Source organism: Phalangium opilio, unplaced genomic scaffold (assembly GCF_054372755.1).
Source record: "Phalangium opilio isolate 3A_F unplaced genomic scaffold, DU_Popi_V2 ptg000063l_1, whole genome shotgun sequence".
NCBI classification, from domain to species: domain Eukaryota; kingdom Metazoa; phylum Arthropoda; class Arachnida; order Opiliones; family Phalangiidae; genus Phalangium; species Phalangium opilio.
The window spans coordinates 8,846,043-8,990,221 of NW_028324180.1; positions in this window are offsets into that span (position 1 = coordinate 8,846,043).

Here is a 144,179-nt window from a genome sequence, read left to right on the forward strand (position 1 = left end):
GAACTTCCATATAAACTAGTCATAAATGAAAGGAAATCTGAGGAGAATCTCGAAAATGATTTAAAATATTACATTGTTCAACTTAGCTTTGAAAGTTGAATATCTTAAATCTGCCACATACGATCTTCATTTAGTTTAAATATGTTAATAGCCCTATAAAACACTATCAGAAACCATCTAGCGTATACTGGGAACGGCCTTTTAAACTAGTCATAAATGAAACGAAACCTGGGAAACATCTCGAAAATGATTTAAATCATTACATTGTTCAACTTAGCTTTGAAAGTTGGATATCTTAAATATGGCACATACGATCTTCATTTAGTTTAAATATGTAATTAGCCTTATAGAACACTATCAGAAACCGTCTAGCGTATACTGGGAACGGCCTTTTAAACTAGCCATAAATGAAACGAAACCTGGGAAACATCTCAAAAATGATTTAAATCATTACATTGTTCAACTTAGCTTTGAAAGTTGGATATCTTAAATATGGCACATACGATCTTCATTTAGTTTAAATATGTAATTAGCCTTATAAAACACTATCAGAAACCGTCTAGCGTATACCGTGAACTTCCATATAAACTAGTCATAAATGAAAGGAAATCTGAGGAGAATCTCGAAAATGATTTAAAATATTACATTGTTCAACTTAGCTTTGAAAGTTGAATATCTTAAATCTGCCACATACGATCTTCATTTAGTTTAAATATGTTAATAGCCCTATAAAACACTATCAGAAACCATCTAGCGTATACTGGGAACGGCCTTTTAAACTAGTCATAAATGAAACGAAACCTGGGAAACATCTCGAAAATGATTTAAATCATTACATTGTTCAACTTAGCTTTGAAAGTTGGATATCTTAAATATGGCACATACGATCTTCATTTAGTTTAAATATGTAATTAGCCTTATAGAACACTATCAGAAACCGTCTAGCGTATACTGGGAACGGCCTTTTAAACTAGTCATAAATGAAACGAAACCTGGGAAACATCTCAAAAATGATTTAAATCATTACATTGTTCAACTTAGCTTTGAAAGTTGGATATCTTAAATATGGCACATACGATCTTCATTTAGTTTAAATATGTAATTAGCCTTATAAAACACTATCAGAAACCGTCTAGCGTATACCGTGAACTTCCATATAAACTAGTCATAAATGAAAGGAAATCTGAGGAGAATCTCGAAAATGATTTAAAATATTACATTGTTCAACTTAGCTTTGAAAGTTGAATATCTTAAATCTGCCACATACGATCTTCATTTAGTTTAAATATGTTAATAGCCCTATAAAACACTATCAGAAACCATCTAGCGTATACTGGGAACGGCCTTTTAAACTAGTCATAAATGAAACGAAACCTGGGAAACATCTCGAAAATGATTTAAATCATTACATTGTTCAACTTAGCTTTGAAAGTTGGATATCTTAAATATGGCACATACGATCTTCATTTAGTTTAAATATGTAATTAGCCTTATAGAACACTATCAGAAACCGTCTAGCGTATACTGGGAACGGCCTTTTAAACTAGCCATAAATGAAACGAAACCTGGGAAACATCTCAAAAATGATTTAAATCATTACATTGTTCAACTTAGCTTTGAAAGTTGGATATCTTAAATATGGCACATACGATCTTCATTTAGTTTAAATATGTAATTAGCCTTATAAAACACTATCAGAAACCGTCTAGCGTATACCGTGAACTTCCATATAAACTAGTCATAAATGAAAGGAAATCTGAGGAGAATCTCGAAAATGATTTAAAATATTACATTGTTCAACTTAGCTTTGAAAGTTGAATATCTTAAATCTGCCACATACGATCTTCATTTAGTTTAAATATGTTAATAGCCCTATAAAACACTATCAGAAACCATCTAGCGTATACTGGGAACGGCCTTTTAAACTAGTCATAAATGAAACGAAACCTGGGAAACATCTCGAAAATGATTTAAATCATTACATTGTTCAACTTAGCTTTGAAAGTTGAATATCTTACATCTGGCACATACGATCTTCATTTAGTTTAAATATGTAATTAGCCTTATAAAACACTATCAGAAACCGTCTAGCGTATACCGTGAACTTCCATATAAACTAGTCATAAATGAAAGGAAATCTGAGGAGAATCTCGAAAATGATTTAAAATATTACATTGTTCAACTTAGCTTTGAAAGTTGAATATCTTAAATCTGCCACATACGATCTTCATTTAGTTTAAATATGTTTATAGCCCTATAAAACACTATCAGAAACCGTCTAGCGTATACTGGGAACGGCCTTTTAAACTAGTCATAAATGAAACGAAACCTGGGAAACATCTCGAAAATGATTTAAATCATTACATTGTTCAACTTAGCTTTGAAAGTTGGATATCTTAAATATGGCAAATACGATCTTCATTTAGTTTAAATATGTAATTAGCCTTATAAAACACTATCAGAAACCGTCTAGCGTATACCGTGAACTTCCATATAAACTAGTCATAAATGAAAGGAATCCTGAGGAGAATCTCGAAAATGATTTAAAATATTACATTGTTCAACTTAGCTTTGAAAGTTGAATATCTTAAATCTGCCACATACGATCTTCATTTAGTTTAAATATGTTAATAGCCCTATAAAACACTATCAGAAACCATCTAGCGTATACTGGGAACGGCCTTTTAAACTAGTCATAAATGAAACGAAACCTGGGAAACATCTCGAAAATGATTTAAATCATTACATTGTTCAACTTAGCTTTGAAAGTTGGATATCTTAAATATGGCACATACGATCTTCATTTAGTTTAAATATGTAATTAGCCTTATAGAACACTATCAGAAACCGTCTAGCGTATACTGGGAACGGCCTTTTAAACTAGTCATAAATGAAACGAAACCTGGGAAACATCTCAAAAATGATTTAAATCATTACATTGTTCAACTTAGCTTTGAAAGTTGGATATCTTAAATATGGCACATACGATCTTCATTTAGTTTAAATATGTAATTAGCCTTATAAAACACTATCAGAAACCGTCTAGCGTATACCGTGAACTTCCATATAAACTAGTCATAAATGAAAGGAAATCTGAGGAGAATCTCGAAAATGATTTAAAATATTACATTGTTCAACTTAGCTTTGAAAGTTGAATATCTTAAATCTGCCACATACGATCTTCATTTAGTTTAAATATGTTAATAGCCCTATAAAACACTATCAGAAACCATCTAGCGTATACTGGGAACGGCCTTTTAAACTAGTCATAAATGAAACGAAACCTGGGAAACATCTCGAAAATGATTTAAATCATTACATTGTTCAACTTAGCTTTGAAAGTTGGATATCTTAAATATGGCACATACGATCTTCATTTAGTTTAAATATGTAATTAGCCTTATAGAACACTATCAGAAACCGTCTAGCGTATACTGGGAACGGCCTTTTAAACTAGTCATAAATGAAACGAAACCTGGGAAACATCTCAAAAATGATTTAAATCATTACATTGTTCAACTTAGCTTTGAAAGTTGGATATCTTAAATATGGCACATACGATCTTCATTTAGTTTAAATATGTAATTAGCCTTATAAAACACTATCAGAAACCGTCTAGCGTATACCGTGAACTTCCATATAAACTAGTCATAAATGAAAGGAAATCTGAGGAGAATCTCGAAAATGATTTAAAATATTACATTGTTCAACTTAGCTTTGAAAGTTGAATATCTTAAATCTGCCACATACGATCTTCATTTAGTTTAAATATGTTAATAGCCCTATAAAACACTATCAGAAACCATCTAGCGTATACTGGGAACGGCCTTTTAAACTAGTCATAAATGAAACGAAACCTGGGAAACATCTCGAAAATGATTTAAATCATTACATTGTTCAACTTAGCTTTGAAAGTTGGATATCTTAAATATGGCACATACGATCTTCATTTAGTTTAAATATGTAATTAGCCTTATAGAACACTATCAGAAACCGTCTAGCGTATACTGGGAACGGCCTTTTAAACTAGTCATAAATGAAACGAAACCTGGGAAACATCTCAAAAATGATTTAAATCATTACATTGTTCAACTTAGCTTTGAAAGTTGGATATCTTAAATATGGCACATACGATCTTCATTTAGTTTAAATATGTAATTAGCCTTATAAAACACTATCAGAAACCGTCTAGCGTATACCATGAACTTCCATATAAACTAGTCATAAATGAAAGGAATCCTGAGGAGAATCTCGAAAATGATTTAAAATATTACATTGTTCAACTTAGCTTTGAAAGTTGAATATCTTAAATCTGCCACATACGATCTTCATTTATTTTAAATATGTTAATAGCCCTATAAAACACTATCAGAAACCATCTAGCGTATACTGGGAACGGCCTTTTAAACTAGTCATAAATGAAACGAAACCTGGGAAACATCTCGAAAATGATTTAAATCATTACATTGTTCAACTTAGCTTTGAAAGTTGGATATCTTAAATATGGCACATACGATCTTCATTTAGTTTAAATATGTAATTAGCCTTATAAAACACTATCAGAAACCGTCTAGCGTATACCGTGAACTTCCATATAAACTAGTCATAAATGAAAGGAAATCTGAGGAGAATCTCGAAAATGATTTAAAATATTACATTGTTCAACTTAGCTTTGAAAGTTGAATATCTTAAATCTGCCACATACGATCTTCATTTAGTTTAAATATGTTAATAGCCCTATAAAACACTATCAGAAACCGTCTAGCGTATACCGTGAACTTCCATATAAACTAGTCATAAATGAAAGGAAATCTGAGGAGAATCTCGAAAATGATTTAAAATATTACATTGTTCAACTTAGCTTTGCAATTTGAATATCTTAAATCTGCCACATACGATCTTCATTTTGTTTAAATATGTTAATAGCCCTATAAAACACTATCAGAAACCGTCTAGCGTATACTGGGAACGGCCTTTTAAACTAGTCATAAATGAAACGAAACCTGGGAAACATCTCGAAAATGATTTAAATCATTACATTGTTCAACTTAGCTTTGAAAGTTGAATATCTTACATCTGGCACATACGATCTTCATTTAGTTTAAATATGTAATTAGCCTTATAAAACACTATCAGAAACCGTCTAGCGTATACCGTGAACTTCCATATAAACTAGTCATAAATGAAAGGAAATCTGAGGAGAATCTCGAAAATGATTTAAAATATTACATTGTTCAACTTAGCTTTGAAAGTTGAATATCTTAAATCTGCCACATACGATCTTCATTTAGTTTAAATATGTTAATAGCCCTATAAAACACTATCAGAAACCGTCTAGCGTATACTGGGAACGGCCTTTTAAACTAGTCATAAATGAAACGAAACCTGGGAAACATCTCGAAAATGATTTAAATCATTACATTGTTCAACTTAGCTTTGAAAGTTGGATATCTTAAATATGGCACATACGATCTTCATTTAGTTTAAATATGTAATTAGCCTTATAAAACACTATCAGAAACCGTCTAGCGTATACCGTGAACTTCCATATAAACTAGTCATAAATGAAAGGAATCCTGAGGAGAATCTCGAAAATGATTTAAAATATTACATTGTTCAACTTAGCTTTGAAAGTTGAATATCTTAAATCTGCCACATACGATCTTCATTTAGTTTAAATATGTTAATAGCCCTTTAAAACACTATCAGAAACCGTCTAGCGTATACCGTGAACTTCCATATAAACTAGTCATAAATGAAAGGAAATCTGAGGAGAATCTCGAAAATGATTTAAAATATTACATTGTTCAACTTAGCTTTGAAATTTGAATATCTTAAATCTGCCACATACGATCTTCATTTTGTTTAAATATGTTAATAGCCCTATAAAACACTATCAGAAACCGTCTAGCGTATACTGGGAACGGCCTTTTAAACTAGTCATAAATGAAACGAAACCTGGGAAACATCTCGAAAATGATTTAAATCATTACATTGTTCAACTTAGCTTTGAAAGTTGGATATCTTAAATATGGCACATACGATCTTCATTTAGTTTAAATATGTAATTAGCCTTATAAAACACTATCAGAAACCGTCTAGCGTATACCGTGAACTTCCATATAAACTAGTCATAAATGAAAGGAATCCTGAGGAGAATCTCGAAAATGATTTAAAATATTACATTGTTCAACTTAGCTTTGAAAGTTGAATATCTTAAATCTGCCACATACGATCTTCATTTAGTTTAAATATGTTAATAGCCCTATAAAACACTATCAGAAACCATCTAGCGTATACTGGGAACGGCCTTTTAAACTAGTCATAAATGAAACGAAACCTGGGAAACATCTCGAAAATGATTTAAATCATTACATTGTTCAACTTAGCTTTGAAAGTTGGATATCTTAAATATGGCACATACGATCTTCATTTAGTTTAAATATGTAATTAGCCTTATAGAACACTATCAGAAACCGTCTAGCGTATACTGGGAACGGCCTTTTAAACTAGTCATAAATGAAACGAAACCTGGGAAACATCTCAAAAATGATTTAAATCATTACATTGTTCAACTTAGCTTTGAAAGTTGGATATCTTAAATATGGCACATACGATCTTCATTTAGTTTAAATATGTAATTAGCCTTATAAAACACTATCAGAAACCGTCTAGCGTATACCATGAACTTCCATATAAACTAGTCATAAATGAAAGGAATCCTGAGGAGAATCTCGAAAATGATTTAAAATATTACATTGTTCAACTTAGCTTTGAAAGTTGAATATCTTAAATCTGCCACATACGATCTTCATTTAGTTTAAATATGTTAATAGCCCTATAAAACACTATCAGAAACCATCTAGCGTATACTGGGAACGGCCTTTTAAACTAGTCATAAATGAAACGAAACCTGGGAAACATCTCGAAAATGATTTAAATCATTACATTGTTCAACTTAGCTTTGAAAGTTGGATATCTTAAATATGGCACATACGATCTTCATTTAGTTTAAATATGTAATTAGCCTTATAAAACACTATCAGAAACCGTCTAGCGTATACCGTGAACTTCCATATAAACTAGTCATAAATGAAAGGAAATCTGAGGAGAATCTCGAAAATGATTTAAAATATTACATTGTTCAACTTAGCTTTGAAAGTTGAATATCTTAAATCTGCCACATACGATCTTCATTTAGTTTAAATATGTTAATAGCCCTATAAAACACTATCAGAAACCGTCTAGCGTATACCGTGAACTTCCATATAAACTAGTCATAAATGAAAGGAAATCTGAGGAGAATCTCGAAAATGATTTAAAATATTACATTGTTCAACTTAGCTTTGAAATTTGAATATCTTAACTCTGCCACATACGATCTTCATTTTGTTTAAATATGTTAATAGCCCTATAAAACACTATCAGAAACCGTCTAGCGTATACTGGGAACGGCCTTTTAAACTAGTCATAAATGAAACGAAACCTGGGAAACATCTCGAAAATGATTTAAATCATTACATTGTTCAACTTAGCTTTGAAAGTTGAATATCTTACATCTGGCACATACGATCTTCATTTAGTTTAAATATGTAATTAGCCTTATAAAACACTATCAGAAACCGTCTAGCGTATACCGTGAACTTCCATATAAACTAGTCATAAATGAAAGGAATCCTGAGGAGAATCTCGAAAATGATTTAAAATATTACATTGTTCAACTTAGCTTTGAAAGTTGAATATCTTAAATCTGCCACATACGATCTTCATTTAGTTTAAATATGTTAATAGCCCTATAAAACACTATCAGAAACCATCTAGCGTATACTGGGAACGGCCTTTTAAACTAGTCATAAATGAAACGAAACCTGGGAAACATCTCGAAAATGATTTAAATCATTACATTGTTCAACTTAGCTTTGAAAGTTGGATATCTTAAATATGGCACATACGATCTTCATTTAGTTTAAATATGTAATTAGCCTTATAGAACACTATCAGAAACCGTCTAGCGTATACTGGGAACGGCCTTTTAAACTAGTCATAAATGAAACGAAACCTGGGAAACATCTCAAAAATGATTTAAATCATTACATTGTTCAACTTAGCTTTGAAAGTTGGATATCTTAAATATGGCACATACGATCTTCATTTAGTTTAAATATGTAATTAGCCTTATAAAACACTATCAGAAACCGTCTAGCGTATACCATGAACTTCCATATAAACTAGTCATAAATGAAAGGAATCCTGAGGAGAATCTCGAAAATGATTTAAAATATTACATTGTTCAACTTAGCTTTGAAAGTTGAATATCTTAAATCTGCCACATACGATCTTCATTTAGTTTAAATATGTTAATAGCCCTATAAAACACTATCAGAAACCATCTAGCGTATACTGGGAACGGCCTTTTAAACTAGTCATAAATGAAACGAAACCTGGGAAACATCTCGAAAATGATTTAAATCATTACATTGTTCAACTTAGCTTTGAAAGTTGGATATCTTAAATATGGCACATACGATCTTCATTTAGTTTAAATATGTAATTAGCCTTATAAAACACTATCAGAAACCGTCTAGCGTATACCGTGAACTTCCATATAAACTAGTCATAAATGAAAGGAAATCTGAGGAGAATCTCGAAAATGATTTAAAATATTACATTGTTCAACTTAGCTTTGAAAGTTGAATATCTTAAATCTGCCACATACGATCTTCATTTAGTTTAAATATGTTAATAGCCCTATAAAACACTATCAGAAACCGTCTAGCGTATACCGTGAACTTCCATATAAACTAGTCATAAATGAAAGGAAATCTGAGGAGAATCTCGAAAATGATTTAAAATATTACATTGTTCAACTTAGCTTTGAAATTTGAATATCTTAACTCTGCCACATACGATCTTCATTTTGTTTAAATATGTTAATAGCCCTATAAAACACTATCAGAAACCGTCTAGCGTATACTGGGAACGGCCTTTTAAACTAGTCATAAATGAAACGAAACCTGGGAAACATCTCGAAAATGATTTAAATCATTACATTGTTCAACTTAGCTTTGAAAGTTGAATATCTTACATCTGGCACATACGATCTTCATTTAGTTTAAATATGTAATTAGCCTTATAAAACACTATCAGAAACCGTCTAGCGTATACCGTGAACTTCCATATAAACTAGTCATAAATGAAAGGAAATCTGAGGAGAATCTCGAAAATGATTTAAAATATTACATTGTTCAACTTAGCTTTGAAAGTTGAATATCTTAAATCTGCCACATACGATCTTCATTTAGTTTAAATATGTTAATAGCCCTATAAAACACTATCAGAAACCATCTAGCGTATACTGGGAACGGCCTTTTAAACTAGTCATAAATGAAACGAAACCTGGGAAACATCTCGAAAATGATTTAAATCATTACATTGTTCAACTTAGCTTTGAAAGTTGGATATCTTAAATATGGCACATACGATCTTCATTTAGTTTAAATATGTAATTAGCCTTATAGAACACTATCAGAAACCGTCTAGCGTATACTGGGAACGGCCTTTTAAACTAGTCATAAATGAAACGAAACCTGGGAAACATCTCAAAAATGATTTAAATCATTACATTGTTCAACTTAGCTTTGAAAGTTGGATATCTTAAATATGGCACATACGATCTTCATTTAGTTTAAATATGTAATTAGCCTTATAAAACACTATCAGAAACCGTCTAGCGTATACCATGAACTTCCATATAAACTAGTCATAAATGAAAGGAATCCTGAGGAGAATCTCGAAAATGATTTAAATCATTACATTGTTCAACTTAGCTTTGAAAGTTGAATATCTTAAATCTGCCACATACGATCTTCATTTAGTTTAAATATGTTAATAGCCCTATAAAACACTATCAGAAACCATCTAGCGTATACTGGGAACGGCCTTTTAAACTAGTCATAAATGAAACGAAACCTGGGAAACATCTCGAAAATGATTTAAATCATTACATTGTTCAACTTAGCTTTGAAAGTTGGATATCTTAAATATGGCACATACGATCTTCATTTAGTTTAAATATGTAATTAGCCTTATAAAACACTATCAGAAACCGTCTAGCGTATACCGTGAACTTCCATATAAACTAGTCATAAATGAAAGGAAATCTGAGGAGAATCTCGAAAATGATTTAAAATATTACATTGTTCAACTTAGCTTTGAAAGTTGAATATCTTAAATCTGCCACATACGATCTTCATTTAGTTTAAATATGTTAATAGCCCTATAAAACACTATCAGAAACCGTCTAGCGTATACCGTGAACTTCCATATAAACTAGTCATAAATGAAAGGAAATCTGAGGAGAATCTCGAAAATGATTTAAAATATTACATTGTTCAACTTAGCTTTGAAATTTGAATATCTTAACTCTGCCACATACGATCTTCATTTTGTTTAAATATGTTAATAGCCCTATAAAACACTATCAGAAACCGTCTAGCGTATACTGGGAACGGCCTTTTAAACTAGTCATAAATGAAACGAAACCTGGGAAACATCTCGAAAATGATTTAAATCATTACATTGTTCAACTTAGCTTTGAAAGTTGAATATCTTACATCTGGCACATACGATCTTCATTTAGTTTAAATATGTAATTAGCCTTATAAAACACTATCAGAAACCGTCTAGCGTATACCGTGAACTTCCATATAAACTTGTCATAAATGAAAGGAAATCTGAGGAGAATCTCGAAAATGATTTAAAATATTACATTGTTCAACTTAGCTTTGAAAGTTGAATATCTTAAATCTGCCACATACGATCTTCATTTAGTTTAAATATGTTAATAGCCCTATAAAACACTATCAGAAACCATCTAGCGTATACTGGGAACGGCCTTTTAAACTAGTCATAAATGAAACGAAACCTGGGAAACATCTCGAAAATGATTTAAATCATTACATTGTTCAACTTAGCTTTGAAAGTTGGATATCTTAAATATGGCACATACGATCTTCATTTAGTTTAAATATGTAATTAGCCTTATAGAACACTATCAGAAACCGTCTAGCGTATACTGGGAACGGCCTTTTAAACTAGTCATAAATGAAACGAAACCTGGGAAACATCTCAAAAATGATTTAAATCATTACATTGTTCAACTTAGCTTTGAAAGTTGGATATCTTAAATATGGCACATACGATCTTCATTTAGTTTAAATATGTAATTAGCCTTATAAAACACTATCAGAAACCGTCTAGCGTATACCATGAACTTCCATATAAACTAGTCATAAATGAAAGGAATCCTGAGGAGAATCTCGAAAATGATTTAAATCATTACATTGTTCAACTTAGCTTTGAAAGTTGAATATCTTAAATCTGCCACATACGATCTTCATTTAGTTTAAATATGTTAATAGCCCTATAAAACACTATCAGAAACCATCTAGCGTATACTGGGAACGGCCTTTTAAACTAGTCATAAATGAAACGAAACCTGGGAAACATCTCGAAAATGATTTAAATCATTACATTGTTCAACTTAGCTTTGAAAGTTGGATATCTTAAATATGGCACATACGATCTTCATTTAGTTTAAATATGTAATTAGCCTTATAAAACACTATCAGAAACCGTCTAGCGTATACCATGAACTTCCATATAAACTAGTCATAAATGAAAGGAATCCTGAGGAGAATCTCGAAAATGATTTAAAATATTACATTGTTCAACTTAGCTTTGAAAGTTGAATATCTTAAATCTGCCACATACGATCTTCATTTAGTTTAAATATGTTAATAGCCCTATAAAACACTATCAGAAACCATCTAGCGTATACTGGGAACGGCCTTTTAAACTAGTCATAAATGAAACGAAACCTGGGAAACATCTCGAAAATGATTTAAATCATTACATTGTTCAACTTAGCTTTGAAAGTTGGATATCTTAAATATGGCACATACGATCTTCATTTAGTTTAAATATGTAATTAGCCTTATAAAACACTATCAGAAACCGTCTAGCGTATACCGTGAACTTCCATATAAACTAGTCATAAATGAAAGGAAATCTGAGGAGAATCTCGAAAATGATTTAAAATATTACATTGTTCAACTTAGCTTTGAAAGTTGAATATCTTAAATCTGCCACATACGATCTTCATTTAGTTTAAATATGTTAATAGCCCTATAAAACACTATCAGAAACCGTCTAGCGTATACCGTGAACTTCCATATAAACTAGTCATAAATGAAAGGAAATCTGAGGAGAATCTCGAAAATGATTTAAAATATTACATTGTTCAACTTAGCTTTGAAATTTGAATATCTTAACTCTGCCACATACGATCTTCATTTTGTTTAAATATGTTAATAGCCCTATAAAACACTATCAGAAACCGTCTAGCGTATACTGGGAACGGCCTTTTAAACTAGTCATAAATGAAACGAAACCTGGGAAACATCTCGAAAATGATTTAAATCATTACATTGTTCAACTTAGCTTTGAAAGTTGAATATCTTACATCTGGCACATACGATCTTCATTTAGTTTAAATATGTAATTAGCCTTATAAAACACTATCAGAAACCGTCTAGCGTATACCGTGAACTTCCATATAAACTAGTCATAAATGAAAGGAAATCTGAGGAGAATCTCGAAAATGATTTAAAATATTACATTGTTCAACTTAGCTTTGAAAGTTGAATATCTTAAATCTGCCACATACGATCTTCATTTAGTTTAAATATGTTAATAGCCCTATAAAACACTATCAGAAACCATCTAGCGTATACTGGGAACGGCCTTTTAAACTAGTCATAAATGAAACGAAACCTGGGAAACATCTCGAAAATGATTTAAATCATTACATTGTTCAACTTAGCTTTGAAAGTTGGATATCTTAAATATGGCACATACGATCTTCATTTAGTTTAAATATGTAATTAGCCTTATAGAACACTATCAGAAACCGTCTAGCGTATACTGGGAACGGCCTTTTAAACTAGTCATAAATGAAACGAAACCTGGGAAACATCTCAAAAATGATTTAAATCATTACATTGTTCAACTTAGCTTTGAAAGTTGGATATCTTAAATATGGCACATACGATCTTCATTTAGTTTAAATATGTAATTAGCCTTATAAAACACTATCAGAAACCGTCTAGCGTATACCATGAACTTCCATATAAACTAGTCATAAATGAAAGGAATCCTGAGGAGAATCTCGAAAATGATTTAAATCATTACATTGTTCAACTTAGCTTTGAAAGTTGAATATCTTAAATCTGCCACATACGATCTTCATTTAGTTTAAATATGTTAATAGCCCTATAAAACACTATCAGAAACCATCTAGCGTATACTGGGAACGGCCTTTTAAACTAGTCATAAATGAAACGAAACCTGGGAAACATCTCGAAAATGATTTAAATCATTACATTGTTCAACTTAGCTTTGAAAGTTGGATATCTTAAATATGGCACATACGATCTTCATTTAGTTTAAATATGTAATTAGCCTTATAAAACACTATCAGAAACCGTCTAGCGTATACCGTGAACTTCCATATAAACTAGTCATAAATGAAAGGAAATCTGAGGAGAATCTCGAAAATGATTTAAAATATTACATTGTTCAACTTAGCTTTGAAAGTTGAATATCTTAAATCTGCCACATACGATCTTCATTTAGTTTAAATATGTTAATAGCCCTATAAAACACTATCAGAAACCGTCTAGCGTATACTGGGAACGGCCTTTTAAACTAGTCATAAATGAAACGAAACCTGGGAAACATCTCGAAAATGATTTAAATCATTACATTGTTCAACTTAGCTTTGAAAGTTGAATATCTTACATCTGGCACATACGATCTTCATTTAGTTTAAATATGTAATTAGCCTTATAGAACACTATCAGAAACCGTCTAGCGTATACTGGGAACGGCCTTTTAAACTAGTCATAAATGAAACGAAACCTGGGAAACATCTCAAAAATGATTTAAATCATTACATTGTTCAACTTAGCTTTGAAAGTTGGATATCTTAAATATGGCACATACGATCTTCATTTAGTTTAAATATGTAATTAGCCTTATAAAACACTATCAGAAACCGTCTAGCGTATACCGTGAACTTCCATATAAACTAGTCATAAATGAAAGGAATCCTGAGGAGAATCTCGAAAATGATTTAAAATATTACATTGTTCAACTTAGCTTTGAAAGTTGAATATCTTAAATCTGCCACATACGATCTTCATTTAGTTTAAATATGTTAATAGCCCTATAAAACACTATCAGAAACCATCTAGCGTATACTGGGAACGGCCTTTTAAACTAGTCATAAATGAAACGAAACCTGGGAAACATCTCGAAAATGATTTAAATCATTACATTGTTCAACTTAGCTTTGAAAGTTGGATATCTTAAATATGGCACATACGATCTTCATTTAGTTTAAATATGTAATTAGCCTTATAAAACACTATCTGAAACCGTCTAGCGTATACCGTGAACTTCCATATAAACTAGTCATAAATGAAAGGAAATCTGAGGAGAATCTCGAAAATGATTTAAAATATTACATTGTTCAACTTAGCTTTGAAATTTGAATATCTTAAATCTGCCACATACGATCTTCATTTAGTTTAAATATGTTAATAGCCCTATAAAACACTATCAGAAACCGTCTAGCGTATACTGGGAACGGCCTTTTAAACTAGTCATAAATGAAACGAAACCTGGGAAACATCTCGAAAATGATTTAAATCATTACATTGTTCAACTTAGCTTTGAAAGTTGAATATCTTACATCTGGCACATACGATCTTCATTTAGTTTAAATATGTAATTAGCCTTATAGAACACTATCAGAAACCGTCTAGCGTATACTGGGAACGGCCTTTTAAACTAGTCATAAATGAAACGAAACCTGGGAAACATCTCAAAAATGATTTAAATCATTACATTGTTCAACTTAGCTTTGAAAGTTGGATATCTTAAATATGGCACATACGATCTTCATTTAGTTTAAATATGTAATTAGCCTTATAAAACACTATCAGAAACCGTCTAGCGTATACCGTGAACTTCCATATAAACTAGTCATAAATGAAAGGAAATCTGAGGAGAATCTCGAAAATGATTTAAAATATTACATTGTTCAACTTAGCTTTGAAATTTGAATATCTTAAATCTGCCACATACGATCTTCATTTAGTTTAAATATGTTAATAGCCCTATAAAACACTATCAGAAACCGTCTAGCGTATACTGGGAACGGCTTTTTAAACTAGTCATAAATGAAACGAAACCTGGGAAACATCTCGAAAATGATTTAAATCATTACATTGTTCAACTTAGCTTTGAAAGTTGAATATCTTACATCTGGCACATACGATCTTCATTTAGTTTAAATATGTAATTAGCCTTATAAAACACTATCAGAAACCGTCTAGCGTATACCGTGAACTTCCATATAAACTAGTCATAAATGAAAGGAAATCTGAGGAGAATCTCGAAAATGATTTAAAATATTACATTGTTCAACTTAGCTTTGAAAGTTGAATATCTTAAATCTGCCACATACGATCTTCATTTAGTTTAAATATGTTAATAGCCCTATAAAACACTATCAGAAACCATCTAGCGTATACTGGGAACGGCCTTTTAAACTAGTCATAAATGAAACGAAACCTGGGAAACATCTCGAAAATGATTTAAATCATTACATTGTTCAACTTAGCTTTGAAAGTTGGATATCTTAAATATGGCACATACGATCTTCATTTAGTTTAAATATGTAATTAGCCTTATAGAACACTATCAGAAACCGTCTAGCGTATACTGGGAACGGCCTTTTAAACTAGTCATAAATGAAACGAAACCTGGGAAACATCTCAAAAATGATTTAAATCATTACATTGTTCAACTTAGCTTTGAAAGTTGGATATCTTAAATATGGCACATACGATCTTCATTTAGTTTAAATATGTAATTAGCCTTATAAAACACTATCAGAAACCGTCTAGCGTATACCATGAACTTCCATATAAACTAGTCATAAATGAAAGGAATCCTGAGGAGAATCTCGAAAATGATTTAAATCATTACATTGTTCAACTTAGCTTTGAAAGTTGAATATCTTAAATCTGCCACATACGATCTTCATTTAGTTTAAATATGTTAATAGCCCTATAAAACACTATCAGAAACCATCTAGCGTATACTGGGAACGGCCTTTTAAACTAGTCATAAATGAAACGAAACCTGGGAAACATCTCGAAAATGATTTAAATCATTACATTGTTCAACTTAGCTTTGAAAGTTGGATATCTTAAATATGGCACATACGATCTTCATTTAGTTTAAATATGTAATTAGCCTTATAAAACACTATCAGAAACCGTCTAGCGTATACCGTGAACTTCCATATAAACTAGTCATAAATGAAAGGAAATCTGAGGAGAATCTCGAAAATGATTTAAAATATTACATTGTTCAACTTAGCTTTGAAAGTTGAATATCTTAAATCTGCCACATACGATCTTCATTTAGTTTAAATATGTTAATAGCCCTATAAAACACTATCAGAAACCGTCTAGCGTATACTGGGAACGGCCTTTTAAACTAGTCATAAATGAAACGAAACCTGGGAAACATCTCGAAAATGATTTAAATCATTACATTGTTCAACTTAGCTTTGAAAGTTGAATATCTTACATCTGGCACATACGATCTTCATTTAGTTTAAATATGTAATTAGCCTTATAGAACACTATCAGAAACCGTCTAGCGTATACTGGGAACGGCCTTTTAAACTAGTCATAAATGAAACGAAACCTGGGAAACATCTCAAAAATGATTTAAATCATTACATTGTTCAACTTAGCTTTGAAAGTTGGATATCTTAAATATGGCACATACGATCTTCATTTAGTTTAAATATGTAATTAGCCTTATAAAACACTATCAGAAACCGTCTAGCGTATACCGTGAACTTCCATATAAACTAGTCATAAATGAAAGGAATCCTGAGGAGAATCTCGAAAATGATTTAAAATATTACATTGTTCAACTTAGCTTTGAAAGTTGAATATCTTAAATCTGCCACATACGATCTTCATTTAGTTTAAATATGTTAATAGCCCTATAAAACACTATCAGAAACCATCTAGCGTATACTGGGAACGGCCTTTTAAACTAGTCATAAATGAAACGAAACCTGGGAAACATCTCGAAAATGATTTAAATCATTACATTGTTCAACTTAGCTTTGAAAGTTGGATATCTTAAATATGGCACATACGATCTTCATTTAGTTTAAATATGTAATTAGCCTTATAAAACACTATCTGAAACCGTCTAGCGTATACCGTGAACTTCCATATAAACTAGTCATAAATGAAAGGAAATCTGAGGAGAATCTCGAAAATGATTTAAAATATTACATTGTTCAACTTAGCTTTGAAATTTGAATATCTTAAATCTGCCACATACGATCTTCATTTAGTTTAAATATGTTAATAGCCCTATAAAACACTATCAGAAACCGTCTAGCGTATACTGGGAACGGCCTTTTAAACTAGTCATAAATGAAACGAAACCTGGGAAACATCTCGAAAATGATTTAAATCATTACATTGTTCAACTTAGCTTTGAAAGTTGAATATCTTACATCTGGCACATACGATCTTCATTTAGTTTAAATATGTAATTAGCCTTATAGAACACTATCAGAAACCGTCTAGCGTATACTGGGAACGGCCTTTTAAACTAGTCATAAATGAAACGAAACCTGGGAAACATCTCAAAAATGATTTAAATCATTACATTGTTCAACTTAGCTTTGAAAGTTGGATATCTTAAATATGGCACATACGATCTTCATTTAGTTTAAATATGTAATTAGCCTTATAAAACACTATCAGAAACCGTCTAGCGTATACCGTGAACTTCCATATAAACTAGTCATAAATGAAAGGAAATCTGAGGAGAATCTCGAAAATGATTTAAAATATTACATTGTTCAACTTAGCTTTGAAATTTGAATATCTTAAATCTGCCACATACGATCTTCATTTAGTTTAAATATGTTAATAGCCCTATAAAACACTATCAGAAACCGTCTAGCGTATACTGGGAACGGCTTTTTAAACTAGTCATAAATGAAACGAAACCTGGGAAACATCTCGAAAATGATTTAAATCATTACATTGTTCAACTTAGCTTTGAAAGTTGGATATCTTAAATATGGCACATACGATCTTCATTTAGTTTAAATATGTAATTAGCCTTATAAAACACTATCAGAAACCGTCTAGCGTATACCGTGAACTTCCATATAAACTAGTCATAAATGAAAGGAAACCTGAGGAGAATCTCGAAAATTATTTAAAATATTACATTGTTCAACTTAGCTTTGAAAGTTGAATATCTTAAATGTGCCACATACGATCTTCATTTAGTTTAAATATGTTAATAGCCCAATAAAACACTATCAGAAACCATCTAGCGTATACTGGGAACGGCCTTTTAAACTAGTCATAAATGAAACGAAACCTGGGAAACATCTCGAAAATGATTTAAATCATTACATTGTTCAACTTAGCTTTGAAAGTTGAATATCTTAAATCTGCCACATACGATCTTCATTTAGTTTAAATATGTTAATAGCCCTATAAAACACTATCAGAAACCATCTAGCGTATACTGGGAACGGCCTTTTAAACTAGTCATAAATGAAACGAAACCTGGGAAACATCTCGAAAATGATTTAAATCATTACATTGTTCAACTTAGCTTTGAAAGTTGGATATCTTAAATATGGCACATACGATCTTCATTTAGTTTAAATATGTAATTAGCCTTATAGAACACTATCAGAAACCGTCTAGCGTATACTGGGAACGGCCTTTTAAACTAGTCATAAATGAAACGAAACCTGGGAAACATCTCAAAAATGATTTAAATCATTACATTGTTCAACTTAGCTTTGAAAGTTGGATATCTTAAATATGGCACATACGATCTTCATTTAGTTTAAATATGTAATTAGCCTTATAAAACACTATCAGAAACCGTCTAGCGTATACCGTGAACTTCCATATAAATTAGTCATATGTGAAAGGAAACCTGAGGAGAATCTCGAAAATGATTTAAATTATTACATTGTCCAACTTAGCATTGAAAGTTGAATATCTTAAATCTGGCACATACGATCTTCATTTAGTTTAAATATGTAATTAGCCTTATAGAACACTATCAGAAACCGTCTAGCGTATACTGGGAACGGCCTTTTAAACTAGTCATAAATGAAACGAAACCTGGGAAACATCTCGAAAATGATTTAAATCATTACATTGTTCAACTTAGCTTTGAAAGTTGAATATCTTAAATCTGCCACATACGATCTTCATTTAGTTTAAATATGTTAATAGCCCTATAAAACACTATCAGAAACCATCTAGCGTATACTGGGAACGGCCTTTTAAACTAGTCATAAATGAAACGAAACCTGGGAAACATCTCGAAAATGATTTAAATCATTACATTGTTCAACTTAGCTTTGAAAGTTGGATATCTTAAATATGGCACATACGATCTTCATTTAGTTTAAATATGTAATTAGCCTTATAGAACACTATCAGAAACCGTCTAGCGTATACTGGGAACGGCCTTTTAAACTAGTCATAAATGAAATGAAACCTGGGAAACATCTCAAAAATGATTTAAATCATTACATTGTTCAACTTAGCTTTGAAAGTTGGATATCTTAAATATGGCACATACGATCTTCATTTAGTTTAAATATGTAATTAGCCTTATAAAACACTATCAGAAACCGTCTAGCGTATACCGTGAACTTCCATATAAACTAGTCATAAATGAAAGGAATCCTGAGGAGAATCTCGAAAATGATTTAAAATATTACATTGTTCAACTTAGCTTTGAAAGTTGAATATCTTAAATCTGCCACATACGATCTTCATTTAGTTTAAATATGTTAATAGCCCTATAAAACACTATCAGAAACCATCTAGCGTATACTGGGAACGGCCTTTTAAACTAGTCATAAATGAAACGAAACCTGGGAAACATCTCGAAAATGATTTAAATCATTACATTGTTCAACTTAGCTTTGAAAGTTGGATATCTTAAATATGGTACATACGATCTTCATTTAGTTTAAATATGTAATTAGCCTTATAAAACACTATCTGAAACCGTCTAGCGTATACCGTGAACTTCCATATAAACTAGTCATAAATGAAAGGAAATCTGAGGAGAATCTCGAAAATGATTTAAAATATTACATTGTTCAACTTAGCTTTGAAATTTGAATATCTTAAATCTGCCACATACGATCTTCATTTAGTTTAAATATGTTAATAGCCCTATAAAACACTATCAGAAACCGTCTAGCGTATACTGGGAACGGCTTTTTAAACTAGTCATAAATGAAACGAAACCTGGGAAACATCTCGAAAATGATTTAAATCATTACATTGTTCAACTTAGCTTTGAAAGTTGAATATCTTACATCTGGCACATACGATCTTCATTTAGTTTAAATATGTAATTAGCCTTATAGAACACTATCAGAAACCGTCTAGCGTATACTGGGAACGGCCTTTTAAACTAGTCATAAATGAAACGAAACCTGGGAAACATCTCAAAAATGATTTAAATCATTACATTGTTCAACTTAGCTTTGAAAGTTGGATATCTTAAATATGGCACATACGATCTTCATTTAGTTTAAATATGTAATTAGCCTTATAAAACACTATCAGAAACCGTCTAGCGTATACCGTGAACTTCCATATAAACTAGTCATAAATGAAAGGAATCCTGAGGAGAATCTCGAAAATGATTTAAAATATTACATTGTTCAACTTAGCTTTGAAAGTTGAATATCTTAAATCTGCCACATACGATCTTCATTTAGTTTAAATATGTTAATAGCCCTATAAAACACTATCAGAAACCATCTAGCGTATACTAAGAACGGCCTTTTAAACTAGTCATAAATGAAACGAAACCTGGGAAACATCTCGAAAATGATTTAAATCATTACATTGTTCAACTTAGCTTTGAAAGTTGGATATCTTAAATATGGCACATACGATCTTCATTTAGTTTAAATATGTAATTAGCCTTATAAAACACTATCAGAAACCGTCTAGCGTATACCGTGAACTTCCATATAAACTAGTCATAAATGAAAGGAAACCTGAGGAGAATCTCGAAAATTATTTAAAATATTACATTGTTCAACTTAGCTTTGAAAGTTGAATATCTTAAATGTGCCACATACGATCTTCATTTAGTTTAAATATGTTAATAGCCCAATAAAACACTATCAGAAACCATCTAGCGTATACTGGGAACGGCCTTTTAAACTAGTCATAAATGAAACGAAACCTGGGAAACATCTCGAAAATGATTTAAATCATTACATTGTTCAACTTAGCTTTGAAAGTTGAATATCTTAAATCTGCCACATACGATCTTCATTTAGTTTAAATATGTTAATAGCCCTATAAAACACTATCAGAAACCATCTAGCGTATACTGGGAACGGCCTTTTAAACTAGTCATAAATGAAACGAAACCTGGGAAACATCTCGAAAATGATTTAAATCATTACATTGTTCAACTTAGCTTTGAAAGTTGGATATCTTAAATATGGCACATACGATCTTCATTTAGTTTAAATATGTAATTAGCCTTATAGAACACTATCAGAAACCGTCTAGCGTATACTGGGAACGGCCTTTTAAACTAGTCATAAATGAAACGAAACCTGGGAAACATCTCAAAAATGATTTAAATCATTACATTGTTCAACTTAGCTTTGAAAGTTGGATATCTTAAATATGGCACATACGATCTTCATTTAGTTTAAATATGTAATTAGCCTTATAAAACACTATCAGAAACCGTCTAGCGTATACCGTGAACTTCCATATAAATTAGTCATATGTGAAAGGAAACCTGAGGAGAATCTCGAAAATGATTTAAATTATTACATTGTCCAACTTAGCATTGAAAGTTGAATATCTTAAATCTGGCACATACGATCTTCATTTAGTTTAAATATGTAATTAGCCTTATAGAACACTATCAGAAACCGTCTAGCGTATACTGGGAACGGCCTTTTAAACTAGTCATAAATGAAACGAAACCTGGGAAACATCTCGAAAATGATTTAAATCATTACATTGTTCAACTTAGCTTTGAAAGTTGAATATCTTAAATCTGCCACATACGATCTTCATTTAGTTTAAATATGTTAATAGCCCTATAAAACACTATCAGAAACCATCTAGCGTATACTGGGAACGGCCTTTTAAACTAGTCATAAATGAAACGAAACCTGGGAAACATCTCGAAAATGATTTAAATCATTACATTGTTCAACTTAGCTTTGAAAGTTGGATATCTTAAATATGGCACATACGATCTTCATTTAGTTTAAATATGTAATTAGCCTTATAGAACACTATCAGAAACCGTCTAGCGTATACTGGGAACGGCCTTTTAAACTAGTCATAAATGAAATGAAACCTGGGAAACATCTCAAAAATGATTTAAATCATTACATTGTTCAACTTAGCTTTGAAAGTTGGATATCTTAAATATGGCACATACGATCTTCATTTAGTTTAAATATGTAATTAGCCTTATAAAACACTATCAGAAACCGTCTAGCGTATACCGTGAACTTCCATATAAACTAGTCATAAATGAAAGGAATCCTGAGGAGAATCTCGAAAATGATTTAAAATATTACATTGTTCAACTTAGCTTTGAAAGTTGAATATCTTAAATCTGCCACATACGATCTTCATTTAGTTTAAATATGTTAATAGCCCTATAAAACACTATCAGAAACCATCTAGCGTATACTGGGAACGGCCTTTTAAACTAGTCATAAATGAAACGAAACCTGGGAAACATCTCGAAAATGATTTAAATCATTACATTGTTCAACTTAGCTTTGAAAGTTGGATATCTTAAATATGGTACATACGATCTTCATTTAGTTTAAATATGTAATTAGCCTTATAAAACACTATCTGAAACCGTCTAGCGTATACCGTGAACTTCCATATAAACTAGTCATAAATGAAAGGAAATCTGAGGAGAATCTCGAAAATGATTTAAAATATTACATTGTTCAACTTAGCTTTGAAATTTGAATATCTTAAATCTGCCACATACGATCTTCATTTAGTTTAAATATGTTAATAGCCCTATAAAACACTATCAGAAACCGTCTAGCGTATACTGGGAACGGCTTTTTAAACTAGTCATAAATGAAACGAAACCTGGGAAACATCTCGAAAATGATTTAAATCATTACATTGTTCAACTTAGCTTTGAAAGTTGAATATCTTACATCTGGCACATACGATCTTCATTTAGTTTAAATATGTAATTAGCCTTATAGAACACTATCAGAAACCGTCTAGCGTATACTGGGAACGGCCTTTTAAACTAGTCATAAATGAAACGAAACCTGGGAAACATCTCAAAAATGATTTAAATCATTACATTGTTCAACTTAGCTTTGAAAGTTGGATATCTTAAATATGGCACATACGATCTTCATTTAGTTTAAATATGTAATTAGCCTTATAAAACACTATCAGAAACCGTCTAGCGTATACCGTGAACTTCCATATAAACTAGTCATAAATGAAAGGAATCCTGAGGAGAATCTCGAAAATGATTTAAAATATTACATTGTTCAACTTAGCTTTGAAAGTTGAATATCTTAAATCTGCCACATACGATCTTCATTTAGTTTAAATATGTTAATAGCCCTATAAAACACTATCAGAAACCATCTAGCGTATACTGGGAACGGCCTTTTAAACTAGTCATAAATGAAACGAAACCTGGGAAACATCTCGAAAATGATTTAAATCATTACATTGTTCAACTTAGCTTTGAAAGTTGGATATCTTAAATATGGCACATACGATCTTCATTTAGTTTAAATATGTAATTAGCCTTATAAAACACTATCAGAAACCGTCTAGCGTATACCGTGAACTTCCATATAAACTAGTCATAAATGAAAGGAAACCTGAGGAGAATCTCGAAAATTATTTAAAATATTACATTGTTCAACTTAGCTTTGAAAGTTGAATATCTTAAATGTGCCACATACGATCTTCATTTAGTTTAAATATGTTAATAGCCCAATAAAACACTATCAGAAACCATCTAGCGTATACTGGGAACGGCCTTTTAAACTAGTCATAAATGAAACGAAACCTGGGAAACATCTCGAAAATGATTTAAATCATTACATTGTTCAACTTAGCTTTGAAAGTTGAATATCTTAAATCTGCCACATACGATCTTCATTTAGTTTAAATATGTTAATAGCCCTATAAAACACTATCAGAAACCATCTAGCGTATACTGGGAACGGCCTTTTAAACTAGTCATAAATGAAACGAAACCTGGGAAACATCTCGAAAATGATTTAAATCATTACATTGTTCAACTTAGCTTTGAAAGTTGGATATCTTAAATATGGCACATACGATCTTCATTTAGTTTAAATATGTAATTAGCCTTATAGAACACTATCAGAAACCGTCTAGCGTATACTGGGAACGGCCTTTTAAACTAGTCATAAATGAAACGAAACCTGGGAAACATCTCAAAAATGATTTAAATCATTACATTGTTCAACTTAGCTTTGAAAGTTGGATATCTTAAATATGGCACATACGATCTTCATTTAGTTTAAATATGTAATTAGCCTTATAAAACACTATCAGAAACCGTCTAGCGTATACCGTGAACTTCCATATAAATTAGTCATATGTGAAAGGAAACCTGAGGAGAATCTCGAAAATGATTTAAATTATTACATTGTCCAACTTAGCATTGAAAGTTGAATATCTTAAATCTGGCACATACGATCTTCATTTAGTTTAAATATGTAATTAGCCTTATAGAACACTATCAGAAACCGTCTAGCGTATACTGGGAACGGCCTTTTAAACTAGTCATAAATGAAACGAAACCTGGGAAACATCTCGAAAATGATTTAAATCATTACATTGTTCAACTTAGCTTTGAAAGTTGAATATCTTAAATCTGCCACATACGATCTTCATTTAGTTTAAATATGTTAATAGCCCTATAAAACACTATCAGAAACCATCTAGCGTATACTGGGAACGGCCTTTTAAACTAGTCATAAATGAAACGAAACCTGGGAAACATCTCGAAAATGATTTAAATCATTACATTGTTCAACTTAGCTTTGAAAGTTGGATATCTTAAATATGGCACATACGATCTTCATTTAGTTTAAATATGTAATTAGCCTTATAAAACACTATCAGAAACCGTCTAGCGTATACTGGGAACGGCCTTTTAAACTAGTCATAAATGAAACGAAACCTGGGAAACATCTCGAAAATGATTTAAATCATTACATTGTTCAACTTAGCTTTGAAAGTTGAATATCTTACATCTGGCACATACGATCTTCATTTAGTTTAAATATGTAATTAGCCTTATAGAACACTATCAGAAACCGTCTAGCGTATACTGGGAACGGCCTTTTAAACTAGTCATAAATGAAACGAAACCTGGGAAACATCTCGAAAATGATTTAAATCATTACATTGTTCAACTTAGCTTTGAAAGTTGAATATCTTAAATCTGCCACATACGATCTTCATTTAGTTTAAATATGTTAATAGCCCTATAAAACACTATCAGAAACCATCTAGCGTATACTGGGAACGGCCTTTTAAACTAGTCATAAATGAAACGAAACCTGGGAAACATCTCGAAAATGATTTAAATCATTACATTGTTCAACTTAGCTTTGAAAGTTGGATATCTTAAATATGGCACATACGATCTTCATTTAGTTTAAATATGTAATTAGCCTTATAGAACACTATCAGAAACCGTCTAGCGTATACTGGGAACGGCCTTTTAAACTAGTCATAAATGAAACGAAACCTGGGAAACATCTCAAAAATGATTTAAATCATTACATTGTTCAACTTAGCTTTGAAAGTTGGATATCTTAAATATGGCACATACGATCTTCATTTAGTTTAAATATGTAATTAGCCTTATAAAACACTATCAGAAACCGTCTAGCGTATACCGTGAACTTCCATATAAATTAGTCATATGTGAAAGGAAACCTGAGGAGAATCTCGAAAATGATTTAAATTATTACATTGTCCAACTTAGCATTGAAAGTTGAATATCTTAAATCTGGCACATACGATCTTCATTTAGTTTAAATATGTAATTAGCCTTATAGAACACTATCAGAAACCGTCTAGCGTATACTGGGAACGGCCTTTTAAACTAGTCATAAATGAAACGAAACCTGGGAAACATCTCGAAAATGATTTAAATCATTACATTGTTCAACTTAGCTTTGAAAGTTGGATATCTTAAATATGGCACATACGATCTTCATTTAGTTTAAATATGTAATTAGCCTTATAAAACACTATCAGAAACCGTGTAGCGTATACTGGGAATGGCCTTTTAAACTAGTCATAAATGAAACGAAACCTGGGAAACATCTCGAAAATGATTTAAGTCATTACATTGTTCAACTTAGCTTTGAAAGTTGAATATCTTACATCTGGCACATACGATCTTCATTTAGTTTAAATATGTAATTAGCCTTATAGAACACTATCAGAAACCGTCTAGCGTTTACTGGGAACGGCCTTTTAAACTAGTCATAAATGAAACGAAACCTGGGAAACATCTCAAAAATGATTTAAATCATTACATTGTTCAACTTAGCTTTGAAAGTTGGATATCTTAAATATGGCACATACGATCTTCATTTAGTTTAAATATGTAATTAGCCTTATAAAGCACTATCAGAAACCGTCTAGCGTATACCGTGAACTTCCATATAAACTAGTCATAAATGAAAGGAATCCTGAGGAGAATCTCGAAAATGATTTAAAATATTACATTGTTCAACTTAGCTTTGAAAGTTGAATATCTTAAATCTGCCACATACGATCTTCATTTAGTTTAAATATGTTAATAGCCCTATAAAACACTATCAGAAACCATCTAGCGTATACTGGGAACGGCCTTTTAAACTAGTCATAAATGAAACGAAACCTGGGAAACATCTCGAAAATGATTTAAATCATTACATTGTTCAACTTAGCTTTGAAAGTTGGATATCTTAAATATGGCACATACGATCTTCATTTAGTTTAAATATGTAATTAGCCTTATAAAACACTATCTGAAACCGTCTAGCGTATACCGTGAACTTCCATATAAACTAGTCATAAATGAAAGGAAATCTGAGGAGAATCTCGAAAATGATTTAAAATATTACATTGTTCAACTTAGCTTTGAAATTTGAATATCTTAAATCTGCCACATACGATCTTCATTTAGTTTAAATATGTTAATAGCCCTATAAAACACTATCAGAAACCGTCTAGCGTATACTGGGAACGGCCTTTTAAACTAGTCATAAATGAAACGAAACCTGGGAAACATCTCGAAAATGATTTAAATCATTACATTGTTCAACTTAGCTTTGAAAGTTGAATATCTTACATCTGGCACATACGATCTTCATTTAGTTTAAATATGTAATTAGCCTTATAGAACACTATCAGAAACCGTCTAGCGTATACTGGGAACGGCCTTTTAAACTAGTCATAAATGAAACGAAACCTGGGAAACATCTCAAAAATGATTTAAATCATTACATTGTTCAACTTAGCTTTGAAAGTTGGATATCTTAAATATGGCACATACGATCTTCATTTAGTTTAAATATGTAATTAGCCTTATAAAACACTATCAGAAACCGTCTAGCGTATACCGTGAACTTCCATATAAATTAGTCATATGTGAAAGGAAACCTGAGGAGAATCTCGAAAATGATTTAAATTATTACATTGTCCAACTTAGCATTGAAAGTTGAATATCTTAAATCTGGCACATACGATCTTCATTTAGTTTAAATATGTAATTAGCCTTATAGAACACTATCAGAAACCGTCTAGCGTATACTGGGAACGGCCTTTTAAACTAGTCATAAATGAAACGAAACCTGGGAAACATCTCGAAAATGATTTAAATCATTACATTGTTCAACTTAGCTTTGAAAGTTGGATATCTTAAATATGGCACATACGATCTTCATTTAGTTTAAATATGTAATTAGCCTTATAAAACACTATCAGAAACCGTGTAGCGTATACTGGGAATGGCCTTTTAAACTAGTCATAAATGAAACGAAACCTGGGAAACATCTCGAAAATGATTTAAATCATTACATTGTTCAACTTAGCTTTGAAAGTTGAATATCTTACATCTGGCACATACGATCTTCATTTAGTTTAAATATGTAATTAGCCTTATAGAACACTATCAGAAACCGTCTAGCGTTTACTGGGAACGGCCTTTTAAACTAGTCATAAATGAAACGAAACCTGGGAAACATCTCAAAAATGATTTAAATCATTACATTGTTCAACTTAGCTTTGAAAGTTGGATATCTTAAATATGGCACATACGATCTTCATTTAGTTTAAATATGTAATTAGCCTTATAAAGCACTATCAGAAACCGTCTAGCGTATACCGTGAACTTCCATATAAACTAGTCATAAATGAAAGGAATCCTGAGGAGAATCTCGAAAATGATTTAAAATATTACATTGTTCAACTTAGCTTTGAAAGTTGAATATCTTAAATCTGCCACATACGATCTTCATTTAGTTTAAATATGTTAATAGCCCTATAAAACACTATCAGAAACCATCTAGCGTATACTGGGAACGGCCTTTTAAACTAGTCATAAATGAAACGAAACCTGGGAAACATCTCGAAAATGATTTAAATCATTACATTGTTCAACTTAGCTTTGAAAGTTGGATATCTTAAATATGGCACATACGATCTTCATTTAGTTTAAATATGTAATTAGCCTTATAAAACACTATCTGAAACCGTCTAGCGTATACCGTGAACTTCCATATAAACTAGTCATAAATGAAAGGAAATCTGAGGAGAATCTCGAAAATGATTTAAAATATTACATTGTTCAACTTAGCTTTGAAATTTGAATATCTTAAATCTGCCACATACGATCTTCATTTAGTTTAAATATGTTAATAGCCCTATAAAACACTATCAGAAACCGTCTAGCGTATACTGGGTACGGCCTTTTAAACTAGTCATAAATGAAACGAAACCTGGGAAACATCTCGAAAATGATTTAAATCATTACATTGTTCAACTTAGCTTTGAAAGTTGAATATCTTACATCTGGCACATACGATCTTCATTTAGTTTAAATATGTAATTAGCCTTATAGAACACTATCAGAAACCGTCTAGCGTATACTGGGAACGGCCTTTTAAACTAGTCATAAATGAAACGAAACCTGGGAAACATCTCAAAAATGATTTAAATCATTACATTGTTCAACTTAGCTTTGAAAGTTGGATATCTTAAATATGGCACATACGATCTTCATTTAGTTTAAATATGTAATTAGCCTTATAAAACACTATCAGAAACCGTCTAGCGTATACCGTGAACTTCCATATAAACTAGTCATAAATGAAAGGAATCCTGAGGAGAATCTCGAAAATGATTTAAAATATTACATTGTTCAACTTAGCTTTGAAAGTTGAATATCTTAAATCTGCCACATACGATCTTCATTTAGTTTAAATATGTTAATAGCCCTATAAAACACTATCAGAAACCATCTAGCGTATACTGGGAACGGCCTTTTAAACTAGTCATAAATGAAACGAAACCTGGGAAACATCTCGAAAATGATTTAAATCATTACATTGTTCAACTTAGCTTTGAAAGTTGGATATCTTAAATATGGCACATACGATCTTCATTTAGTTTAAATATGTAATTAGCCTTATAAAACACTATCTGAAACCGTCTAGCGTATACCGTGAACTTCCATATAAACTAGTCATAAATGAAAGGAAATCTGAGGAGAATCTCGAAAATGATTTAAAATATTACATTGTTCAACTTAGCTTTGAAATTTGAATATCTTAAATCTGCCACATACGATCTTCATTTAGTTTAAATATGTTAATAGCCCTATAAAACACTATCAGAAACCGTCTAGCGTATACTGGGAACGGCCTTTTAAACTAGTCATAAATGAAACGAAACCTGGGAAACATCTCGAAAATGATTTAAATCATTACATTGTTCAACTTAGCTTTGAAAGTTGAATATCTTACATCTGGCACATACGATCTTCATTTAGTTTAAATATGTAATTAGCCTTATAGAACACTATCAGAAACCGTCTAGCGTATACTGATAACGGCCTTTTAAACTAGTCATAAATGAAACGAAACCTGGGAAACATCCCAAAAATGATTTAAATCATTACATTGTTCAACTTAGCTTTGAAAGTTGGATATCTTAAATATGGCACATACGATCTTCATTTAGTTTAAATATGTAATTAGCCTTATAAAACACTATCAGAAACCGTCTAGCGTATACCGTGAACTTCCATATAAACTAGTCATAAATGAAAGGATTCCTGAGGAGAATCTCGAAAATGATTTAAAATATTACATTGTTCAACTTAGCTTTGAAAGTTGAATATCTTAAATCTGCCACATACGATCTTCATTTAGTTTAAATATGTTAATAGCCCTATAAAACACTATCAGAAACCATCTAGCGTATACTGGGAACGGCCTTTTAAACTAGTCATAAATGAAACGAAACCTGGGAAACATCTCGAAAATGATTTAAATCATTACATTGTTCAACTTAGCTTTGAAAGTTGGATATCTTAAATATGGCACATACGATCTTCATTTAGTTTAAATATGTAATTAGCCTTATAAAACACTATCTGAAACCGTCTAGCGTATACCGTGAACTTCCATATAAACTAGTCATAAATGAAAGGAAATCTGAGGAGAATCTCGAAAATGATTTAAAATATTACATTGTTCAACTTAGCTTTGAAATTTGAATATCTTAAATCTGCCACATACGATCTTCATTTAGTTTAAATATGTTAATAGCCCTATAAAACACTATCAGAAACCGTCTAGCGTATACTGGGAACGGCCTTTTAAACTAGTCATAAATGAAACGAAACCTGGGAAACATCTCGAAAATGATTTAAATCATTACATTGTTCAACTTAGCTTTGAAAGTTGAATATCTTACATCTGGCACATACGATCTTCATTTAGTTTAAATATGTAATTAGCCTTATAGAACACTATCAGAAACCGTCTAGCGTATACTGGGAACGGCCTTTTAAACTAGTCATAAATGAAACGAAACCTGGGAAACATCTCAAAAATGATTTAAATCATTACATTGTTCAACTTAGCTTTGAAAGTTGGATATCTTAAATATGGCACATACGATCTTCATTTAGTTTAAATATGTAATTAGCCTTATAAAACACTATCAGAAACCGTCTAGCGTATACCGTGAACTTCCATATAAACTAGTCATAAATGAAAGGAATCCTGAGGAGAATCTCGAAAATGATTTAAAATATTACATTGTTCAACTTAGCTTTGAAAGTTGAATATCTTAAATCTGCCACATACGATCTTCATTTAGTTTAAATATGTTAATAGCCCTATAAAACACTATCAGAAACCATCTAGCGTATACTGGGAACGGCCTTTTAAACTAGTCATAAATGAAACGAAACCTGGGAAACATCTCGAAAATGATTTAAATCATTACATTGTTCAACTTAGCTTTGAAAGTTGGATATCTTAAATATGGCACATACGATCTTCATTTAGTTTAAATATGTAATTAGCCTTATAAAACACTATCTGAAACCGTCTAGCGTATACCGTGAACTTCCATATAAACTAGTCATAAATGAAAGGAAATCTGAGGAGAATCTCGAAAATGATTTAAAATATTACATTGTTCAACTTAGCTTTGAAATTTGAATACCTTAAATCTGCCACATACGATCTTCATTTAGTTTAAATATGTTAATAGCCCTATAAAACACTATCAGAAACCGTCTAGCGTATACTGGGAACGGCTTTTTAAACTAGTCATAAATGAAACGAAACCTGGGAAACATCTCGAAAATGATTTAAATCATTACATTGTTCAACTTAGCTTTGAAAGTTGAATATCTTACATCTGGCACATACGATCTTCATTTAGTTTAAATATGTAATTAGCCTTATAGAACACTATCAGAAACCGTCTAGCGTATACTGGGAACGGCCTTTTAAACTAGTCATAAATGAAACGAAACCTGGGAAACATCTCGAAAATGATTTAAATCATTACATTGTTCAACTTAGCTTTGAAAGTTGGATATCTTAAATATGGCACATACGATCTTCATTTAGTTTAAATATGTAATTAGCCTTATAAAACACTATCAGAAACCGTCTAGCGTATACCGTGAACTTCCATATAAACTAGGCATAAATGAAAGGAATCCTGAGGAGAATCTCGAAAATGATTTAAAATATTACATTGTTCAACTTAGCTTTGAAAGTTGAATATCTTAAATCTGCCACATACGATCTTCATTTAGTTTAAATATGTTAATAGCCCTATAAAACACTATCAGAAACCATCTAGCGTATACTGGGAACGGCCTTTTAAACTAGTCATAAATGAAACGAAACCTGGGAAACATCTCGAAAATGATTTAAATCATTACATTGTTCAACTTAGCTTTGAAAGTTGGATATCTTAAATATGGCACATACGATCTTCATTTAGTTTAAATATGTAATTAGCCTTATAAAACACTATCTGAAACCGTCTAGCGTATACCGTGAACTTCCATATAAACTAGTCATAAATGAAAGGAAATCTGAGGAGAATCTCGAAAATGATTTAAAATATTACATTGTTCAACTTAGCTTTGAAATTTGAATATCTTAAATCTGCCACATACGATCTTCATTTAGTTTAAATATGTAATTAGCCTTATAAAACACTATCAGAAACCGTCTAGCGTATACCGTGAACTTCCATATAAACTAGTCATAAATGAAAGGAATCCTGAGGAGAATCTCGAAAATGATTTAAAATATTACATTGTTCAACTTAGCTTTGAAAGTTGAATATCTTAAATCTGCCACATACGATCTTCATTTAGTTTAAATATGTTAATAGCCCTATAAAACACTATCAGAAACCATCTAGCGTATACTGGGAACGGCCTTTTAAACTAGTCATAAATGAAACGAAACCTGGGAAACATCTCGAAAATGATTTAAATCATTACATTGTTCAACTTAGCTTTGAAAGTTGGATATCTTAAATATGGCACATACGATCTTCATTTAGTTTAAATATGTAATTAGCCTTATAAAACACTATCAGAAACCGTCTAGCGTATACCGTGAACTTCCATATAAACTAGTCATAAATGAAAGGAATCCTGAGGAGAATCTCGAAAATGATTTAAAATATTACATTGTTCAACTTAGCTTTGAAAGTTGAATATCTTAAATCTGCCACATACGATCTTCATTTAGTTTAAATATGTTAATAGCCCTATAAAACACTATCAGAAACCATCTAGCGTATACTGGGAACGGCCTTTTAAACTAGTCATAAATGAAACGAAACCTGGGAAACATCTCGAAAATGATTTAAATCATTACATTGTTCAACTTAGCTTTGAAAGTTGGATATCTTAAATATGGCACATACGATCTTCATTTAGTTTAAATATGTAATTAGCCTTATAAAACACTATCTGAAACCGTCTAGCGTATACCGTGAACTTCCATATAAACTAGTCATAAATGAAAGGAAATCTGAGGAGAATCTCGAAAATGATTTAAAATATTACATTGTTCAACTTAGCTTTGAAATTTGAATATCTTAAATCTGCCACATACGATCTTCATTTAGTTTAAATATGTTAATAGCCCTATAAAACACTATCAGAAACCGTCTAGCGTATACTGGGAACGGCTTTTTAAACTAGTCATAAATGAAACGAAACCTGGGAAACATCTCGAAAATGATTTAAATCATTACATTGTTCAACTTAGCTTTGAAAGTTGAATATCTTACATCTGGCACATACGATCTTCATTTAGTTTAAATATGTAATTAGCCTTATAGAACACTATCAGAAACCGTCTAGCGTATACTGGGAACGGCCTTTTAAACTAGTCATAAATGAAACGAAACCTGGGAAACATCTCAAAAATGATTTAAATCATTACATTGTTCAACTTAGCTTTGAAAGTTGGATATCTTAAATATGGCACATACGATCTTCATTTAGTTTAAATATGTAATTAGCCTTATAAAACACTATCAGAAACCGTCTAGCGTATACCGTGAACTTCCATATAAATTAGTCATATGTGAAAGGAAACCTGAGGAGAATCTCGAAAATGATTTAAATTATTACATTGTCCAACTTAGCATTGAAAGTTGAATATCTTAAATCTGGCACATACGATCTTCATTTAGTTTAAATATGTAATTAGCCTTATAGAACACAATCAGAAACCGTCTAGCGTATACTGGGAACGGCCTTTTAAACTAGTCATAAATGAAACGAAACCTGGGAAACATCTCGAAAATGATTTAAATCATTACATTGTTCAACTTAGCTTTGAAAGTTGAATATCTTAAATCTGCCACATACGATCTTCATTTAGTTTAAATATGTAATTAGCCTTATAGAACACTATCAGAAACCGTCTAGCGTATACTGGGAACGGCCTTTTAAACTAGTCATAAATGAAACGAAACCTGGGAAACATCTCAAAAATGATTTAAATCATTACATTGTTCAACTTAGCTTTGAAAGTTGGATATCTTAAATATGGCACATACGATCTTCATTTAGTTTAAATATGTAATTAGCCTTATAAAACACTATCAGAAACCGTCTAGCGTATACCGTGAACTTCCATATAAACTAGTCATAAATGAAAGGAATCCTGAGGAGAATCTCGAAAATGATTTAAAATATTACATTGTTCAACTTAGCTTTGAAAGTTGAATATCTTAAATCTGCCACATACGATCTTCATTTAGTTTAAATATGTTAATAGCCCTATAAAACACTATCAGAAACCATCTAGCGTATACTGGGAACGGCCTTTTAAACTAGTCATAAATGAAACGAAACCTGGGAAACATCTCGAAAATGATTTAAATCATTACATTGTTCAACTTAGCTTTGAAAGTTGGATATCTTAAATATGGCACATACGATCTTCATTTAGTTTAAATATGTAATTAGCCTTATAAAACACTATCAGAAACCGTCTAGCGTATACCGTGAACTTCCATATAAACTAGTCATAAATGAAAGGAATCCTGAGGAGAATCTCGAAAATGATTTAAAATATTACATTGTTCAACTTAGCTTTGAAAGTTGAATATCTTAAATCTGCCACATACGATCTTCATTTAGTTTAAATATGTTAATAGCCCTATAAAACACTATCAGAAACCATCTAGCGTATACTGGGAACGGCCTTTTAAACTAGTCATAAATGAAACGAAACCTGGGAAACATCTCGAAAATGATTTAAATCATTACATTGTTCAACTTAGCTTTGAAAGTTGGATATCTTAAATATGGCACATACGATCTTCATTTAGTTTAAATATGTAATTAGCCTTATAAAACACTATCTGAAACCGTCTAGCGTATACCGTGAACTTCCATATAAACTAGTCATAAATGAAAGGAAATCTGAGGAGAATCTCGAAAATGATTTAAAATATTACATTGTTCAACTTAGCTTTGAAATTTGAATATCTTAAATCTGCCACATACGATCTTCATTTAGTTTAAATATGTTAATAGCCCTATAAAACACTATCAGAAACCATCTAGCGTATACTGGGAACGGCCTTTTAAACTAGTCATAAATGAAACGAAACCTGGGAAACATCTCGAAAATGATTTAAATCATTACATTGTTCAACTTAGCTTTGAAAGTTGGATATCTTAAATATGGCACATACGATCTTCATTTAGTTTAAATATGTAATTAGCCTTATAAAACACTATCAGAAACCGTCTAGCGTATACCGTGAACTTCCATATAAACTAGTCATAAATGAAAGGAATCCTGAGGAGAATCTCGAAAATGATTTAAAATATTACATTGTTCAACTTAGCTTTGAAAGTTGAATATCTTAAATCTGCCACATACGATCTTCATTTAGTTTAAATATGTTAATAGCCCTATAAAACACTATCAGAAACCATCTAGCGTATACTGGGAACGGCCTTTTAAACTAGTCATAAATGAAACGAAACCTGGGAAACATCTCGAAAATGATTTAAATCATTACATTGTTCAACTTAGCTTTGAAAGTTGGATATCTTAAATATGGCACATACGATCTTCATTTAGTTTAAATATGTAATTAGCCTTATAAAACACTATCTGAAACCGTCTAGCGTATACCGTGAACTTCCATATAAACTAGTCATAAATGAAAGGAAATCTGAGGAGAATCTCGAAAATGATTTAAAATATTACATTGTTCAACTTAGCTTTGAAATTTGAATATCTTAAATCTGCCACATACGATCTTCATTTAGTTTAAATATGTTAATAGCCCTATAAAACACTATCAGAAACCGTCTAGCGTATACTGGGAACGGCTTTTTAAACTAGTCATAAATGAAACGAAACCTGGGAAACATCTCGAAAATGATTTAAATCATTACATTGTTCAACTTAGCTTTGAAAGTTGAATATCTTACATCTGGCACATACGATCTTCATTTAGTTTAAATATGTAATTAGCCTTATAGAACACTATCAGAAACCGTCTAGCGTATACTGGGAACGGCCTTTTAAACTAGTCATAAATGAAACGAAACCTGGGAAACATCTCAAAAATGATTTAAATCATTACATTGTTCAACTTAGCTTTGAAAGTTGGATATCTTAAATATGGCACATACGATCTTCATTTAGTTTAAATATGTAATTAGCCTTATAAAACACTATCAGAAACCGTCTAGCGTATACCGTGAACTTCCATATAAATTAGTCATATGTGAAAGGAAACCTGAGGAGAATCTCGAAAATGATTTAAATTATTACATTGTCCAACTTAGCATTGAAAGTTGAATATCTTAAATCTGGCACATACGATCTTCATTTAGTTTAAATATGTAATTAGCCTTATAGAACACAATCAGAAACCGTCTAGCGTATACTGGGAACGGCCTTTTAAACTAGTCATAAATGAAACGAAACCTGGGAAACATCTCGAAAATGATTTAAATCATTACATTGTTCAACTTAGCTTTGAAAGTTGAATATCTTAAATCTGCCACATACGATCTTCATTTAGTTTAAATATGTAATTAGCCTTATAGAACACTATCAGAAACCGTCTAGCGTATACTGGGAACGGCCTTTTAAACTAGTCATAAATGAAACGAAACCTGGGAAACATCTCAAAAATGATTTAAATCATTACATTGTTCAACTTAGCTTTGAAAGTTGGATATCTTAAATATGGCACATACGATCTTCATTTAGTTTAAATATGTAATTAGCCTTATAAAACACTATCAGAAACCGTCTAGCGTATACCGTGAACTTCCATATAAACTAGTCATAAATGAAAGGAATCCTGAGGAGAATCTCGAAAATGATTTAAAATATTACATTGTTCAACTTAGCTTTGAAAGTTGAATATCTTAAATCTGCCACATACGATCTTCATTTAGTTTAAATATGTTAATAGCCCTATAAAACACTATCAGAAACCATCTAGCGTATACTGGGAACGGCCTTTTAAACTAGTCATAAATGAAACGAAACCTGGGAAACATCTCGAAAATGATTTAAATCATTACATTGTTCAACTTAGCTTTGAAAGTTGGATATCTTAAATATGGCACATACGATCTTCATTTAGTTTAAATATGTAATTAGCCTTATAAAACACTATCAGAAACCGTCTAGCGTATACCGTGAACTTCCATATAAACTAGTCATAAATGAAAGGAATCCTGAGGAGAATCTCGAAAATGATTTAAAATATTACATTGTTCAACTTAGCTTTGAAAGTTGAATATCTTAAATCTGCCACATACGATCTTCATTTAGTTTAAATATGTTAATAGCCCTATAAAACACTATCAGAAACCATCTAGCGTATACTGGGAACGGCCTTTTAAACTAGTCATAAATGAAACGAAACCTGGGAAACATCTCGAAAATGATTTAAATCATTACATTGTTCAACTTAGCTTTGAAAGTTGGATATCTTAAATATGGCACATACGATCTTCATTTAGTTTAAATATGTAATTAGCCTTATAAAACACTATCTGAAACCGTCTAGCGTATACCGTGAACTTCCATATAAACTAGTCATAAATGAAAGGAAATCTGAGGAGAATCTCGAAAATGATTTAAAATATTACATTGTTCAACTTAGCTTTGAAATTTGAATATCTTAAATCTGCCACATACGATCTTCATTTAGTTTAAATATGTTAATAGCCCTATAAAACACTATCAGAAACCGTCTAGCGTATACTGGGAACGGCTTTTTAAACTAGTCATAAATGAAACGAAACCTGGGAAACATCTCGAAAATGATTTAAATCATTACATTGTTCAACTTAGCTTTGAAAGTTGAATATCTTACATCTGGCACATACGATCTTCATTTAGTTTAAATATGTAATTAGCCTTATAGAACACTATCAGAAACCGTCTAGCGTATACTGGGAACGGCCTTTTAAACTAGTCATAAATGAAACGAAACCTGGGAAACATCTCAAAAATGATTTAAATCATTACATTGTTCAACTTAGCTTTGAAAGTTGGATATCTTAAATATGGCACATACGATCTTCATTTAGTTTAAATATGTAATTAGCCTTATAAAACACTATCAGAAACCGTCTAGCGTATACCGTGAACTTCCATATAAATTAGTCATATGTGAAAGGAAACCTGAGGAGAATCTCGAAAATGATTTAAATTATTACATTGTCCAACTTAGCATTGAAAGTTGAATATCTTAAATCTGGCACATACGATCTTCATTTAGTTTAAATATGTAATTAGCCTTATAGAACACAATCAGAAACCGTCTAGCGTATACTGGGAACGGCCTTTTAAACTAGTCATAAATGAAACGAAACCTGGGAAACATCTCGAAAATGATTTAAATCATTACATTGTTCAACTTAGCTTTGAAAGTTGAATATCTTAAATCTGCCACATACGATCTTCATTTAGTTTAAATATGTAATTAGCCTTATAGAACACTATCAGAAACCGTCTAGCGTATACTGGGAACGGCCTTTTAAACTAGTCATAAATGAAACGAAACCTGGGAAACATCTCAAAAATGATTTAAATCATTACATTGTTCAACTTAGCTTTGAAAGTTGGATATCTTAAATATGGCACATACGATCTTCATTTAGTTTAAATATGTAATTAGCCTTATAAAACACTATCAGAAACCGTCTAGCGTATACCGTGAACTTCCATATAAACTAGTCATAAATGAAAGGAATCCTGAGGAGAATCTCGAAAATGATTTAAAATATTACATTGTTCAACTTAGCTTTGAAAGTTGAATATCTTAAATCTGCCACATACGATCTTCATTTAGTTTAAATATGTTAATAGCCCTATAAAACACTATCAGAAACCATCTAGCGTATACTGGGAACGGCCTTTTAAACTAGTCATAAATGAAACGAAACCTGGGAAACATCTCGAAAATGATTTAAATCATTACATTGTTCAACTTAGCTTTGAAAGTTGGATATCTTAAATATGGCACATACGATCTTCATTTAGTTTAAATATGTAATTAGCCTTATAAAACACTATCAGAAACCGTCTAGCGTATACCGTGAACTTCCATATAAACTAGTCATAAATGAAAGGAATCCTGAGGAGAATCTCGAAAATGATTTAAAATATTACATTGTTCAACTTAGCTTTGAAAGTTGAATATCTTAAATCTGCCACATACGATCTTCATTTAGTTTAAATATGTTAATAGCCCTATAAAACACTATCAGAAACCATCTAGCGTATACTGGGAACGGCCTTTTAAACTAGTCATAAATGAAACGAAACCTGGGAAACATCTCGAAAATGATTTAAATCATTACATTGTTCAACTTAGCTTTGAAAGTTGGATATCTTAAATATGGCACATACGATCTTCATTTAGTTTAAATATGTAATTAGCCTTATAAAACACTATCTGAAACCGTCTAGCGTATACCGTGAACTTCCATATAAACTAGTCATAAATGAAAGGAAATCTGAGGAGAATCTCGAAAATGATTTAAAATATTACATTGTTCAACTTAGCTTTGAAATTTGAATATCTTAAATCTGCCACATACGATCTTCATTTAGTTTAAATATGTAATTAGCCTTATAAAACACTATCAGAAACCGTCTAGCGTATACCGTGAACTTCCATATAAACTAGTCATAAATGAAAGGAATCCTGAGGAGAATCTCGAAAATGATTTAAAATATTACATTGTTCAACTTAGCTTTGAAAGTTGAATATCTTAAATCTGCCACATACGATCTTCATTTAGTTTAAATATGTTAATAGCCCTATAAAACACTATCAGAAACCATCTAGCGTATACTGGGAACGGCCTTTTAAACTAGTCATAAATGAAACGAAACCTGGGAAACATCTCGAAAATGATTTAAATCATTACATTGTTCAACTTAGCTTTGAAAGTTGGATATCTTAAATATGGCACATACGATCTTCATTTAGTTTAAATATGTAATTAGCCTTATAAAACACTATCAGAAACCGTCTAGCGTATACCGTGAACTTCCATATAAACTAGTCATAAATGAAAGGAATCCTGAGGAGAATCTCGAAAATGATTTAAAATATTACATTGTTCAACTTAGCTTTGAAAGTTGAATATCTTAAATCTGCCACATACGATCTTCATTTAGTTTAAATATGTTAATAGCCCTATAAAACACTATCAGAAACCATCTAGCGTATACTGGGAACGGCCTTTTAAACTAGTCATAAATGAAACGAAACCTGGGAAACATCTCGAAAATGATTTAAATCATTACATTGTTCAACTTAGCTTTGAAAGTTGGATATCTTAAATATGGCACATACGATCTTCATTTAGTTTAAATATGTAATTAGCCTTATAAAACACTATCTGAAACCGTCTAGCGTATACCGTGAACTTCCATATAAACTCGTCATAAATGAAAGGAAATCTGAGGAGAATCTCGAAAATGATTTAAAATATTACATTGTTCAACTTAGCTTTGAAATTTGAATATCTTAAATCTGCCACATACGATCTTCATTTAGTTTAAATATGTTAATAGCCCTATAAAACACTATCAGAAACCGTCTAGCGTATACTGGGAACGGCTTTTTAAACTAGTCATAAATGAAAAGAAACCTGGGAAACATCTCGAAAATGATTTAAATCATTACATTGTTCAACTTAGCTTTGAAAGTTGAATATCTTACATCTGGCACATACGATCTTCATTTAGTTTAAATATGTAATTAGCCTTATAGAACACTATCAGAAACCGTCTAGCGTATACTGGGAACGGCCTTTTAAACTAGTCATAAATGAAACGAAACCTGGGAAACATCTCAAAAATGATTTAAATCATTACATTGTTCAACTTAGCTTTGAAAGTTGGATATCTTAAATATGGCACATACGATCTTCATTTAGTTTAAATATGTAATTAGCCTTATAAAACACTATCAGAAACCGTCTAGCGTATACCGTGAACTTCCATATAAATTAGTCATATGTGAAAGGAAACCTGAGGAGAATCTCGAAAATGATTTAAATTATTACATTGTCCAACTTAGCATTGAAAGTTGAATATCTTAAATCTGGCACATACGATCTTCATTTAGTTTAAATATGTAATTAGCCTTATAGAACACAATCAGAAACCGTCTAGCGTATACTGGGAACGGCCTTTTAAACTAGTCATAAATGAAACGAAACCTGGGAAACATCTCGAAAATGATTTAAAATATTACATTGTTCAACTTAGCTTTGAAAGTTGAATATCTTAAATCTGCCACATACGATCTTCATTTAGTTTAAATATGTTAATAGCCCTATAAAACACTATCAGAAACCGCCTAGCGTATACTGGGAACGGCCTTTTAAACTAGTCATAAATGAAACGAAACCTGGGAAACATCTCGAAAATGATTTAAATCATTACATTGTTCAACTTAGCTTTGAAAGTTGAATATCTTACATCTGGCACATACGATCTTCATTTAGTTTAAATATGTAATTAGCCTTATAGAACACTATCAGAAACCGTCTAGCGTATACTGGGAACGGCCTTTTAAACTAGTCATAAATGAAACGAAACCTGGGAAACATCTCAAAAATGATTTAAATCATTACATTGTTCTACTTAGCTTTGAAAGTTGGATATCTTAAATATGGCACATACGATCTTCATTTAGTTTAAATATGTAATTAGCCTTATAAAACACTATCTGAAACCGTCTAGCGTATACCGTGAACTTCCATATAAACTAGTCATAAATGAAAGGAAATCTGAGGAGAATCTCGAAAATGATTTAAAATATTACATTGTTCAACTTAGCTTTGAAATTTGAATATCTTAAATCTGCCACATACGATCTTCATTTAGTTTAAATATGTTAATAGCCCTATAAAACACTATCAGAAACCGTCTAGCGTATACTGGGAACGGCCTTTTAAACTAGTCATAAATGAAACGAAACCTGGGAAATATCTCGAAAATGATTTAAATCATTACATTGTTCAACTTAGCTTTGAAAGTTGAATATCTTACATCTGGCACATACGATCTTCATTTAGTTTAAATATGTAATTAGCCTTATAGAACACTATCAGAAACCGTCTAGCGTATACTGGGAACGGCCTTTTAAACTAGTCATAAATGAAACAAAACCTGGGAAACATCTCAAAAATGATTTAAATCATTACATTGTTCAACTTAGCTTTGAAAGTTGGATATCTTAAATATGGCACATACGATCTTCATTTAGTTTAAATATGTAATTAGCCTTATAAAACACTATCAGAAACCGTCTAGCGTATACCGTGAACTTCCATATAAATTAGTCATATGTGAAAGGAAACCTGAGGAGAATCTCGAAAATGATTTAAATTATTACATTGTCCAACTTAGCATTGAAAGTTGAATATCTTAAATCTGGCACATACGATCTTCATTTAGTTTAAATATGTAATTAGCCTTATAGAACACTATCAGAAACCGTCTAGCGTATACTGGGAACGGCCTTTTAAACTAGTCATAAATGAAACGAAACCTGGGAAACATCTCGAAAATGATTTAAATCATTACATTGTTCAACTTAGCTTTGAAAGTTGGATATCTTAAATATGGCACATACGATCTTCATTTAGTTTAAATATGTAATTAGCCTTATAAAACACTATCAGAAACCATCTAGCGTATACTGGGAACGGCCTTTTAAACTAGTCATAAATGAAACGAAACCTGGGAAACATCTCGAAAATGATTTAAATCATTACATTGTTCAACTTAGCTTTGAAAGTTGGATATCTTAAATATGGCACATACGATCTTCATTTAGTTTAAATATGTAATTAGCCTTATAAAACACTATCAGAAACCGTCTAGCGTATACCGTGAACTTCCATATAAACTAGTCATAAATGAAAGGAAATCTGAGGAGAATCTCGAAAATGATTTAAAATATTACATTGTTCAACTTAGCTTTGAAAGTTGAATATCTTAAATCTGCCACATACGATCTTCATTTAGTTTAAATATGTTAATAGCCCTATAAAACACTATCAGAAACCGTCTAGCGTATACTGGGAACGGCCTTTTAAACTAGTCATAAATGAAACGAAACCTGGGAAACATCTCGAAAATGATTTAAATCATTACATTGTTCAACTTAGCTTTGAAAGTTGAATATCTTACATCTGGCACATACGATCTTCATTTAGTTTAAATATGTAATTAGCCTTATAGAACACTATCAGAAACCGTCTAGCGTATACTGGGAACGGCCTTTTAAACTAGTCATAAATGAAACGAAACCTGGGAAACATCTCAAAAATGATTTAAATCATTACATTGTTCAACTTAGCTTTGAAAGTTGGATATCTTAAATATGGCACATACGATCTTCATTTAGTTTAAATATGTAATTAGCCTTATAAAACACTATCTGAAACCGTCTAGCGTATACCGTGAACTTCCATATAAACTAGTCATAAATGAAAGGAAATCTGAGGAGAATCTCGAAAATGATTTAAAATATTACATTGTTCAACTTAGCTTTGAAATTTGAATATCTTAAATCTGCCACATACGATCTTCATTTAGTTTAAATATGTTAATAGCCCTATAAAACACTATCAGAAACCGTCTAGCGTATACTGGGAACGGCCTTTTAAACTAGTCATAAATGAAACGAAACCTGGGAAATATCTCGAAAATGATTTAAATCATTACATTGTTCAACTTAGCTTTGAAAGTTGAATATCTTACATCTGGCACATACGATCTTCATTTAGTTTAAATATGTAATTAGCCTTATAGAACACTATCAGAAACCGTCTAGCGTATACTGGGAACGGCCTTTTAAACTAGTCATAAATGAAACAAAACCTGGGAAACATCTCAAAAATTATTTAAATCATTACATTGTTCAACTTAGCTTTGAAAGTTGGATATCTTAAATATGGCACATACGATCTTCATTTAGTTTAAATATGTAATTAGCCTTATAAAACACTATCAGAAACCGTCTAGCGTATACCGTGAACTTCCATATAAATTAGTCATATGTGAAAGGAAACCTGAGGAGAATCTCGAAAATGATTTAAATTATTACATTGTCCAACTTAGCATTGAAAGTTGAATATCTTAAATCTGGCACATACGATCTTCATTTAGTTTAAATATGTAATTAGCCTTATAGAACACTATCAGAAACCGTCTAGCGTATACTGGGAACGGCCTTTTAAACTAGTCATAAATGAAACGAAACCTGGGAAACATCTCGAAAATGATTTAAATCATTACATTGTTCAACTTAGCTTTGAAAGTTGGATATCTTAAATATGGCACATACGATCTTCATTTAGTTTAAATATGTAATTAGCCTTATAAAACACTATCAGAAACCGTCTAGCGTATACCGTGAACTTCCATATAAACTAGTCATAAATGAAAGGAAATCTGAGGAGAATCTCGAAAATGATTTAAAATATTACATTGTTCAACTTAGCTTTGAAAGTTGAATATCTTAAATCTGCCACATACGATCTTCATTTAGTTTAAATATGTTAATAGCCCTATAAAACACTATCAGAAACCGTCTAGCGTATACTGGGAACGGCCTTTTAAACTAGTCATAAATGAAACGAAACCTGGGAAACATCTCGAAAATGATTTAAATCATTACATTGTTCAACTTAGCTTTGAAAGTTGAATATCTTACATCTGGCACATACGATCTTCATTTAGTTTAAATATGTAATTAGCCTTATAGAACACTATCAGAAACCGTCTAGCGTATACTGGGAACGGCCTTTTAAACTAGTCATAAATGAAACGAAACCTGGGAAACATCTCAAAAATGATTTAAATCATTACATTGTTCAACTTAGCTTTGAAAGTTGGATATCTTAAATATGGCACATACGATCTTCATTTAGTTTAAATATGTAATTAGCCTTATAAAACACTATCTGAAACCGTCTAGCGTATACCGTGAACTTCCATATAAACTAGTCATAAATGAAAGGAAATCTGAGGAGAATCTCGAAAATGATTTAAAATATTACATTGTTCAACTTAGCTTTGAAATTTGAATATCTTAAATCTGCCACATACGATCTTCATTTAGTTTAAATATGTTAATAGCCCTATAAAACACTATCAGAAACCGTCTAGCGTATACTGGGAACGGCCTTTTAAACTAGTCATAAATGAAACGAAACCTGGGAAATATCTCGAAAATGATTTAAATCATTACATTGTTCAACTTAGCTTTGAAAGTTGAATATCTTACATCTGGCACATACGATCTTCATTTAGTTTAAATATGTAATTAGCCTTATAGAACACTATCAGAAACCGTCTAGCGTATACTGGGAACGGCCTTTTAAACTAGTCATAAATGAAACAAAACCTGGGAAACATCTCAAAAATTATTTAAATCATTACATTGTTCAACTTAGCTTTGAAAGTTGGATATCTTAAATATGGCACATACGATCTTCATTTAGTTTAAATATGTAATTAGCCTTATAAAACACTATCAGAAACCGTCTAGCGTATACCGTGAACTTCCATATAAATTAGTCATATGTGAAAGGAAACCTGAGGAGAATCTCGAAAATGATTTAAATTATTACATTGTCCAACTTAGCATTGAAAGTTGAATATCTTAAATCTGGCACATACGATCTTCATTTAGTTTAAATATGTAATTAGCCTTATAGAACACTATCAGAAACCGTCTAGCGTATACTGGGAACGGCCTTTTAAACTAGTCATAAATGAAACGAAACCTGGGAAACATCTCGAAAATGATTTAAATCATTACATTGTTCAACTTAGCTTTGAAAGTTGGATATCTTAAATATGGCACATACGATCTTCATTTAGTTTAAATATGTAATTAGCCTTATAAAACACTATCAGAAACCGTCTAGCGTATACCGTGAACTTCCATATAAACTAGTCATAAATGAAAGGAAATCTGAGGAGAATCTCGAAAATGATTTAAAATATTACATTGTTCAACTTAGCTTTGAAAGTTGAATATCTTAAATCTGCCACATACGATCTTCATTTAGTTTAAATATGTTAATAGCCCTATAAAACACTATCAGAAACCGTCTAGCGTATACCGTGAACTTCCATATAAACTAGTCATAAATGAAAGGAAATCTGAGGAGAATCTCGAAAATGATTTAAAATATTACATTGTTCAACTTAGCTTTGAAAGTTGAATATCTTAAATCTGCCACATACGATCTTCATTTAGTTTAAATATGTTAATAGCCCTATAAAACACTATCAGAAACCGTCTAGCGTATACTGGGAACGGCCTTTTAAACTAGTCATAAATGAAACGAAACCTGGGAAACATCTCGAAAATGATTTAAATCATTACATTGTTCAACTTAGCTTTGAAAGTTGAATATCTTAAATCTGCCACATACGATCTTCATTTAGTTTAAATATGTTAATAGCCCTATAAAACACTATCAGAAACCATCTAGCGTATACTGGGAACGGCCTTTTAAACTAGTCATAAATGAAACGAAACCTGGGAAACATCTCGAAAATGATTTAAATCATTACATTGTTCAACTTAGCTTTGAAAGTTGGATATCTTAAATATGGCACATACGATCTTCATTTAGTTTAAATATGTAATTAGCCTTATAGAACACTATCAGAAACCGTCTAGCGTATACTGGGAACGGCCTTTTAAACTAGTCATAAATGAAACGAAACCTGGGAAACATCTCAAAAATGATTTAAATCATTACATTGTTCAACTTAGCTTTGAAAGTTGGATATCTTAAATATGGCACATACGATCTTCATTTAGTTTAAATATGTAATTAGCCTTATAAAACACTATCAGAAACCGTCTAGCGTATACCGTGAACTTCCATATAAATTAGTCATATGTGAAAGGAAACCTGAGGAGAATCTCGAAAATGATTTAAATTATTACATTGTCCAACTTAGCATTGAAAGTTGAATATCTTAAATCTGGCACATACGATCTTCATTTAGTTTAAATATGTAATTAGCCTTATAGAACACTATCAGAAACCGTCTAGCGTATATTGGGAACGGCCTTTTAAACTAGTCATAAATGAAACGAAACCTGGGAAACATCTCGAAAATGATTTAAATCATTACATTGTTCAACTTAGCTTTGAAAGTTGAATATCTTAAATCTGCCACATACGATCTTCATTTAGTTTAAATATGTTAATAGCCCTATAAAACACTATCAGAAACCATCTAGCGTATACTGGGAACGGCCTTTTAAACTAGTCATAAATGAAACGAAACCTGGGAAACATCTCGAAAATGATTTAAATCATTACATTGTTCAACTTAGCTTTGAAAGTTGGATATCTTAAATATGGCACATACGATCTTCATTTAGTTTAAATATGTAATTAGCCTTATAAAACACTATCAGAAACCGTCTAGCGTATACCGTGAACTTCCATATAAACTAGTCATAAATGAAAGGAAATCTGAGGAGAATCTCGAAAATGATTTAAAATATTACATTGTTCAACTTAGCTTTGAAAGTTGAATATCTTAAATCTGCCACATACGATCTTCATTTAGTTTAAATATGTTAATAGCCCTATAAAACACTATCAGAAACCGTCTAGCGTATACTGGGAACGGCCTTTTAAACTAGTCATAAATGAAACGAAACCTGGGAAACATCTCGAAAATGATTTAAATCATTACATTGTTCAACTTAGCTTTGAAAGTTGAATATCTTACATCTGGCACATACGATCTTCATTTAGTTTAAATATGTAATTAGCCTTATAGAACACTATCAGAAACCGTCTAGCGTATACTGGGAACGGCCTTTTAAACTAGTCATAAATGAAACGAAACCTGGGAAACATCTCAAAAATGATTTAAATCATTACATTGTTCAACTTAGCTTTGAAAGTTGGATATCTTAAATATGGCACATACGATCTTCATTTAGTTTAAATATGTAATTAGCCTTATAAAACACTATCTGAAACCGTCTAGCGTATACCGTGAACTTCCATATAAACTAGTCATAAATGAAAGGAAATCTGAGGAGAATCTCGAAAATGATTTAAATCATTACATTGTTCAACTTAGCTTTGAAAGTTGAATATCTTAAATCTGCCACATACGATCTTCATTTAGTTTAAATATGTTAATAGCCCTATAAAACACTATCAGAAACCATCTAGCGTATACTGGGAACGGCCTTTTAAACTAGTCATAAATGAAACGAAACCTGGGAAACATCTCGAAAATGATTTAAATCATTACATTGTTCAACTTAGCTTTGAAAGTTGGATATCTTAAATATGGCACATACGATCTTCATTTAGTTTAAATATGTAATTAGCCTTATAGAACACTATCAGAAACCGTCTAGCGTATACTGGGAACGGCCTTTTAAACTAGTCATAAATGAAACGAAACCTGGGAAACATCTCAAAAATGATTTAAATCATTACATTGTTCAACTTAGCTTTGAAAGTTGGATATCTTAAATATGGCACATACGATCTTCATTTAGTTTAAATATGTAATTAGCCTTATAAAACACTATCAGAAACCGTCTAGCGTATACCGTGAACTTCCATATAAATTAGTCATATGTGAAAGGAAACCTGAGGAGAATCTCGAAAATGATTTAAATTATTACATTGTCCAACTTAGCATTGAAAGTTGAATATCTTAAATCTGGCACATACGATCTTCATTTAGTTTAAATATGTAATTAGCCTTATAGAACACTATCAGAAACCGTCTAGCGTATATTGGGAACGGCCTTTTAAACTAGTCATAAATGAAACGAAACCTGGGAAACATCTCGAAAATGATTTAAATCATTACATTGTTCAACTTAGCTTTGAAAGTTGAATATCTTAAATCTGCCACATACGATCTTCATTTAGTTTAAATATGTTAATAGCCCTATAAAACACTATCAGAAACCATCTAGCGTATACTGGGAACGGCCTTTTAAACTAGTCATAAATGAAACGAAACCTGGGAAACATCTCGAAAATGATTTAAATCATTACATTGTTCAACTTAGCTTTGAAAGTTGGATATCTTAAATATGGCACATACGATCTTCATTTAGTTTAAATATGTAATTAGCCTTATAAAACACTATCAGAAACCGTCTAGCGTATACCGTGAACTTCCATATAAACTAGTCATAAATGAAAGGAAATCTGAGGAGAATCTCGAAAATGATTTAAAATATTACATTGTTCAACTTAGCTTTGAAAGTTGAATATCTTAAATCTGCCACATACGATCTTCATTTAGTTTAAATATGTTAATAGCCCTATAAAACACTATCAGAAACCGTCTAGCGTATACTGGGAACGGCCTTTTAAACTAGTCATAAATGAAACGAAACCTGGGAAACATCTCGAAAATGATTTAAATCATTACATTGTTCAACTTAGCTTTGAAAGTTGAATATCTTACATCTGGCACATACGATCTTCATTTAGTTTAAATATGTAATTAGCCTTATAGAACACTATCAGAAACCGTCTAGCGTATACTGGGAACGGCCTTTTAAACTAGTCATAAATGAAACGAAACCTGGGAAACATCTCAAAAATGATTTAAATCATTACATTGTTCAACTTAGCTTTGAAAGTTGGATATCTTAAATATGGCACATACGATCTTCATTTAGTTTAAATATGTAATTAGCCTTATAAAACACTATCTGAAACCGTCTAGCGTATACCGTGAACTTCCATATAAACTAGTCATAAATGAAAGGAAATCTGAGGAGAATCTCGAAAATGATTTAAAATATTACATTGTTCAACTTAGCTTTGAAAGTTGAATATCTTAAATCTGCCACATACGATCTTCATTTAGTTTAAATATGTTAATAGCCCTATAAAACACTATCAGAAACCGTCTAGCGTATACTGGGAACGGCCTTTTAAACTAGTCATAAATGAAACGAAACCTGGGAAACATCTCGAAAATGATTTAAATCATTACATTGTTCAACTTAGCTTTGAAAGTTGAATATCTTACATCTGGCACATACGATCTTCATTTAGTTTAAATATGTAATTAGCCTTATAGAACACTATCAGAAACCGTCTAGCGTATACTGGGAACGGCCTTTTAAACTAGTCATAAATGAAACGAAACCTGGGAAACATCTCAAAAATGATTTAAATCATTACATTGTTCAACTTAGCTTTGAAAGTTGGATATCTTAAATATGGCACATACGATCTTCATTTAGTTTAAATATGTAATTAGCCTTATAAAACACTATCAGAAACCGTCTAGCGTATACCGTGAACTTCCATATAAACTAGTCATAAATGAAAGGAAATCTGAGGAGAATCTCGAAAATGATTTAAAATATTACATTGTTCAACTTAGCTTTGAAAGTTGAATATCTTAAATCTGCCACATACGATCTTCATTTAGTTTAAATATGTTAATAGCCCTATAAAACACTATCAGAAACCATCTAGCGTATACTGGGAACGGCCTTTTAAACTAGTCATAAATGAAACGAAACCTGGGAAACATCTCGAAAATGATTTAAATCATTACATTGTTCAACTTAGCTTTGAAAGTTGGATATCTTAAATATGGCACATACGATCTTCATTTAGTTTAAATATGTAATTAGCCTTATAAAACACTATCAGAAACCGTCTAGCGTATACCGTGAACTTCCATATAAACTAGTCATAAATGAAAGGAAATCTGAGGAGAATCTCGAAAATGATTTAAAATATTACATTGTTCAACTTAGCTTTGAAAGTTGAATATCTTAAATCTGCCACATACGATCTTCATTTAGTTTAAATATGTTAATAGCCCTATAAAACACTATCAGAAACCGTCTAGCGTATACCGTGAACTTCCATATAAACTAGTCATAAATGAAAGGAAATCTGAGGAGAATCTCGAAAATGATTTAAAATATTACATTGTTCAACTTAGCTTTGAAAGTTGAATATCTTAAATCTGCCACATACGATCTTCATTTAGTTTAAATATGTTAATAGCCCTATAAAACACTATCAGAAACCGTCTAGCGTATACTGGGAACGGCCTTTTAAACTAGTCATAAATGAAACGAAACCTGGGAAACATCTCGAAAATGATTTAAATCATTACATTGTTCAACTTAGCTTTGAAAGTTGAATATCTTAAATCTGCCACATACGATCTTCATTTAGTTTAAATATGTTAATAGCCCTATAAAACACTATCAGAAACCATCTAGCGTATACTGGGAACGGCCTTTTAAACTAGTCATAAATGAAACGAAACCTGGGAAACATCTCGAAAATGATTTAAATCATTACATTGTTCAACTTAGCTTTGAAAGTTGGATATCTTAAATATGGCACATACGATCTTCATTTAGTTTAAATATGTAATTAGCCTTATAGAACACTATCAGAAACCGTCTAGCGTATACTGGGAACGGCCTTTTAAACTAGTCATAAATGAAACGAAACCTGGGAAACATCTCAAAAATGATTTAAATCATTACATTGTTCAACTTAGCTTTGAAAGTTGGATATCTTAAATATGGCACATACGATCTTCATTTAGTTTAAATATGTAATTAGCCTTATAAAACACTATCAGAAACCGTCTAGCGTATACCGTGAACTTCCATATAAATTAGTCATATGTGAAAGGAAACCTGAGGAGAATCTCGAAAATGATTTAAATTATTACATTGTCCAACTTAGCATTGAAAGTTGAATATCTTAAATCTGGCACATACGATCTTCATTTAGTTTAAATATGTAATTAGCCTTATAGAACACTATCAGAAACCGTCTAGCGTATACTGGGAACGGCCTTTTAAACTAGTCATAAATGAAACGAAACCTGGGAAACATCTCGAAAATGATTTAAATCATTACATTGTTCAACTTAGCTTTGAAAGTTGAATATCTTAAATCTGCCACATACGATCTTCATTTAGTTTAAATATGTTAATAGCCCTATAAAACACTATCAGAAACCATCTAGCGTATACTGGGAACGGCCTTTTAAACTAGTCATAAATGAAACGAAACCTGGGAAACATCTCGAAAATGATTTAAATCATTACATTGTTCAACTTAGCTTTGAAAGTTGGATATCTTAAATATGGCACATACGATCTTCATTTAGTTTAAATATGTAATTAGCCTTATAAAACACTATCAGAAACCGTCTAGCGTATACCGTGAACTTCCATATAAACTAGTCATAAATGAAAGGAAATCTGAGGAGAATCTCGAAAATGATTTAAAATATTACATTGTTCAACTTAGCTTTGAAAGTTGAATATCTTAAATCTGCCACATACGATCTTCATTTAGTTTAAATATGTTAATAGCCCTATAAAACACTATCAGAAACCGTCTAGCGTATACTGGGAACGGCCTTTTAAACTAGTCATAAATGAAACGAAACCTGGGAAACATCTCGAAAATGATTTAAATCATTACATTGTTCAACTTAGCTTTGAAAGTTGAATATCTTACATCTGGCACATACGATCTTCATTTAGTTTAAATGTGTAATTAGCCTTATAGAACACTATCAGAAACCGTCTAGCGTATACTGGGAACGGCCTTTTAAACTAGTCATAAATGAAACGAAACCTGGGAAACATCTCAAAAATGATTTAAATCATTACATTGTTCAACTTAGCTTTGAAAGTTGGATATCTTAAATATGGCACATACGATCTTCATTTAGTTTAAATATGTAATTAGCCTTATAAAACACTATCAGAAACCGTCTAGCGTATACCGTGAACTTCCATATAAACTAGTCATAAATGAAAGGAATCCTGAGGAGAATCTCGAAAATGATTTAAAATATTACATTGTTCAACTTAGCTTTGAAAGTTGAATATCTTAAATCTGCCACATACGATCTTCATTTAGTTTAAATATGTTAATAGCCCTATAAAACACTATCAGAAACCATCTAGCGTATACTGGGAACGGCCTTTTAAACTAGTCATAAATGAAACGAAACCTGGGAAACATCTCGAAAATGATTTAAATCATTACATTGTTCAACTTAGCTTTGAAAGTTGGATATCTTAAATATGGCACATACGATCTTCATTTAGTTTAAATATGTAATTAGCCTTATAAAACACTATCTGAAACCGTCTAGCGTATACCGTGAACTTCCATATAAACTAGTCATAAATGAAAGGAAATCTGAGGAGAATCTCGAAAATGATTTAAAATATTACATTGTTCAACTTAGCTTTGAAATTTGAATATCTTAAATCTGCCACATACGATCTTCATTTAGTTTAAATATGTTAATAGCCCTATAAAACACTATCAGAAACCGTCTAGCGTATACTGGGAACGGCCTTTTAAACTAGTCATAAATGAAACGAAACCTGGGAAACATCTCGAAAATGATTTAAATCATTACATTGTTCAACTTAGCTTTGAAAGTTGAATATCTTACATCTGGCACATACGATCTTCATTTAGTTTAAATATGTAATTAGCCTTATAGAACACTATCAGAAACCGTCTAGCGTATACTGGGAACGGCCTTTTAAACTAGTCATAAATGAAACGAAACCTGGGAAACATCTCAAAAATGATTTAAATCATTACATTGTTCAACTTAGCTTTGAAAGTTGGATATCTTAAATATGGCACATACGATCTTCATTTAGTTTAAATATGTAATTAGCCTTATAAAACACTATCAGAAACCGTCTAGCGTATACCGTGAACTTCCATATAAACTAGTCATAAATGAAAGGAATCCTGAGGAGAATCTCGAAAATGATTTAAAATATTACATTGTTCAACTTAGCTTTGAAAGTTGAATATCTTAAATCTGCCACATACGATCTTCATTTAGTTTAAATATTTTAATAGCCCTATAAAACACTATCAGAAACCATCTAGCGTATACTGGGAACGGCCTTTTAAACTAGTCATAAATGAAACGAAACCTGGGAAACATCTCGAAAATGATTTAAATCATTACATTGTTCAACTTAGCTTTGAAAGTTGAATATCTTACATCTGGCACATACGATCTTCATTTAGTTTAAATATGTAATTAGCCTTATAGAACACTATCAGAAACCGTCTAGCGTATACTGGGAACGGCCTTTTAAACTAGTCATAAATGAAACGAAACCTGGGAAACATCTCAAAAATGATTTAAATCATTACATTGTTCAACTTAGCTTTGAAAGTTGGATATCTTAAATATGGCACATACGATCTTCATTTAGTTTAAATATGTAATTAGCCTTATAAAACACTATCAGAAACCGTCTAGCGTATACCGTGAACTTCCATATAAACTAGTCATAAATGAAAGGAATCCTGAGGAGAATCTCGAAAATGATTTAAAATATTACATTGTTCAACTTAGCTTTGAAAGTTGAATATCTTAAATCTGCCACATACGATCTTCATTTAGTTTAAATATGTTAATAGCCCTATAAAACACTATCAGAAACCATCTAGCGTATACTGGGAACGGCCTTTTAAACTAGTCATAAATGAAACGAAACCTGGGAAACATCTCGAAAATGATTTAAATCATTACATTGTTCAACTTAGCTTTGAAAGTTGGATATCTTAAATATGGCACATACGATCTTCATTTAGTTTAAATATGTAATTAGCCTTATAAAACACTATCTGAAACCGTCTAGCGTATACCGTGAACTTCCATATAAACTAGTCATAAATGAAAGGAAATCTGAGGAGAATCTCGAAAATGATTTAAAATATTACATTGTTCAACTTAGCTTTGAAATTTGAATATCTTAAATCTGCCACATACGATCTTCATTTAGTTTAAATATGTTAATAGCCCTATAAAACACTATCAGAAACCGTCTAGCGTATACTGGGAACGGCCTTTTAAACTAGTCATAAATGAAACGAAACCTGGGAAACATCTCGAAAATGATTTAAATCATTACATTGTTCAACTTAGCTTTGAAAGTTGAATATCTTACATCTGGCACATACGATCTTCATTTAGTTTAAATATGTAATTAGCCTTATAGAACACTATCAGAAACCGTCTAGCGTATACTGGGAACGGCCTTTTAAACTAGTCATAAATGAAACGAAACCTGGGAAACATCTCAAAAATGATTTAAATCATTACATTGTTCAACTTAGCTTTGAAAGTTGGATATCTTAAATATGGCACATACGATCTTCATTTAGTTTAAATATGTAATTAGCCTTATAAAACACTATCAGAAACCGTCTAGCGTATACCGTGAACTTCCATATAAACTAGTCATAAATGAAAGGAATCCTGAGGAGAATCTCGAAAATGATTTAAAATATTACATTGTTCAACTTAGCTTTGAAAGTTGAATATCTTAAATCTGCCACATACGATCTTCATTTAGTTTAAATATTTTAATAGCCCTATAAAACACTATCAGAAACCATCTAGCGTATACTGGGAACGGCCTTTTAAACTAGTCATAAATGAAACGAAACCTGGGAAACATCTCGAAAATGATTTAAATCATTACATTGTTCAACTTAGCTTTGAAAGTTGGATATCTTAAATATGGCACATACGATCTTCATTTAGTTTAAATATGTAATTAGCCTTATAAAACACTATCTGAAACCGTCTAGCGTATACCGTGAACTTCCATATAAACTAGTCATAAATGAAAGGAAATCTGAGGAGAATCTCGAAAATGATTTAAAATATTACATTGTTCAACTTAGCTTTGAAATTTGAATATCTTAAATCTGCCACATACGATCTTCATTTAGTTTAAATATGTTAATAGCCCTATAAAACACTATCAGAAACCGTCTAGCGTATACTGGGAACGGCCTTTTAAACTAGTCATAAATGAAACGAAACCTGGGAAACATCTCAAAAATGATTTAAATCATTACATTGTTCAACTTAGCTTTGAAAGTTGGATATCTTAAATATGGCACATACGATCTTCATTTAGTTTAAATATGTAATTAGCCTTATAAAACACTATCAGAAACCGTCTAGCGTATACCGTGAACTTCCATATAAACTAGTCATAAATGAAAGGAATCCTGAGGAGAATCTCGAAAATGATTTAAATCATTACATTGTTCAACTTAGCTTTGAAAGTTGAATATCTTAAATCTGCCACATACGATCTTCATTTAGTTTAAATATGTTAATAGCCCTATAAAACACTATCAGAAACCATCTAGCGTATACTGGGAACGGCCTTTTAAACTAGTCATAAATGAAACGAAACCTGGGAAACATCTCGAAAATGATTTAAATCATTACATTGTTCAACTTAGCTTTGAAAGTTGGATATCTTAAATATGGCACATACGATCTTCATTTAGTTTAAATATGTAATTAGCCTTATAAAACACTATCAGAAACCGTCTAGCGTATACCGTGAACTTCCATATAAACTAGTCATAAATGAAAGGAAATCTGAGGAGAATCTCGAAAATGATTTAAAATATTACATTGTTCAACTTAGCTTTGAAAGTTGAATATCTTAAATCTGCCACATACGATCTTCATTTAGTTTAAATATGTTAATAGCCCTATAAAACACTATCAGAAACCGTCTAGCGTATACTGGGAACGGCCTTTTAAACTAGTCATAAATGAAACGAAACCTGGGAAACATCTCAAAAATGATTTAAATCATTACATTGTTCAACTTAGCTTTGAAAGTTGGATATCTTAAATATGGCACATACGATCTTCATTTAGTTTAAATATGTAATTAGCCTTATAAAACACTATCAGAAACCGTCTAGCGTATACCGTGAACTTCCATATAAACTAGTCATAAATGAAAGGAATCCTGAGGAGAATCTCGAAAATGATTTAAAATATTACATTGTTCAACTTAGCTTTGAAAGTTGAATATCTTAAATCTGCCACATACGATCTTCATTTAGTTTAAATATGTTAATAGCCCTATAAAACACTATCAGAAACCATCTAGCGTATACTGGGAACGGCCTTTTAAACTAGTCATAAATGAAACGAAACCTGGGAAACATCTCGAAAATGATTTAAATCATTACATTGTTCAACTTAGCTTTGAAAGTTGGATATCTTAAATATGGCACATACGATCTTCATTTAGTTTAAATATGTAATTAGCCTTATAAAACACTATCTGAAACCGTCTAGCGTATACCGTGAACTTCCATATAAACTAGTCATAAATGAAAGGAAATCTGAGGAGAATCTCGAAAATGATTTAAAATATTACATTGTTCAACTTAGCTTTGAAATTTGAATATCTTAAATCTGCCACATACGATCTTCATTTAGTTTAAATATGTTAATAGCCCTATAAAACACTATCAGAAACCGTCTAGCGTATACTGGGAACGGCCTTTTAAACTAGTCATAAATGAAACGAAACCTGGGAAACATCTCGAAAATGATTTAAATCATTACATTGTTCAACTTAGCTTTGAAAGTTGAATATCTTACATCTGGCACATACGATCTTCATTTAGTTTAAATATGTAATTAGCCTTATAGAACACTATCCGAAACCGTCTAGCGTATACTGGGAACGGCCTTTTAAACTAGTCATAAATGAAACGAAACCTGGGAAACATCTCAAAAATGATTTAAATCATTACATTGTTCAACTTAGCTTTGAAAGTTGGATATCTTAAATATGGCACATACGATCTTCATTTAGTTTAAATATGTAATTAGCCTTATAAAACACTATCAGAAACCGTCTAGCGTATACCGTGAACTTCCATATAAACTAGTCATAAATGAAAGGAATCCTGAGGAGAATCTCGAAAATGATTTAAAATATTACATTGTTCAACTTAGCTTTGAAAGTTGAATATCTTAAATCTGCCACATACGATCTTCATTTAGTTTAAATATTTTAATAGCCCTATAAAACACTATCAGAAACCATCTAGCGTATACTGGGAACGGCCTTTTAAACTAGTCATAAATGAAACGAAACCTGGGAAACATCTCGAAAATGATTTAAATCATTACATTGTTCAACTTAGCTTTGAAAGTTGGATATCTTAAATATGGCACATACGATCTTCATTTAGTTTAAATATGTAATTAGCCTTATAAAACACTATCTGAAACCGTCTAGCGTATACCGTGAACTTCCATATAAACTAGTCATAAATGAAAGGAAATCTGAGGAGAATCTCGAAAATGATTTAAAATATTACATTGTTCAACTTAGCTTTGAAATTTGAATATCTTAAATCTGCCACATACGATCTTCATTTAGTTTAAATATGTTAATAGCCCTATAAAACACTATCAGAAACCGTCTAGCGTATACTGGGAACGGCCTTTTAAACTAGTCATAAATGAAACGAAACCTGGGAAACATCTCAAAAATGATTTAAATCATTACATTGTTCAACTTAGCTTTGAAAGTTGGATATCTTAAATATGGCACATACGATCTTCATTTAGTTTAAATATGTAATTAGCCTTATAAAACACTATCAGAAACCGTCTAGCGTATACCGTGAACTTCCATATAAACTAGTCATAAATGAAAGGAATCCTGAGGAGAATCTCGAAAATGATTTAAATCATTACATTGTTCAACTTAGCTTTGAAAGTTGAATATCTTAAATCTGCCACATACGATCTTCATTTAGTTTAAATATGTTAATAGCCCTATAAAACACTCTCAGAAACCATCTAGCGTATACTGGGAACGGCCTTTTAAACTAGTCATAAATGAAACGAAACCTGGGAAACATCTCGAAAATGATTTAAATCATTACATTGTTCAACTTAGCTTTGAAAGTTGGATATCTTAAATATGGCACATACGATCTTCATTTAGTTTAAATATGTAATTAGCCTTATAAAACACTATCAGAAACCGTCTAGCGTATACCGTGAACTTCCATATAAACTAGTCATAAATGAAAGGAAATCTGAGGAGAATCTCGAAAATGATTTAAAATATTACATTGTTCAACTTAGCTTTGAAAGTTGAATATCTTAAATCTGCCACATACGATCTTCATTTAGTTTAAATATGTTAATAGCCCTATAAAACACTATCAGAAACCGTCTAGCGTATACTGGGAACGGCCTTTTAAACTAGTCATAAATGAAACGAAACCTGGGAAACATCTCGAAAATGATTTAAATCATTACATTGTTCAACTTAGCTTTGAAAGTTGAATATCTTACATCTGGCACATACGATCTTCATTTAGTTTAAATATGTAATTAGCCTTATAGAACACTATCAGAAACCGTCTAGCGTATACTGGGAACGGCCTTTTAAACTAGTCATAAATGAAACGAAACCTGGGAAACATCTCAAAAATGATTTAAATCATTACATTGTTCAACTTAGCTTTGAAAGTTGGATATCTTAAATATGGCACATACGATCTTCATTTAGTTTAAATATGTAATTAGCCTTATAAAACACTATCAGAAACCGTCTAGCGTATACCGTGAACTTCCATATAAACTAGTCATAAATGAAAGGAATCCTGAGGAGAATCTCGAAAATGATTTAAAATATTACATTGTTCAACTTAGCTTTGAAAGTTGAATATCTTAAATCTGCCACATACGATCTTCATTTAGTTTAAATATGTTAATAGCCCTATAAAACACTATCAGAAACCATCTAGCGTATACTGGGAACGGCCTTTTAAACTAGTCATAAATGAAACGAAACCTGGGAAACATCTCGAAAATGATTTAAATCATTACATTGTTCAACTTAGCTTTGAAAGTTGGATATCTTAAATATGGCACATACGATCTTCATTTAGTTTAAATATGTAATTAGCCTTATAAAACACTATCTGAAACCGTCTAGCGTATACCGTGAACTTCCATATAAACTAGTCATAAATGAAAGGAAATCTGAGGAGAATCTCGAAAATGATTTAAAATATTACATTGTTCAACTTAGCTTTGAAATTTGAATATCTTAAATCTGCCACATACGATCTTCATTTAGTTTAAATATGTTAATAGCCCTATAAAACACTATCAGAAACCGTCTAGCGTATACTGGGAACGGCCTTTTAAACTAGTCATAAATGAAACGAAACCTGGGAAACATCTCGAAAATGATTTAAATCATTACATTGTTCAACTTAGCTTTGAAAGTTGAATATCTTACATCTGGCACATACGATCTTCATTTAGTTTAAATATGTAATTAGCCTTATAGAACACTATCAGAAACCGTCTAGCGTATACTGGGAACGGCCTTTTAAACTAGTCATAAATGAAACGAAACCTGGGAAACATCTCAAAAATGATTTAAATCATTACATTGTTCAACTTAGCTTTGAAATTGGATATCTTAAATATGGCACATACGATCTTCATTTAGTTTAAATATGTAATTAGCCTTATAAAACACTATCAGAAACCGTCTAGCGTATACCGTGAACTTCCATATAAACTAGTCATAAATGAAAGGAATCCTGAGGAGAATCTCGAAAATGATTTAAAATATTACATTGTTCAACTTAGCTTTGAAAGTTGAATATCTTAAATCTGCCACATACGATCTTCATTTTGTTTAAATATGTTAATAGCCCTATAAAACACTATCAGAAACCATCTAGCGTATACTGGGAACGGCCTTTTAAACTAGTCATAAATGAAACGAAACCTGGGAAACATCTCGAAAATGATTTAAATCATTACATTGTTCAACTTAGCTTTGAAAGTTGGATATCTTAAATATGGCACATACGATCTTCATTTAGTTTAAATATGTAATTAGCCTTATAAAACACTATCAGAAACCGTCTAGCGTATACCGTGAACTTCCATATAAACTAGTCATAAATGAAAGGAAACCTGAGGAGAATCTCGAAAATTATTTAAAATATTACATTGTTCAACTTAGCTTTGAAAGTTGAATATCTTAAATGTGCCACATACGATCTTCATTTAGTTTAAATATGTTAATAGCCCAATAAAACACTATCAGAAACCGTCTAGCGTATACTGGGAACGGCCTTTCAAACTAGTCATAAATGAAACGAAACCTGGGAAACATCTCGAAAATGATTTAAATCATTACATTGTTCAACTTAGCTTTGAAAGTTGGATATCTTAAATATGGCACATACGATCTTCATTTAGTTTAAATATGTAATTAGCCTTATAAAACACTATCAGAAACCGTCTAGCGTATACCGTGAACTTCCATATAAATTAGTCATATGTGAAAGGAAACCTGAGGAGAATCTCGAAAATGATTTAAATTATTACATTGTCCAACTTAGCATTGAAAGTTGAATATCTTAAATCTGGCACATACGATCTTCATTTAGTTTAAATATGTAATTAGCCTTATAGAACACTATCAGAAACCGTCTAGCGTATACTGGGAACGGCCTTTTAAACTAGTCATAAATGAAACGAAACCTGGGAAACATCTCGAAAATGATTTAAATCATTACATTGTTCAACTTAGCTTTGAAAGTTGAATATCTTACATCTGGCACATACGATCTTCATTTAGTTTAAATATGTAATTAGCCTTATAGAACACTATCAGAAACCGTCTAGCGTATACCCTGAACTTCCATATAAACTAGTCATAAATGAAAGGAAACCTGAGGAGAATCTCGAAAATGATTTAAAATATTACATTGTTCAACTTAGCTTTGAAAGTTGAATATCTTAAATCTGCCACATACGATCTTCATTTAGTTTAAATATGTAATTAGCCTTATAGAACACTATCAGAAACCGTCTAGCGTATACTGGGAACGGCCTTTTAAACTAGTCATAAATGAAACGAAACCTGGGAAACATCTCGAAAATGATTTAAATCATTACATTGTTCAACTTAGCTTTGAAAGTTGAATATCTTAAATCTGCCACATACGATCTTCATTTAGTTTAAATATGTTAATAGCCCTATAAAACACTATCAGAAACCATCTAGCGTATACTGGGAACGGCCTTTTAAACTAGTCATAAATGAAACGAAACCTGGGAAACATCTCGAAAATGATTTAAATCATTACATTGTTCAACTTAGCTTTGAAAGTTGGATATCTTAAATATGGCACATACGATCTTCATTTAGTTTAAATATGTAATTAGCCTTATAAAACACTATCAGAAACCGTCTAGCGTATACCGTGAACTTCCATATAAACTAGTCATAAATGAAAGGAATCCTGAGGAGAATCTCGAAAATGATTTAAAATATTACATTGTTCAACTTAGCTTTGAAAGTTGAATATCTTAAATCTGCCACATACGATCTTCATTTAGTTTAAATATGTTAATAGCCCTATAAAACACTATCAGAAACCATCTAGCGTATACTGGGAACGGCCTTTTAAACTAGTCATAAATGAAACGAAACCTGGGAAACATCTCGAAAATGATTTAAATCATTACATTGTTCAACTTAGCTTTGAAAGTTGGATATCTTAAATATGGCACATACGATCTTCATTTAGTTTAAATATGTAATTAGCCTTATAAAACACTATCTGAAACCGTCTAGCGTATACCGTGAACTTCCATATAAACTAGTCATAAATGAAAGGAAATCTGAGGAGAATCTCGAAAATGATTTAAAATATTACATTGTTCAACTTAGCTTTGAAATTTGAATATCTTAAATCTGCCACATACGATCTTCATTTAGTTTAAATATGTTAATAGCCCTATAAAACACTATCAGAAACCGTCTAGCGTATACTGGGAACGGCCTTTTAAACTAGTCATAAATGAAACGAAACCTGGGAAACATCTCGAAAATGATTTAAATCATTACATTGTTCAACTTAGCTTTGAAAGTTGAATATCTTACATCTGGCACATACGATCTTCATTTAGTTTAAATATGTAATTAGCCTTATAGAACACTATCAGAAACCGTCTAGCGTATACTGGGAACGGCCTTTTAAACTAGTCATAAATGAAACGAAACCTGGGAAACATCTCGAAAATGATTTAAATCATTACATTGTTCAACTTAGCTTTGAAAGTTGGATATCTTAAATATGGCACATACGATCTTCATTTAGTTTAAATATGTAATTAGCCTTATAAAACACTATCAGAAACCGTCTAGCGTATACCGTGAACTTCCATATAAACTAGTCATAAATGAAAGGAATCCTGAGGAGAATCTCGAAAATGATTTAAAATATTACATTGTTCAACTTAGCTTTGAAAGTTGAATATCTTAAATCTGCCACATACGATCTTCATTTAGTTTAAATATGTTAATAGCCCTATAAAACACTATCAGAAACCATCTAGCGTATACTGGGAACGGCCTTTTAAACTAGTCATAAATGAAACGAAACCTGGGAAACATCTCGAAAATGATTTAAATCATTACATTGTTCAACTTAGCTTTGAAAGTTGGATATCTTAAATATGGCACATACGATCTTCATTTAGTTTAAATATGTAATTAGCCTTATAAAACACTATCAGAAACCGTCTAGCGTATACCGTGAACTTCCATATAAACTAGTCATAAATGAAAGGAAACCTGAGGAGAATCTCGAAAATTATTTAAAATATTACATTGTTCAACTTAGCTTTGAAAGTTGAATATCTTAAATGTGCCACATACGATCTTCATTTAGTTTAAATATGTTAATAGCCCTATAAAACACTATCAGAAACCGTCTAGCGTATACTGGGAACGGCCTTTCAAACTAGTCATAAATGAAACGAAACCTGGGAAACATCTCGAAAATGATTTAAATCATTACATTGTTCAACTTAGCTTTGAAAGTTGGATATCTTAAATATGGCACATACGATCTTCATTTAGTTTAAATATGTAATTAGCCTTATAAAACACTATCAGAAACCGTCTAGCGTATACTGGGAACGGCCTTTTAAACTAGTCATAAATGAAACGAAACCTGGGAAACATCTCTCAATGATTTAAATCATTACATTGTTCAACTTAGCTTTGAAAGTTGGATATCTTAAATATGGCACATACGATCTTCATTTAGTTTAAATATGTAATTAGCCTTATAAAACACTATCAGAAACCGTCTAGCGTATACCGTGAACCTCCATATAAACTAGTCATAAATGAAAGGAATCCTGAGGAGAATCTCGAAAATGATTTAAAATATTACATTGTTCAACTTAGCTTTGAAAGTTGAATATCTTAAATCTGCCACATACGATCTTTATTTAGTTTAAATATGTTAATAGCCCTATAAAACACTATCAGAAACCATCTAGCGTATACTGGGAACGGCCTTTTAAACTAGTCATAAATGAAAGGAATCCTGAGGAGAATCTCGAAAATGATTTAAAATATTACATTGTTCAACTTAGCTTTGAAAGTTGAATATCTTAAATCTGCCACATACGATCTTCATTTAGTTTAAATATGTTAATAGCCCTATAAAACACTATCAGAAACCATCTAGCGTATACTGGGAACGGCCTTTTAAACTAGTCATAAATGAAACGAAACCTGGGAAACATCTCGAAAATGATTTAAATCATTACATTGTTCAACTTAGCTTTGAAAGTTGGATATCTTAAATATGGCACATACGATCTTCATTTAGTTTAAATATGTAATTAGCCTTATAAAACACTATCTGAAACCGTCTAGCGTATACCGTGAACTTCCATATAAACTAGTCATAAATGAAAGGAAATCTGAGGAGAATCTCGAAAATGATTTAAAATATTACATTGTTCAACTTAGCTTTGAAATTTGAATATCTTAAATCTGCCACATACGATCTTCATTTAGTTTAAATATGTTAATAGCCCTATAAAACACTATCAGAAACCGTCTAGCGTATACTGGGAACGGCCTTTTAAACTAGTCATAAATGAAACGAAACCTGGGAAACATCTCGAAAATGATTTAAATCATTACATTGTTCAACTTAGCTTTGAAAGTTGAATATCTTACATCTGGCACATACGATCTTCATTTAGTTTAAATATGTAATTAGCCTTATAGAACACTATCAGAAACCGTCTAGCGTATACTGGGAACGGCCTTTTAAACTAGTCATAAATGAAACGAAACCTGGGAAACATCTCGAAAATGATTTAAATCATTACATTGTTCAACTTAGCTTTGAAAGTTGGATATCTTAAATATGGCACATACGATCTTCATTTAGTTTAAATATGTAATTAGCCTTATAAAACACTATCAGAAACCGTCTAGCGTATACCGTGAACTTCCATATAAACTAGTCATAAATGAAAGGAATCCTGAGGAGAATCTCGAAAATGATTTAAAATATTACATTGTTCAACTTAGCTTTGAAAGTTGAATATCTTAAATCTGCCACATACGATCTTCATTTAGTTTAAATATGTTAATAGCCCTATAAAACACTATCAGAAACCATCTAGCGTATACTGGGAACGGCCTTTTAAACTAGTCATAAATGAAACGAAACCTGGGAAACATCTCGAAAATGATTTAAATCATTACATTGTTCAACTTAGCTTTGAAAGTTGGATATCTTAAATATGGCACATACGATCTTCATTTAGTTTAAATATGTAATTAGCCTTATAAAACACTATCAGAAACCGTCTAGCGTATACCGTGAACTTCCATATAAACTAGTCATAAATGAAAGGAAACCTGAGGAGAATCTCGAAAATTATTTAAAATATTACATTGTTCAACTTAGCTTTGAAAGTTGAATATCTTAAATGTGCCACATACGATCTTCATTTAGTTTAAATATGTTAATAGCCCTATAAAACACTATCAGAAACCGTCTAGCGTATACTGGGAACGGCCTTTCAAACTAGTCATAAATGAAACGAAACCTGGGAAACATCTCGAAAATGATTTAAATCATTACATTGTTCAACTTAGCTTTGAAAGTTGGATATCTTAAATATGGCACATACGATCTTCATTTAGTTTAAATATGTAATTAGCCTTATAAAACACTATCAGAAACCGTCTAGCGTATACTGGGAACGGCCTTTTAAACTAGTCATAAATGAAACGAAACCTGGGAAACATCTCTCAATGATTTAAATCATTACATTGTTCAACTTAGCTTTGAAAGTTGGATATCTTAAATATGGCACATACGATCTTCATTTAGTTTAAATATGTAATTAGCCTTATAAAACACTATCAGAAACCGTCTAGCGTATACCGTGAACCTCCATATAAACTAGTCATAAATGAAAGGAATCCTGAGGAGAATCTCGAAAATGATTTAAAATATTACATTGTTCAACTTAGCTTTGAAAGTTGAATATCTTAAATCTGCCACATACGATCTTCATTTAGTTTAAATATGTTAATAGCCCTATAAAACACTATCAGAAACCATCTAGCGTATACTGGGAACGGCCTTTTAAACTAGTCATAAATGAAACGAAACCTGGGAAACATCTCGAAAATGATTTAAATCATTACATTGTTCAACTTAGCTTTGAAAGTTGGATATCTTAAATATGGCACATACGATCTTCATTTAGTTTAAATATGTAATTAGCCTTATAAAACACTATCAGAAACCGTCTAGCGTATACCGTGAACCTCCATATAAACTAGTCATAAATGAAAGGAATCCTGAGGAGAATCTCGAAAATTATTTAAAATATTACATTGTTCAACTTAGCTTTGAAAGTTGAATATCTTAAATGTGCCACATACGATCTTCATTTAGTTTAAATATGTTAATAGCCCTATAAAACACTATCAGAAACCGTCTAGCGTATACTGGGAACGGCCTTTCAAACTAGTCATAAATGAAACGAAACCTGGGAAACATCTCGAAAATGATTTAAATCATTACATTGTTCAACTTAGCTTTGAAAGTTGGATATCTTAAATATGGCACATACGATCTTCATTTAGTTTAAATATGTTAATAGCCCTATAAAACACTATCAGAAACCGTCTAGCGTATACTGGGAACGGCCTTTTAAACTAGTCATAAATGAAACGAAACCTGGGAAACATCTCGAAAATGATTTAAATCATTACATTGTTCAACTTAGCTTTGAAAGTTGAATATCTTACATCTGGCACATACGATCTTCATTTAGTTTAAATATGTAATTAGCCTTATAGAACACTATCAGAAACCGTCTAGCGTATACTGGGAACGGCCTTTTAAACTAGTCATAAATGAAACGAAACCTGGGAAACATCTCAAAAATGATTTAAATCATTACATTGTTCAACTTAGCTTTGAAAGTTGGATATCTTAAATATGGCACATACGATCTTCATTTAGTTTAAATATGTAATTAGCCTTATAAAACACTATCAGAAACCGTCTAGCGTATACCGTGAACTTCCATATAAACTAGTCATAAATGAAAGGAGTCCTGAGGAGAATCTCGAAAATGATTTAAAATATTACATTGTTCAACTTAGCTTTGAAAGTTGAATATCTTAAATCTGCCACATACGATCTTCATTTAGTTTAAATATGTTAATAGCCCTATAAAACACTATCAGAAACCATCTAGCGTATACTGGGAACGGCCTTTTAAACTAGTCATAAATGAAACGAAACCTGGGAAACATCTCGAAAATGATTTAAATCATTACATTGTTCAACTTAGCTTTGAAAGTTGGATATCTTAAATATGGCACATACGATCTTCATTTAGTTTAAATATGTAATTAGCCTTATAAAACACTATCTGAAACCGTCTAGCGTATACCGTGAACTTCCATATAAACTAGTCATAAATGAAAGGAAATCTGAGGAGAATCTCGAAAATGATTTAAAATATTACATTGTTCAACTTAGCTTTGAAATTTGAATATCTTAAATCTGCCACATACGATCTTCATTTAGTTTAAATATGTTAATAGCCCTATAAAACACTATCAGAAACCGTCTAGCGTATACTGGGAACGGCCTTTTAAACTAGTCATAAATGAAACGAAACCTGGGAAACATCTCGAAAATGATTTAAATCATTACATTGTTCAACTTAGCTTTGAAAGTTGAATATCTTACATCTGGCACATACGATCTTCATTTAGTTTAAATATGTAATTAGCCTTATAGAACACTATCAGAAACCGTCTAGCGTATACTGGGAACGGCCTTTTAAACTAGTCATAAATGAAACGAAACCTGGGAAACATCTCGAAAATGATTTAAATCATTACATTGTTCAACTTAGCTTTGAAAGTTGGATATCTTAAATATGGCACATACGATCTTCATTTAGTTTAAATATGTAATTAGCCTTATAAAACACTATCAGAAACCGTCTAGCGTATACCGTGAACTTCCATATAAACTAGTCATAAATGAAAGGAATCCTGAGGAGAATCTCGAAAATGATTTAAAATATTACATTGTTCAACTTAGCTTTGAAAGTTGAATATCTTAAATCTGCCACATACGATCTTCATTTAGTTTAAATATGTTAATAGCCCTATAAAACACTATCAGAAACCATCTAGCGTATACTGGGAACGGCCTTTTAAACTAGTCATAAATGAAACGAAACCTGGGAAACATCTCGAAAATGATTTAAATCATTACATTGTTCAACTTAGCTTTGAAAGTTGGATATCTTAAATATGGCACATACGATCTTCATTTAGTTTAAATATGTAATTAGCCTTATAAAACACTATCAGAAACCGTCTAGCGTATACCGTGAACTTCCATATAAACTAGTCATAAATGAAAGGAAACCTGAGGAGAATCTCGAAAATTATTTAAAATATTACATTGTTCAACTTAGCTTTGAAAGTTGAATATCTTAAATGTGCCACATACGATCTTCATTTAGTTTAAATATGTTAATAGCCCTATAAAACACTATCAGAAACCGTCTAGCGTATACTGGGAACGGCCTTTCAAACTAGTCATAAATGAAACGAAACCTGGGAAACATCTCGAAAATGATTTAAATCATTACATTGTTCAACTTAGCTTTGAAAGTTGGATATCTTAAATATGGCACATACGATCTTCATTTAGTTTAAATATGTAATTAGCCTTATAAAACACTATCAGAAACCGTCTAGCGTATACTGGGAACGGCCTTTTAAACTAGTCATAAATGAAACGAAACCTGGGAAACATCTCTCAATGATTTAAATCATTACATTGTTCAACTTAGCTTTGAAAGTTGGATATCTTAAATATGGCACATACGATCTTCATTTAGTTTAAATATGTAATTAGCCTTATAAAACACTATCAGAAACCGTCTAGCGTATACCGTGAACCTCCATATAAACTAGTCATAAATGAAAGGAATCCTGAGGAGAATCTCGAAAATGATTTAAAATATTACATTGTTCAACTTAGCTTTGAAAGTTGAATATCTTAAATCTGCCACATACGATCTTCATTTAGTTTAAATATGTTAATAGCCCTATAAAACACTATCAGAAACCATCTAGCGTATACTGGGAACGGCCTTTTAAACTAGTCATAAATGAAACGAAACCTGGGAAACATCTCGAAAATGATTTAAATCATTACATTGTTCAACTTAGCTTTGAAAGTTGGATATCTTAAATATGGCACATACGATCTTCATTTAGTTTAAATATGTAATTAGCCTTATAAAACACTATCAGAAACCGTCTAGCGTATACCGTGAACCTCCATATAAACTAGTCATAAATGAAAGGAATCCTGAGGAGAATCTCGAAAATTATTTAAAATATTACATTGTTCAACTTAGCTTTGAAAGTTGAATATCTTAAATGTGCCACATACGATCTTCATTTAGTTTAAATATGTTAATAGCCCTATAAAACACTATCAGAAACCGTCTAGCGTATACTGGGAACGGCCTTTCAAACTAGTCATAAATGAAACGAAACCTGGGAAACATCTCGAAAATGATTTAAATCATTACATTGTTCAACTTAGCTTTGAAAGTTGGATATCTTAAATATGGCACATACGATCTTCATTTAGTTTAAATATGTTAATAGCCCTATAAAACACTATCAGAAACCGTCTAGCGTATACTGGGAACGGCCTTTTAAACTAGTCATAAATGAAACGAAACCTGGGAAACATCTCGAAAATGATTTAAATCATTACATTGTTCAACTTAGCTTTGAAAGTTGAATATCTTACATCTGGCACATACGATCTTCATTTAGTTTAAATATGTAATTAGCCTTATAGAACACTATCAGAAACCGTCTAGCGTATACTGGGAACGGCCTTTTAAACTAGTCATAAATGAAACGAAACCTGGGAAACATCTCAAAAATGATTTAAATCATTACATTGTTCAACTTAGCTTTGAAAGTTGGATATCTTAAATATGGCACATACGATCTTCATTTAGTTTAAATATGTAATTAGCCTTATAAAACACTATCAGAAACCGTCTAGCGTATACCGTGAACTTCCATATAAACTAGTCATAAATGAAAGGAGTCCTGAGGAGAATCTCGAAAATGATTTAAAATATTACATTGTTCAACTTAGCTTTGAAAGTTGAATATCTTAAATCTGCCACATACGATCTTCATTTAGTTTAAATATGTTAATAGCCCTATAAAACACTATCAGAAACCATCTAGCGTATACTGGGAACGGCCTTTTAAACTAGTCATAAATGAAACGAAACCTGGGAAACATCTCGAAAATGATTTAAATCATTACATTGTTCAACTTAGCTTTGAAAGTTGGATATCTTAAATATGGCACATACGATCTTCATTTAGTTTAAATATGTAATTAGCCTTATAAAACACTATCTGAAACCGTCTAGCGTATACCGTGAACTTCCATATAAACTAGTCATAAATGAAAGGAAATCTGAGGAGAATCTCGAAAATGATTTAAAATATTACATTGTTCAACTTAGCTTTGAAATTTGAATATCTTAAATCTGCCACATACGATCTTCATTTAGTTTAAATATGTTAATAGCCCTATAAAACACTATCAGAAACCGTCTAGCGTATACTGGGAACGGCTTTTTAAACTAGTCATAAATGAAACGAAACCTGGGAAACATCTCGAAAATGATTTAAATCATTACATTGTTCAACTTAGCTTTGAAAGTTGAATATCTTACATCTGGCACATACGATCTTCATTTAGTTTAAATATGTAATTAGCCTTATAGAACACTATCAGAAACCATCTAGCGTATACCGTGAACTTCCATATAAATTGGTCATATGTGAAAGGAAACCTGAGGAGAATCTCGAAAATGATTTAAATTATTACATTGTCCAACTTAGCATTGAAAGTTGAATATCTTAAATCTGGCACATACGATCTTCATTTAGTTTAAATATGTTAATAGCCCTATAAAACACTATCAGAAACCATCTAGCGTATACTGGGAACGGCCTTTTAAACTAGTCATAAATGAAACGAAACCTGGGAAACATCTCAAAAATGATTTAAATCATTACATTGTTCAACTTAGCTTTGAAAGTTGGATATCTTAAATATGGCACATACGATCTTCATTTAGTTTAAATATGTAATTAGCCTTATAAAACACTATCAGAAACCGTCTAGCGTATACCGTGAACCTCCATATAAACTAGTCATAAATGAAAGGAATCCTGAGGAGAATCTCGAAAATGATTTAAAATATTACATTGTTCAACTTAGCTTTGAAAGTTGAATATCTTAAATCTGCCACATACGATCTTCATTTAGTTTAAATATGTTAATAGCCCTATAAAACACTATCAGAAACCATCTAGCGTATACTGGGAACGGCCTTTTAAACTAGTCATAAATGAAACGAAACCTGGGAAACATCTCGAAAATGATTTAAATCATTACATTGTTCAACTTAGCTTTGAAAGTTGGATATCTTAAATATGGCACATACGATCTTCATTTAGTTTAAATATGTAATTAGCCTTATAAAACACTATCAGAAACCGTCTAGCGTATACCGTGAACCTCCATATAAACTAGTCATAAATGAAAGGAATCCTGAGGAGAATCTCGAAAATTATTTAAAATATTACATTGTTCAACTTAGCTTTGAAAGTTGAATATCTTAAATGTGCCACATACGATCTTCATTTAGTTTAAATATGTTAATAGCCCTATAAAACACTATCAGAAACCGTCTAGCGTATACTGGGAACGGCCTTTCAAACTAGTCATAAATGAAACGAAACCTGGGAAACATCTCGAAAATGATTTAAATCATTACATTGTTCAACTTAGCTTTGAAAGTTGGATATCTTAAATATGGCACATACGATCTTCATTTAGTTTAAATATGTAATTAGCCTTATAAAACACTATCAGAAACCGTCTAGCGTATACTGGGAACGGCCTTTTAAACTAGTCATAAATGAAACGAAACCTGGGAAACATCTCTCAATGATTTAAATCATTACATTGTTCAACTTAGCTTTGAAAGTTGGATATCTTAAATATGGCACATACGATCTTCATTTAGTTTAAATATGTAATTAGCCTTATAAAACACTATCAGAAACCGTCTAGCGTATACCGTGAACCTCCATATAAACTAGTCATAAATGAAAGGAATCCTGAGGAGAATCTCGAAAATGATTTAAAATATTACATTGTTCAACTTAGCTTTGAAAGTTGAATATCTTAAATCTGCCACATACGATCTTCATTTAGTTTAAATATGTTAATAGCCCTATAAAACACTATCAGAAACCATCTAGCGTATACTGGGAACGGCCTTTTAAACTAGTCATAAATGAAACGAAACCTGGGAAACATCTCGAAAATGATTTAAATCATTACATTGTTCAACTTAGCTTTGAAAGTTGGATATCTTAAATATGGCACATACGATCTTCATTTAGTTTAAATATGTAATTAGCCTTATAAAACACTATCAGAAACCGTCTAGCGTATACCGTGAACTTCCATATAAACTAGTCATAAATGAAAGGAAACCTGAGGAGAATCTCGAAAATTATTTAAAATATTACATTGTTCAACTTAGCTTTGAAAGTTGAATATCTTAAATGTGCCACATACGATCTTCATTTAGTTTAAATATGTTAATAGCCCTATAAAACACTATCAGAAACCGTCTAGCGTATACTGGGAACGGCCTTTCAAACTAGTCATAAATGAAACGAAACCTGGGAAACATCTCGAAAATGATTTAAATCATTACATTGTTCAACTTAGCTTTGAAAGTTGGATATCTTAAATATGGCACATACGATCTTCATTTAGTTTAAATATGTAATTAGCCTTATAAAACACTATCAGAAACCGTCTAGCGTATACCGTGAACTTCCATATAAATTAGTCATATGTGAAAGGAAACCTGAGGAGAATCTCGAAAATGATTTAAATTATTACATTGTCCAACTTAGCATTGAAAGTTGAATATCTTAAATCTGGCACATACGATCTTCATTTAGTTTAAATATGTAATTAGCCTTATAGAACACTATCAGAAACCGTCTAGCGTATACTGGGAACGGCCTTTTAAACTAGTCATAAATGAAACGAAACCTGGGAAACATCTCGAAAATGATTTAAATCATTACATTGTTCAACTTAGCTTTGAAAGTTGAATATCTTACATCTGGCACATACGATCTTCATTTAGTTTAAATATGTAATTAGCCTTATAGAACACTATCAGAAACCGTCTAACGTATACTGGGAACGGCCTTTTAAACTAGTCATAAATGAAACGAAACCTGGGAAACATCTCAAAAATGATTTAAATCATTACATTGTTCAACTTAGCTTTGAAAGTTGGATATCTTAAATATGGCACATACGATCTTCATTTAGTTTAAATATGTAATTAGCCTTATAAAACACTATCAGAAACCGTCTAGCGTATACCGTGAACTTCCATATAAATTAGTCATATGTGAAAGGAAACCTGAGGAGAATCTCGAAAATGATTTAAATTATTACATTGTCCAACTTAGCATTGAAAGTTGAATATCTTAAATCTGGCACATACGATCTTCATTTAGTTTAAATATGTAATTAGCCTTATAGAACACTATCAGAAACCGTCTAACGTATACTGGGAACGGCCTTTTAAACTAGTCATAAATGAAACGAAACCTGGGAAACATCTCAAAAATGATTTAAATCATTACATTGTTCAACTTAGCTTTGAAAGTTGGATATCTTAAATATGGCACATACGATCTTCATTTAGTTTAAATATGTAATTAGCCTTATAAAACACTATCAGAAACCGTCTAGCGTATACCGTGAACCTCCATATAAATTAGTCATATGTGAAAGGAAACCTGAGGAGAATCTCGAAAATGATTTAAATTATTACATTGTCCAACTTAGCATTGAAAGTTGAATATCTTAAATCTGGCACATACGATCTTCATTTAGTTTAAATATGTAATTAGCCTTATAGAACACTATCAGAAACCGTCTAGCGTATACTGGGAACGGCCTCTTAAACTAGTCATAAATGAAACGAAACCTGGGAAACATCTCAAAAATGATTTAAATCATTACATTGTTCAACTTAGCTTTGAAAGTTGGATATCTTAAATATGGCACATACGATCTTCATTTAGTTTAAATATGTAATTAGCCTTATAAAACACTATCAGAAACCGTCTAGCGTATACCGTGAACTTCCATATAAATTAGTCATATGTGAAAGGAAACCTGAGGAGAATCTCGAAAATGATTTAAATTATTACATTGTCCAACTTAGCATTGAAAAATGAATATCTTAAATCTGGCACATACGATCTTCATTTAGTTTAAATATGTAATTAGCCTTATAGAACACTATCAGAAACCGTCTAGCGTATACTGGGAACGGCCTTTTAAACTAGTCATAAATGAAACGAAACCTGGGAAACATCTCGAAAATGATTTAAATCATTACATTGTTCAACTTAGCTTTGAAAGTTGAATATCTTACATCTGGCACATACGATCTTCATTTAGTTTAAATATGTAATTAGCCTTATAGAACACTATCAGAAACCGTCTAACGTATACTGGGAACGGCCTTTTAAACTAGTCATAAATGAAACGAAACCTGGGAAACATCTCAAAAATGATTTAAATCATTACATTGTTCAACTTAGCTTTGAAAGTTGGATATCTTAAATATGGCACATACGATCTTCATTTAGTTTAAATATGTAATTAGCCTTATAAAACACTATCAGAAACCGTCTAGCGTATACCGTGAACCTCCATATAAATTAGTCATATGTGAAAGGAAACCTGAGGAGAATCTCGAAAATGATTTAAATTATTACATTGTCCAACTTAGCATTGAAAGTTGAATATCTTAAATCTGGCACATACGATCTTCATTTAGTTTAAATATGTAATTAGCCTTATAGAACACTATCAGAAACCGTCTAGCGTATACTGGGAACGGCCTCTTAAACTAGTCATAAATGAAACGAAACCTGGGAAACATCTCGAAAATGATTTAAATCATTACATTGTTCAACTTAGCTTTGAAAGTTGAATATCTTACATCTGGCACATACGATCTTCATTTAGTTTAAATATGTAATTAGCCTTATAGAACACTATCAGAAACCGTCTAACGTATACTGGGAACGGCCTTTTAAACTAGTCATAAATGAAACGAAACCTGGGAAACATCTCAAAAATGATTTAAATCATTACATTGTTCAACTTAGCTTTGAAAGTTGGATATCTTAAATATGGCACATACGATCTTCATTTAGTTTAAATATGTAATTAGCCTTATAAAACACTATCAGAAACCGTCTAGCGTATACCGTGAACCTCCATATAAATTAGTCATATGTGAAAGGAAACCTGAGGAGAATCTCGAAAATGATTTAAATTATTACATTGTTCAACTTAGCTTTGAAAGTTGGATATCTTAAATATGGCACATACGATCTTCATTTAGTTTAAATATGTAATTAGCCTTATAAAACACTATCAGAAACCGTCTAGCGTATACTGGGAACGGCCTTTTAAACTAGTCATAAATGAAACGAAACCTGGGAAACATCTCGAAAATGATTTAAATCATTACATTGTTCAACTTAGCTTTGAAAGTTGAATATCTTACATCTGGCACATACGATCTTCATTTAATTTAAATATGTAATTAGCCTTATAGAACACTATCAGAAACCGTCTAACGTATACTGGGAACGGCCTTTTAAACTAGTCATAAATGAAACGAAACCTGGGAAACATCTCAAAAATGATTTAAATCATTACATTGTTCAACTTAGCTTTGAAAGTTGGATATCTTAAATATGGCACATACGATCTTCATTTAGTTTAAATATGTAATTAGCCTTATAAAACACTATCAGAAACCGTCTAGCGTATACCGTGAACCTCCATATAAATTAGTCATATGTGAAAGGAAACCTGAGGAGAATCTCGAAAATGATTTAAATTATTACATTGTCCAACTTAGCATTGAAAGTTGAATATCTTAAATCTGGCACATACGATCTTCATTTAGTTTAAATATGTAATTAGCCTTATAGAACACTATCAGAAACCGTCTAGCGTATACTGGGAACGGCCTCTTAAACTAGTCATAAATGAAACGAAACCTGGGAAACATCTCAAAAATGATTTAAATCATTACATTGTTCAACTTAGCTTTGAAAGTTGGATATCTTAAATATGGCACATACGATCTTCATTTAGTTTAAATATGTAATTAGCCTTATAAAACACTATCAGAAACCGTCTAGCGTATACCGTGAACTTCCATATAAATTAGTCATATGTGAAAGGAAACCTGAGGAGAATCTCGAAAATGATTTAAATTATTACATTGTCCAACTTAGCATTGAAAAATGAATATCTTAAATCTGGCACATACGATCTTCATTTAGTTTAAATATGTAATTAGCCTTATAGAACACTATCAGAAACCGTCTAGCGTATACTGGGAACGGCCTTTTAAACTAGTCATAAATGAAACGAAACCTGGGAAACATCTCGAAAATGATTTAAATCATTACATTGTTCAACTTAGCTTTGAAAGTTGAATATCTTACATCTGGCACATACGATCTTCATTTAGTTTAAATATGTAATTAGCCTTATAGAACACTATCAGAAACCGTCTAACGTATACTGGGAACGGCCTTTTAAACTAGTCATAAATGAAACGAAACCTGGGAAACATCTCAAAAATGATTTAAATCATTACATTGTTCAACTTAGCTTTGAAAGTTGGATATCTTAAATATGGCACATACGATCTTCATTTAGTTTAAATATGTAATTAGCCTTATAAAACACTATCAGAAACCGTCTAGCGTATACCGTGAACCTCCATATAAATTAGTCATATGTGAAAGGAAACCTGAGGAGAATCTCGAAAATGATTTAAATTATTACATTGTCCAACTTAGCATTGAAAGTTGAATATCTTAAATCTGGCACATACGATCTTCATTTAGTTTAAATATGTAATTAGCCTTATAGAACACTATCAGAAACCGTCTAGCGTATACTGGGAACGGCCTCTTAAACTAGTCATAAATGAAACGAAACCTGGGAAACATCTCGAAAATGATTTAAATCATTACATTGTTCAACTTAGCTTTGAAAGTTGAATATCTTACATCTGGCACATACGATCTTCATTTAGTTTAAATATGTAATTAGCCTTATAGAACACTATCAGAAACCGTCTAACGTATACTGGGAACGGCCTTTTAAACTAGTCATAAATGAAACGAAACCTGGGAAACATCTCAAAAATGATTTAAATCATTACATTGTTCAACTTAGCTTTGAAAGTTGGATATCTTAAATATGGCACATACGATCTTCATTTAGTTTAAATATGTAATTAGCCTTATAAAACACTATCAGAAACCGTCTAGCGTATACCGTGAACCTCCATATAAATTAGTCATATGTGAAAGGAAACCTGAGGAGAATCTCGAAAATGATTTAAATTATTACATTGTCCAACTTAGCATTGAAAGTTGAATATCTTAAATCTGGCACATACGATCTTCATTTAGTTTAAATATGTAATTAGCCTTATAGAACACTATCAGAAACCGTCTAGCGTATACTGGGAACGGCCTCTTAAACTAGTCATAAATGAAACGAAACCTGGGAAACATCTCAAAAATGATTTAAATCATTACATTGTTCAACTTAGCTTTGAAAGTTGGATATCTTAAATATGGCACATACGATCTTCATTTAGTTTAAATATGTAATTAGCCTTATAAAACACTATCAGAAACCGTCTAGCGTATACCGTGAACTTCCATATAAATTAGTCATATGTGAAAGGAAACCTGAGGAGAATCTCGAAAATGATTTAAATTATTACATTGTCCAACTTAGCATTGAAAAATGAATATCTTAAATCTGGCACATACGATCTTCATTTAGTTTAAATATGTAATTAGCCTTATAGAACACTATCAGAAACCGTCTAGCGTATACTGGGAACGGCCTTTTAAACTAGTCATAAATGAAACGAAACCTGGGAAACATCTCGAAAATGATTTAAATCATTACATTGTTCAACTTAGCTTTGAAAGTTGAATATCTTACATCTGGCACATACGATCTTCATTTAGTTTAAATATGTAATTAGCCTTATAGAACACTATCAGAAACCGTCTAACGTATACTGGGAACGGCCTTTTAAACTAGTCATAAATGAAACGAAACCTGGGAAACATCTCAAAAATGATTTAAATCATTACATTGTTCAACTTAGCTTTGAAAGTTGGATATCTTAAATATGGCACATACGATCTTCATTTAGTTTAAATATGTAATTAGCCTTATAAAACACTATCAGAAACCGTCTAGCGTATACCGTGAACCTCCATATAAATTAGTCATATGTGAAAGGAAACCTGAGGAGAATCTCGAAAATGATTTAAATTATTACATTGTCCAACTTAGCATTGAAAGTTGAATATCTTAAATCTGGCACATACGATCTTCATTTAGTTTAAATATGTAATTAGCCTTATAGAACACTATCAGAAACCGTCTAGCGTATACTGGGAACGGCCTCTTAAACTAGTCATAAATGAAACGAAACCTGGGAAACATCTCGAAAATGATTTAAATCATTACATTGTTCAACTTAGCTTTGAAAGTTGAATATCTTACATCTGGCACATACGATCTTCATTTAGTTTAAATATGTAATTAGCCTTATAGAACACTATCAGAAACCGTCTAACGTATACTGGGAACGGCCTTTTAAACTAGTCATAAATGAAACGAAACCTGGGAAACATCTCAAAAATGATTTAAATCATTACATTGTTCAACTTAGCTTTGAAAGTTGGATATCTTAAATATGGCACATACGATCTTCATTTAGTTTAAATATGTAATTAGCCTTATAAAACACTATCAGAAACCGTCTAGCGTATACCGTGAACCTCCATATAAATTAGTCATATGTGAAAGGAAACCTGAGGAGAATCTCGAAAATGATTTAAATTATTACATTGTCCAACTTAGCATTGAAAGTTGAATATCTTAAATCTGGCACATACGATCTTCATTTAGTTTAAATATGTAATTAGCCTTATAGAACACTATCAGAAACCGTCTAGCGTATACTGGGAACGGCCTCTTAAACTAGTCATAAATGAAACGAAACCTGGGAAACATCTCAAAAATGATTTAAATCATTACATTGTTCAACTTAGCTTTGAAAGTTGGATATCTTAAATATGGCACATACGATCTTCATTTAGTTTAAATATGTAATTAGCCTTATAAAACACTATCAGAAACCGTCTAGCGTATACCGTGAACTTCCATATAAATTAGTCATATGTGAAAGGAAACCTGAGGAGAATCTCGAAAATGATTTAAATTATTACATTGTCCAACTTAGCATTGAAAAATGAATATCTTAAATCTGGCACATACGATCTTCATTTAGTTTAAATATGTAATTAGCCTTATAGAACACTATCAGAAACCGTCTAGCGTATACTGGGAACGGCCTTTTAAACTAGTCATAAATGAAACGAAACCTGGGAAACATCTCGAAAATGATTTAAATCATTACATTGTTCAACTTAGCTTTGAAAGTTGAATATCTTACATCTGGCACATACGATCTTCATTTAGTTTAAATATGTAATTAGCCTTATAGAACACTATCAGAAACCGTCTAGCGTATACTGGGAACGGCCTTTTAAACTAGTCATAAATGAAACGAAACCTGGGAAACATCTCAAAAATGATTTAAATCATTACATTGTTCAACTTAGCTTTGAAAGTTGGATATCTTAAATATGGCACATACGATCTTCATTTAGTTTAAATATGTAATTAGCCTTATAAAACACTATCAGAAACCGTCTAGCGTATACCGTGAACTTCCATATAAACTAGTCATAAATGAAAGGAATCCTGAGGAGAATCTCGAAAATGATTTAAAATATTACATTGTTCAACTTAGCTTTGAAAGTTGAATATCTTAAATCTGCCACATACGATCTTCATTTAGTTTAAATATGTTAATAGCCCTATAAAACACTATCAGAAACCATCTAGCGTATACTGGGAACGGCCTTTTAAACTAGTCATAAATGAAACGAAACCTGGGAAACATCTCGAAAATGATTTAAATCATTACATTGTTCAACTTAGCTTTGAAAGTTGGATATCTTAAATCTGCCACATACGATCTTCATTTAGTTTAAATATGTAATTAGCCTTATAAAACACTATCAGAAACCGTCTAGCGTATACCGTGAACTTCCATATAAATTAGTCATATGTGAAAGGAAACCTGAGGAGAATCTCGAAAATGATTTAAATTATTACATTGTCCAACTTAGCATTGAAAAATGAATATCTTAAATCTGGCACATACGATCTTCATTTAGTTTAAATATGTAATTAGCCTTATAGAACACTATCAGAAACCGTCTAGCGTATACTGGGAACGGCCTTTTAAACTAGTCATAAATGAAACGAAACCTGGGAAACATCTCGAAAATGATTTAAATCATTACATTGTTCAACTTAGCTTTGAAAGTTGAATATCTTACATCTGGCACATACGATCTTCATTTAGTTTAAATATGTAATTAGCCTTATAGAACACTATCAGAAACCGTCTAGCGTATACTGGGAACGGCCTTTTAAACTAGTCATAAATGAAACGAAACCTGGGAAACATCTCAAAAATGATTTAAATCATTACATTGTTCAACTTAGCTTTGAAAGTTGGATATCTTAAATATGGCACATACGATCTTCATTTAGTTTAAATATGTAATTAGCCTTATAAAACACTATCAGAAACCGTCTAGCGTATACCGTGAACTTCCATATAAACTAGTCATAAATGAAAGGAATCCTGAGGAGAATCTCGAAAATGATTTAAAATATTACATTGTTCAACTTAGCTTTGAAAGTTGAATATCTTAAATCTGCCACATACGATCTTCATTTAGTTTAAATATGTTAATAGCCCTATAAAACACTATCAGAAACCATCTAGCGTATACTGGGAACGGCCTTTTAAACTAGTCATAAATGAAACGAAACCTGGGAAACATCTCGAAAATGATTTAAATCATTACATTGTTCAACTTAGCTTTGAAAGTTGGATATCTTAAATCTGCCACATACGATCTTCATTTAGTTTAAATATGTAATTAGCCTTATAAAACACTATCAGAAACCGTCTAGCGTATACCGTGAACTTCCATATAAATTAGTCATATGTGAAAGGAAACCTGAGGAGAATCTCGAAAATGATTTAAATTATTACATTGTCCAACTTAGCATTGAAAAATGAATATCTTAAATCTGGCACATACGATCTTCATTTAGTTTAAATATGTAATTAGCCTTATAGAACACTATCAGAAACCGTCTAGCGTATACTGGGAACGGCCTTTTAAACTAGTCATAAATGAAACGAAACCTGGGAAACATCTCGAAAATGATTTAAATCATTACATTGTTCAACTTAGCTTTGAAAGTTGAATATCTTACATCTGGCACATACGATCTTCATTTAGATTAAATATGTAATTAGCCTTATAGAACACTATCAGAAACCGTCTAACGTATACTGGGAACGGCCTTTTAAACTAGTCATAAATGAAACGAAACCTGGGAAACATCTCAAAAATGATTTAAATCATTACATTGTTCAACTTAGCTTTGAAAGTTGGATATCTTAAATATGGCACATACGATCTTCATTTAGTTTAAATATGTAATTAGCCTTATAAAACACTATCAGAAACCGTCTAGCGTATACCGTGAACTTCCATATAAATTAGTCATATGTGAAAGGAAACCTGAGGAGAGTCTCGAAAATGATTTAAATTATTACATTGTCCAACTTAGCATTGAAAGTTGAATATCTTAAATCTGGCACATACGATCTTCATTTAGTTTAAATATGTTAATAGCCTTATAGAACACTATCAGAAACCGTCTAGCGTATACTGGGAACGGCCTCTTAAACTAGTCATAAATGAAACGAAACCTGGGAAACATCTCAAAAATGATTTAAATCATTACATTGTTCAACTTAGCTTTGAAAGTTGGATATCTTAAATATGGCACATACGATCTTCATTTAGTTTAAATATGTAATTAGCCTTATAAAACACTATCAGAAACCGTCTAGCGTATACCGTGAACTTCCATATAAACTAGTCATAAATGAAAGGAATCCTGAGGAGAATCTCGAAAATGATTTAAAATATTACATTGTTCAACTTAGCTTTGAAAGTTGAATATCTTAAATCTGCCACATACGATCTTCATTTAGTTTAAATATGTTAATAGCCCTATAAAACACTATCAGAAACCATCTAGCGTATACTGGGAACGGCCTTTTAAACTAGTCATAAATGAAACGAAACCTGGGAAACATCTCGAAAATGATTTAAATCATTACATTGTTCAACTTAGCTTTGAAAGTTGGATATCTTAAATCTGCCACATACGATCTTCATTTAGTTTAAATATGTAATTAGCCTTATAAAACACTATCAGAAACCGTCTAGCGTATACCGTGAACTTCCATATAAATTAGTCATATGTGAAAGGAAACCTGAGGAGAATCTCGAAAATGATTTAAATTATTACATTGTCCAACTTAGCATTGAAAAATGAATATCTTAAATCTGGCACATACGATCTTCATTTAGTTTAAATATGTAATTAGCCTTATAGAACACTATCAGAAACCGTCTAGCGTATACTGGGAACGGCCTTTTAAACTAGTCATAAATGAAACGAAACCTGGGAAACATCTCGAAAATGATTTAAATCATTACATTGTTCAACTTAGCTTTGAAAGTTGAATATCTTACATCTGGCACATACGATCTTCATTTAGATTAAATATGTAATTAGCCTTATAGAACACTATCAGAAACCGTCTAACGTATACTGGGAACGGCCTTTTAAACTAGTCATAAATGAAACGAAACCTGGGAAACATCTCAAAAATGATTTAAATCATTACATTGTTCAACTTAGCTTTGAAAGTTGGATATCTTAAATATGGCACATACGATCTTCATTTAGTTTAAATATGTAATTAGCCTTATAAAACACTATCAGAAACCGTCTAGCGTATACCGTGAACTTCCATATAAACTAGTCATAAATGAAAGGAAACCTGAGGAGAATCTCGAAAATGATTTAAATTATTACATTGTCCAACTTAGCATTGAAAAATGAATATCTTAAATCTGGCACATACGATCTTCATTTAGTTTAAATATGTAATTAGCCTTATAGAACACTATCAGAAACCGTCTAGCGTATACTGGGAACGGCCTTTTAAACTAGTCATAAATGAAACGAAACCTGGGAAACATCTCGAAAATGATTTAAATCATTACATTGTTCAACTTAGCTTTGAAAGTTGAATATCTTACATCTGGCACATACGATCTTCATTTAGTTTAAATATGTAATTAGCCTTATAGAACACTATCAGAAACCGTCTAGCGTATACTGGGAACGGCCTTTTAAACTAGTCATAAATGAAACGAAACCTGGGAAACATCTCAAAAATGATTTAAATCATTACATTGTTCAACTTAGCTTTGAAAGTTGGATATCTTAAATATGGCACATACGATCTTCATTTAGTTTAAATATGTAATTAGCCTTATAAAACACTATCAGAAACCGTCTAGCGTATACCGTGAACTTCCATATAAACTAGTCATAAATGAAAGGAATCCTGAGGAGAATCTCGAAAATGATTTAAAATATTACATTGTTCAACTTAGCTTTGAAAGTTGAATATCTTAAATCTGCCACATACGATCTTCATTTAGTTTAAATATGTTAATAGCCCTATAGAACACTATCAGAAACCATCTAGCGTATACTGGGAACGGCCTTTTAAACTAGTCATAAATGAAACGAAACCTGGGAAACATCTCGAAAATGATTTAAATCATTACATTGTTCAACTTAGCTTTGAAAGTTGGATATCTTAAATATGGCACATACGATCTTCATTTAGTTTAAATATGTAATTAGCCTTATAAAACACTATCAGAAACCGTCTAGCGTATACCGTGAACTTCCATATAAACTAGTCATAAATGAAAGGAAACCTGAGGAGAATCTCGAAAATGATTTAAATTATTACATTGTCCAACTTAGCATTGAAAAATGAATATCTTAAATCTGGCACATACGATCTTCATTTAGTTTAAATATGTAATTAGCCTTATAGAACACTATCAGAAACCGTCTAGCGTATACTGGGAACGGCCTTTTAAACTAGTCATAAATGAAACGAAACCTGGGAAACATCTCGAAAATGATTTAAATCATTACATTGTTCAACTTAGCTTTGAAAGTTGAATATCTTACATCTGGCACATACGATCTTCATTTAGTTTAAATATGTTAATAGCCTTATAGAACACTATCAGAAACCGTCTAGCGTATACTGGGAACGGCCTCTTAAACTAATCATAAATGAAACGAAACCTGGGAAACATCTCAAAAATGATTTAAATCATTACATTGTTCAACTTAGCTTTGAAAGTTGGATATCTTAAATATGGCACATACGATCTTCATTTAGTTTAAATATGTAATTAGCCTTATAAAACACTATCAGAAACCGTCTAGCGTATACCGTGAACTTCCATATAAACTAGTCATAAATGAAAGGAATCCTGAGGAGAATCTCGAAAATGATTTAAAATATTACATTGTTCAACTTAGCTTTGAAAGTTGAATATCTTAAATCTGCCACATACGATCTTCATTTAGTTTAAATATGTTAATAGCCCTATAAAACACTATCAGAAACCATCTAGCGTATACTGGGAACGGCCTTTTAAACTAGTCATAAATGAAACGAAACCTGGGAAACATCTCGAAAATGATTTAAATCATTACATTGTTCAACTTAGCTTTGAAAGTTGGATATCTTAAATCTGCCACATACGATCTTCATTTAGTTTAAATATGTAATTAGCCTTATAAAACACTATCAGAAACCGTCTAGCGTATACCGTGAACTTCCATATAAATTAGTCATATGTGAAAGGAAACCTGAGGAGAATCTCGAAAATGATTTAAATTATTACATTGTCCAACTTAGCATTGAAAAATGAATATCTTAAATCTGGCACATACGATCTTCATTTAGTTTAAATATGTAATTAGCCTTATAGAACACTATCAGAAACCGTCTAGCGTATACTGGGAACGGCCTTTTAAACTAGTCATAAATGAAACGAAACCTGGGAAACATCTCGAAAATGATTTAAATCATTACATTGTTCAACTTAGCTTTGAAAGTTGAATATCTTACATCTGGCACATACGATCTTCATTTAGTTTAAATATGTAATTAGCCTTATAGAACACTATCAGAAACCGTCTAACGTATACTGGGAACGGCCTTTCAAACTAGTCATAAATGAAACGAAACCTGGGAAACATCTCAAAAATGATTTAAATCATTACATTGTTCAACTTAGCTTTGAAAGTTGGATATCTTAAATATGGCACATACGATCTTCATTTAGTTTAAATATGTAATTAGCCTTATAAAACACTATCAGAAACCGTCTAGCGTATACCGTGAACTTCCATATAAATTAGTCATATGTGAAAGGAAACCTGAGGAGAATCTCGAAAATGATTTAAATTATGACATTGTCCAACTTAGCATTGAAAGTTGAATATCTTAAATCTGGCACATACGATCTTCATTTAGTTTAAATATGTTAATAGCCTTATAGAACACTATCAGAAACCGTCTAGCGTATACTGGGAACGGCCTCTTAAACTAGTCATAAATGAAACGAAACCTGGGAAACATCTCAAAAATGATTTAAATCATTACATTGTTCAACTTAGCTTTGAAAGTTGGATATCTTAAATATGGCACATACGATCTTCATTTAGTTTAAATATGTAATTAGCCTTATAAAACACTATCAGAAACCGTCTAGCGTATACCGTGAACTTCCATATAAACTAGTCATAAATGAAAGGAATCCTGAGGAGAATCTCGAAAATGATTTAAAATATTACATTGTTCAACTTAGCTTTGAAAGTTGAATATCTTAAATCTGCCACATACGATCTTCATTTAGTTTAAATATGTTAATAGCCCTATAAAACACTATCAGAAACCATCTAGCGTATACTGGGAACGGCCTTTTAAACTAGTCATAAATGAAACGAAACCTGGGAAACATCTCGAAAATGATTTAAATCATTACATTGTTCAACTTAGCTTTGAAAGTTGGATATCTTAAATATGGCACATACGATCTTCATTTAGTTTAAATATGTAATTAGCCTTATAAAACACTATCAGAAACCGTCTAGCGTATACCGTGAACTTCCATATAAACTAGTCATAAATGAAAGGAAACCTGAGGAGAATCTCGAAAATGATTTAAATTATTACATTGTCCAACTTAGCATTGAAAAATGAATATCTTAAATCTGGCACATACGATCTTCATTTAGTTTAAATATGTAATTAGCCTTATAGAACACTATCAGAAACCGTCTAGCGTATACTGGGAACGGCCTTTTAAACTAGTCATAAATGAAACGAAACCTGGGAAACATCTCGAAAATGATTTAAATCATTACATTGTTCAACTTAGCTTTGAAAGTTGAATATCTTACATCTGGCACATACGATCTTCATTTAGTTTAAATATGTAATTAGCCTTATAGAACACTATCAGAAACCGTCTAGCGTATACTGGGAACGGCCTTTTAAACTAGTCATAAATGAAACGAAACCTGGGAAACATCTCAAAAATGATTTAAATCATTACATTGTTCAACTTAGCTTTGAAAGTTGGATATCTTAAATATGGCACATACGATCTTCATTTAGTTTAAATATGTAATTAGCCTTATAAAACACTATCAGAAACCGTCTAGCGTATACCGTGAACATCCATATAAACTAGTCATAAATGAAAGGAAACCTGAGGAGAATCTCGAAAATGATTTAAATTATTACATTGTCCAACTTAGCATTGAAAAATGAATATCTTAAATCTGGCACATACGATCTTCATTTAGTTTAAATATGTAATTAGCCTTATAGAACACTATCAGAAACCGTCTAGCGTATACTGGGAACGGCCTTTTAAACTAGTCATAAATGAAACGAAACCTGGGAAACATCTCGAAAATGATTTAAATCATTACATTGTTCAACTTAGCTTTGAAAGTTGAATATCTTACATCTGGCACATACGATCTTCATTTAGTTTAAATATGTAATTAGCCTTATAGAACACTATCAGAAACCGTCTAGCGTATACTGGGAACGGCCTTTTAAACTAGTCATAAATGAAACGAAACCTGGGAAACATCTCGAAAATGATTTAAATCATTACATTGTTCAACTTAGCTTTGAAAGTTGAATATCTTACATCTGGCACATACGATCTTCATTTAGTTTAAATATGTAATTAGCCTTATAGAACACTATCAGAAACCGTCTAGCGTATACTGGGAACGGCCTTTTAAACTAGTCATAAATGAAACGAAACCTGGGAAACATCTCAAAAATGATTTAAATCATTACATTGTTCAACTTAGCTTTGAAAGTTGGATATCTTAAATATGGCACATACGATCTTCATTTAGTTTAAATATGTAATTAGCCTTATAAAACACTATCAGAAACCGTCTAGCGTATACCGTGAACTTCCATATAAACTAGTCATAAATGAAAGGAAACCTGAGGAGAATCTCGAAAATGATTTAAATTATTACATTGTCCAACTTAGCATTGAAAAATGAATATCTTAAATCTGGCACATACGATCTTCATTTAGTTTAAATATGTAATTAGCCTTATAGAACACTATCAGAAACCGTCTAGCGTATACTGGGAACGGCCTTTTAAACTAGTCATAAATGAAACGAAACCTGGGAAACATCTCGAAAATGATTTAAATCATTACATTGTTCAACTTAGCTTTGAAAGTTGAATATCTTACATCTGGCACATACGATCTTCATTTAGTTTAAATATGTAATTAGCCTTATAGAACACTATCAGAAACCGTCTAGCGTATACTGGGAACGGCCTTTTAAACTAGTCATAAATGAAACGAAACCTGGGAAACATCTCAAAAATGATTTAAATCATTACATTGTTCAACTTAGCTTTGAAAGTTGGATATCTTAAATATGGCACATACGATCTTCATTTAGTTTAAATATGTAATTAGCCTTATAAAACACTATCAGAAACCGTCTAGCGTATACCGTGAACTTCCATATAAACTAGTCATAAATGAAAGGAATCCTGAGGAGAATCTCGAAAATGATTTAAAATATTACATTGTTCAACTTAGCTTTGAAAGTTGAATATCTTAAATCTGCCACATACGATCTTCATTTAGTTTAAATATGTTAATAGCCCTATAAAACACTATCAGAAACCATCTAGCGTATACTGGGAACGGCCTTTTAAACTAGTCATAAATGAAACGAAACCTGGGAAACATCTCGAAAATGATTTAAATCATTACATTGTTCAACTTAGCTTTGAAAGTTGGATATCTTAAATCTGCCACATACGATCTTCATTTAGTTTAAATATGTAATTAGCCTTATAAAACACTATCAGAAACCGTCTAGCGTATACCGTGAACTTCCATATAAATTAGTCATATGTGAAAGGAAACCTGAGGAGAATCTCGAAAATGATTTAAATTATTACATTGTCCAACTTAGCATTGAAAAATGAATATCTTAAATCTGGCACATACGATCTTCATTTAGTTTAAATATGTAATTAGCCTTATAGAACACTATCAGAAACCGTCTAGCGTATACTGGGAACGGCCTTTTAAACTAGTCATAAATGAAACGAAACCTGGGAAACATCTCGAAAATGATTTAAATCATTACATTGTTCAACTTAGCTTTGAAAGTTGAATATCTTAAATCTGGCACATACGATCTTCATTTAGTTTAAATATGTTAATAGCCCTATAAAACACTATCAGAAACCGTCTAGCGTATACTGGGAACGGCCTTTTAAACTAGTCATAAATGAAACGAAACCTGGGAAACATCTCAAAAATGATTTAAATCATTACATTGTTCAACTTAGCTTTGAAAGTTGAATATCTTAAATCTGGCACATACGATCTTCATTTAGTTTAAATATGTTAATAGCCCTATAAAACACTATCAGAAACCGTCTAGCGTATACTGGGAACGGCCTTTTAAACTAGTCATAAATGAAACGAAACCTGGGAAACATCTCGAAAATGATTTAAATCATTACATTGTTCAACTTAGCTTTGAAAGTTGGATATCTTAAATATGGCACATACGATCTTCATTTAGTTTAAATATGTAATTAGCCTTATAAAACACTATCAGAAACCGTCTAGCGTATACCGTGAACTTCCATATAAACTAGTCATAAATGAAAGGAAACCTGAGGAGAATCTCGAAAATGATTTAAATTATTACATTGTCCAACTTAGCATTGAAAAATGAATATCTTAAATCTGGCACATACGATCTTCATTTAGTTTAAATATGTAATTAGCCTTATAGAACACTATCAGAAACCGTCTAGCGTATACTGGGAACGGCCTTTTAAACTAGTCATAAATGAAACGAAACCTGGGAAACATCTCGAAAATGATTTAAATCATTACATTGTTCAACTTAGCTTTGAAAGTTGAATATCTTACATCTGGCACATACGATCTTCATTTAGTTTAAATATGTAATTAGCCTTATAGAACACTATCAGAAACCGTCTAGCGTATACTGGGAACGGCCTTTTAAACTAGTCATAAATGAAACGAAACCTGGGAAACATCTCAAAAATGATTTAAATCATTACATTGTTCAACTTAGCTTTGAAAGTTGGATATCTTAAATATGGCACATACGATCTTCATTTAGTTTAAATATGTAATTAGCCTTATAAAACACTATCAGAAACCGTCTAGCGTATACCGTGAACATCCATATAAACTAGTCATAAATGAAAGGAAACCTGAGGAGAATCTCGAAAATGATTTAAATTATTACATTGTCCAACTTAGCATTGAAAAATGAATATCTTAAATCTGGCACATACGATCTTCATTTAGTTTAAATATGTAATTAGCCTTATAGAACACTATCAGAAACCGTCTAGCGTATACTGGGAACGGCCTTTTAAACTAGTCATAAATGAAACGAAACCTGGGAAACATCTCGAAAATGATTTAAATCATTACATTGTTCAACTTAGCTTTGAAAGTTGAATATCTTACATCTGGCACATACGATCTTCATTTAGTTTAAATATGTAATTAGCCTTATAGAACACTATCAGAAACCGTCTAGCGTATACTGGGAACGGCCTTTTAAACTAGTCATAAATGAAACGAAACCTGGGAAACATCTCGAAAATGATTTAAATCATTACATTGTTCAACTTAGCTTTGAAAGTTGAATATCTTACATCTGGCACATACGATCTTCATTTAGTTTAAATATGTAATTAGCCTTATAGAACACTATCAGAAACCGTCTAGCGTATACTGGGAACGGCCTTTTAAACTAGTCATAAATGAAACGAAACCTGGGAAACATCTCAAAAATGATTTAAATCATTACATTGTTCAACTTAGCTTTGAAAGTTGGATATCTTAAATATGGCACATACGATCTTCATTTAGTTTAAATATGTAATTAGCCTTATAAAACACTATCAGAAACCGTCTAGCGTATACCGTGAACTTCCATATAAACTAGTCATAAATGAAAGGAAACCTGAGGAGAATCTCGAAAATGATTTAAATTATTACATTGTCCAACTTAGCATTGAAAAATGAATATCTTAAATCTGGCACATACGATCTTCATTTAGTTTAAATATGTAATTAGCCTTATAGAACACTATCAGAAACCGTCTAGCGTATACTGGGAACGGCCTTTTAAACTAGTCATAAATGAAACGAAACCTGGGAAACATCTCGAAAATGATTTAAATCATTACATTGTTCAACTTAGCTTTGAAAGTTGAATATCTTACATCTGGCACATACGATCTTCATTTAGTTTAAATATGTAATTAGCCTTATAGAACACTATCAGAAACCGTCTAGCGTATACTGGGAACGGCCTTTTAAACTAGTCATAAATGAAACGAAACCTGGGAAACATCTCAAAAATGATTTAAATCATTACATTGTTCAACTTAGCTTTGAAAGTTGGATATCTTAAATATGGCACATACGATCTTCATTTAGTTTAAATATGTAATTAGCCTTATAAAACACTATCAGAAACCGTCTAGCGTATACCGTGAACTTCCATATAAACTAGTCATAAATGAAAGGAATCCTGAGGAGAATCTCGAAAATGATTTAAAATATTACATTGTTCAACTTAGCTTTGAAAGTTGAATATCTTAAATCTGCCACATACGATCTTCATTTAGTTTAAATATGTTAATAGCCCTATAAAACACTATCAGAAACCATCTAGCGTATACTGGGAACGGCCTTTTAAACTAGTCATAAATGAAACGAAACCTGGGAAACATCTCGAAAATGATTTAAATCATTACATTGTTCAACTTAGCTTTGAAAGTTGGATATCTTAAATCTGCCACATACGATCTTCATTTAGTTTAAATATGTAATTAGCCTTATAAAACACTATCAGAAACCGTCTAGCGTATACCGTGAACTTCCATATAAATTAGTCATATGTGAAAGGAAACCTGAGGAGAATCTCGAAAATGATTTAAATTATTACATTGTCCAACTTAGCATTGAAAAATGAATATCTTAAATCTGGCACATACGATCTTCATTTAGTTTAAATATGTAATTAGCCTTATAGAACACTATCAGAAACCGTCTAGCGTATACTGGGAACGGCCTTTTAAACTAGTCATAAATGAAACGAAACCTGGGAAACATCTCGAAAATGATTTAAATCATTACATTGTTCAACTTAGCTTTGAAAGTTGAATATCTTAAATCTGGCACATACGATCTTCATTTAGTTTAAATATGTTAATAGCCCTATAAAACACTATCAGAAACCGTCTAGCGTATACTGGGAACGGCCTTTTAAACTAGTCATAAATGAAACGAAACCTGGGAAACATCTCAAAAATGATTTAAATCATTACATTGTTCAACTTAGCTTTGAAAGTTGAATATCTTAAATCTGGCACATACGATCTTCATTTAGTTTAAATATGTTAATAGCCCTATAAAACACTATCAGAAACCGTCTAGCGTATACTGGGAACGGCCTTTTAAACTAGTCATAAATGAAACGAAACCTGGGAAACATCTCGAAAATGATTTAAATCATTACATTGTTCAACTTAGCTTTGAAAGTTGAATATCTTACATCTGGCACATACGATCTTCATTTAGTTTAAATATGTAATTAGCCTTATAGAACACTATCAGAAACCGTCTAGCGTATACCGTGAACTTCCATATAAACTAGTCATAAATGAAAGGAAACCTGAGGTGAATCTCGAAAATGATTTAAAATATTACATTGTTCAACTTAGCTTTGAAAGTTGAATATCTTAAATCTGGCACATACGATCTTCATTTAGTTTAAATATGTTAATAGCCCTATAAAACACTATCAGAAACCGTCTAGCGTATACTGGGAACGGCCTTTTAAACTAGTCATAAATGAAACGAAACCTGGGAAACATCTCAAAAATGATTTAAATCATTACATGGTTCAACTTAGCTTTGAAAGTTGGATATCTTAAATATGGCACATACGATCTTCATTTAGTTTAAATATGTAATTAGCCTTATAAAACACTATCAGAAACCGTCTAGCGTATACCGTGAACTTCCATATAAATTAGTCATATGTGAAAGGAAACCTGAGGAGAATCTCGAAAATGATTTAAATTATTACATTGTCCAACTTAGCATTGAAAAATGAATATCTTAAATCTGGCACATACGATCTTCATTTAGTTTAAATATGTAATTAGCCTTATAGAACACTATCAGAAACCGTCTAGCGTATACTGGGAACGGCCTTTTAAACTAGTCATAAATGAAACGAAACCTGAGAAACATCTCGAAAATGATTTAAATCATTACATTGTTCAACTTAGCTTTGAAAGTTGAATATCTTACATCTGGCACATACGATCTTCATTTAGTTTAAATATGTAATTAGCCTTATAGAACACTATCAGAAACCGTCTAGCGTATACTGGGAACGGCCTTTTAAACTAGTCATAAATGAAACGAAACCTGGGAAACATCTCAAAAATGATTTAAATCATTACATTGTTCAACTTAGCTTTGAAAGTTGGATATCTTAAATATGGCACATACGATCTTCATTTAGTTTAAATATGTAATTAGCCTTATAAAACACTATCAGAAACCGTCTAGCGTATACCGTGAACTTCCATATAAACTAGTCATAAATGAAAGGAATCCTGAGGAGAATCTCGAAAATGATTTAAAATATTACATTGTTCAACTTAGCTTTGAAAGTTGAATATCTTAAATCTGCCACATACGATCTTCATTTAGTTTAAATATGTTAATAGCCCTATAAAACACTATAAGAAACCATCTAGCGTATACTGGGAACGGCCTTTTAAACTAGTCATAAATGAAACGAAACCTGGGAAACATCTCGAAAATGATTTAAATCATTACATTGTTCAACTTAGCTTTGAAAGTTGGATATCTTAAATATGGCACATACGATCTTCATTTAGTTTAAATATGTAATTAGCCTTATAAAACACTATCAGAAACCGTCTAGCGTATACCGTGAACTTCCATATAAACTAGTCATAAATGAAAGGAAACCTGAGGTGAATCTCGAAAATGATTTAAAATATTACATTGTTCAACTAAGCTTTGAAAGTTGGATATCTTAAATATGGCACATACGATCTTCATTTAGTTTAAATATGTAATTAGCCTTACAAAACACTATCAGAAACCGTCTAGCGTATACCGTGAACTTCCATATAAACTAGTCATAAATGAAAGGAAACCTGAGGAGAATCTCGAAAATTATTTAAAATATTACATTGTTCATTTTAGCTTTGAAAGTTGAATATCTTAAATCTGGCACATACGATCTTCATTTAGTTTAAATATGTTAATAGCCCTATAAAACACTATCAGAAACCGTCTAGCGTATACTGGGAACGGCCTTTTAAACTAGTCATAAATGAAACGAAACCTGGGAAACATCTCGAAAATGATTTAAATCATTACATTGTTCAACTTAGCTTTGAAAGTTGAATATCTTACATCTGGCACATACGATCTTCATTTAGTTTAAATATGTAATTAGCCTTATAGAACACTATCAGAAACCGTCTAGCGTATACTGGGAACGGCCTTTTAAACTAGTCATAAATGAAACGAAACCTGGGAAACATCTCAAAAATGATTTAAATCATTACATTGTTCAACTTAGCTTTGAAAGTTGGATATCTTAAATATGGCACATACGATCTTCATTTAGTTTAAATATGTAATTAGCCTTATAAAACACTATCAGAAACTGTCTAGCGTATACCGTGAACTTCCATATAAACTAGTCATAAATGAAAAGAAACCTGAGGTGAATCTCGAAAATGATTTAAAATATTACATTGTTCAACTTAGCTTTGAAAGTTGAATATCTTAAATCTGGCACATACGATCTTCATTTAGTTTAAATATGTTAATAGCCCTATAAAACACTATCAGAAACCGTCTAGCGTATACCGTGAACTTCCATATAAACTAATCATAAATGAAAGGAAACCTGAGGTGAATCTCGAAAATGATTTAAAATATTACATTGTTCAACTTAGCTTTGAAAGTTGAATATCTTAAATCTGGCACATACGATCTTCATTTAGTTTAAATATGTAATTAGCCTTATAGAACACTATCAGAAACCGTCTAGCGTATACTGGGAACGGCCTTTTAAACTAGTCATAAATGAAACGAAACCTGGGAAACATCTCAAAAATGATTTAAATCATTACATTGTTCAACTTAGCTTTGAAAGTTGGATATCTTAAATATGGCACATACGATCTTCATTTAGTTTAAATATGTAATTAGCCTTATAAAACACTATCAGAAACCGTCTAGCGTATACCGTGAACTTCCATATAAATTAGTCATATGTGAAAGGAAACCTGAGGAGAATCTCGAAAATGATTTAAATTATTACATTGTCCAACTTAGCATTGAAAGTTGAATATCTTAAATCTGGCACATACGATCTTCATTTAGTTTAAATATGTTAATAGCCTTATAGAACACTATCAGAAACCGTCTAGCGTATACTGGGAACGGCCTCTTAAACTAGTCATAAATGAAACGAAACCTGGGAAACATCTCAAAAATGATTTAAATCATTACATTGTTCAACTTAGCTTTGAAAGTTGGATATCTTAAATATGGCACATACGATCTTCATTTAGTTTAAATATGTAATTAGCCTTATAAAACACTATCAGAAACCGTCTAGCGTATACCGTGAACTTCCATATAAACTAGTCATAAATGAAAGGAATCCTGAGGAGAATCTCGAAAATGATTTAAAATATTACATTGTTCAACTTAGCTTTGAAAGTTGAATATCTTAAATCTGCCACATACGATCTTCATTTAGTTTAAATATGTTAATAGCCCTATAAAACACTATCAGAAACCATCTAGCGTATACCGTGAACTTCCATATAAATTGGTCATATGTGAAAGGAAACCTGAGGAGAATCTCGAAAATGATTTAAATTATTACATTGTCCAACTTAGCATTGAAAGTTGAATATCTTAAATCTGGCACATACGATCTTCATTTAGTTTAAATATGTTAATAGCCCTATAAAACACTATCAGAAACCATCTAGCGTATACTGGGAACGGCCTTTTAAACTAGTCATAAATGAAACGAAACCTGGGAAACATCTCAAAAATGATTTAAATCATTACATTGTTCAACTTAGCTTTGAAAGTTGGATATCTTAAATATGGCACATACGATCTTCATTTAGTTTAAATATGTAATTAGCCTTATAAAACACTATCAGAAACCGTCTAGCGTATACCGTGAACTTCCATATAAACTAGTCATAAATGAAAGGAATCCTGAGGAGAATCTCGAAAATGATTTAAAATATTACATTGTTCAACTTAGCTTTGAAAGTTGAATATCTTAAATCTGCCACATACGATCTTCATTTAGTTTAAATATGTTAATAGCCCTATAAAACACTATCAGAAACCATCTAGCGTATACTGGGAACGGCCTTTTAAACTAGTCATAAATGAAACGAAACCTGGGAAACATCTCGAAAATGATTTAAATCATTACATTGTTCAACTTAGCTTTGAAAGTTGGATATCTTAAATATGGCACATACGATCTTCATTTAGTTTAAATATGTAATTAGCCTTATAAAACACTATCAGAAACCGTCTAGCGTATACCGTGAACTTCCATATAAACTAGTCATAAATGAAAGGAAACCTGAGGAGAATCTCGAAAATGATTTAAATTATTACATTGTCCAACTTAGCATTGAAAAATGAATATCTTAAATCTGGCACATACGATCTTCATTTAGTTTAAATATGTAATTAGCCTTATAGAACACTATCAGAAACCGTCTAGCGTATACTGGGAACGGCCTTTTAAACTAGTCATAAATGAAACGAAACCTGGGAAACATCTCGAAAATGATTTAAATCATTACATTGTTCAACTTAGCTTTGAAAGTTGGATATCTTAAATATGGCACATACGATCTTCATTTAGTTTAAATATGTAATTAGCCTTATAAAACACTATCAGAAACCGTCTAGCGTATACCGTGAACTTCCATATAAACTAGTCATAAATGAAAGGAATCCTGAGGAGAATCTCGAAAATGATTTAAAATATTACATTGTTCAACTTAGCTTTGAAAGTTGAATATCTTAAATCTGCCACATACGATCTTCATTTAGTTTAAATATGTTAATAGCCCTATAAAACACTATCAGAAACCATCTAGCGTATACCGTGAACTTCCATATAAATTGGTCATATGTGAAAGGAAACCTGAGGAGAATCTCGAAAATGATTTAAATTATTACATTGTCCAACTTAGCATTGAAAGTTGAATATCTTAAATCTGGCACATACGATCTTCATTTAGTTTAAATATGTTAATAGCCCTATAAAACACTATCAGAAACCATCTAGCGTATACTGGGAACGGCCTTTTAAACTAGTCATAAATGAAACGAAACCTGGGAAACATCTCAAAAATGATTTAAATCATTACATTGTTCAACTTAGCTTTGAAAGTTGGATATCTTAAATATGGCACATACGATCTTCATTTAGTTTAAATATGTAATTAGCCTTATAAAACACTATCAGAAACCGTCTAGCGTATACCGTGAACTTCCATATAAACTAGTCATAAATGAAAGGAATCCTGAGGAGAATCTCGAAAATGATTTAAAATATTACATTGTTCAACTTAGCTTTGAAAGTTGAATATCTTAAATCTGCCACATACGATCTTCATTTAGTTTAAATATGTTAATAGCCCTATAAAACACTATCAGAAACCATCTAGCGTATACTGGGAACGGCCTTTTAAACTAGTCATAAATGAAACGAAACCTGGGAAACATCTCGAAAATGATTTAAATCATTACATTGTTCAACTTAGCTTTGAAAGTTGGATATCTTAAATATGGCACATACGATCTTCATTTAGTTTAAATATGTAATTAGCCTTATAAAACACTATCAGAAACCGTCTAGCGTATACCGTGAACTTCCATATAAACTAGTCATAAATGAAAGGAAACCTGAGGAGAATCTCGAAAATGATTTAAATTATTACATTGTCCAACTTAGCATTGAAAAATGAATATCTTAAATCTGGCACATACGATCTTCATTTAGTTTAAATATGTAATTAGCCTTATAGAACACTATCAGAAACCGTCTAGCGTATACTGGGAACGGCCTTTTAAACTAGTCATAAATGAAACGAAACCTGGGAAACATCTCGAAAATGATTTAAATCATTACATTGTTCAACTTAGCTTTGAAAGTTGAATATCTTACATCTGGCACATACGATCTTCATTTAGTTTAAATATGTAATTAGCCTTATAGAACACTATCAGAAACCGTCTAGCGTATACTGGGAACGGCCTTTTAAACTAGTCATAAATGAAACGAAACCTGGGAAACATCTCAAAAATGATTTAAATCATTACATTGTTCAACTTAGCTTTGAAAGTTGGATATCTTAAATATGGCACATACGATCTTCATTTAGTTTAAATATGTATTTAGCCTTATAAAACACTATCAGAAACCGTCTAGCGTATACCGTGAACTTCCATATAAACTAGTCATAAATGAAAGGAATCCTGAGGAGAATCTCGAAAATGATTTAAAATATTACATTGTTCAACTTAGCTTTGAAAGTTGAATATCTTAAATCTGCCACATACGATCTTCATTTAGTTTAAATATGTTAATAGCCCTATAAAACACTATCAGAAACCATCTAGCGTATACTGGGAACGGCCTTTTAAACTAGTCATAAATGAAACGAAACCTGGGAAACATCTCGAAAATGATTTAAATCATTACATTGTTCAACTTAGCTTTGAAAGTTGGATATCTTAAATCTGCCACATACGATCTTCATTTAGTTTAAATATGTAATTAGCCTTATAAAACACTATCAGAAACCGTCTAGCGTATACCGTGAACTTCCATATAAATTAGTCATATGTGAAAGGAAACCTGAGGAGAATCTCGAAAATGATTTAAATTATTACATTGTCCAACTTAGCATTGAAAAATGAATATCTTAAATCTGGCACATACGATCTTCATTTAGTTTAAATATGTAATTAGCCTTATAGAACACTATCAGAAACCGTCTAGCGTATACTGGGAACGGCCTTTTAAACTAGTCATAAATGAAACGAAACCTGGGAAACATCTCGAAAATGATTTAAATCATTACATTGTTCAACTTAGCTTTGAAAGTTGAATATCTTACATCTGGCACATACGATCTTCATTTAGTTTAAATATGTAATTAGCCTTATAGAACACTATCAGAAACCGTCTAACGTATACTGGGAACGGCCTTTTAAACTAGTCATAAATGAAACGAAACCTGGGAAACATCTCAAAAATGATTTAAATCATTACATTGTTCAACTTAGCTTTGAAAGTTGGATATCTTAAATATGGCACATACGATCTTCATTTAGTTTAAATATGTAATTAGCCTTATAAAACACTATCAGAAACCGTCTAGCGTATACCGTGAACTTCCATATAAATTAGTCATATGTGAAAGGAAACCTGAGGAGAATCTCGAAAATGATTTAAATTATTACATTGTCCAACTTAGCATTGAAAGTTGAATATCTTAAATCTGGCACATACGATCTTCATTTAGTTTAAATATGTTAATAGCCTTATAGAACACTATCAGAAACCGTCTAGCGTATACTGGGAACGGCCTCTTAAACTAGTCATAAATGAAACGAAACCTGGGAAACATCTCAAAAATGATTTAAATCATTACATTGTTCAACTTAGCTTTGAAAGTTGGATATCTTAAATATGGCACATACGATCTTCATTTAGTTTAAATATGTAATTAGCCTTATAAAACACTATCAGAAACCGTCTAGCGTATACCGTGAACTTCCATATAAACTAGTCATAAATGAAAGGAATCCTGAGGAGAATCTCGAAAATGATTTAAAATATTACATTGTTCAACTTAGCTTTGAAAGTTGAATATCTTAAATCTGCCCCATACGATCTTCATTTAGTTTAAATATGTTAATAGCCCTATAAAACACTATCAGAAACCATCTAGCGTATACCGTGAACTTCCATATAAATTGGTCATATGTGAAAGGAAACCTGAGGAGAATCTCGAAAATGATTTAAATTATTACATTGTCCAACTTAGCATTGAAAGTTGAATATCTTAAATCTGGCACATACGATCTTCATTTAGTTTAAATATGTAATTAGCCTTATAGAACACTATCAGAAACCGTCTAGCGTATACTGGGAACGGCCTTTTAAACTAGTCATAAATGAAACGAAACCTGGGAAACATCTCGAAAATGATTTAAATCATTACATTGTTCAACTTAGCTTTGAAAGTTGAATATCTTACATCTGGCACATACGATCTTCATTTAGTTTAAATATGTAATTAGCCTTATAGAACACTATCAGAAACCGTCTAGCGTATACTGGGAACGGCCTTTTAAACTAGTCATAAATGAAACGAAACCTGGGAAACATCTCAAAAATGATTTAAATCATTACATTGTTCAACTTAGCTTTGAAAGTTGGATATCTTAAATATGGCACATACGATCTTCATTTAGTTTAAATATGTAATTAGCCTTATAAAACACTATCAGAAACCGTCTAGCGTATACCGTGAACTTCCATATAAACTAGTCATAAATGAAAGGAATCCTGAGGAGAATCTCGAAAATGATTTAAAATATTACATTGTTCAACTTAGCTTTGAAAGTTGAATATCTTAAATCTGCCACATACGATCTTCATTTAGTTTAAATATGTTAATAGCCCTATAAAACACTATCAGAAACCATCTAGCGTATACTGGGAACGGCCTTTTAAACTAGTCATAAATGAAACGAAACCTGGGAAACATCTCAAAAATGATTTAAATCATTACATTGTTCAACTTAGCTTTGAAAGTTGGATATCTTAAATATGGCACATACGATCTTCATTTAGTTTAAATATGTAATTAGCCTTATAAAACACTATCAGAAACCGTCTAGCGTATACCGTGAACTTCCATATAAATTAGTCATATGTGAAAGGAAACCTGAGGAGAATCTCGAAAGTGATTTAAATTATTACATTGTCCAACTTAGCATTGAAAAATGAATATCTTAAATCTGGCACATACGATCTTCATTTAGTTTAAATATGTAATTAGCCTTATAGAACACTATCAGAAACCGTCTAGCGTATACTGGGAACGGCCTTTTAAACTAGTCATAAATGAAACGAAACCTGGGAAACATCTCGAAAATGATTTAAATCATTACATTGTTCAACTTAGCTTTGAAAGTTGAATATCTTACATCTGGCACATACGATCTTCATTTAGTTTAAATATGTAATTAGCCTTATAGAACACTATCAGAAACCGTCTAGCGTATACTGGGAACGGCCTTTTAAACTAGTCATAAATGAAACGAAACCTGGGAAACATCTCAAAAATGATTTAAATCATTACATTGTTCAACTTAGCTTTGAAAGTTGGATATCTTAAATATGGCACATACGATCTTCATTTAGTTTAAATATGTAATTAGCCTTATAAAACACTATCAGAAACCGTCTAGCGTATACCGTGAACTTCCATATAAATTAGTCATATGTGAAAGGAAACCTGAGGAGAATCTCGAAAGTGATTTAAATTATTACATTGTCCAACTTAGCATTGAAAAATGAATATCTTAAATCTGGCACATACGATCTTCATTTAGTTTAAATATGTAATTAGCCTTATAGAACACTATCAGAAACCGTCTAGCGTATACTGGGAACGGCCTTTTAAACTAGTCATAAATGAAACGAAACCTGGGAAACATCTCGAAAATGATTTAAATCATTACATTGTTCAACTTAGCTTTGAAAGTTGAATATCTTACATCTGGCACATACGATCTTCATTTAGTTTAAATATGTAATTAGCCTTATAGAACACTATCAGAAACCGTCTAGCGTATACTGGGAACGGCCTCTTAAACTAGTCATAAATGAAACGAAACCTGGGAAACATCTCAAAAATGATTTAAATCATTACATTGTTCAACTTAGCTTTGAAAGTTGGATATCTTAAATATGGCACATACGATCTTCATTTAGTTTAAATATGTTAATAGCCCTATAAAACACTATCAGAAACCATCTAGCGTATACTGGGAACGGCCTTTTAAACTAGTCATAAATGAAACGAAACCTGGGAAACATCTCGAAAATGATTTAAATCATTACATTGTTCAACTTAGCTTTGAAAGTTGGATATCTTAAATATGGCACATACGATCTTCATTTAGTTTAAATATGAAATTAGCCTTATAAAACACTATCAGAAACCGTCTAGCGTATACCGTGAACTTCCATATAAACTAGTCATAAATGAAAGGAAACCTGAGGAGAATCTCGAAAATGATTTAAATTATTACATTGTCCAACTTAGCATTGAAAAATGAATATCTTAAATCTGGCACATACGATCTTCATTTAGTTTAAATATGTAATTAGCCTTATAGAACACTATCAGAAACCGTCTAGCGTATACTGGGAACGGCCTTTTAAACTAGTCATAAATGAAACGAAACCTGGGAAACATCTCGAAAATGATTTAAATCATTACATTGTTCAACTTAGCTTTGAAAGTTGGATATCTTAAATATGGCACATACGATCTTCATTTAGTTTAAATATGTAATTAGCCTTATAAAACACTATCAGAAACCGTCTAGCGTATACCGTGAACTTCCATATAAACTAGTCATAAATGAAAGGAATCCTGAGGAGAATCTCGAAAATGATTTAAAATATTACATTGTTCAACTTAGCTTTGAAAGTTGAATATCTTAAATCTGCCACATACGATCTTCATTTAGTTTAAATATGTTAATAGCCCTATAAAACACTATCAGAAACCATCTAGCGTATACTGGGAACGGCCTTTTAAACTAGTCATAAATGAAACGAAACCTGGGAAACATCTCGAAAATGATTTAAATCATTACATTGTTCAACTTAGCTTTGAAAGTTGGATATCTTAAATATGGCACATACGATCTTCATTTAGTTTAAATATGAAATTAGCCTTATAAAACACTATCAGAAACCGTCTAGCGTATACCGTGAACTTCCATATAAACTAGTCATAAATGAAAGGAAACCTGAGGAGAATCTCGAAAATTATTTAAATTATTACATTGTCCAACTTAGCATTGAAAAATGAATATCTTAAATCTGGCACATACGATCTTCATTTAGTTTAAATATGTAATTAGCCTTATAGAACACTATCAGAAACCGTCTAGCGTATACTGGGAACGGCCTTTTAAACTAGTCATAAATGAAACGAAACCTGGGAAACATCTCGAAAATGATTTAAATCATTACATTGTTCAACTTAGCATTGAAAAATGAATATCTTAAATCTGGCACATACGATCTTCATTTAGTTTAAATATGTAATTAGCCTTATAGAACACTATCAGAAACCGTCTAGCGTATACTGGGAACGGCCTTTTAAACTAGTCATAAATGAAACGAAACCTGGGAAACATCTCGAAAATGATTTAAATCATTACATTGTTCAACTTAGCTTTGAAAGTTGGATATCTTAAATATGGCACATACGATCTTCATTTAGTTTAAATATGTAATTAGCCTTATAAAACACTATCAGAAACCGTCTAGCGTATACCGTGAACTTCCATATAAACTAGTCATAAATGAAAGGAATCCTGAGGAGAATCTCGAAAATGATTTAAAATATTACATTGTTCAACTTAGCTTTGAAAGTTGAATATCTTAAATCTGCCACATACGATCTTCATTTAGTTTAAATATGTTAATAGCCCTATAAAACACTATCAGAAACCATCTAGCGTATACTGGGAACGGCCTTTTAAACTAGTCATAAATGAAACGAAACCTGGGAAACATCTCGAAAATGATTTAAATCATTACATTGTTCAACTTAGCATTGAAAAATGAATATCTTAAATCTGGCACATACGATCTTCATTTAGTTTAAATATGTAATTAGCCTTATAAAACACTATCAGAAACCGTCTAACGTATACTGGGAACGGCCTTTCAAACTAGTCATAAATGAAACGAAACCTGGGAAACATCTCAAAAATGATTTAAATCATTACATTGTTCAACTTAGCTTTGAAAGTTGGATATCTTAAATATGGCACATACGATCTTCATTTAGTTTAAATATGTTAATAGCCCTATAAAACACTATCAGAAACCATCTAGCGTATACTGGGAACGGCCTTTTAAACTAGTCATAAATGAAACGAAACCTGGGAAACATCTCGAAAATGATTTAAATCATTACATTGTTCAACTTAGCTTTGAAAGTTGGATATCTTAAATATGGCACATACGATCTTCATTTAGTTTAAATATGAAATTAGCCTTATAAAACACTATCAGAAACCGTCTAGCGTATACCGTGAACTTCCATATAAACTAGTCATAAATGAAAGGAAACCTGAGGAGAATCTCGAAAATTATTTAAATTATTACATTGTCCAACTTAGCATTGAAAAATGAATATCTTAAATCTGGCACATACGATCTTCATTTAGTTTAAATATGTAATTAGCCTTATAGAACACTATCAGAAACCGTCTAGCGTATACTGGGAACGGCCTTTTAAACTAGTCATAAATGAAACGAAACCTGGGAAACATCTCGAAAATGATTTAAATCATTACATTGTTCAACTTAGCTTTGAAAGTTGAATATCTTACATCTGGCACATACGATCTTCATTTAGTTTAAATATGTAATTAGCCTTATAGAACACTATCAGAAACCGTCTAGCGTATACTGGGAACGGCCTCTTAAACTAGTCATAAATGAAACGAAACCTGGGAAACATCTCAAAAATGATTTAAATCATTACATTGTTCAACTTAGCTTTGAAAGTTGGATATCATAAATATGGCACATACGATCTTCATTTAGTTTAAATATGTTAATAGCCCTATAAAACACTATCAGAAACCATCTAGCGTATACTGGGAACGGCCTTTTAAACTAGTCATAAATGAAACGAAACCTGGGAAACATCTCGAAAATGATTTAAATCATTACATTGTTCAACTTAGCTTTGAAAGTAGGATATCTTAAATATGGCACATACGATCTTCATTTAGTTTAAATATGAAATTAGCCTTATAAAACACTATCAGAAACCGTCTAGCGTATACCGTGAACTTCCATATAAACTAGTCATAAATGAAAGGAAACCTGAGGAGAATCTCGAAAATGATTTAAATTATTACATTGTCCAACTTAGCATTGAAAAATGAATATCTTAAATCTGGCACATACGATCTTCATTTAGTTTAAATATGTAATTAGCCTTATAGAACACTATCAGAAACCGTCTAGCGTATACTGGGAACGGCCTTTTAAACTAGTCATAAATGAAACGAAACCTGGGAAACATCTCGAAAATGATTTAAATCATTACATTGTTCAACTTAGCTTTGAAAGTTGGATATCTTAAATATGGCACATACGATCTTCATTTAGTTTAAATATGAAATTAGCCTTATAAAACACTATCAGAAACCGTCTAGCGTATACCGTGAACTTCCATATAAACTAGTCATAAATGAAAGGAAACCTGAGGAGAATCTCGAAAATTATTTAAATTATTACATTGTCCAACTTAGCATTGAAAAATGAATATCTTAAATCTGGCACATACGATCTTCATTTAGTTTAAATATGTAATTAGCCTTATAGAACACTATCAGAAACCGTCTAGCGTATACTGGGAACGGCCTTTTAAACTAGTCATAAATGAAACGAAACCTGGGAAACATCTCGAAAATGATTTAAATCATTACATTGTTCAACTTAGCTTTGAAAGTTGAATATCTTACATCTGGCACATACGATCTTCATTTAGTTTAAATATGTAATTAGCCTTATAGAACACTATCAGAAACCATCTAGCGTATACTGGGAACGGCCTTTTAAACTAGTCATAAATGAAACGAAACCTGGGAAACATCTCGAAAATGATTTAAATCATTACATTGTTCAACTTAGCTTTGAAAGTTGGATATCTTAAATATGGCACATACGATCTTCATTTAGTTTAAATATGAAATTAGCCTTATAAAACACTATCAGAAACCGTCTAGCGTATACCGTGAACTTCCATATAAACTAGTCATAAATGAAAGGAAACCTGAGGAGAATCTCGAAAATGATTTAAATTATTACATTGTCCAACTTAGCATTGAAAAATGAATATCTTAAATCTGGCACATACGATCTTCATTTAGTTTAAATATGTAATTAGCCTTATAGAACACTATCAGAAACCGTCTAGCGTATACTGGGAACGGCCTTTTAAACTAGTCATAAATGAAACGAAACCTGGGAAACATCTCGAAAATGATTTAAATCATTACATTGTTCAACTTAGCTTTGAAAGTTGAATATCTTACATCTGGCACATACGATCTTCATTTAGTTTAAATATGTAATTAGCCTTATAGAACACTATCAGAAACCGTCTAGCGTATACTGGGAACGGCCTCTTAAACTAGTCATAAATGAAACGAAACCTGGGAAACATCTCAAAAATGATTTAAATCATTACATTGTTCAACTTAGCTTTGAAAGTTGGATATCTTAAATATGGCACATACGATCTTCATTTAGTTTAAATATGTTAATAGCCCTATAAAACACTATCAGAAACCATCTAGCGTATACTGGGAACGGCCTTTTAAACTAGTCATAAATGAAACGAAACCTGGGAAACATCTCGAAAATGATTTAAATCATTACATTGTTCAACTTAGCTTTGAAAGTTGGATATCTTAAATATGGCACATACGATCTTCATTTAGTTTAAATATGAAATTAGCCTTATAAAACACTATCAGAAACCGTCTAGCGTATACCGTGAACTTCCATATAAACTAGTCATAAATGAAAGGAAACCTGAGGAGAATCTCGAAAATGATTTAAATTATTACATTGTCCAACTTAGCATTGAAAAATGAATATCTTAAATCTGGCACATACGATCTTCATTTAGTTTAAATATGTAATTAGCCTTATAGAACACTATCAGAAACCGTCTAGCGTATACTGGGAACGGCCTTTTAAACTAGTCATAAATGAAACGAAACCTGGGAAACATCTCGAAAATGATTTAAATCATTACATTGTTCAACTTAGCTTTGAAAGTTGGATATCTTAAATATGGCACATACGATCTTCATTTAGTTTAAATATGTAATTAGCCTTATAAAACACTATCAGAAACCGTCTAGCGTATACCGTGAACTTCCATATAAACTAGTCATAAATGAAAGGAATCCTGAGGAGAATCTCGAAAATGATTTAAAATATTACATTGTTCAACTTAGCTTTGAAAGTTGAATATCTTAAATCTGCCACATACGATCTTCATTTAGTTTAAATATGTTAATAGCCCTATAAAACACTATCAGAAACCATCTAGCGTATACTGGGAACGGCCTTTTAAACTAGTCATAAATGAAACGAAACCTGGGAAACATCTCGAAAATGATTTAAATCATTACATTGTTCAACTTAGCTTTGAAACTTGGATATCTTAAATATGGCACATACGATCTTCATTTAGTTTAAATATGTAATTAGCCTTATAAAACACTATCAGAAACCGTCTAACGTATACTGGGAACGGCCTTTCAAACTAGTCATAAATGAAACGAAACCTGGGAAACATCTCAAAAATGATTTAAATCATTACATTGTTCAACTTAGCTTTGAAAGTTGGATATCTTAAATATGGCACATACGATCTTCATTTAGTTTAAATATGTTAATAGCCCTATAAAACACTATCAGAAACCATCTAGCGTATACTGGGAACGGCCTTTTAAACTAGTCATAAATGAAACGAAACCTGGGAAACATCTCGAAAATGATTTAAATCATTACATTGTTCAACTTAGCTTTGAAAGTTGGATATCTTAAATATGGCACATACGATCTTCATTTAGTTTAAATATGAAATTAGCCTTATAAAACACTATCAGAAACCGTCTAGCGTATACCGTGAACTTCCATATAAACTAGTCATAAATGAAAGGAAACCTGAGGAGAATCTCGAAAATTATTTAAATTATTACATTGTCCAACTTAGCATTGAAAAATGAATATCTTAAATCTGGCACATACGATCTTCATTTAGTTTAAATATGTAATTAGCCTTATAGAACACTATCAGAAACCGTCTAGCGTATACTGGGAACGGCCTTTTAAACTAGTCATAAATGAAACGAAACCTGGGAAACATCTCGAAAATGATTTAAATCATTACATTGTTCAACTTAGCTTTGAAAGTTGAATATCTTACATCTGGCACATACGATCTTCATTTAGTTTAAATATGTAATTAGCCTTATAGAACACTATCAGAAACCGTCTAGCGTATACTGGGAACGGCCTCTTAAACTAGTCATAAATGAAACGAAACCTGGGAAACATCTCAAAAATGATTTAAATCATTACATTGTTCAACTTAGCTTTGAAAGTTGGATATCTTAAATATGGCACATACGATCTTCATTTAGTTTAAATATGTTAATAGCCCTATAAAACACTATCAGAAACCATCTAGCGTATACTGGGAACGGCCTTTTAAACTAGTCATAAATGAAACGAAACCTGGGAAACATCTCGAAAATGATTTAAATCATTACATTGTTCAACTTAGCTTTGAAAGTTGGATATCTTAAATATGGCACATACGATCTTCATTTAGTTTAAATATGAAATTAGCCTTATAAAACACTATCAGAAACCGTCTAGCGTATACCGTGAACTTCCATATAAACTAGTCATAAATGAAAGGAAACCTGAGGAGAATCTCGAAAATGATTTAAATTATTACATTGTCCAACTTAGCATTGAAAAATGAATATCTTAAATCTGGCACATACGATCTTCATTTAGTTTAAATATGTAATTAGCCTTATAGAACACTATCAGAAACCATCTAGCGTATACTGGGAACGGCCTTTTAAACTAGTCATAAATGAAACGAAACCTGGGAAACATCTCGAAAATGATTTAAATCATTACATTGTTCAACTTAGCTTTGAAAGTTGGATATCTTAAATATGGCACATACGATCTTCATTTAGTTTAAATATGAAATTAGCCTTATAAAACACTATCAGAAACCGTCTAGCGTATACCGTGAACTTCCATATAAACTAGTCATAAATGAAAGGAAACCTGAGGAGAATCTCGAAAATTATTTAAATTATTACATTGTCCAACTTAGCATTGAAAAATGAATATCTTAAATCTGGCACATACGATCTTCATTTAGTTTAAATATGTAATTAGCCTTATAGAACACTATCAGAAACCGTCTAGCGTATACTGGGAACGGCCTTTTAAACTAGTCATAAATGAAACGAAACCTGGGAAACATCTCGAAAATGATTTAAATCATTACATTGTTCAACTTAGCTTTGAAAGTTGAATATCTTACATCTGGCACATACGATCTTCATTTAGTTTAAATATGTAATTAGCCTTATAGAACATTATCAGAAACCGTCTAGCGTATACTGGGAACGGCCTCTTAAACTAGTCATAAATGAAACGAAACCTGGGAAACATCTCAAAAATGATTTAAATCATTACATTGTTCAACTTAGCTTTGAAAGTTGGATATCTTAAATATGGCACATACGATCTTCATTTAGTTTAAATATGTTAATAGCCCTATAAAACACTATCAGAAACCATCTAGCGTATACTGGGAACGGCCTTTTAAACTAGTCATAAATGAAACGAAACCTGGGAAACATCTCGAAAATGATTTAAATCATTACATTGTTCAACTTAGCTTTGAAAGTTGGATATCTTAAATATGGCACATACGATCTTCATTTAGTTTAAATATGAAATTAGCCTTATAAAACACTATCAGAAACCGTCTAGCGTATACCGTGAACTTCCATATAAACTAGTCATAAATGAAAGGAAACCTGAGGAGAATCTCGAAAATGATTTAAATTATTACATTGTCCAACTTAGCATTGAAAAATGAATATCTTAAATCTGGCACATACGATCTTCATTTAGTTTAAATATGTAATTAGCCTTATAGAACACTATCAGAAACCGTCTAGCGTATACTGGGAACGGCCTTTTAAACTAGTCATAAATGAAACGAAACCTGGGAAACATCTCGAAAATGATTTAAATCATTACATTGTTCAACTTAGCTTTGAAAGTTGAATATCTTACATCTGGCACATACGATCTTCATTTAGTTTAAATATGTAATTAGCCTTATAGAACACTATCAGAAACCGTCTAGCGTATACCGTGAACTTCCATATAAACTAGTCATAAATGAAAGGAAACCTGAGGTGAATCTCGAAAATGATTTAAAATATTACATTGTTCAACTTAGCTTTGAAAGTTGAATATCTTAAATCTGGCACATACGATCTTCATTTAGTTTAAATATGTTAATAGCCCTATAAAACACTATCAGAAACCGTCTAGCGTATACTGGGAACGGCCTTTTAAACTAGTCATAAATGAAACGAAACCTGGGAAACATCTCAAAAATGATTTAAATCATTACATGGTTCAACTTAGCTTTGAAAGTTGGATATCTTAAATATGGCACATACGATCTTCATTTAGTTTAAATATGTAATTAGCCTTATAAAACACTATCAGAAACCGTCTAGCGTATACCGTGAACTTCCATATAAATTAGTCATATGTGAAAGGAAACCTGAGGAGAATCTCGAAAATGATTTAAATTATTACATTGTCCAACTTAGCATTGAAAAATGAATATCTTAAATCTGGCACATACGATCTTCATTTAGTTTAAATATGTAATTAGCCTTATAGAACACTATCAGAAACCGTCTAGCGTATACTGGGAACGGCCTTTTAAACTAGTCATAAATGAAACGAAACCTGAGAAACATCTCGAAAATGATTTAAATCATTACATTGTTCAACTTAGCTTTGAAAGTTGAATATCTTACATCTGGCACATACGATCTTCATTTAGTTTAAATATGTAATTAGCCTTATAGAACACTATCAGAAACCGTCTAGCGTATACTGGGAACGGCCTTTTAAACTAGTCATAAATGAAACGAAACCTGGGAAACATCTCAAAAATGATTTAAATCATTACATTGTTCAACTTAGCTTTGAAAGTTGGATATCTTAAATATGGCACATACGATCTTCATTTAGTTTAAATATGTAATTAGCCTTATAAAACACTATCAGAAACCGTCTAGCGTATACCGTGAACTTCCATATAAACTAGTCATAAATGAAAGGAATCCTGAGGAGAATCTCGAAAATGATTTAAAATATTACATTGTTCAACTTAGCTTTGAAAGTTGAATATCTTAAATCTGCCACATACGATCTTCATTTAGTTTAAATATGTTAATAGCCCTATAAAACACTATAAGAAACCATCTAGCGTATACTGGGAACGGCCTTTTAAACTAGTCATAAATGAAACGAAACCTGGGAAACATCTCGAAAATGATTTAAATCATTACATTGTTCAACTTAGCTTTGAAAGTTGGATATCTTAAATATGGCACATACGATCTTCATTTAGTTTAAATATGTAATTAGCCTTATAAAACACTATCAGAAACCGTCTAGCGTATACCGTGAACTTCCATATAAACTAGTCATAAATGAAAGGAAACCTGAGGTGAATCTCGAAAATGATTTAAAATATTACATTGTTCAACTAAGCTTTGAAAGTTGGATATCTTAAATATGGCACATACGATCTTCATTTAGTTTAAATATGTAATTAGCCTTACAAAACACTATCAGAAACCGTCTAGCGTATACCGTGAACTTCCATATAAACTAGTCATAAATGAAAGGAAACCTGAGGAGAATCTCGAAAATTATTTAAAATATTACATTGTTCATTTTAGCTTTGAAAGTTGAATATCTTAAATCTGGCACATACGATCTTCATTTAGTTTAAATATGTTAATAGCCCTATAAAACACTATCAGAAACCGTCTAGCGTATACTGGGAACGGCCTTTTAAACTAGTCATAAATGAAACGAAACCTGGGAAACATCTCGAAAATGATTTAAATCATTACATTGTTCAACTTAGCTTTGAAAGTTGAATATCTTACATCTGGCACATACGATCTTCATTTAGTTTAAATATGTAATTAGCCTTATAGAACACTATCAGAAACCGTCTAGCGTATACTGGGAACGGCCTTTTAAACTAGTCATAAATGAAACGAAACCTGGGAAACATCTCAAAAATGATTTAAATCATTACATTGTTCAACTTAGCTTTGAAAGTTGGATATCTTAAATATGGCACATACGATCTTCATTTAGTTTAAATATGTAATTAGCCTTATAAAACACTATCAGAAACTGTCTAGCGTATACCGTGAACTTCCATATAAACTAGTCATAAATGAAAAGAAACCTGAGGTGAATCTCGAAAATGATTTAAAATATTACATTGTTCAACTTAGCTTTGAAAGTTGAATATCTTAAATCTGGCACATACGATCTTCATTTAGTTTAAATATGTTAATAGCCCTATAAAACACTATCAGAAACCGTCTAGCGTATACCGTGAACTTCCATATAAACTAATCATAAATGAAAGGAAACCTGAGGTGAATCTCGAAAATGATTTAAAATATTACATTGTTCAACTTAGCTTTGAAAGTTGAATATCTTAAATCTGGCACATACGATCTTCATTTAGTTTAAATATGTAATTAGCCTTATAGAACACTATCAGAAACCGTCTAGCGTATACTGGGAACGGCCTTTTAAACTAGTCATAAATGAAACGAAACCTGGGAAACATCTCAAAAATGATTTAAATCATTACATTGTTCAACTTAGCTTTGAAAGTTGGATATCTTAAATATGGCACATACGATCTTCATTTAGTTTAAATATGTAATTAGCCTTATAAAACACTATCAGAAACCGTCTAGCGTATACCGTGAACTTCCATATAAATTAGTCATATGTGAAAGGAAACCTGAGGAGAATCTCGAAAATGATTTAAATTATTACATTGTCCAACTTAGCATTGAAAGTTGAATATCTTAAATCTGGCACATACGATCTTCATTTAGTTTAAATATGTTAATAGCCTTATAGAACACTATCAGAAACCGTCTAGCGTATACTGGGAACGGCCTCTTAAACTAGTCATAAATGAAACGAAACCTGGGAAACATCTCAAAAATGATTTAAATCATTACATTGTTCAACTTAGCTTTGAAAGTTGGATATCTTAAATATGGCACATACGATCTTCATTTAGTTTAAATATGTAATTAGCCTTATAAAACACTATCAGAAACCGTCTAGCGTATACCGTGAACTTCCATATAAACTAGTCATAAATGAAAGGAATCCTGAGGAGAATCTCGAAAATGATTTAAAATATTACATTGTTCAACTTAGCTTTGAAAGTTGAATATCTTAAATCTGCCACATACGATCTTCATTTAGTTTAAATATGTTAATAGCCCTATAAAACACTATCAGAAACCATCTAGCGTATACCGTGAACTTCCATATAAATTGGTCATATGTGAAAGGAAACCTGAGGAGAATCTCGAAAATGATTTAAATTATTACATTGTCCAACTTAGCATTGAAAGTTGAATATCTTAAATCTGGCACATACGATCTTCATTTAGTTTAAATATGTTAATAGCCCTATAAAACACTATCAGAAACCATCTAGCGTATACTGGGAACGGCCTTTTAAACTAGTCATAAATGAAACGAAACCTGGGAAACATCTCAAAAATGATTTAAATCATTACATTGTTCAACTTAGCTTTGAAAGTTGGATATCTTAAATATGGCACATACGATCTTCATTTAGTTTAAATATGTAATTAGCCTTATAAAACACTATCAGAAACCGTCTAGCGTATACCGTGAACTTCCATATAAACTAGTCATAAATGAAAGGAATCCTGAGGAGAATCTCGAAAATGATTTAAAATATTACATTGTTCAACTTAGCTTTGAAAGTTGAATATCTTAAATCTGCCACATACGATCTTCATTTAGTTTAAATATGTTAATAGCCCTATAAAACACTATCAGAAACCATCTAGCGTATACTGGGAACGGCCTTTTAAACTAGTCATAAATGAAACGAAACCTGGGAAACATCTCGAAAATGATTTAAATCATTACATTGTTCAACTTAGCTTTGAAAGTTGGATATCTTAAATATGGCACATACGATCTTCATTTAGTTTAAATATGTAATTAGCCTTATAAAACACTATCAGAAACCGTCTAGCGTATACCGTGAACTTCCATATAAACTAGTCATAAATGAAAGGAAACCTGAGGAGAATCTCGAAAATGATTTAAATTATTACATTGTCCAACTTAGCATTGAAAAATGAATATCTTAAATCTGGCACATACGATCTTCATTTAGTTTAAATATGTAATTAGCCTTATAGAACACTATCAGAAACCGTCTAGCGTATACTGGGAACGGCCTTTTAAACTAGTCATAAATGAAACGAAACCTGGGAAACATCTCGAAAATGATTTAAATCATTACATTGTTCAACTTAGCTTTGAAAGTTGGATATCTTAAATATGGCACATACGATCTTCATTTAGTTTAAATATGTAATTAGCCTTATAAAACACTATCAGAAACCGTCTAGCGTATACCGTGAACTTCCATATAAACTAGTCATAAATGAAAGGAAACCTGAGGAGAATCTCGAAAATGATTTAAATTATTACATTGTCCAACTTAGCATTGAAAAATGAATATCTTAAATCTGGCACATACGATCTTCATTTAGTTTAAATATGTAATTAGCCTTATAGAACACTATCAGAAACCGTCTAGCGTATACTGGGAACGGCCTTTTAAACTAGTCATAAATGAAACGAAACCTGGGAAACATCTCGAAAATGATTTAAATCATTACATTGTTCAACTTAGCTTTGAAAGTTGAATATCTTACATCTGGCACATACGATCTTCATTTAGTTTAAATATGTAATTAGCCTTATAGAACACTATCAGAAACCGTCTAGCGTATACTGGGAACGGCCTTTTAAACTAGTCATAAATGAAACGAAACCTGGGAAACATCTCAAAAATGATTTAAATCATTACATTGTTCAACTTAGCTTTGAAAGTTGGATATCTTAAATATGGCACATACGATCTTCATTTAGTTTAAATATGTAATTAGCCTTATAAAACACTATCAGAAACCGTCTAGCGTATACCGTGAACTTCCATATAAACTAGTCATAAATGAAAGGAATCCTGAGGAGAATCTCGAAAATGATTTAAAATATTACATTGTTCAACTTAGCTTTGAAAGTTGAATATCTTAAATCTGCCACATACGATCTTCATTTAGTTTAAATATGTTAATAGCCCTATAAAACACTATCAGAAACCATCTAGCGTATACTGGGAACGGCCTTTTAAACTAGTCATAAATGAAACGAAACCTGGGAAACATCTCGAAAATGATTTAAATCATTACATTGTTCAACTTAGCTTTGAAAGTTGGATATCTTAAATCTGCCACATACGATCTTCATTTAGTTTAAATATGTAATTAGCCTTATAAAACACTATCAGAAACCGTCTAGCGTATACCGTGAACTTCCATATAAATTAGTCATATGTGAAAGGAAACCTGAGGAGAATCTCGAAAATGATTTAAATTATTACATTGTCCAACTTAGCATTGAAAAATGAATATCTTAAATCTGGCACATACGATCTTCATTTAGTTTAAATATGTAATTAGCCTTATAGAACACTATCAGAAACCGTCTAGCGTATACTGGGAACGGCCTTTTAAACTAGTCATAAATGAAACGAAACCTGGGAAACATCTCGAAAATGATTTAAATCATTACATTGTTCAACTTAGCTTTGAAAGTTGAATATCTTAAATCTGGCACATACGATCTTCATTTAGTTTAAATATGTTAATAGCCCTATAAAACACTATCAGAAACCGTCTAGCGTATACTGGGAACGGCCTTTTAAACTAGTCATAAATGAAACGAAACCTGGGAAACATCTCAAAAATGATTTAAATCATTACATTGTTCAACTTAGCTTTGAAAGTTGAATATCTTAAATCTGGCACATACGATCTTCATTTAGTTTAAATATGTTAATAGCCCTATAAAACACTATCAGAAACCGTCTAGCGTATACTGGGAACGGCCTTTTAAACTAGTCATAAATGAAACGAAACCTGGGAAACATCTCGAAAATGATTTAAATCATTACATTGTTCAACTTAGCTTTGAAAGTTGAATATCTTACATCTGGCACATACGATCTTCATTTAGTTTAAATATGTAATTAGCCTTATAGAACACTATCAGAAACCGTCTAGCGTATACCGTGAACTTCCATATAAACTAGTCATAAATGAAAGGAAACCTGAGGTGAATCTCGAAAATGATTTAAAATATTACATTGTTCAACTTAGCTTTGAAAGTTGAATATCTTAAATCTGGCACATACGATCTTCATTTAGTTTAAATATGTTAATAGCCCTATAAAACACTATCAGAAACCGTCTAGCGTATACTGGGAACGGCCTTTTAAACTAGTCATAAATGAAACGAAACCTGGGAAACATCTCAAAAATGATTTAAATCATTACATGGTTCAACTTAGCTTTGAAAGTTGGATATCTTAAATATGGCACATACGATCTTCATTTAGTTTAAATATGTAATTAGCCTTATAAAACACTATCAGAAACCGTCTAGCGTATACCGTGAACTTCCATATAAATTAGTCATATGTGAAAGGAAACCTGAGGAGAATCTCGAAAATGATTTAAATTATTACATTGTCCAACTTAGCATTGAAAAATGAATATCTTAAATCTGGCACATACGATCTTCATTTAGTTTAAATATGTAATTAGCCTTATAGAACACTATCAGAAACCGTCTAGCGTATACTGGGAACGGCCTTTTAAACTAGTCATAAATGAAACGAAACCTGAGAAACATCTCGAAAATGATTTAAATCATTACATTGTTCAACTTAGCTTTGAAAGTTGAATATCTTACATCTGGCACATACGATCTTCATTTAGTTTAAATATGTAATTAGCCTTATAGAACACTATCAGAAACCGTCTAGCGTATACTGGGAACGGCCTTTTAAACTAGTCATAAATGAAACGAAACCTGGGAAACATCTCAAAAATGATTTAAATCATTACATTGTTCAACTTAGCTTTGAAAGTTGGATATCTTAAATATGGCACATACGATCTTCATTTAGTTTAAATATGTAATTAGCCTTATAAAACACTATCAGAAACCGTCTAGCGTATACCGTGAACTTCCATATAAACTAGTCATAAATGAAAGGAATCCTGAGGAGAATCTCGAAAATGATTTAAAATATTACATTGTTCAACTTAGCTTTGAAAGTTGAATATCTTAAATCTGCCACATACGATCTTCATTTAGTTTAAATATGTTAATAGCCCTATAAAACACTATAAGAAACCATCTAGCGTATACTGGGAACGGCCTTTTAAACTAGTCATAAATGAAACGAAACCTGGGAAACATCTCGAAAATGATTTAAATCATTACATTGTTCAACTTAGCTTTGAAAGTTGGATATCTTAAATATGGCACATACGATCTTCATTTAGTTTAAATATGTAATTAGCCTTATAAAACACTATCAGAAACCGTCTAGCGTATACCGTGAACTTCCATATAAACTAGTCATAAATGAAAGGAAACCTGAGGTGAATCTCGAAAATGATTTAAAATATTACATTGTTCAACTAAGCTTTGAAAGTTGGATATCTTAAATATGGCACATACGATCTTCATTTAGTTTAAATATGTAATTAGCCTTACAAAACACTATCAGAAACCGTCTAGCGTATACCGTGAACTTCCATATAAACTAGTCATAAATGAAAGGAAACCTGAGGAGAATCTCGAAAATTATTTAAAATATTACATTGTTCATTTTAGCTTTGAAAGTTGAATATCTTAAATCTGGCACATACGATCTTCATTTAGTTTAAATATGTTAATAGCCCTATAAAACACTATCAGAAACCGTCTAGCGTATACTGGGAACGGCCTTTTAAACTAGTCATAAATGAAACGAAACCTGGGAAACATCTCGAAAATGATTTAAATCATTACATTGTTCAACTTAGCTTTGAAAGTTGAATATCTTACATCTGGCACATACGATCTTCATTTAGTTTAAATATGTAATTAGCCTTATAGAACACTATCAGAAACCGTCTAGCGTATACTGGGAACGGCCTTTTAAACTAGTCATAAATGAAACGAAACCTGGGAAACATCTCAAAAATGATTTAAATCATTACATTGTTCAACTTAGCTTTGAAAGTTGGATATCTTAAATATGGCACATACGATCTTCATTTAGTTTAAATATGTAATTAGCCTTATAAAACACTATCAGAAACTGTCTAGCGTATACCGTGAACTTCCATATAAACTAGTCATAAATGAAAAGAAACCTGAGGTGAATCTCGAAAATGATTTAAAATATTACATTGTTCAACTTAGCTTTGAAAGTTGAATATCTTAAATCTGGCACATACGATCTTCATTTAGTTTAAATATGTTAATAGCCCTATAAAACACTATCAGAAACCGTCTAGCGTATACCGTGAACTTCCATATAAACTAATCATAAATGAAAGGAAACCTGAGGTGAATCTCGAAAATGATTTAAAATATTACATTGTTCAACTTAGCTTTGAAAGTTGAATATCTTAAATCTGGCACATACGATCTTCATTTAGTTTAAATATGTAATTAGCCTTATAGAACACTATCAGAAACCGTCTAGCGTATACTGGGAACGGCCTTTTAAACTAGTCATAAATGAAACGAAACCTGGGAAACATCTCAAAAATGATTTAAATCATTACATTGTTCAACTTAGCTTTGAAAGTTGGATATCTTAAATATGGCACATACGATCTTCATTTAGTTTAAATATGTAATTAGCCTTATAAAACACTATCAGAAACCGTCTAGCGTATACCGTGAACTTCCATATAAATTAGTCATATGTGAAAGGAAACCTGAGGAGAATCTCGAAAATGATTTAAATTATTACATTGTCCAACTTAGCATTGAAAGTTGAATATCTTAAATCTGGCACATACGATCTTCATTTAGTTTAAATATGTTAATAGCCTTATAGAACACTATCAGAAACCGTCTAGCGTATACTGGGAACGGCCTCTTAAACTAGTCATAAATGAAACGAAACCTGGGAAACATCTCAAAAATGATTTAAATCATTACATTGTTCAACTTAGCTTTGAAAGTTGGATATCTTAAATATGGCACATACGATCTTCATTTAGTTTAAATATGTAATTAGCCTTATAAAACACTATCAGAAACCGTCTAGCGTATACCGTGAACTTCCATATAAACTAGTCATAAATGAAAGGAATCCTGAGGAGAATCTCGAAAATGATTTAAAATATTACATTGTTCAACTTAGCTTTGAAAGTTGAATATCTTAAATCTGCCACATACGATCTTCATTTAGTTTAAATATGTTAATAGCCCTATAAAACACTATCAGAAACCATCTAGCGTATACCGTGAACTTCCATATAAATTGGTCATATGTGAAAGGAAACCTGAGGAGAATCTCGAAAATGATTTAAATTATTACATTGTCCAACTTAGCATTGAAAGTTGAATATCTTAAATCTGGCACATACGATCTTCATTTAGTTTAAATATGTTAATAGCCCTATAAAACACTATCAGAAACCATCTAGCGTATACTGGGAACGGCCTTTTAAACTAGTCATAAATGAAACGAAACCTGGGAAACATCTCAAAAATGATTTAAATCATTACATTGTTCAACTTAGCTTTGAAAGTTGGATATCTTAAATATGGCACATACGATCTTCATTTAGTTTAAATATGTAATTAGCCTTATAAAACACTATCAGAAACCGTCTAGCGTATACCGTGAACTTCCATATAAACTAGTCATAAATGAAAGGAATCCTGAGGAGAATCTCGAAAATGATTTAAAATATTACATTGTTCAACTTAGCTTTGAAAGTTGAATATCTTAAATCTGCCACATACGATCTTCATTTAGTTTAAATATGTTAATAGCCCTATAAAACACTATCAGAAACCATCTAGCGTATACTGGGAACGGCCTTTTAAACTAGTCATAAATGAAACGAAACCTGGGAAACATCTCGAAAATGATTTAAATCATTACATTGTTCAACTTAGCTTTGAAAGTTGGATATCTTAAATATGGCACATACGATCTTCATTTAGTTTAAATATGTAATTAGCCTTATAAAACACTATCAGAAACCGTCTAGCGTATACCGTGAACTTCCATATAAACTAGTCATAAATGAAAGGAAACCTGAGGAGAATCTCGAAAATGATTTAAATTATTACATTGTCCAACTTAGCATTGAAAAATGAATATCTTAAATCTGGCACATACGATCTTCATTTAGTTTAAATATGTAATTAGCCTTATAGAACACTATCAGAAACCGTCTAGCGTATACTGGGAACGGCCTTTTAAACTAGTCATAAATGAAACGAAACCTGGGAAACATCTCGAAAATGATTTAAATCATTACATTGTTCAACTTAGCTTTGAAAGTTGGATATCTTAAATATGGCACATACGATCTTCATTTAGTTTAAATATGTAATTAGCCTTATAAAACACTATCAGAAACCGTCTAGCGTATACCGTGAACTTCCATATAAACTAGTCATAAATGAAAGGAATCCTGAGGAGAATCTCGAAAATGATTTAAAATATTACATTGTTCAACTTAGCTTTGAAAGTTGAATATCTTAAATCTGCCACATACGATCTTCATTTAGTTTAAATATGTTAATAGCCCTATAAAACACTATCAGAAACCATCTAGCGTATACCGTGAACTTCCATATAAATTGGTCATATGTGAAAGGAAACCTGAGGAGAATCTCGAAAATGATTTAAATTATTACATTGTCCAACTTAGCATTGAAAGTTGAATATCTTAAATCTGGCACATACGATCTTCATTTAGTTTAAATATGTTAATAGCCCTATAAAACACTATCAGAAACCATCTAGCGTATACTGGGAACGGCCTTTTAAACTAGTCATAAATGAAACGAAACCTGGGAAACATCTCAAAAATGATTTAAATCATTACATTGTTCAACTTAGCTTTGAAAGTTGGATATCTTAAATATGGCACATACGATCTTCATTTAGTTTAAATATGTAATTAGCCTTATAAAACACTATCAGAAACCGTCTAGCGTATACCGTGAACTTCCATATAAACTAGTCATAAATGAAAGGAATCCTGAGGAGAATCTCGAAAATGATTTAAAATATTACATTGTTCAACTTAGCTTTGAAAGTTGAATATCTTAAATCTGCCACATACGATCTTCATTTAGTTTAAATATGTTAATAGCCCTATAAAACACTATCAGAAACCATCTAGCGTATACTGGGAACGGCCTTTTAAACTAGTCATAAATGAAACGAAACCTGGGAAACATCTCGAAAATGATTTAAATCATTACATTGTTCAACTTAGCTTTGAAAGTTGGATATCTTAAATATGGCACATACGATCTTCATTTAGTTTAAATATGTAATTAGCCTTATAAAACACTATCAGAAACCGTCTAGCGTATACCGTGAACTTCCATATAAACTAGTCATAAATGAAAGGAAACCTGAGGAGAATCTCGAAAATGATTTAAATTATTACATTGTCCAACTTAGCATTGAAAAATGAATATCTTAAATCTGGCACATACGATCTTCATTTAGTTTAAATATGTAATTAGCCTTATAGAACACTATCAGAAACCGTCTAGCGTATACTGGGAACGGCCTTTTAAACTAGTCATAAATGAAACGAAACCTGGGAAACATCTCGAAAATGATTTAAATCATTACATTGTTCAACTTAGCTTTGAAAGTTGAATATCTTACATCTGGCACATACGATCTTCATTTAGTTTAAATATGTAATTAGCCTTATAGAACACTATCAGAAACCGTCTAGCGTATACTGGGAACGGCCTTTTAAACTAGTCATAAATGAAACGAAACCTGGGAAACATCTCAAAAATGATTTAAATCATTACATTGTTCAACTTAGCTTTGAAAGTTGGATATCTTAAATATGGCACATACGATCTTCATTTAGTTTAAATATGTAATTAGCCTTATAAAACACTATCAGAAACCGTCTAGCGTATACCGTGAACTTCCATATAAACTAGTCATAAATGAAAGGAATCCTGAGGAGAATCTCGAAAATGATTTAAAATATTACATTGTTCAACTTAGCTTTGAAAGTTGAATATCTTAAATCTGCCACATACGATCTTCATTTAGTTTAAATATGTTAATAGCCCTATAAAACACTATCAGAAACCATCTAGCGTATACTGGGAACGGCCTTTTAAACTAGTCATAAATGAAACGAAACCTGGGAAACATCTCGAAAATGATTTAAATCATTACATTGTTCAACTTAGCTTTGAAAGTTGGATATCTTAAATCTGCCACATACGATCTTCATTTAGTTTAAATATGTAATTAGCCTTATAAAACACTATCAGAAACCGTCTAGCGTATACCGTGAACTTCCATATAAATTAGTCATATGTGAAAGGAAACCTGAGGAGAATCTCGAAAATGATTTAAATTATTACATTGTCCAACTTAGCATTGAAAAATGAATATCTTAAATCTGGCACATACGATCTTCATTTAGTTTAAATATGTAATTAGCCTTATAGAACACTATCAGAAACCGTCTAGCGTATACTGGGAACGGCCTTTTAAACTAGTCATAAATGAAACGAAACCTGGGAAACATCTCGAAAATGATTTAAATCATTACATTGTTCAACTTAGCTTTGAAAGTTGAATATCTTACATCTGGCACATACGATCTTCATTTAGTTTAAATATGTAATTAGCCTTATAGAACACTATCAGAAACCGTCTAACGTATACTGGGAACGGCCTTTTAAACTAGTCATAAATGAAACGAAACCTGGGAAACATCTCAAAAATGATTTAAATCATTACATTGTTCAACTTAGCTTTGAAAGTTGGATATCTTAAATATGGCACATACGATCTTCATTTAGTTTAAATATGTAATTAGCCTTATAAAACACTATCAGAAACCGTCTAGCGTATACCGTGAACTTCCATATAAATTAGTCATATGTGAAAGGAAACCTGAGGAGAATCTCGAAAATGATTTAAATTATTACATTGTCCAACTTAGCATTGAAAGTTGAATATCTTAAATCTGGCACATACGATCTTCATTTAGTTTAAATATGTTAATAGCCTTATAGAACACTATCAGAAACCGTCTAGCGTATACTGGGAACGGCCTCTTAAACTAGTCATAAATGAAACGAAACCTGGGAAACATCTCAAAAATGATTTAAATCATTACATTGTTCAACTTAGCTTTGAAAGTTGGATATCTTAAATATGGCACATACGATCTTCATTTAGTTTAAATATGTAATTAGCCTTATAAAACACTATCAGAAACCGTCTAGCGTATACCGTGAACTTCCATATAAACTAGTCATAAATGAAAGGAATCCTGAGGAGAATCTCGAAAATGATTTAAAATATTACATTGTTCAACTTAGCTTTGAAAGTTGAATATCTTAAATCTGCCACATACGATCTTCATTTAGTTTAAATATGTTAATAGCCCTATAAAACACTATCAGAAACCATCTAGCGTATACCGTGAACTTCCATATAAATTGGTCATATGTGAAAGGAAACCTGAGGAGAATCTCGAAAATGATTTAAATTATTACATTGTCCAACTTAGCATTGAAAGTTGAATATCTTAAATCTGGCACATACGATCTTCATTTAGTTTAAATATGTAATTAGCCTTATAGAACACTATCAGAAACCGTCTAGCGTATACTGGGAACGGCCTTTTAAACTAGTCATAAATGAAACGAAACCTGGGAAACATCTCGAAAATGATTTAAATCATTACATTGTTCAACTTAGCTTTGAAAGTTGAATATCTTACATCTGGCACATACGATCTTCATTTAGTTTAAATATGTAATTAGCCTTATAGAACACTATCAGAAACCGTCTAGCGTATACTGGGAACGGCCTTTTAAACTAGTCATAAATGAAACGAAACCTGGGAAACATCTCAAAAATGATTTAAATCATTACATTGTTCAACTTAGCTTTGAAAGTTGGATATCTTAAATATGGCACATACGATCTTCATTTAGTTTAAATATGTAATTAGCCTTATAAAACACTATCAGAAACCGTCTAGCGTATACCGTGAACTTCCATATAAACTAGTCATAAATGAAAGGAATCCTGAGGAGAATCTCGAAAATGATTTAAAATATTACATTGTTCAACTTAGCTTTGAAAGTTGAATATCTTAAATCTGCCACATACGATCTTCATTTAGTTTAAATATGTTAATAGCCCTATAAAACACTATCAGAAACCATCTAGCGTATACTGGGAACGGCCTTTTAAACTAGTCATAAATGAAACGAAACCTGGGAAACATCTCAAAAATGATTTAAATCATTACATTGTTCAACTTAGCTTTGAAAGTTGGATATCTTAAATATGGCACATACGATCTTCATTTAGTTTAAATATGTAATTAGCCTTATAAAACACTATCAGAAACCGTCTAGCGTATACCGTGAACTTCCATATAAATTAGTCATATGTGAAAGGAAACCTGAGGAGAATCTCGAAAGTGATTTAAATTATTACATTGTCCAACTTAGCATTGAAAAATGAATATCTTAAATCTGGCACATACGATCTTCATTTAGTTTAAATATGTAATTAGCCTTATAGAACACTATCAGAAACCGTCTAGCGTATACTGGGAACGGCCTTTTAAACTAGTCATAAATGAAACGAAACCTGGGAAACATCTCGAAAATGATTTAAATCATTACATTGTTCAACTTAGCTTTGAAAGTTGAATATCTTACATCTGGCACATACGATCTTCATTTAGTTTAAATATGTAATTAGCCTTATAGAACACTATCAGAAACCGTCTAGCGTATACTGGGAACGGCCTTTTAAACTAGTCATAAATGAAACGAAACCTGGGAAACATCTCAAAAATGATTTAAATCATTACATTGTTCAACTTAGCTTTGAAAGTTGGATATCTTAAATATGGCACATACGATCTTCATTTAGTTTAAATATGTAATTAGCCTTATAAAACACTATCAGAAACCGTCTAGCGTATACCGTGAACTTCCATATAAATTAGTCATATGTGAAAGGAAACCTGAGGAGAATCTCGAAAGTGATTTAAATTATTACATTGTCCAACTTAGCATTGAAAAATGAATATCTTAAATCTGGCACATACGATCTTCATTTAGTTTAAATATGTAATTAGCCTTATAGAACACTATCAGAAACCGTCTAGCGTATACTGGGAACGGCCTTTTAAACTAGTCATAAATGAAACGAAACCTGGGAAACATCTCGAAAATGATTTAAATCATTACATTGTTCAACTTAGCTTTGAAAGTTGAATATCTTACATCTGGCACATACGATCTTCATTTAGTTTAAATATGTAATTAGCCTTATAGAACACTATCAGAAACCGTCTAGCGTATACTGGGAACGGCCTCTTAAACTAGTCATAAATGAAACGAAACCTGGGAAACATCTCAAAAATGATTTAAATCATTACATTGTTCAACTTAGCTTTGAAAGTTGGATATCTTAAATATGGCACATACGATCTTCATTTAGTTTAAATATGTTAATAGCCCTATAAAACACTATCAGAAACCATCTAGCGTATACTGGGAACGGCCTTTTAAACTAGTCATAAATGAAACGAAACCTGGGAAACATCTCGAAAATGATTTAAATCATTACATTGTTCAACTTAGCTTTGAAAGTTGGATATCTTAAATATGGCACATACGATCTTCATTTAGTTTAAATATGAAATTAGCCTTATAAAACACTATCAGAAACCGTCTAGCGTATACCGTGAACTTCCATATAAACTAGTCATAAATGAAAGGAAACCTGAGGAGAATCTCGAAAATGATTTAAATTATTACATTGTCCAACTTAGCATTGAAAAATGAATATCTTAAATCTGGCACATACGATCTTCATTTAGTTTAAATATGTAATTAGCCTTATAGAACACTATCAGAAACCGTCTAGCGTATACTGGGAACGGCCTTTTAAACTAGTCATAAATGAAACGAAACCTGGGAAACATCTCGAAAATGATTTAAATCATTACATTGTTCAACTTAGCTTTGAAAGTTGAATATCTTACATCTGGCACATACGATCTTCATTTAGTTTAAATATGTAATTAGCCTTATAGAACACTATCAGAAACCGTCTAGCGTATACTGGGAACGGCCTTTTAAACTAGTCATAAATGAAACGAAACCTGGGAAACATCTCAAAAATGATTTAAATCATTACATTGTTCAACTTAGCTTTGAAAGTTGGATATCTTAAATATGGCACATACGATCTTCATTTAGTTTAAATATGTAATTAGCCTTATAAAACACTATCAGAAACCGTCTAGCGTATACCGTGAACTTCCATATAAATTAGTCATATGTGAAAGGAAACCTGAGGAGAATCTCGAAAGTGATTTAAATTATTACATTGTCCAACTTAGCATTGAAAAATGAATATCTTAAATCTGGCACATACGATCTTCATTTAGTTTAAATATGTAATTAGCCTTATAGAACACTATCAGAAACCGTCTAGCGTATACTGGGAACGGCCTTTTAAACTAGTCATAAATGAAACGAAACCTGGGAAACATCTCGAAAATGATTTAAATCATTACATTGTTCAACTTAGCTTTGAAAGTTGAATATCTTACATCTGGCACATACGATCTTCATTTAGTTTAAATATGTAATTAGCCTTATAGAACACTATCAGAAACCGTCTAGCGTATACTGGGAACGGCCTTTTAAACTAGTCATAAATGAAACGAAACCTGGGAAACATCTCAAAAATGATTTAAATCATTACATTGTTCAACTTAGCTTTGAAAGTTGGATATCTTAAATATGGCACATACGATCTTCATTTAGTTTAAATATGTAATTAGCCTTATAAAACACTATCAGAAACCGTCTAGCGTATACCGTGAACTTCCATATAAATTAGTCATATGTGAAAGGAAACCTGAGGAGAATCTCGAAAGTGATTTAAATTATTACATTGTCCAACTTAGCATTGAAAAATGAATATCTTAAATCTGGCACATACGATCTTCATTTAGTTTAAATATGTAATTAGCCTTATAGAACACTATCAGAAACCGTCTAGCGTATACTGGGAACGGCCTTTTAAACTAGTCATAAATGAAACGAAACCTGGGAAACATCTCGAAAATGATTTAAATCATTACATTGTTCAACTTAGCTTTGAAAGTTGAATATCTTACATCTGGCACATACGATCTTCATTTAGTTTAAATATGTAATTAGCCTTATAGAACACTATCAGAAACCGTCTAGCGTATACTGGGAACGGCCTCTTAAACTAGTCATAAATGAAACGAAACCTGGGAAACATCTCAAAAATGATTTAAATCATTACATTGTTCAACTTAGCTTTGAAAGTTGGATATCTTAAATATGGCACATACGATCTTCATTTAGTTTAAATATGTTAATAGCCCTATAAAACACTATCAGAAACCATCTAGCGTATACTGGGAACGGCCTTTTAAACTAGTCATAAATGAAACGAAACCTGGGAAACATCTCGAAAATGATTTAAATCATTACATTGTTCAACTTAGCTTTGAAAGTTGGATATCTTAAATATGGCACATACGATCTTCATTTAGTTTAAATATGAAATTAGCCTTATAAAACACTATCAGAAACCGTCTAGCGTATACCGTGAACTTCCATATAAACTAGTCATAAATGAAAGGAAACCTGAGGAGAATCTCGAAAATGATTTAAATTATTACATTGTCCAACTTAGCATTGAAAAATGAATATCTTAAATCTGGCACATACGATCTTCATTTAGTTTAAATATGTAATTAGCCTTATAGAACACTATCAGAAACCGTCTAGCGTATACTGGGAACGGCCTTTTAAACTAGTCATAAATGAAACGAAACCTGGGAAACATCTCGAAAATGATTTAAATCATTACATTGTTCAACTTAGCTTTGAAAGTTGGATATCTTAAATATGGCACATACGATCTTCATTTAGTTTAAATATGTAATTAGCCTTATAAAACACTATCAGAAACCGTCTAGCGTATACCGTGAACTTCCATATAAACTAGTCATAAATGAAAGGAATCCTGAGGAGAATCTCGAAAATGATTTAAAATATTACATTGTTCAACTTAGCTTTGAAAGTTGAATATCTTAAATCTGCCACATACGATCTTCATTTAGTTTAAATATGTTAATAGCCCTATAAAACACTATCAGAAACCATCTAGCGTATACTGGGAACGGCCTTTTAAACTAGTCATAAATGAAACGAAACCTGGGAAACATCTCGAAAATGATTTAAATCATTACATTGTTCAACTTAGCTTTGAAACTTGGATATCTTAAATATGGCACATACGATCTTCATTTAGTTTAAATATGTAATTAGCCTTATAAAACACTATCAGAAACCGTCTAACGTATACTGGGAACGGCCTTTCAAACTAGTCATAAATGAAACGAAACCTGGGAAACATCTCAAAAATGATTTAAATCATTACATTGTTCAACTTAGCTTTGAAAGTTGGATATCTTAAATATGGCACATACGATCTTCATTTAGTTTAAATATGTTAATAGCCCTATAAAACACTATCAGAAACCATCTAGCGTATACTGGGAACGGCCTTTTAAACTAGTCATAAATGAAACGAAACCTGGGAAACATCTCGAAAATGATTTAAATCATTACATTGTTCAACTTAGCTTTGAAAGTTGGATATCTTAAATATGGCACATACGATCTTCATTTAGTTTAAATATGAAATTAGCCTTATAAAACACTATCAGAAACCGTCTAGCGTATACCGTGAACTTCCATATAAACTAGTCATAAATGAAAGGAAACCTGAGGAGAATCTCGAAAATTATTTAAATTATTACATTGTCCAACTTAGCATTGAAAAATGAATATCTTAAATCTGGCACATACGATCTTCATTTAGTTTAAATATGTAATTAGCCTTATAGAACACTATCAGAAACCGTCTAGCGTATACTGGGAACGGCCTTTTAAACTAGTCATAAATGAAACGAAACCTGGGAAACATCTCGAAAATGATTTAAATCATTACATTGTTCAACTTAGCATTGAAAAATGAATATCTTAAATCTGGCACATACGATCTTCATTTAGTTTAAATATGTAATTAGCCTTATAGAACACTATCAGAAACCGTCTAGCGTATACTGGGAACGGCCTTTTAAACTAGTCATAAATGAAACGAAACCTGGGAAACATCTCGAAAATGATTTAAATCATTACATTGTTCAACTTAGCTTTGAAAGTTGGATATCTTAAATATGGCACATACGATCTTCATTTAGTTTAAATATGTAATTAGCCTTATAAAACACTATCAGAAACCGTCTAGCGTATACCGTGAACTTCCATATAAACTAGTCATAAATGAAAGGAATCCTGAGGAGAATCTCGAAAATGATTTAAAATATTACATTGTTCAACTTAGCTTTGAAAGTTGAATATCTTAAATCTGCCACATACGATCTTCATTTAGTTTAAATATGTTAATAGCCCTATAAAACACTATCAGAAACCATCTAGCGTATACTGGGAACGGCCTTTTAAACTAGTCATAAATGAAACGAAACCTGGGAAACATCTCGAAAATGATTTAAATCATTACATTGTTCAACTTAGCATTGAAAAATGAATATCTTAAATCTGGCACATACGATCTTCATTTAGTTTAAATATGTAATTAGCCTTATAAAACACTATCAGAAACCGTCAAACGTATACTGGGAACGGCCTTTCAAACTAGTCATAAATGAAACGAAACCTGGGAAACATCTCAAAAATGATTTAAATCATTACATTGTTCAACTTAGCTTTGAAAGTTGGATATCTTAAATATGGCACATACGATCTTCATTTAGTTTAAATATGTTAATAGCCCTATAAAACACTATCAGAAACCATCTAGCGTATACTGGGAACGGCCTTTTAAACTAGTCATAAATGAAACGAAACCTGGGAAACATCTCGAAAATGATTTAAATCATTACATTGTTCAACTTAGCTTTGAAAGTTGGATATCTTAAATATGGCACATACGATCTTCATTTAGTTTAAATATGAAATTAGCCTTATAAAACACTATCAGAAACCGTCTAGCGTATACCGTGAACTTCCATATAAACTAGTCATAAATGAAAGGAAACCTGAGGAGAATCTCGAAAATTATTTAAATTATTACATTGTCCAACTTAGCATTGAAAAATGAATATCTTAAATCTGGCACATACGATCTTCATTTAGTTTAAATATGTAATTAGCCTTATAGAACACTATCAGAAACCGTCTAGCGTATACTGGGAACGGCCTTTTAAACTAGTCATAAATGAAACGAAACCTGGGAAACATCTCGAAAATGATTTAAATCATTACATTGTTCAACTTAGCTTTGAAAGTTGAATATCTTACATCTGGCACATACGATCTTCATTTAGTTTAAATATGTAATTAGCCTTATAGAACACTATCAGAAACCGTCTAGCGTATACTGGGAACGGCCTCTTAAACTAGTCATAAATGAAACGAAACCTGGGAAACATCTCAAAAATGATTTAAATCATTACATTGTTCAACTTAGCTTTGAAAGTTGGATATCTTAAATATGGCACATACGATCTTCATTTAGTTTAAATATGTTAATAGCCCTATAAAACACTATCAGAAACCATCTAGCGTATACTGGGAACGGCCTTTTAAACTAGTCATAAATGAAACGAAACCTGGGAAACATCTCGAAAATGATTTAAATCATTACATTGTTCAACTTAGCTTTGAAAGTAGGATATCTTAAATATGGCACATACGATCTTCATTTAGTTTAAATATGAAATTAGCCTTATAAAACACTATCAGAAACCGTCTAGCGTATACCGTGAACTTCCATATAAACTAGTCATAAATGAAAGGAAACCTGAGGAGAATCTCGAAAATGATTTAAATTATTACATTGTCCAACTTAGCATTGAAAAATGAATATCTTAAATCTGGCACATACGATCTTCATTTAGTTTAAATATGTAATTAGCCTTATAGAACACTATCAGAAACCGTCTAGCGTATACTGGGAACGGCCTTTTAAACTAGTCATAAATGAAACGAAACCTGGGAAACATCTCGAAAATGATTTAAATCATTACATTGTTCAACTTAGCTTTGAAAGTTGGATATCTTAAATATGGCACATACGATCTTCATTTAGTTTAAATATGAAATTAGCCTTATAAAACACTATCAGAAACCGTCTAGCGTATACCGTGAACTTCCATATAAACTAGTCATAAATGAAAGGAAACCTGAGGAGAATCTCGAAAATTATTTAAATTATTACATTGTCCAACTTAGCATTGAAAAATGAATATCTTAAATCTGGCACATACGATCTTCATTTAGTTTAAATATGTAATTAGCCTTATAGAACACTATCAGAAACCGTCTAGCGTATACTGGGAACGGCCTTTTAAACTAGTCATAAATGAAACGAAACCTGGGAAACATCTCGAAAATGATTTAAATCATTACATTGTTCAACTTAGCTTTGAAAGTTGAATATCTTACATCTGGCACATACGATCTTCATTTAGTTTAAATATGTAATTAGCCTTATAGAACACTATCAGAAACCATCTAGCGTATACTGGGAACGGCCTTTTAAACTAGTCATAAATGAAACGAAACCTGGGAAACATCTCGAAAATGATTTAAATCATTACATTGTTCAACTTAGCTTTGAAAGTTGGATATCTTAAATATGGCACATACGATCTTCATTTAGTTTAAATATGAAATTAGCCTTATAAAACACTATCAGAAACCGTCTAGCGTATACCGTGAACTTCCATATAAACTAGTCATAAATGAAAGGAAACCTGAGGAGAATCTCGAAAATGATTTAAATTATTACATTGTCCAACTTAGCATTGAAAAATGAATATCTTAAATCTGGCACATACGATCTTCATTTAGTTTAAATATGTAATTAGCCTTATAGAACACTATCAGAAACCGTCTAGCGTATACTGGGAACGGCCTTTTAAACTAGTCATAAATGAAACGAAACCTGGGAAACATCTCGAAAATGATTTAAATCATTACATTGTTCAACTTAGCTTTGAAAGTTGAATATCTTACATCTGGCACATACGATCTTCATTTAGTTTAAATATGTAATTAGCCTTATAGAACACTATCAGAAACCATCTAGCGTATACTGGGAACGGCCTTTTAAACTAGTCATAAATGAAACGAAACCTGGGAAACATCTCGAAAATGATTTAAATCATTACATTGTTCAACTTAGCTTTGAAAGTTGGATATCTTAAATATGGCACATACGATCTTCATTTAGTTTAAATATGAAATTAGCCTTATAAAACACTATCAGAAACCGTCTAGCGTATACCGTGAACTTCCATATAAACTAGTCATAAATGAAAGGAAACCTGAGGAGAATCTCGAAAATGATTTAAATTATTACATTGTCCAACTTAGCATTGAAAAATGAATATCTTAAATCTGGCACATACGATCTTCATTTAGTTTAAATATGTAATTAGCCTTATAGAACACTATCAGAAACCGTCTAGCGTATACTGGGAACGGCCTTTTAAACTAGTCATAAATGAAACGAAACCTGGGAAACATCTCGAAAATGATTTAAATCATTACATTGTTCAACTTAGCTTTGAAAGTTGGATATCTTAAATATGGCACATACGATCTTCATTTAGTTTAAATATGTAATTAGCCTTATAAAACACTATCAGAAACCGTCTAGCGTATACCGTGAACTTCCATATAAACTAGTCATAAATGAAAGGAATCCTGAGGAGAATCTCGAAAATGATTTAAAATATTACATTGTTCAACTTAGCTTTGAAAGTTGAATATCTTAAATCTGCCACATACGATCTTCATTTAGTTTAAATATGTTAATAGCCCTATAAAACACTATCAGAAACCATCTAGCGTATACTGGGAACGGCCTTTTAAACTAGTCATAAATGAAACGAAACCTGGGAAACATCTCGAAAATGATTTAAATCATTACATTGTTCAACTTAGCTTTGAAACTTGGATATCTTAAATATGGCACATACGATCTTCATTTAGTTTAAATATGTAATTAGCCTTATAAAACACTATCAGAAACCGTCTAACGTATACTGGGAACGGCCTTTCAAACTAGTCATAAATGAAACGAAACCTGGGAAACATCTCAAAAATGATTTAAATCATTACATTGTTCAACTTAGCTTTGAAAGTTGGATATCTTAAATATGGCACATACGATCTTCATTTAGTTTAAATATGTTAATAGCCCTATAAAACACTATCAGAAACCATCTAGCGTATACTGGGAACGGCCTTTTAAACTAGTCATAAATGAAACGAAACCTGGGAAACATCTCGAAAATGATTTAAATCATTACATTGTTCAACTTAGCTTTGAAAGTTGGATATCTTAAATATGGCACATACGATCTTCATTTAGTTTAAATATGAAATTAGCCTTATAAAACACTATCAGAAACCGTCTAGCGTATACCGTGAACTTCCATATAAACTAGTCATAAATGAAAGGAAACCTGAGGAGAATCTCGAAAATTATTTAAATTATTACATTGTCCAACTTAGCATTGAAAAATGAATATCTTAAATCTGGCACATACGATCTTCATTTAGTTTAAATATGTAATTAGCCTTATAGAACACTATCAGAAACCGTCTAGCGTATACTGGGAACGGCCTTTTAAACTAGTCATAAATGAAACGAAACCTGGGAAACATCTCGAAAATGATTTAAATCATTACATTGTTCAACTTAGCTTTGAAAGTTGAATATCTTACATCTGGCACATACGATCTTCATTTAGTTTAAATATGTAATTAGCCTTATAGAACACTATCAGAAACCGTCTAGCGTATACTGGGAACGGCCTCTTAAACTAGTCATAAATGAAACGAAACCTGGGAAACATCTCAAAAATGATTTAAATCATTACATTGTTCAACTTAGCTTTGAAAGTTGGATATCTTAAATATGGCACATACGATCTTCATTTAGTTTAAATATGTTAATAGCCCTATAAAACACTATCAGAAACCATCTAGCGTATACTGGGAACGGCCTTTTAAACTAGTCATAAATGAAACGAAACCTGGGAAACATCTCGAAAATGATTTAAATCATTACATTGTTCAACTTAGCTTTGAAAGTTGGATATCTTAAATATGGCACATACGATCTTCATTTAGTTTAAATATGAAATTAGCCTTATAAAACACTATCAGAAACCGTCTAGCGTATACCGTGAACTTCCATATAAACTAGTCATAAATGAAAGGAAACCTGAGGAGAATCTCGAAAATGATTTAAATTATTACATTGTCCAACTTAGCATTGAAAAATGAATATCTTAAATCTGGCACATACGATCTTCATTTAGTTTAAATATGTAATTAGCCTTATAGAACACTATCAGAAACCATCTAGCGTATACTGGGAACGGCCTTTTAAACTAGTCATAAATGAAACGAAACCTGGGAAACATCTCGAAAATGATTTAAATCATTACATTGTTCAACTTAGCTTTGAAAGTTGGATATCTTAAATATGGCACATACGATCTTCATTTAGTTTAAATATGAAATTAGCCTTATAAAACACTATCAGAAACCGTCTAGCGTATACCGTGAACTTCCATATAAACTAGTCATAAATGAAAGGAAACCTGAGGAGAATCTCGAAAATTATTTAAATTATTACATTGTCCAACTTAGCATTGAAAAATGAATATCTTAAATCTGGCACATACGATCTTCATTTAGTTTAAATATGTAATTAGCCTTATAGAACACTATCAGAAACCGTCTAGCGTATACTGGGAACGGCCTTTTAAACTAGTCATAAATGAAACGAAACCTGGGAAACATCTCGAAAATGATTTAAATCATTACATTGTTCAACTTAGCTTTGAAAGTTGAATATCTTACATCTGGCACATACGATCTTCATTTAGTTTAAATATGTAATTAGCCTTATAGAACACTATCAGAAACCGTCTAGCGTATACTGGGAACGGCCTCTTAAACTAGTCATAAATGAAACGAAACCTGGGAAACATCTCAAAAATGATTTAAATCATTACATTGTTCAACTTAGCTTTGAAAGTTGGATATCTTAAATATGGCACATACGATCTTCATTTAGTTTAAATATGTTAATAGCCCTATAAAACACTATCAGAAACCATCTAGCGTATACTGGGAACGGCCTTTTAAACTAGTCATAAATGAAACGAAACCTGGGAAACATCTCGAAAATGATTTAAATCATTACATTGTTCAACTTAGCTTTGAAAGTTGGATATCTTAAATATGGCACATACGATCTTCATTTAGTTTAAATATGAAATTAGCCTTATAAAACACTATCAGAAACCGTCTAGCGTATACCGTGAACTTCCATATAAACTAGTCATAAATGAAAGGAAACCTGAGGAGAATCTCGAAAATGATTTAAATTATTACATTGTCCAACTTAGCATTGAAAAATGAATATCTTAAATCTGGCACATACGATCTTCATTTAGTTTAAATATGTAATTAGCCTTATAGAACACTATCAGAAACCGTCTAGCGTATACTGGGAACGGCCTTTTAAACTAGTCATAAATGAAACGAAACCTGGGAAACATCTCGAAAATGATTTAAATCATTACATTGTTCAACTTAGCTTTGAAAGTTGGATATCTTAAATATGGCACATACGATCTTCATTTAGTTTAAATATGAAATTAGCCTTATAAAACACTATCAGAAACCGTCTAGCGTATACCGTGAACTTCCATATAAACTAGTCATAAATGAAAGGAAACCTGAGGAGAATCTCGAAAATTATTTAAATTATTACATTGTCCAACTTAGCATTGAAAAATGAATATCTTAAATCTGGCACATACGATCTTCATTTAGTTTAAATATGTAATTAGCCTTATAGAACACTATCAGAAACCGTCTAGCGTATACTGGGAACGGCCTTTTAAACTAGTCATAAATGAAACGAAACCTGGGAAACATCTCGAAAATGATTTAAATCATTACATTGTTCAACTTAGCTTTGAAAGTTGAATATCTTACATCTGGCACATACGATCTTCATTTAGTTTAAATATGTAATTAGCCTTATAGAACACTATCAGAAACCGTCTAGCGTATACTGGGAACGGCCTCTTAAACTAGTCATAAATGAAACGAAACCTGGGAAACATCTCAAAAATGATTTAAATCATTACATTGTTCAACTTAGCTTTGAAAGTTGGATATCTTAAATATGGCACATACGATCTTCATTTAGTTTAAATATGTTAATAGCCCTATAAAACACTATCAGAAACCATCTAGCGTATACTGGGAACGGCCTTTTAAACTAGTCATAAATGAAACGAAACCTGGGAAACATCTCGAAAATGATTTAAATCATTACATTGTTCAACTTAGCTTTGAAAGTTGGATATCTTAAATATGGCACATACGATCTTCATTTAGTTTAAATATGAAATTAGCCTTATAAAACACTATCAGAAACCGTCTAGCGTATACCGTGAACTTCCATATAAACTAGTCATAAATGAAAGGAAACCTGAGGAGAATCTCGAAAATGATTTAAATTATTACATTGTCCAACTTAGCATTGAAAAATGAATATCTTAAATCTGGCACATACGATCTTCATTTAGTTTAAATATGTAATTAGCCTTATAGAACACTATCAGAAACCGTCTAGCGTATACTGGGAACGGCCTTTTAAACTAGTCATAAATGAAACGAAACCTGGGAAACATCTCGAAAATGATTTAAATCATTACATTGTTCAACTTAGCTTTGAAAGTTGGATATCTTAAATATGGCACATACGATCTTCATTTAGTTTAAATATGAAATTAGCCTTATAAAACACTATCAGAAACCGTCTAGCGTATACCGTGAACTTCCATATAAACTAGTCATAAATGAAAGGAAACCTGAGGAGAATCTCGAAAATGATTTAAATTATTACATTGTCCAACTTAGCATTGAAAAATGAATATCTTAAATCTGGCACATACGATCTTCATTTAGTTTAAATATGTAATTAGCCTTATAGAACACTATCAGAAACCGTCTAGCGTATACTGGGAACGGCCTTTTAAACTAGTCATAAATGAAACGAAACCTGGGAAACATCTCGAAAATGATTTAAATCATTACATTGTTCAACTTAGCTTTGAAAGTTGGATATCTTAAATATGGCACATACGATCTTCATTTAGTTTAAATATGAAATTAGCCTTATAAAACACTATCAGAAACCGTCTAGCGTATACCGTGAACTTCCATATAAACTAGTCATAAATGAAAGGAAACCTGAGGAGAATCTCGAAAATTATTTAAATTATTACATTGTCCAACTTAGCATTGAAAAATGAATATCTTAAATCTGGCACATACGATCTTCATTTAGTTTAAATATGTAATTAGCCTTATAGAACACTATCAGAAACCGTCTAGCGTATACTGGGAACGGCCTTTTAAACTAGTCATAAATGAAACGAAACCTGGGAAACATCTCGAAAATGATTTAAATCATTACATTGTTCAACTTAGCTTTGAAAGTTGAATATCTTACATCTGGCACATACGATCTTCATTTAGTTTAAATATGTAATTAGCCTTATAGAACACTATCAGAAACCGTCTAGCGTATACTGGGAACGGCCTCTTAAACTAGTCATAAATGAAACGAAACCTGGGAAACATCTCAAAAATGATTTAAATCATTACTTTGTTCAACTTAGCTTTGAAAGTTGGATATCTTAAATATGGCACATACGATCTTCATTTAGTTTAAATATGTTAATAGCCCTATAAAACACTATCAGAAACCATCTAGCGTATACTGGGAACGGCCTTTTAAACTAGTCATAAATGAAACGAAACCTGGGAAACATCTCGAAAATGATTTAAATCATTACATTGTTCAACTTAGCTTTGAAAGTTGGATATCTTAAATATGGCACATACGATCTTCATTTAGTTTAAATATGAAATTAGCCTTATAAAACACTATCAGAAACCGTCTAGCGTATACCGTGAACTTCCATATAAACTAGTCATAAATGAAAGGAAACCTGAGGAGAATCTCGAAAATGATTTAAATTATTACATTGTCCAACTTAGCATTGAAAAATGAATATCTTAAATCTGGCACATACGATCTTCATTTAGTTTAAATATGTAATTAGCCTTATAGAACACTATCAGAAACCGTCTAGCGTATACTGGGAACGGCCTTTTAAACTAGTCATAAATGAAACGAAACCTGGGAAACATCTCGAAAATGATTTAAATCATTACATTGTTCAACTTAGCTTTGAAAGTTGGATATCTTAAATATGGCACATACGATCTTCATTTAGTTTAAATATGAAATTAGCCTTATAAAACACTATCAGAAACCGTCTAGCGTATACCGTGAACTTCCATATAAACTAGTCATAAATGAAAGGAAACCTGAGGAGAATCTCGAAAATTATTTAAATTATTACATTGTCCAACTTAGCATTGAAAAATGAATATCTTAAATCTGGCACATACGATCTTCATTTAGTTTAAATATGTAATTAGCCTTATAGAACACTATCAGAAACCGTCTAGCGTATACTGGGAACGGCCTTTTAAACTAGTCATAAATGAAACGAAACCTGGGAAACATCTCGAAAATGATTTAAATCATTACATTGTTCAACTTAGCTTTGAAAGTTGAATATCTTACATCTGGCACATACGATCTTCATTTAGTTTAAATATGTAATTAGCCTTATAGAACACTATCAGAAACCGTCTAGCGTATACTGGGAACGGCCTCTTAAACTAGTCATAAATGAAACGAAACCTGGGAAACATCTCAAAAATGATTTAAATCATTACATTGTTCAACTTAGCTTTGAAAGTTGGATATCTTAAATATGGCACATACGATCTTCATTTAGTTTAAATATGTTAATAGCCCTATAAAACACTATCAGAAACCATCTAGCGTATACTGGGAACGGCCTTTTAAACTAGTCATAAATGAAACGAAACCTGGGAAACATCTCGAAAATGATTTAAATCATTACATTGTTCAACTTAGCTTTGAAAGTTGGATATCTTAAATATGGCACATACGATCTTCATTTAGTTTAAATATGAAATTAGCCTTATAAAACACTATCAGAAACCGTCTAGCGTATACCGTGAACTTCCATATAAACTAGTCATAAATGAAAGGAAACCTGAGGAGAATCTCGAAAATGATTTAAATTATTACATTGTCCAACTTAGCATTGAAAAATGAATATCTTAAATCTGGCACATACGATCTTCATTTAGTTTAAATATGTAATTAGCCTTATAGAACACTATCAGAAACCGTCTAGCGTATACTGGGAACGGCCTTTTAAACTAGTCATAAATGAAACGAAACCTGGGAAACATCTCGAAAATGATTTAAATCATTACATTGTTCAACTTAGCTTTGAAAGTTGGATATCTTAAATATGGCACATACGATCTTCATTTAGTTTAAATATGAAATTAGCCTTATAAAACACTATCAGAAACCGTCTAGCGTATACCGTGAACTTCCATATAAACTAGTCATAAATGAAAGGAAACCTGAGGAGAATCTCGAAAATTATTTAAATTATTACATTGTCCAACTTAGCATTGAAAAATGAATATCTTAAATCTGGCACATACGATCTTCATTTAGTTTAAATATGTAATTAGCCTTATAGAACACTATCAGAAACCGTCTAGCGTATACTGGGAACGGCCTTTTAAACTAGTCATAAATGAAACGAAACCTGGGAAACATCTCGAAAATGATTTAAATCATTACATTGTTCAACTTAGCTTTGAAAGTTGAATATCTTACATCTGGCACATACGATCTTCATTTAGTTTAAATATGTAATTAGCCTTATAGAACACTATCAGAAACCGTCTAGCGTATACTGGGAACGGCCTCTTAAACTAGTCATAAATGAAACGAAACCTGGGAAACATCTCAAAAATGATTTAAATCATTACATTGTTCAACTTAGCTTTGAAAGTTGGATATCTTAAATATGGCACATACGATCTTCATTTAGTTTAAATATGTTAATAGCCCTATAAAACACTATCAGAAACCATCTAGCGTATACTGGGAACGGCCTTTTAAACTAGTCATAAATGAAACGAAACCTGGGAAACATCTCGAAAATGATTTAAATCATTACATTGTTCAACTTAGCTTTGAAAGTTGGATATCTTAAATATGGCACATACGATCTTCATTTAGTTTAAATATGAAATTAGCCTTATAAAACACTATCAGAAACCGTCTAGCGTATACCGTGAACTTCCATATAAACTAGTCATAAATGAAAGGAAACCTGAGGAGAATCTCGAAAATGATTTAAATTATTACATTGTCCAACTTAGCATTGAAAAATGAATATCTTAAATCTGGCACATACGATCTTCATTTAGTTTAAATATGTAATTAGCCTTATAGAACACTATCAGAAACCGTCTAGCGTATACTGGGAACGGCCTTTTAAACTAGTCATAAATGAAACGAAACCTGGGAAACATCTCGAAAATGATTTAAATCATTACATTGTTCAACTTAGCTTTGAAAGTTGGATATCTTAAATATGGCACATACGATCTTCATTTAGTTTAAATATGAAATTAGCCTTATAAAACACTATCAGAAACCGTCTAGCGTATACCGTGAACTTCCATATAAACTAGTCATAAATGAAAGGAAACCTGAGGAGAATCTCGAAAATTATTTAAATTATTACATTGTCCAACTTAGCATTGAAAAATGAATATCTTAAATCTGGCACATACGATCTTCATTTAGTTTAAATATGTAATTAGCCTTATAGAACACTATCAGAAACCGTCTAGCGTATACTGGGAACGGCCTTTTAAACTAGTCATAAATGAAACGAAACCTGGGAAACATCTCGAAAATGATTTAAATCATTACATTGTTCAACTTAGCTTTGAAAGTTGAATATCTTACATCTGGCACATACGATCTTCATTTAGTTTAAATATGTAATTAGCCTTATAGAACACTATCAGAAACCGTCTAGCGTATACTGGGAACGGCCTCTTAAACTAGTCATAAATGAAACGAAACCTGGGAAACATCTCAAAAATGATTTAAATCATTACATTGTTCAACTTAGCTTTGAAAGTTGGATATCTTAAATATGGCACATACGATCTTCATTTAGTTTAAATATGTTAATAGCCCTATAAAACACTATCAGAAACCATCTAGCGTATACTGGGAACGGCCTTTTAAACTAGTCATAAATGAAACGAAACCTGGGAAACATCTCGAAAATGATTTAAATCATTACATTGTTCAACTTAGCTTTGAAAGTTGGATATCTTAAATATGGCACATACGATCTTCATTTAGTTTAAATATGAAATTAGCCTTATAAAACACTATCAGAAACCGTCTAGCGTATACCGTGAACTTCCATATAAACTAGTCATAAATGAAAGGAAACCTGAGGAGAATCTCGAAAATGATTTAAATTATTACATTGTCCAACTTAGCATTGAAAAATGAATATCTTAAATCTGGCACATACGATCTTCATTTAGTTTAAATATGTAATTAGCCTTATAGAACACTATCAGAAACCGTCTAGCGTATACTGGGAACGGCCTTTTAAACTAGTCATAAATGAAACGAAACCTGGGAAACATCTCGAAAATGATTTAAATCATTACATTGTTCAACTTAGCTTTGAAAGTTGGATATCTTAAATATGGCACATACGATCTTCATTTAGTTTAAATATGAAATTAGCCTTATAAAACACTATCAGAAACCGTCTAGCGTATACCGTGAACTTCCATATAAACTAGTCATAAATGAAAGGAAACCTGAGGAGAATCTCGAAAATTATTTAAATTATTACATTGTCCAACTTAGCATTGAAAAATGAATATCTTAAATCTGGCACATACGATCTTCATTTAGTTTAAATATGTAATTAGCCTTATAGAACACTATCAGAAACCGTCTAGCGTATACTGGGAACGGCCTTTTAAACTAGTCATAAATGAAACGAAACCTGGGAAACATCTCGAAAATGATTTAAATCATTACATTGTTCAACTTAGCTTTGAAAGTTGAATATCTTACATCTGGCACATACGATCTTCATTTAGTTTAAATATGTAATTAGCCTTATAGAACACTATCAGAAACCGTCTAGCGTATACTGGGAACGGCCTCTTAAACTAGTCATAAATGAAACGAAACCTGGGAAACATCTCAAAAATGATTTAAATCATTACATTGTTCAACTTAGCTTTGAAAGTTGGATATCTTAAATATGGCACATACGATCTTCATTTAGTTTAAATATGTTAATAGCCCTATAAAACACTATCAG